At 32.2% G+C, this 113948-nt stretch overlaps 10 protein-coding genes across 12 annotated transcripts; 6 read left to right on the top strand and 4 right to left on the bottom strand.

Moving 5' to 3' along the window:
- Positions 1 to 9920: 9920 nt before the first annotated feature.
- Positions 9921 to 13591, top strand: LOC108463778 (calreticulin). Of its 2 annotated transcripts, none has more exons than XM_017763689.2 (14): positions 9921 to 10116; positions 10928 to 11035; positions 11120 to 11312; positions 11599 to 11857; positions 11958 to 12014; positions 12134 to 12181; positions 12271 to 12357; positions 12440 to 12497; positions 12602 to 12669; positions 12754 to 12849; positions 12933 to 12980; positions 13071 to 13100; positions 13187 to 13276; positions 13360 to 13591. In XM_017763689.2, the coding sequence occupies exons 1-14, from the start codon at positions 10005 to 10007 to the stop codon at positions 13369 to 13371; spliced, it is 1266 nt and encodes a 421-aa protein (XP_017619178.1). In that variant the 5' UTR covers positions 9921 to 10004; the 3' UTR covers positions 13372 to 13591.
- An 8218-nt stretch (positions 13592 to 21809) lies between these two features.
- Positions 21810 to 24005, top strand: LOC108462788 (uncharacterized). The gene is made up of 2 exons (XM_017762691.2): positions 21810 to 22144; positions 22283 to 24005. Exons 1-2 carry the CDS (start codon positions 21810 to 21812, stop codon positions 24003 to 24005), a joined length of 2058 nt encoding a protein of 685 aa, XP_017618180.2.
- Positions 24006 to 30127: 6122 nt separating this feature from the next.
- LOC108463779 (calreticulin-like) lies at positions 30128 to 33855 on the top strand. The gene is made up of 14 exons (XM_017763690.2): positions 30128 to 30342; positions 31118 to 31225; positions 31308 to 31500; positions 31766 to 32024; positions 32128 to 32184; positions 32272 to 32319; positions 32409 to 32495; positions 32577 to 32634; positions 32739 to 32806; positions 32892 to 32987; positions 33066 to 33113; positions 33204 to 33233; positions 33320 to 33409; positions 33493 to 33855. The coding sequence occupies exons 1-14, from the start codon at positions 30243 to 30245 to the stop codon at positions 33502 to 33504; spliced, it is 1254 nt and encodes a 417-aa protein (XP_017619179.1). The 5' UTR covers positions 30128 to 30242; the 3' UTR covers positions 33505 to 33855.
- Positions 33856 to 39000: 5145 nt separating this feature from the next.
- On the bottom strand, positions 39001 to 40381 carry LOC108463780 (uncharacterized). Its single transcript, XM_017763691.2, has one exon. It carries the CDS (start codon positions 40191 to 40193, stop codon positions 39165 to 39167), a length of 1029 nt encoding a protein of 342 aa, XP_017619180.1. The 5' UTR covers positions 40194 to 40381; the 3' UTR covers positions 39001 to 39164.
- A 15902-nt stretch (positions 40382 to 56283) lies between these two features.
- On the bottom strand, positions 56284 to 57497 carry LOC108463592 (transmembrane emp24 domain-containing protein p24delta9-like). The gene is made up of 4 exons (XM_017763516.2): positions 57132 to 57497; positions 56846 to 57055; positions 56616 to 56692; positions 56284 to 56477 (listed from the first exon to the last, which is right to left on the bottom strand). The coding sequence occupies exons 1-4, from the start codon at positions 57342 to 57344 to the stop codon at positions 56333 to 56335; spliced, it is 645 nt and encodes a 214-aa protein (XP_017619005.2). The 5' UTR covers positions 57345 to 57497; the 3' UTR covers positions 56284 to 56332.
- A 10088-nt stretch (positions 57498 to 67585) lies between these two features.
- Positions 67586 to 71701, top strand: LOC108464357 (importin subunit alpha). Its single transcript, XM_017764627.2, has 10 exons — positions 67586 to 67935; positions 68548 to 68644; positions 68726 to 68817; positions 68901 to 69032; positions 69166 to 69351; positions 69663 to 69826; positions 69926 to 70004; positions 70172 to 70300; positions 70429 to 70556; positions 70654 to 71701. The coding sequence occupies exons 1-10, from the start codon at positions 67726 to 67728 to the stop codon at positions 71024 to 71026; spliced, it is 1590 nt and encodes a 529-aa protein (XP_017620116.1). The 5' UTR covers positions 67586 to 67725; the 3' UTR covers positions 71027 to 71701.
- A 632-nt stretch (positions 71702 to 72333) lies between these two features.
- On the top strand, positions 72334 to 73887 carry LOC108463942 (GATA transcription factor 15-like). Its single transcript, XM_053024759.1, has 3 exons — positions 72334 to 72891; positions 72979 to 73083; positions 73279 to 73887. The coding sequence occupies exons 1-3, from the start codon at positions 72865 to 72867 to the stop codon at positions 73672 to 73674; spliced, it is 528 nt and encodes a 175-aa protein (XP_052880719.1). The 5' UTR covers positions 72334 to 72864; the 3' UTR covers positions 73675 to 73887.
- A 674-nt stretch (positions 73888 to 74561) lies between these two features.
- Positions 74562 to 77710, top strand: LOC108463941 (protein DEHYDRATION-INDUCED 19 homolog 3-like). Of its 2 annotated transcripts, XR_008277638.1 has the most exons (6): positions 74562 to 74909; positions 75091 to 75233; positions 75718 to 75797; positions 76148 to 76399; positions 77315 to 77570; positions 77667 to 77710. XR_008277638.1 is itself a non-coding variant. In XM_053024758.1 (5 exons), the coding sequence occupies exons 1-5, from the start codon at positions 74834 to 74836 to the stop codon at positions 77421 to 77423; spliced, it is 660 nt and encodes a 219-aa protein (XP_052880718.1). In that variant the 5' UTR covers positions 74562 to 74833; the 3' UTR covers positions 77424 to 77710. The 2 variants fall into 2 exon arrangements, 1 of the variants encoding a protein (XP_052880718.1); XM_053024758.1 differs by having other exon boundaries at positions 77315 to 77710.
- A 10118-nt stretch (positions 77711 to 87828) lies between these two features.
- LOC108461165 (uncharacterized) lies at positions 87829 to 91351 on the bottom strand. The gene is made up of 4 exons (XM_017760895.2): positions 91091 to 91351; positions 89486 to 90670; positions 88437 to 89394; positions 87829 to 88267 (listed from the first exon to the last, which is right to left on the bottom strand). Exons 2-4 carry the CDS (start codon positions 90662 to 90664, stop codon positions 88014 to 88016), a joined length of 2391 nt encoding a protein of 796 aa, XP_017616384.1. The 5' UTR covers positions 90665 to 90670; positions 91091 to 91351; the 3' UTR covers positions 87829 to 88013.
- Positions 91352 to 109363: 18012 nt separating this feature from the next.
- On the bottom strand, positions 109364 to 111129 carry LOC108461624 (60S ribosomal protein L18-2-like). Its single transcript, XM_017761522.2, has 5 exons — positions 110971 to 111129; positions 110797 to 110886; positions 110579 to 110707; positions 110299 to 110481; positions 109364 to 109694 (listed from the first exon to the last, which is right to left on the bottom strand). Exons 1-5 carry the CDS (start codon positions 110971 to 110973, stop codon positions 109536 to 109538), a joined length of 564 nt encoding a protein of 187 aa, XP_017617011.1. The 5' UTR covers positions 110974 to 111129; the 3' UTR covers positions 109364 to 109535.
- Between the last annotated feature and the right edge of the window lie 2819 nt (positions 111130 to 113948).

Genomic DNA, 113948 nt, shown 5'->3' with positions numbered 1-113948 from the left:
GAAAAATAAACAAATGTCTATTGAAATTCCACGACATACCATCACAGACCCTCTTTAGATCCACCTTACAATAAAACCTAAACAAAAACCTCCTATCATAAATATCCAAGATAATCACCCCTTTCAACGAATGCCATAAATCTGCAAGAGTATTGCATAATGATAGAAAACTCACCGCACTTTCTATAAGCACTTTCCCCACCAAGAAAAATTGAAAGTCCTCCTCCACCATATCCACGTTGCCTTGCCTTCGAAACAGATCTTCTTCCTCTTTAGAGATAATCAAATTTGCCAGATCTTTCTCCATATCCCCGTGCGACAAAACCCCTTTGAAAAGCAAAACCTTGCAAAAAAAACAAAACCCTAGAAACTTAAGAGAAAAGACGTGCCAAATTAGCAAATTGAAAACGTGCAAAAAATTAGTAGACTTTCACTTAAATAGTTAAAAAACCTAGTAGCATGTGTATATATAAATACGAGAGAATTTCAGTTAATTTTTATATACAATAAAATGATTGAAACATATAATCAATTAAATTGATTTATGTTGTTGTTTATTATGTTAATTAAATAAAATAGTTATGATAAATATAAAACTTCCATAAAAATCGATTAAAGTAAAAAAATCACTATTGAAGTAGATTTGCAGTCATATTAGATTATGATTTTGTAAAATGTAATTAGATTTATTATACTTTGAAATGTTGAACTTATAACAAAATATATTTACATGTAAGCAAGTTAAAATTAACTTTTTTAAACAATTCAAGTATCTTAAGATTAATTTTAAAAATGATTTTTAAAATATTTGGACTAAATAAGTTTTTTATAATATTTTAATTTTATACAAAGATAAATATTTATTTAACATTATCGTAACATAATCATTTGATCTCTTCTTCACTTCATCTGCCCATCTCATAATCATCTTTGAAGGACTTCAATTTTCTTTTAATCTCATCTTCTTTGATAACCGTCTCAAAATTGTGGCTTGTGGACCATATAAATCTTTGTAATATTTTCTTTGTAGACGTAAAATTGAAATTTTTTGTTCCACAAAATAACTTTTTTTAGCCAAATTTCTGTCTAGTGTATTAAAACTAGAACTGATGATGGTCGGGTTACCTGCCTAGGTCTGAAGGTTCATTCGAAAAGTGGAAAGTTTGGAAAAAAATATAGGTACAAAAAATGGGCTTGGACAAAAAATAAGGCCACTCGAGGTTGTCAAATTGCAATGTTTTAAAAGTTCAAGGCCGATGTCATGACGCCATTTCCTCCACGTCGTGACGTCGCCAAAATAGTATGTCACGTCGTGACCTCAGACCATTCTGCATCGCGATGTGACTCACTGTTGGTCAACGTTGCGACGAGGTAGGTTGCTCGTCGAGACATGGACTCTGTTTTTGGTAAAAATTAAATAATTTGGTAACTACTTCAAATCTTCTAAACATACCAATCAACATGTTCAACAATTACCAATATCAATTCAATGAAAACATGCCAAAACAAATCATTCAACTATTTTCATTCAACCATTTCAACATAAGTTCAATCTATTACCAATTATTCATTTCCATACTTTTCATAAAAATTCCATTCCAAATAAACCAACCAAATCATTCAATTATCAATATTTACCTAAACCAAGTCATATAGAATCATGCCATTTCATTTCCATTCCAATCACTTAAGCATATATGCACATCTATTCATTCAACTTAGATTTCTTCAATACTCTTCTAGCATATCTAGTGACATATTCAATTTTAAAATCATCAACTCACATCAAACAATAGTTAGTTCATACACTATTTAGTACATACCATCTTTTCAACAACTCAATATTTGACACAATGTTCATCTATTGTTGTAATTTTAAAATTTTAAAATTTAAAAAAAATCTGTATCAATTTAAAAACCCTAGCCAAGAGTGCTTTGCATAGCATCCTAGCGAAAACAGTTTTTTCTGCGGCTTGGGATGAAAGAAAGTGGTGGCGACGACGGTTTTTCAGGAGAGGAGATCTTCCTTCTGGCAGAGGAACTCATTCAGTTATTAGTTAAAAGCTCAATGGTGGTACCAAGCGAAAAGCCAACCCTACTTTGTACTATATAGATAAAGAAATCTTACAATTCGGATAGTTTTAGGGTACAAATGAAAAGTATATGGAAAACAAGGAAAAAATTCGAGATCCAATTGGCAGGGCAGAATCTATTCTTGATAGTGTTTGAAAGTGAAGAAGATTTGGAGACAGTTATGGAGGGGCAGCCATGGTTGTTTCGGAAAAAATTAGTGCTCTTTGATCGGTTGAATAAACCAATGGAAAGATTTCATATTAGGCTTAATTCATCCCTGTTTTGAATTAAAATTGGACCATGTTTACCAGAATTTGATAAAAAAGGATTTAATGCATGCTATTGGGGTTACTTTTGGAGGTGTTCTGAGATCTGCAATTAATGGTGAATTTTGTCTGTAACACCCCTAACCCGTATCCGTTGCCAGAACAGGGTTTCAGAGCATTACTACCATTTGCAGATCACTTAAAAAAAATTAAATACTTACCTATTCAATGCATCATATAAATAAATATATTACCATTCAATCAACAGTTTGGCACTTGTATAAGCATCAAACAGCAACATTGTTAGTATACTTGCACATATCTCATATAAATTCAACATTGATATATCTATTTTCTCGACATATCGCACTTGAGTTTAATAATAGTCTCAACTTACATAATTTCCTTGTATCAGCATATCAAAGATAATCATATATGTACATGTCATGAAACATATCATGCTCTTATCGTTTCTTCATAAGCATATATCATTCATTTCATTATATCAATATTTCATGCTCCATCATTTCCATATATTTTATGTATATTTATTTCGGTAATAGCTTATATCTTAACATAAATTATATTCCATGTACTTATACTTATTTCGTTTATCTATCTTCATAATTATTTCATAAAACTATTTTGTACATATATTTCCATATGACCAGTTCTTGTAAACATTTCACACAACCATTTCATATAATCATTCGTCATCTGATACATATTACCTGAATATCAATTGTTCAACAGATGTCATAGCGTCTCCCATCCACGGCCTTATTTATCTTTGACATGATGCCATAGTGTCTTTCAACTATGGTCTTACTCATTTTCTGTCATGTTGCCATGGTATCTTTCAACCATGGTTTTGTTCATTTCATATCACGTTGCCATAGTATCTTTCAACCATGGTCTTACACATTTCATATAAGGTTGCCATGGTATCTTTCAACCATGGTCTTACACATTTCATATCAGAGAGCACACTCTGCGAACCTCATCCTTCTGATGGGATTACCACCCGGCTAAATCCGTAATATAAACTCATAGAGTATTGTCTGGATTACCACCAAAGCTAAATTCAGACCTAATTCGGATTACCCGTCCGGGCTAAATCCATTTTACGCGTATTCTTCGGGAGGGCTATATCAGAATAGGATCACCCGTCCGGGCTAGATTTTTTTCTTACCGTCAATTCCTTTTTAGAGATCCATCGAAATTTCTTTTCATTCAACCGGAATTTCTTCCCCTTTTTATCAAATATATCAATGTTTCATTAATTTTCATACAATGAACATTCAAATCATATTCACATCAATAACATGCAATCTCAAGCATTTAAGAATATAATTCAAGTTACACGAACTTACCTCATTGCTTGTTTGTGTTTATAATTTCATTAATCCGATATCTTTTCTTTTCCAGATCAAGTCTCATATTTGAGTCGTCTGGATCTTTATAAATAAATTTGATCATCATTTTCATTCATTTCATATTCTAATGCATTTAATTAATGCTCTAGGAAAAATTACCATTTTGCCCTTAAACTTTTAATTAATGACGATTTCATCCTTAGGGTTAGGAAAATAAAATTCTTGCAATTTAATCCTTATTTCCAGCTATTATTCTCATATATATTGATAACAGTCCATGAATTCTATAAAATATCAGAATTTTCTATAACTTCTACACTTTTTAATTTAATCCCTAAAACATGTTTTCCCCCGATCTTGAACTAAATTAATAATTTCATTTAAATTTTGTAATTTAAATAATAAAATGCAATTTGGTCATTTCTAACATTTTTACAAAATTGCCCATAAAGTTTTACTTTTATTCAATTTAGTCCCTGAGCCTAAAATATACAAATTAGCCATGCTAGATGAATATTCATACATATTTTTCCTCCTCCTCCTCTCCATTCCACATCCTTAATGTAGATAACACACTTGTAAGTAACATTATCCATAATTTTTATTTTTTACTTTTATGAATATTCAAGCTGTCTATCTGCGTCATAGTCACTTAATTATTTATATCTAGAGCTATAGAACTCCAAATTAAGATCCACTAATTTTCCCTAAAACTAGACTCATATATATTCTTACCATAAAATTTTCAGAATTTTTTGTTAAGCCAATAAGTACAGTTTATTCTTTAAATTCACCCCTATTCTGCTGTCTGACTGTTCCGACCCTTCTTTACTAAAAAATAATTATCTCACATTACAGAACTCGGATAATATTCTTGTTGATTTCTCCTGAAAATAGACTCATTAGGGATTCTAAAAATATAAATTTAAGCCTCTAATTATTTTTCTCCAATTTTTGGTGATTTTCCAAAGTCAGAACAGGGGAACCCGAATTCATTCTGACCTTGTCTCACAAAATTTATTATATCTCATAATTCACAATTCAATTGTTTACACCGTTTCTTCTATAAGAAACTAGACTCAATAATATTTAATTACATATTTTATTTATCCTCTAATTCAATTTATACAATTTTTGGTGATTTTTAAAACTTATACTACTACTGCTGTCCAAAATAGTCTTAGTGCAAAATGTTGATTTTCTACTTTTAATTTCAATTTAATCCTAACTAAATTCACTTACTTTTCTATCTTAATTCATACTTTATTTCTACTCAATTTTTAACCAAACTTAGACATAATTATCTATTTTTCATCATAAATCCATAATTTTGTAATTCTTTCAATTCAGTCCTTAAAGCATAAAACTTATGAATCACTTTACAATTCAATCCTTATTTCATTTCTAACTTGAATTTCTATCAATTTAGCCCTTAATTCATCTTTTTGATCAACTTAATCAACACATAAAAATTCATTAACTTCCTAACTTTTGATATAATTCATGTAGTACTCTTCTCTAGAATTCCATAAACATCAAAATTTCAAGAAAAGGGATCAAATTGACTTACCTAATAAAGCTTAAGGCTTCAAAAACCCCAATTTTCCTTTTATTTTTCTTTCCTTCCTTTCTTTCCCTGTTTCGTCTCATTCTCTGTTTCTTTTTCTTTCTTTTTCTTTTTGTTTTACTTTATATATATATAATATATAATAACAATAATAATAATGACTTTATTAAATATCTACTTAATATCAAATATTTATTTTACACTTGGGCATACATATATTATTACATTTGTATTTCATCATCACCATACACTTGTCATTTTACATTTATTTATCATATAAATATATTATAATATAATTATTTATTTAATAAATATCTTTCACTAAATAATAAATATCCATTTAATATCAAATACATATATTACAAATGTATGTATTTTTTATTAGTACATTTGTACCAAATCATTACCATACACTTGTCTTTATTTAATCTATTCATCATATAATATCAATTTAATAATAATAAATACATTAATTATTTACTTAAATAATAAGTAAATACATACATGTATTACAAATGTATGTATAATACTTATTACACATGTATTTTATTTTTGCCATACAATTGGCACTCATTTGGCTTATTTATTTATTTAGTCCTTTCAATTTCTTTATCCTATAATTAAACTACACTTCATTTAATTTAATCCTTTTATCTAATTATCCTTTATTTAAGCTAATTTGCTTCATTAAACTTTAATTAATCACTCTCTTAACTTCGTAAGTATTTTTAATAAATATTTACAATCTATTTTTCGAAAAGGAGACCCGAAAATGCACTTTTTCGATAACTGTAAAAATTTTCAAGGTATTACACTGTCGGCTTAGAGTTCAGTTAGATGTGCAAAAACCCTTGCACAAGAGTATTTTAATCTCAACTAAAAATCAAAGTAAGTCCTGGATCCCTTTTAAATATGAAAAATTACCAACATCCTGTTTTGGCAGTGGTATGATGGGGCATGGGCTCATCAAATGCCTCAGTTTTACACCTATAGAAAAAAATAAAATCAAAGATGATCCTCCTTATTCTCTAGTATTAAAAGCAGAAGTAAATTTTATTGGAAGGGAGAGTTAAAGTTTAATTCCCTTTCAAAGAAGATGCAGCCTCAATGTTCATATACAGGTGATATAGAAAAGATCCCTGAGTTAAATTTTCAAGAGAAGAATAAAAGTGACATGGCCCAAAGAATCTAAGATATTTCACAATTTACAGAAAAAGAGAAAGCAATGATGATACAGGAGGAAGAGATAGTTGTGGAAAAAAAAATGAATGGGGAAAATAATAATTACCCAGGACTTTTGAAACCAGCCAAGAAATCGAGTTGAAAGAGAATTGAGGTAGTAAAAGAGGTGGATATTTGTAACGGAGAGCTTATATTGAGAAAAAGAAAGTCGGAGGATATAGAAATTAAAGACGACGGTAAAGGAAAATCCTGTAAAGAGGAAGAAGAAAGAATGAAGTAAGACGGCCAGGACTCTCATATCGAAGGAGGCATAATTTTGTCGGCAGAAATTCTCAAGCAAGGTTGTTTTACCAACCAAAATAGATCGGCGGTTGCCAAATGGCAAGCCGACCGGGTACAATGAAAACCATTTGTTGGAACGTCCGTGTATTAGGGAGTCCATGTACAATGAGAAGGCTTTAGTATTTGTTGAAGCAACATAAACCTCAAATGCTCTTTCTTATAGAGACCAAAATAGATGAAAAGCACATGGAAAAAAATTAGGAGGAGATGTGGTTTTGAAAATGGGATTGATGTAGGAGCAGAAGGTTCTAGAGGTGGAATTTGTATGGCATGAAAGCAGGTATTACGGTTTGTCTAAACAATTTCTCAAAAAGCCATATTGATATGATGATAAAAGAAGACAATGTCAATGAAGAGTGGAGATTTACAGGGTTTTACAGTTTACCTTATGTTAATAATAAGAGTGTCTCGTGAAATTTGTTAAGGAAGTTGGGTCAGGATCAAAACCACCCATGGCTGGTATGTGGTGATTTTAATGAAATAATGTATTCTTTTGAAAAAAGTGGAGGTCAACCAAGGGAGGAAAAAAGAATGGAAGCTTTTCGCGAGGTTTTAGAAGAATGTCAATTAATGGACGTGGAGTATTCGGGGGCTTGGTTTACATGGGAGAGAGGGAATCTACCGGAAACAAATATTAAAGAACGACTGGATAAGGGAGTGGCGAATGAAAAGTGGATGCATCTTTTCCCAAAAGGAATTATTCATCATTTAACACACTCGATTTCATATCACTGTCCCCTACTTATTAGTACTAATAATGAGAAGAGTTATAAGGGTATTCCAAGATTCAAATTCGAGGCATGGTGGACCATGGAGGAATCTATTGAATGAGAGCTTATAAAATCATGGGAATCATCAAATGGATCTATTATTGAAAAGCTTGAAAGGTTGCAAATAAGCTTGATAAGGTGGACAAGCTTAATAAAGAAGGGTCGAGATGGGTTAAAGAATAAACTCACAAAGGAACTTGAAGATCTACTGGCAAGCGATAGGGATGATGACACAATGGCAAAGCTAATTGATACTAGAATTCAACTTAATATGGAGATTGATAAAGATGAAATGTACTGGAACAGAGGGCACGAGCCAATTGGCTTCAATTAGGAGATAAAAATTCTATATTTTTTCACAAATATGCCTTAGTTCGTAGACGAATTAACACTATTACTAAGCTGTAACTTTATTTACATTTTAATCATTTTATTTAATATATAATTAACATAATAACCGCCAATTCAAATTAACAACTAAAACTCCCTTTACATAATTCTTAAATTTATACAAAACTATTCCTATAAATTTTTTCATAAATGTCATTGACATTACTTTCCATGCATAAAGTTATTTTTCAATATTTTCTTATTAAAATTTACTTAATTTCTATATTTACTTATTACCTAATCATCATGCAAAGCACAAAAATAAAGAAATCCAACAAAAACAAAATAACTAAATTTGGAAATACAAATGCTTTATAAAATAAAAATAAAAAGCCGAAGATTGAAATTTTTTGGAAGAAAAATATAATAAGAACAAGAAAAAAAATCAATCACGAGTTAAAAATAGAAAAGAAAAAATGAATTTAAAAATTTGTTCTTCTCCAACCAGTTGCTGGAAACTGGAATTAAGTTCTTGCGAGCCACAGTTGAGACAAATAGAAGAGAAGAAAAACTGACACATTTTAAAAAAATGATTAATAAATTTTATTACCATTTTTGTATTGCTGAAAAATAATAATTAATTGATAAACATATACATAAATTTGTATTAATTTTTATATTCTAAATAAATATTATTTTATATTAAACATATTGGTTTTATAATTAATATAGTATTTTTATTCTAATATAATATAACACATTTCTAATTTTATTTTACATTCGATTTTATATGCCTCAATATGTTGGGAATTTGAATGGTTGATTACAATTTTTAATTTTAATTATATTAAGTATTTGCCATTTAAATATATTTTATTGAAAAATTGTAATAAATTAGCAAAAGATATGGTAATTTGAGATAAAATACAATATAACATGACTAATACATCACACATCCCTTTAAATAATATCATTTCAAAATAAAATAAAAACAATGTAAATTTTTTGTCTTTAAGAATTTTTTATCTTTAAGTAATTACTATTACAAATTATATAAATAATTTAAAATTAAATTGTCATCGATTAAAAACATAAATACAAAAAAAATAATTCTAAATTGAGTTGTGATAACAAACTATGCACCACATTAAATAAATCGAAATAAATTATATGAAAAAATAAAATAAACTTACTATAAATAATTATGTTAATATATACAAATATTAACAAAAAAAGTTCAATAAATTTATCAAAACATCTATAACATAATAAACATATTAAAAACACTAAACAAACATAATAAACATTAAAATTTATGTTTGTTTATTTAACATTATTTATGATTGAAAATCATTTTAACCCAAAACACTTTTAATGGACACGAAATAATGGTATGAAACAATGACGCCACTTTATTTGTATCATTTTTTTAATAGTTTAATGCTATATTAAAATTTTCATTTTGAATTTCAATATTTTCATTTTGAAAAAAAATCAAAATCAAATAAAAATCTTGAAATTTAAGATGAAATTGCTGATGTGGTATTAAGCTATTGAAAATAAATAATATCCATGTTTCATACTATTCTTTTTCTGGACGAGAAATGATCGTATGAAAGAGTGACGTCATGTCATTTATTTCTTTTTTTCAATAGTTTAATATCGTATCAATATTTTTATCTTGAATTTTAATATTTTTAACTTAAAAAATAAAATAAAATAAAATTCTTAAAATTTAAAATAAAATTACTGATATGATATTAAAATAATATATCTCTTCCGTATAATACTTTCTGTTAAGGGATCTCATAAAATAGTTGCAACTTGCAACTAATTTGAAATTCTAAAACGTAACTCCTTAAACTCCTAGCCAAACAAGCAGAAACTTTTCTACGTGTCATGCAAAACTTCTTTCCAATAATTTTACGCCACGTCAATCCAATGACACTGACGAATGACATGTCTACAAATCATTGGCCCACGTCATATTTAGCCAATACCTGCACCTCAAAAACCAGTGAATTCAACCAATATATAGAGGAACCCACAATCGGTCTCGCCCTCGGTCTGCAGCTCTACTTATTCTTTTTTCTCTTAGATGAGTACAACCATGGCGAATCACAAACGGTTCCCTAATTTCTTATCTCTTATTCTCCTCTCTCTCGTCGCCATCGCCTCTGCTGAAGTTTTCTTCGAAGAACGCTTCGAAGGTAAACTATTTTCTTTACTCATTTCTCTCGGTTTTCGAGTACTAAATTTTTTCCGTCGTATCTCAACCTTTAGATCGGCTTGTTTTTTTGTCATTTGGATCTGTTTTTTTAGATGTTTTAGCTTTCTGTTTGATCTAATTTGTACGAATCGGGGATTTATATGTTTTGTTTTGGCAGTCGGATTTTTTTCATTTGTTTCTTTACTCAAATACTTAATTACGTTTAGAAGTGCAATTAATTCGAGTAGATCAACTGATGATCTGCTTTCCTAATTCAGTTCTAGATAAAATTAGTGTTAGAAATGTAGTTTAATTGCGATAAAAAATGACAGTGAATGTTACGGTCACTGACTTTTCAGTTTGATCTGTAACTGTAGAGGATGGTAGAAATAATGGTAATTAATATATTATTATTTTTCGTTTTGTTATTCATTTTATTCCTTCATTTTATAGTAATTGGCTAATTACGAGTCAAGTATGTCTTTTAAATAAGGGGATGAAAACGTTAACTTGACAAAAATAAGTGATGAAAACGTTAATTTTAGAAATGTGAGAGGGAAATAACTAAAAGTTATCCTTTTTAGCTGCAAGGATAGAAACCATAGCAGAGCAGAAATTGCATCTATTTACAAATTGTGTACTCTTTCTAACATTCCTTAGATTCTGTACTCTTTCGAACAAATGAGTGAGAACTTATGAAAAGGAAGCTACTTTTGCTTTAATTGAACTTTTTTTTAGTTTTCATTGTCTCCGAAAAGCTTAATTGTACTTCTCTTCGCTGATTTTGCTTTTCTATTGTCGTGAAACTTTAGATGGATGGGAAAGTCGTTGGGTAAAATCTGACTGGAAGAAAGATGAGAACATGGCTGGGGAATGGAATTACACTTCTGGAAAATGGAATGGAGATCCTAATGACAAAGGTAACCTTCTGGAATTACTCATAACTTGGTATAGATAAAGGATATGTTTCAAGTTAGTTACCTATGGCTCTCCGTTTTTCACAGGTATTCAAACTAGTGAAGACTACAGGTTTTATGCTATTTCAGCTGAGTTCCCAGAAGTTAACAACAAGGGCAAGACTCTAGTCTTCCAATTTTCTGTGAAGCACGAGCAGAAGCTTGACTGTGGTGGTGGCTACATGAAGTTGCTCAGTGGTGATGTTGAACAGAAGAAATTTGGTGGCGACACCCCGTACAGGTTGGTGCATGCCCTTTGATCCAACCTATTAATGTTTCTAATTGATATTTACGGAGGGTTGAACCTCCACCACAACAAGTATTGGGTGCTCCCACTCTGTGAATGTGCTGCCTGTTCAAGCACTTGTATTCTCAGCAAAGTTACTCTTTGAACTCACTTGAGCTTTCTATAGAGTCGGGAGACAACCTCTACTTGCAACAAAACTAGATGCGTTGGTGTTTGACCCTCAACAATATTATTGTTCAATTTACTTATTTTTTTTTTTTGTTATGTTGATTGATTCCAGCATCATGTTTGGACCTGATATTTGCGGCTACAGCACCAAGAAAGTACATGCCATTCTTACATACAATGGGACAAATCACTTAATCAAAAAGGAAGTTCCTTGCGAGACTGACCAACTCACTCATGTTTATACATTCATTCTCCGTCCAGATGCTACCTACAGCATCCTTATTGATAATGTTGAGAAACAAACTGGTAGCTTATACACTGATTGGGATCTCCTCCCACCAAAGAAGATCAAGGATCCTGAGGCCAAGAAGGTAATTGGTCGCACCCTATCCCAATTGATATATTTTTTGGTTTACTTTTTTCTCATATGCATTATGAATACGCAACTTAAGTACTTTGCACGATGGGCAGCCTGAAGATTGGGATGACAAGGAATACATCCCTGATCCTGAAGACAAAAAGCCAGCGGTAATAACATTCTCTTATCCTACATTGTATATACTGTGCCTAAAGATGCATGAGCAAGCTATATACTGCGCCTAAAGATGCATGAGCAAGCTAACTTCTAGTTTTTTTACATACGATAGGGTTATGATGACATTCCAAAAGAGATTCCTGATCCTGATGCTAAGAAGGTAGTCATTTATTACTTTTTGGATTATTTTATCATGAAATAGTATGCCTTGTTTGAACTAAAGAGTATTGAATAAAATCATTTACCCAGCCTGAAGATTGGGATGATGAAGAAGACGGTGAATGGACACCCTCAACAATTCCCAACCCCGAGTACAAGGGCCCATGGAAGCCAAAGGTTTGTGATATCCTTACCTAATTGCTGCATTTATCATGATTTTTTAGTTAGGAACTTGGAACTATTTTTCCTCATTTTGCAGAAAATCAAGAACCCCAACTACAAGGGCAAGTGGAAGGCACCAATGATTGACAACCCAGGTTTTTTGCTAGCTCATTTCTGTTGTGCCTTTTTTTCCTTTTATATGAACAACAAGAAGTTTTATCTTAATTCATGTAATTCTGTGCTTTTCTATGACCCTCAGATTTCAAGGATGATCCAGATCTCTATGTTTTCCCCAACTTGAAGTATGTCGGTATTGAATTGTGGCAGGTACTCTTTAGTCTAAATCGTAGCTTGTTATCTTTCTGGACTATTTTAGAGCTCTATAACGAGACAGATGTCTGTGTTTTGCAGGTAAAATCTGGAACAATGTTTGATAACATCTTAGTTGCCGATGATGTAGAGTATGCCAAGAAACTAGCTGAAGAAACATGGGGCAAGCAGAAGGATGTATGTGCATCTTTGTTTTTTTTTCTTTGTTCTTATAGTTCTGTTTGTCATATTTGACTGACGTTATTGGCTATTTTTTGCAGGCTGAAAAGGCAGCATTTGAGGAGGCAGAGAAAAAGAGAGAGGAGGAGGTATTTTCATGACTAGAAGCCATCTTATTTCTGTCTTATTTCTAGTTCAATTGCATTTCCTTTCTAACTAATGAAAACATTGATGTTTAGGAATCAAAGGATGACCCAGTTGATTCCGATGTAAGCATGGAACATGCCTTCTTAAAACCATGATCCCTTTGTTCATCAATGTTCTGGTTTTGATTATGTTTCTTGTGTTTTTTCAGGCTGAGGATGAAGATGATGCCGATGATACTGAAGGGCACGAGTCTGATTCCGATACCAAATCAGACGATGATGACAAGGAAGATGCTCATGTAAGTAGTTATTTTGATGACATGACTTCACTAATTAGGTTTATTATGTTTACTTGATCTATAATTGTGCTCTGTGTATGCAGGATGAGCTCTAAGCACTGCAATATCTCGCTGACAATTCGGTTTGGTATAAATTTTTCCCTACCCTTTATTTTAAAAAAAAAAGTTCTAGTTTTAGGAGTTTCCTGTTAGAGGAAAAAGGAATTGAATGCTTCAGGCAAAAGAACTTTCACTGATGCTTTCTTAATATGATTTTAACTGTCTGAACAAAGGCATGCTCTTTTTCTTTTTTATGATCACTAGATATTTTTACTATTCAAGTTCCCCGCTTTATCAATTGCAAGTTCTGAAAGATTGTTTGACGGTCATACCATTGCTTAATTGGTGAACTTGCACAATAAACGTGTAAACTAAAATGTGATCACAACACACTCACCAATCCTATAACAGGTAATTTTAGATAATTAATAAATTTGAATTTTAAAATAGATTTTATATTGGATTTCAATTTTGAATTTTACAAATTGCAGATATTCAATCTTTGCCTTTGATCAGTTGTAAGTTCTGATTATTGATATTATTTTTTTGGATCGAAAGAAATACAACTTCACTGAAAAAAATTCTAAAATGAAATGGTGATACAAAAGCGTCTTACAGGACTTGAAAATATAATTCAAGATAACGATAGTCATGCCCTGCTTAAAAAAGGAGGAAAAACCTGAGCAACGGTAATGGTCACATACTACCAAGCATGAACGGCCACAAATGTATAACAAAAAATGAATGAGAGTAAATGTATTCGGACCAAAATGTACAAGAAACCAACCATTACCCAACCAACAAAAAGCAACATTGGTCCTAAATCTAATGTCTTCATCATCACCACCAAGGATCCGTCGGGAGAGGTTAGCGACTGTACGGTGACATCAGAGACCAAAGACCACCCAGCCGCAAAAGCCTTTAGGTGGAGTCATACACTCTAGAAATGTTGTACGCACTTGAAACACTAGGGGTGGTGGAAATCACCAGGTACAAATGTAACACCCTTTATCCGACTCGATTGTTGGGTTAGAGTAATAGAGTGCCATATTCGTTGTCGGAGTAACTACTGACAAATACACAGTAAAACTAATGACAAATACACAGTAAAAACATCATTTCACTTAATCAATTATGCAATCAATCAATAATACAACATTGAACAACATGGGCATTCTTTCCCAGGTCTTATACGAGCATACGAATGTTTTAGAGTCAACCTAAGATCAAGTAGGGACCTTTTTGTAATATTTTTAAAATTTTTGATCAAGTATACCATAAATAAATCACTAAAATATTCAATCATATCATAAATACCTAGAAATTAAAATAAATAATTAAATTTGATTATTAATCGAGCTTACAAAAGCTCTTTTAATGACCCGAACATGAATTAGGATCAAATTGTAAAGTTTTAAAAATTTGGGCTTGACGTTGTGATGTCACTATCTCCACATCATGACGTCATCAAATAGTTTTCCACATTATAATGTCGAACCACACGACGTTGCGACATCACAAATTGTCGGCCGACATTACGAAAAGGGATATACCACGTCGTGACGAGGATTCTATTTTTGGTAAATTTTGGTTATTTGATACCTATTTTGTGTCAAACCAAACCAATAACCTATTTGGTGCATACTTAAGCCTGTACAAAAACAATTCAAAACATATACCAAGCCATCCATTTAAGCATTCTCAAAATCAACCAACCCAATATACCATAATTTGACACCATTTCTTAACAAAAGATACCAATTTCATCCATCGAAACTCAAATTATGCCAACATGCCTATAAGCCATTCAATATCATCTAATTCTATACCATAACATATTCAACTTATACAATCATGCCATTTAGACAATCAACCAACATTACCATACCAATTCAACAAGTTATAAGTCATTTAAGTGTCACATATATAAATTCTTACCGTACCTAACTTACTCAAATACATATAAACATTAACTTTCTCAAATTCAACGATTAACCATTCTTCATATATGTTTAAACCATGTCAAACAAACATACTAATCAAGATATCCATTCAACTAAGCATCACAATTGTCAATTCATGCATCTTTAAATCATATGCAAAATCAGCAAATAGCTCATGTATAGATTTATATCAAATTCATTACTACAAACACATCACAAGCCTTGTACACATCAAGATACCTATATACATGTCACAATTCCGAACTTAAAACTATCGAAAACTACCGATTCAATAGGTGGGATAATGTGAACTCCGTATTGACCATCTATAGAGAAAGGGAAACAACGGGGCAAGCATTACAACTGCTTAGTAAGTTCACATGTATTTAAACAACAAATTACATCTGAATTTTAGCTTAGTTTGTTATGTAAGGCTATATGTAAAACGATTATTATTTCAATTTTAATGTATTAGATTTTCTCTATCAATTCTCTATCTATCATAAATTCTCCTCTAGTTTATAACATCGACATGTCATGTATTAATGGAAATAATTAACATTATCACTTGAGAAAGGAAAAAAAACTTAATTACACACTTTTTTAAAATGGACTAATCTGTCAAATTTTAAAATTGACGAATACTTAAGGGTATTTATAAATGTTTTATTTTGAATAATTATTTTGCTTTATTTTAAAATAGATCTGTTTAAGGATCGAGTAACCTACCCAGGTTCGAAAATTTGCTCGAAATCTGAGAAGGTTTGGGCAAAAACATTATGTCCGAAAAATGGGCTTGGGCACACAATTTAGGCCTGTTTAAAATATAGATAGAGCTTGGGTTTGAAAATTCAAGGCCCAAGTCGACCATTTTTGGGTTTACAATATTTTATGTTATGTTATTGTAGGGCCCAATTTCAGCCCAGCCTAAACCACCAGGAACCAAAACCAAATACAAGCCAATTAAAGCCCAAATACCTACCTTTAAGTCCAAATCACAGCCCAAATCAAACACCTAAAACAAAATTACAGACCAAGCCCAATTACCTAAACCCCAAGCAAACCACAACAGCCCAAAAAAATAATAAAAACAAAAACAAAAAGCCTAGCAGCCAACATCATCAGCCGCCACAACCCAAGACAGTCTCCAGGCACCTCACGTCTCGCGCTTCCTCTGCGTCGTGCGCTGCTCCGCCATGCCACATCAGTGATGCACTCACGCACGTACCTGAAAACGTGTAAAATGGGTTGTAAATATTTGTTATAAAAGCCAATATACGATTTGGTATAGGGAGAGTTTTTTTTTTTTGGAGAAAGGGGAGATCTAAAAAAACAACAGTTGTACAATATACAATAGAGAGCACTTCAAGAAATACGAACAGATCAAGGGAGTTATTCTAAGGTTTTTACTTTCTTTTATTTACTCTATTTATTTTACTTTTGAATATTCTATATATATATATATATCTACACATATTTCGGGAAATATATAAAACGAATGAGATACCTTTCTTCACCTAGAAAAGGAGCTCCGGCCGCCATGCATGTTCGTCACGGATGACGAAGCCGACGGTGGTGATCTGCTGGAGTTTGAGTGTGAATCACAAGATGAGAGGGGGGTTGAGAGCCTTCTCTCTGTTTTAAAAAAATGAATGAAGAATGATGTTTTAAATTTTTTTAATGATAAAAAAGGGAAACAAAATATGGTTTCAATTAATAATAAAACAAAACAGCATTGGGGGGTGGGATCAGTAAGCGTTTTGCCTGGATCCACGCACATTTTACCTTTAATTGGGTAATTTGCGCAATAAGTCCCCTCTTTCGCGCTAGCATTCAATCGTGCCACGTTTAAGTTTTTTAAATTATTTTAATTTGTCCCTGTAATCTGCGCGCTATTTCAATTTGGCCCTCCCCTTAGCACAGTATTTTGAGATTTGGGGAAGCTCCAGTTTTAGTCCTCGAACATTTGTGCACATTTAATTTCGGCCCAAAATTCTGTTTTAATGGTTTATTATGTTTATAAATTATCCCTTGGGTTTTGTTTTTTCTCTTAATTCGGTTTTAACAATTCATTTTTTTTAACATGTTGTTTTAATATATTATTTAGAACTATTTTAATTTTACACTCTTTTATTTATTTTATTTTCATGTGCATACTTGTCTATCTGGAACACTTTCATGTATTATTATTACTACTATATATATTATTCATATTAGGTTTTTCCAAGTATATATGTATTGCTTTGTATATTTTAATTAACATTATTTATTTCAAATCTCATTTACGCTACACACATATTATCTGTTATTATTTTTTTATTTTTGATACAGTTCAAGCTTTTATTCAAATTATTTACTTTATAATATTTTTTTGAAATTCATTCGTACATTACAATTTAATATATTATTTATTTTATTCATTTTAAATTCTTATATCTATTACTGCTTTTAAAATTTTCGTATAGTTTGTATAGTAATAATTCCAAATTTTCTTCTTCCTATTATTCATTTTATTTTTATTTTAAAATTTGTTATATTTTATTTGTGTGATTTATTTGAAACTTCTTTTAAAATTGGTTTCTTATTCATTAGCCCTTGGTTATAAATGGTGGTATTTGTATAATATATGATGTCTTTGCTATTGCATGTATTCTAAGTTGTTCCTTGCATTTCCTTATTATTTTAGATTATTCATGAAATGTTATTGCCACGTGTTTTATTCCTTATGTTATCGAATTATCCCTTTTTAATAAAAATACATTTCATTTATTTATTACATTTTATTCAAAATTTTAAACAATGCAATACTTGGTACTTGGGAGCTTTGAAAAATTGTGCCCTAACTTACTGGGTTCCAATTTTCCTCGTTGAACCTAAGTAACCGAGTACCCTTTTCAATCAAAACGTATAAGTTTCAAATAAAAGCTTATTCTCGAAAATTGATGTGTTGTGTCCTAACTCACTTTGGATATGACATTTTGTATCTCGAGATAATGATTTCTAAAACATAAAGGCAATATTCTATATGCGGAATTGTGAAAAATCGGCCCTAACTTACTGGTTCGATTTTCATTTGACCCAAATGATTGAATATCTTTTTTTAAACTTCACTGCATGAGTTTTAAAAAAAATCAAAAGACAAGCTCAGTTTCGAAAATATGAAATGTCGTATCCTAACTCACTGGGTATGACATTTTATTTCTTCAAAATAAGAGGGTCTTAGCATCCCATTTAATTTGTTCAAGTGTTTTTAAAAAAAAAATAAAAGGATCGTATTCTAAACTCTTTTCAAACATTCAACATTAGGACGTTAATTGATCAATACGGTACCAATTTTGGGCGTTGCGAGGGTGCTAATCCTTCCTCGCGCGTAACTGACTCCCAAATCCTTTTTCTAGTTTTCCATAGACCAAAAATGTTGTTTTAATAAACCGAAATGCTTTATTAAAATGATCGATCACAAGGTGACCCGATCACACCTAAACAAAAAGGATTGGTGGCGACTCTATACCTTGTTTAAAAGTCGATCCCCGTTTTTCAAAACAAAAATGGTTTCGACAGCTTGGCGACTCCACTGGGGAAGTCAATAAGCGAGTCAAGCCGTAAAATTGATTATTTTCTGTCTTTTTTGTCGAAAATTTAAAGTTTGGTTTTTAACATACGATCCTTTCATTTCATTTTATTGGTTTTATGGTTCATCATCTTGTTCATGTTTTGTAATTTGAGTTTTTATGTCCCCTTGCATCATTTTGCATGACCGTTATGGTCGCACCTTTTAAGTGGAAGCGAGAAACTATTTCCTTCGTCAGGTTTTCATCTCCGTGCAGGATAGTGGATCGCTTTCGGGATATATCCGTACCTATGTCTTCGTGAGGTTTTCACCTCCGTGCAGCCATAGGGAAATGTATCCCCCTGAACTGAACTTGATCCATATGAGCCTATAATGGGTGATGATTGAGGAATCTGTTGGTTCAGGTACCCTTTTCTTTAGAACCGAACCACATATAGAAAGACTTAGGAGCCTACACTAGGTAGAGCCATGCCAAATACTAGCAATCGTCCGAATTGATGCTTTATTATTTTTTTTTTCATTTGCTTTGACTTTTATTTTTGGTATATGATACTAACTTGTTGTGTTTTATTTTGGCCATGATTGCATGTCATTCTATTTTAAAGAGGTGGCGATTCACGTTCGATTACTAATTTAGGAAGCTTATCATAGGGAACAAATTTCTTGATAAAGTGGAAGATAATGCGGCTGTCCATGTATGGTCAGAGAAAACGCAATTAGAAAAAGGGGACAGTCTAGCTGAGGGGTATGCATCAGAATTGTGTGATTACACCCGTATCAGTGTAACGCAAAATAACCTTCAGGAATTAAAGGAGATATGGGACCAGTGGGATGAAGAGACCAAGCAGTTGCTCTATGGTAGTTATGGGGATTTGCTTTACTTATTTGACATCAAGGTAGACGAGTATTTATTCCGGGCCTTCGTTCAGTATTGGAATCCCGCTACAGTTGTTTCACCTTTGGGAAGGTAGATTTGGTACCTACTGTAGAAGAATATACAACTTTACTTCATTGTTCGAAGATCCAGGTCGATAAGGCCTATTCGAAAGCCGTTTATGTCCTAACCTTTTTGAAGAAATTGATGAATATTACAGGAATGAGTGAGCAGTGGGTTGCTGCAAGGGTCAAGCAAAAAGGGGAATGTAAGTGTATCCCATGGAGGAGTTTAAGGGAGTTGATTCTAGTACATCCTGATATGAAGAAGAGAGTTGACGTTTTTGCTTTGGGCATCTATGGTTTAATGATTTTTCCTAGGGCATTAGGGTATATAGATGATGCGGTCTCGGATCTCTTTGACCGACTTGACAAAGGAGTCACACCTGTTCCTGCAGTCTTGGCTGAGACATTTAGATCTTTGTATGCATACAGGAGAGCCGGCAAGGGCAGATTTATAGGATGTGTGCAGTTATTATTAGCTTGGTTCCATAGCCATTTTTGGAAAGTGGATAAAGTTTCTTATCGGGTTTTTTCTGATAATTATTCCCCACTAAAGGAGATAGCGGCCACGCCCAGAAGAGACAACATATCAGAAGAACATTGGATCTCGCTTCTTCAAAATCTCCAAGAGGAGGATATTGAGTGGAGAGCTCCTTGGTTAATTCCTGATGAAATTCTTTTCCGATGTGAAAATTTTGACTGGGTTCTTCTGCTCGAAATTTGAGGAGCCGTTGGGTATGCTCCTTTACTCGTACTAAGGCAATACAGATCGAGACAGTTTATACCAGTAACACATGGGCTAGCTCAATTTGGATTCACATATGGGGGAGTTAACTGTAAGAAAAGGATTAAGGAGATTTCTACTGCTTGGAACCAGGCTCACCGGATGAAGAGAGTTGTTGTAAGTCTAATGACGACCCCCGAATATGATAGTTGGTGGGGTAGAAGAATTAATGATAGCATCCCTAGACCAAGGCAAGAAGGCGCTCGACCGATGGAAGAATACTTGCAAGTAGTCCCTTTCGAGTTGGAGATCATAAAGCAGGACTTCAGAAAAAGAAATGCAGAGTTAGGGAAGAAGATAGAGCAATTGGAGGAAGAAAATGTGCATCTAAGGTTGGATGCTAATGTTCAGAAACTCGAGGCGAGAAACTAAGAAGGGAAAGCGGAAAACCAAAGAAGAATTAGATAGTTTAAAGACCGATTACAAGAAATTACGCATGTCGATGAGAACAGCGGGATTAGGGAAGACGTTGGAGCAATGGCGACAAGAAGTTCAAGAAGGAAAGGTTAGAGCTGATCAATGGGAGAAGAGGTACCATGATTCTCGAGCACGTGAAAATGCCTTGAAAAAGAGTCTGGTTGAAGGCCAAGATGAGAAGTAGAGATTAGCATATCTGGTACAGAGTTAGAAAGGGCGCTGTATCAGAGTCGTAGTTCTAATGAATTTCTCGAGGGGCTCGTGTTCTAAACCCGAGGACGATCGGGTAAATCCTTCGGTCCCCGACTTTGATGAGATTACGGAGGTAGGGAAGGTAAAAGGAGAACTCTCAGAACAACTAGAAGTCTGATACGAATGGCTGGAAGAGAAATTCAAGGCGCTGGAAAGTGCTGATTATCAATGTGGTATGGATGCTAAAGAGTTGAGTTTGGTTCCAGATCTAGTGCTCCTTCCAAATTTCAAAATGCCGGAGTTTGAGAAATACAACGGAACCAACTGCCCTGAGGCCCACATCACGATGTTTTGTCGGAGGATGACTGGTCATGTCAATAATGATCAGTTGCTAGTTCACTGTTTATAGGATAGTCTGAGTGGGGCTGCGGCCAAATGGTACAATCAGTTAGTCGCACCCAAATTAAATCGTAGAGAGACATAGCACAGGCCTTCATGAAGTAGTATGGCTATGTGACGGACATAGCGCCAGATTGGATTACACTACAGAATATGGAGAAAAAGTCAAATGAGAGTTTCAGGCAGTATGCTCAGAGGTGGAGGGAAGTCGCTACGCAAGTTTAACCGCCTTTCTTAGAAAAAGAGACGATCATGATTTTCATTAATACTTTGAAGGCACCTTTTATCAATCACATGTTGGGAGGCGCGACAAAGAGTTTCACGGACATAGTGATGTCCGGTAAAATGATAGAGAATGCGATAATGAGTGGAAAGATAGAGGCTGGGGAAAGCGCTAGGAGGTCAGCCCCAAAGAAGAGAGAAAATAAGGTCGACAATGTGAGCATGGGTCATGTAAAACCAATCACAGTTAATCAACCAAGATCGACGGTCACAGGCCAGCAAGCTTCGACAGGACATGAACCCAATACAAGGCAGAAAACGGAGAAGCTCCAGTTTACCCCTATTCCTATAACGTATCGGGAGCTGTACAAGAATTTATTGATGCACACGTTGTATCCCCGTTCTACTTAAAACCGTTGTAACCCCCGTAATGCAAGTGCCCAATGTGAATATCATACGGGCATTGCGGGATATTTGATAGAGAACTACACTTCTTTCAAAAGAGTAGTCGAAAAGCTTATCAACGTGGTTGTTGTGAAGTTTGATGATACACCAGGTACGGAAAACCCGTTACCTAATCATACTGTTAATGCGGTGAACGTGATAGTCGAGAATATGGGAAGGAGAGTTAAGTTGGATATAGTGGAAGTGAAAACCCCGATGAGGGAGGTTTTAAAAAAGATGGTAGAGAGAGGTCTAATCATACAAGACTTTGAGAGTAAATCCCGAGAAGCAGGAAACTATTGTGAATTCCACGGAGAGAAGGACCATGAGATTGAAACATGCGATGAATTCAGAGTCTTGGTACAGGGTCTAATGAACAACAAGGAGTTGGAGTTCCTTGAGTTTGTTGATGAGAAAGATGTGTTTGCCTCTGAGGATGGGCTAATAAAGTGGGTCGGTGAGGTCAATCACCCAGTGGTGATCATTTCACGACCGGAAATCACTGGAGCTGGAACAAGAACGACACCAAAAGTGGTGATTCAGAAACCGGCAGCTTTTTCTTACAAGGATGACAAAAGGGCGCATTGGAGTTATAATTGTAATGTGAAGTCGTCAGAAGAGGGGAGGTTGGTCAGCACGCTAGATATGAAAGTCGAGCCTGTAAAAGAGAGGACAAAATCGCTGGTTAATGAACCGATAACAGCAGATGAAGCTAAGGAATTTCTGAAGTTTCTGATACACAGTGAGTATAGTGTTGTGGAGCAGTTGTACAAGCAGCCAGCTCGTACCTCGATACTAACTTTGCTCCAAAATTCGGAGGCGCACCGTAATGCGTTGATGAAGGTGTTGAATGAAACCTATGTCGCTGAAGACATCTCAGTGAACAAACTAGACTGTCTCGTCAGCAATATTAGTGTTGAAAACTTCATTTCTTTCAGCGATAATGAAATACTACCAGGTGGCATGGGGTCTATCAATGCTCTACACATCACTACCCGGTACAAAGGGTATACACTACCGGGGGTATTGATTGACAATGGGTCGGCGCTAAATGTCTTGCCCCTATCCATATTGAACAGGTTACCCATAGATAACTCTCATATGAAGACATGTCAGAACATAGTGAGAGCATTCGATGGCACCAAGAGGAAGGTAATGGGTAGGATTGAGGTCCCTCTTCAGATCAGACCCAACACGTATGAGGTAGACTTTCTCGTGATGGACATCAGACCCTTTTATAATTGTTTACTAGGGACGCCTTGGATTCATTCAGCAGGAGCAGTACCGTCATCGTTGTACCAGAAGCTGAAGTTAGTGGCAGAGGGCCGACTAATAATAGTAAATACAGAGAAAGACATTATCGCATCCATTGCTAGTAATGCGCCATACATCAAGAACAAGGATGAAGTGATTGAGTGTTCCTTCTGGTCATTGGAGTTCATAAACACAACTTTTATCATTGAAGGAGACAAGATTCCAACGCCAGAGTTATCTGAAGCTACAAGGATGAGCTTACAACTAATGGTAGGAAAAGGAGCATCGCTTGGAAGGGGGCTCAGAAAATACCTCCACAGACGAGTCAAAGTACCAGTTTTTGTTGAAAAATGGGATCGTTTTGGCTTGGGACATAAGCCAGACACCAAACAAAAAAAAGAAGAGCTAGTGAGGAAACAGGAGAAACGAAGGGCACCATTGAGTGGGGCAGAGGTCAAGTGGGAGTCAATGAATTTTCCCCATATATCCAATACATTCGTGTTAGGCGGAATTATTCATCTTGAGTAAAAGATGACAAGAGAAGGGACAGCTGAAGATTTGATGGGCAATTTGAGCATCAACGCCCTATCCGAGGAAGGAGTGATGGAAAGAGACTTATCAGGCATTCGCCCTTATGAGCCTGGCAGTGTTCTAAACAATTGGACTGTGGAAGAAATTCTTGTAGTTCTTAGAGCTAATACAGAGTAATTTTCAGAACACATTTATTATTTTAAGCCTAGGAACAATAAGTATCTTTTGTGAAATAGGCTCATGTTCAAACACCTTTATATTCAATAAGAAATGTATTTTTATATCTCATTCGGGGAAAATATTCTTTCATTACATTCATAATCATGCCATACAAATAAGTCACCCTTTGATTCATTCTTTAGATATTTCTTTTGTGTTATAATAGGTCCCCAGATATTAACATCACGAGCGAAACTGTTACGGACCCAGGATCTCCTTTTGAGCGAGGTATGTATTTAGAGGGATCTCAAGATTTTGAAGATGACGAAGATTGTGGGTTATCTCTAGATTTGTTAAGGATGGTAGAACAGGAAGAGAAACATATTCAACCCCATAGGGAGACAACCGAGAGTGTGACTTTGGAAGAAGGGAAGTAAGTGAAAATTGGAACTTGTATAACCGAGGAAACAAGGCGAGACCTCGTTAAATTGCTGTAGGAGTTCAAAGATGTTTTCGCGTGGTCGTATCAAGACATGCCTGGTTTAAGCGCTGATATTGCGGTACATCGAGTCCCCATAAAAGAAGAGTCACTACAGGAAAATAGGGCTTTAGTGGCATTTTTAGCGGCATTTTATCAAAAAACGCTGCAAAAATTGTAAAACACGGAGCAATAACGGCGTTTTTGGAGCAATACCGGCGTTTTTTGTTAAAACGCCACTAAAAACAGAGAAATAGCGGCGTTTTTGGTAAAACGCCGCTAAAAAACAAAGCATTAGCGGCGCTTTTGGTAAAACGCCGCTAAAAGCCGGAGCATTAGCGGCGCTTTTTGTAAAACGCCGCTAAAAGTCATATAACCCCTAAAATCTTAAACCCTAAAAATATCATAAACACTAATCTATAACCCCTAAAAGAATAAACCTTTAAACCTTAAAAACCCTAAACACTAAATTATATCCTTTAAAACCCTAAACCTCCCACCGCCAAGATTCACCCTCCCACTGCCTTCCAATCAATATCTCGTAATCTCATCTATCATTTTCCCGCTTTTCCGTAATTATTTTTGGTATATGACCAATTAGTTTTTAATTTATATGTTAAATATTTTCTTATATAATTGTGAAAGAGATAGTATTAATTTTAAAATATTGAATATCATTATAGTTTAGGGTTTACGTTATATGGTTAAGGGTTTAATGTTTATGAGTTACTATTTTAAGGTTTAGGGATTATGGTTTAAGTGTGGTTTAAGGGTTGGGGTTTAAGGTTTAGGTGTAAGGGTTAGGGTTAAGGGTTAAGGGTTAAGGGTTCATGATTCGTGGTTTATGTTTTAATATTTATGGTTTAGGGATTAAGAGTTTAGGGTTTAAATTAATTAGTTTTTTAATTTATATGATAAATATTTTCTTATATTATTATAAAAGAGAGTATTAATTTTAAAATGTTGAGTTAATTATATTTATAGTTTTCAGTGTTTAGGGATAAATATGGGGATCGGGGTGCAATTGTATATATGAACTTTAATTTAATCTAGTTCTTATAAATTATTAACACAATTATTGAGATAACATCATTTTATATTTATATATTGCATACATAAATATTTATATTTATTCAATATAAAATATATTGATGTATTTATTTTTAACATCTCTATGATTAAATCAAAATAAAAAACTTAAAAATTTAATATTACAAACCACTATTTATCGAATTTAATCGATATCTTCGTTCACTTTCTCTTTTCCTTCTTTGATGACGTATCCGGTGCTACGCTTGCTACTAACAATCATACAATTAAAAATCATCAATAGACTAATTCATAAAACACATTTTTCACTTTCTATCAAACTTTTACAAAAATTCCAATTTCGTCCTTTTTCCATTACTAATCTTTTTTCTTTAACTTAAGCTTCATATTCTCTTTTAATCAACTCATTAACAATTTCTAACTCATAAAATTCATTATAAAACATAAATTTTGAGCTCTATTCAACTTAATCCCTATTTAAACCTAACTTAGAATTCTTTTAATAAATCACTCAATTTTCACTTCTAACTTCAATTTCTATCAATTTAACCCATAAAACCTTAATTTATTCAACTAAATCAATATTTAAAATTTTCTATTTTTCTTCATTTTAACCTCATACATGTAGAACTTTGAATTAGGCATCCATAAACATAAAAATTATAAGAAAATAAGCTAAAACATCTTACCACCAAGCTTTAGGGCCTTAATCCTCAAATTTCCTTTTCTATTTCTTTCTTTCTTTCTTTCTTTCTTTCTTTCTCACGCTTGCTCTCTGTAACTCTTTCTATGTTTCTTTACTCATTATTCTTTATTCATTATACTATATTATATTATTATTAACCTATAATAAATATAATTAACATGTGTAATAGCTATAACATAAAATATCTTATAGCTATTACACATATATATCAACTATTACACATGTTATATCATACATTCACACACATGGCACTTAGGGTCTAATTGCTAGATTAGTCCTTTTACTTCTTTAATCTATAATTAAACTTTTATACCGTATGCAATTTAGTCATTATTCTAAATTCAAGCTACTTAACTTAATCAAACATTAAATAACCATTCAACTATAATTCATAAATATTTCTAATAAATATTCATGAATTAATTTCACGGAAACAGTACTCAAGACTCAATTTCTGATACCATAACTTTCGGTTCATTACAAGCTGTAGGGCCCAATTTCAGCACGGCCTAAACCACTAGGAACCAAAACCAAATACAAGCCAATTAAAGCCCAAATAACTACCATTAAGTCCAAACACAGCCCAAATCAAACACCTAAAACAAAATTACAGACCAAGCCCAATTGCCTAAACCCCAAGCAAACCCCAACAGCCCCAAAAAAATAAAAACAAAAACAAAAAGCCTAGCAGCCAACACCATCAGTCGCCACAACCCAGGGCAGTCTCCAGGCACCTTACGTCTTGCGCTTCCTCCGCGTCATGCGCTACTCCACCATGCCACATCAGTGATGCACTCACGCACGTACCTGAAAACGTGTAAAATGGGTTGTAAATATTTGCTATAAAAGCCAATATACGATTTGGTATAATGAGAGTTTTTTTTGGGGGGGGGAGAAAGGGGAGATCTAAAAAAACAACAGTTGTACAATATACAATAGAGAGCACTTCAGGAAATACGAATAGATCAAGGGAGTTATTCTAAGGTTTTTACTTTCTTTTATTTACTCTATTTATTTTACTTTTGAATCTTCTATATATATATATATATCTACAGATATTTCGGGAAATATATAAAACGAAGGAGATACCTTTCTTCGCCTGGAAAAGGAGCTCCGGCCGCCATGCATGTTGGTCATGGATGACGAAGCTGGCGGTGGTGATTTGCTGGAGTTTGGGTGTGAATCACAGGATGAGAGGGGGGTTGAGAGCCTTCTCTCTGTTTTAAAAAAAATGAATGAAGAGTGATGTTTTACATTTGTTTTTGGTTTTCTAAGAAGTTTTTTTTAATGATAAAAAAGGAAAGCAAAATATGGTTTCAATTAATAATAAAACAAAACAGATTGGGGTGGGATCAAGATATGCTTTTGCTCGGATCCACGCCAAGATTTTACCTTTAATTGGGTAATTTATGCAATTGGTCCCTCCTTCGCTAGCATTCAATCGTGCTACGTTTAAGTTTTTTAAATTATTTTAATTTGTCCCTGTAATCTGCGCGCTATTTTAATTTGGCCCTCCCCTTAGCACAGTATTTTGAGATTTGGGGCAGCTTAGTTTTAGTCCTCGAACATTTGTGCACATTTAATTTCGACCCAAAATTCTGTTTTAATGATTTATTATGTTTATAAATTATCCCTTGGGTTTTGTTTTTTCTCTTAATTCGGTTTTAGCTATTCATTTTTTTAAACATGTTGTTTTAATATATTATTTAGAACTATTTTAATTTCACACTCTTTTATTTATTTTATTTTCATGTGCATACTTGTCTATCTGAAACACTTTCATGTATTATTATTACTACTATATATATTATTCATATTATGTTTTTTCCAAGTATATATGTATTGCTTTGTATATTTTAATTAACATTATTTATTTCAAATCTTATTTACGCTACACATATTATCTGTTCTTATTTTTTTATTTTGATACAGTTCAAGCTTTTATTCAAATTATTTAGTTTGTAATATTTGTTTTGAAATTCATTCGTACATTACAATTTAATATTTTATTTATTTTATTCATTTTTAAATTCTTATATCTATTACTGCTTTTAAAATTTTTGTATAGTTTGTATAGTAATAATTCCAAATTTTCTTCTTCCTATTATTCATTTTATTTTATTTTAAAATTTTTATATTTTATTTGTGTGATTTATTTGAAACTTCTTTTAAAATTGGTTTCTTATTCATTAGCCCTTGGTTATAAATGGTGGTATTTGTATAATATATGATGTGCTGCTATTGCATGTATTCTAAGTTGTTCCTTTGCATTTCCTTATTATTTTACATTATTCATGAAATGTTATTGCCACGTGTTTTATTCCTTATGTTATCAAATTATTCCTTTTTAATAAAAATACATTTCATTTATTTATTACATTTTATTCAAAATTTTAAATAAGGCAATACTTGGTACTTGGGAGCTTTGAAAAATTGTGCCCTAACTTACTGGGTTTCAATTTTCCTCGTTGAACCTAAGTAACCAAGTGCCCTTTTCAATCAAAACGTATAAGTTTCAAATAAAAGCTTATTCTCAGAAATTCGAGGTGTTGTCTCCTAACTCACTGGATATGTCATTTTGTATCTCGAGATAATGATTTCTAAAAACATAAAGGCAATATTCTATGTTTGGAATTGTGAGAAATCGGGCCCTAACTTATTGGGTTCCGATTTTTCATTTGACCCAAATGATTGAATATCCTTTTCTAAACTTCACTGCATGAGTTTTAAAAAAAATCAAAAGACAAGCTCAGTTTCGAAAATATGAAATGTCGTATCCTAACTCACTGGGTGTGACATTTTATTTCTTCGAAATAAGACGGTCTTAGCATCCCATTTAATTTATTTAAGTGTTTTTTTAAAAAATAAAAATAAAAGGATCGTATTCTAAACTCTTTTCAAACATTCAACATTAGGACGTTAATTGATCAATACGTTACCAATTTTGGGCGTTGCGAGGGTGCTAATCTTTCCTCGCGCTTAACTAACTCCCGAATCTGTTTTCTAGTTTTCCGTAGACCAAAAATGTTGTTTTAATAAACTGAAATGCTTTATTAAAATGATCGATCACAAGGTAACCCGATCACACCTAAACAAAAAGGATTGGTGGTGACTCTATACCTTGTTTAAAAGTCGATCCCCGTTTTTCAAAATAAAAATGGTTTCGATAGTTATAATATTACTTTAATGTAAATATTAAAAAAATATTAAGACGGTTATATAAAAATTTTAATAAATAAAAATATATTAAATTATTAAATATTAAATTAAATTAATATAAATAATTCTAAAAAATTAAAAATAAAATAGGTGGGGTCTAAAGCGAGTTTGGATTAACCTTTTATAAATATGATCGAGTTTGGACAAAAATTTAGAACCATATTTTAAATCGAGCAAAACTTAAACAAATATAAAATATATTAATATAATGTTTAAACTACTCATGAATAAGTCTATTTTTTTTTTAATCTTGAATAAGTATGACATTGAAATTGTTGACTGTTTAATATTTGCGTTTGTAAACGGATACTACCACACGAGCAAAATAACTGCAAATAAATTGAAATTCTACAACATTACTCCTTAAGCTTATAGCCAAACAAGCAGAAGCTTCCCTACATGTCATGCCGAGCTTTTTTCCAATAGTTGTATGCCACGTCAATCCAATTTGATGAATGACATGTCTGCCAATCATTGGTCCACGTCAGATTTAACCAATACCTCATTTTTAACGGAACCGCAAAAAGCAGTGAATTCAACGAACATGTAGAGGAACCCAGAATCGGCCTCGCCCTCGGTCCGCAGCTCTACTTATTCTTTTTTCTCTGTGATTAGTACAACCATGGCGAGTCGCAAACGGTTCCCTAATTTCGTCTCTCTTATTCTCCTCTCTCTCGTCGCCATTGCCTCTGCTGAAGTTTTCTTCGAAGAACGCTTCGAAGGTAATCTTTTTCCTTTGCTCGTTTCTCGGTTTTCGATTACCTTTAGATCGACTTGCTTTTTGTCATTTGAATATGTTTTTTCGATGTTTTAGCTTCCAATTTGATCTAATTTGTACGGATAAAAGATTTATATGTTTTATGTTGCTAATCTGGTTGTTTTTATTTGTTTCCTTACTCAATACTTAGTTACGTTTAGAAATGCAATTAATTCGAGTAGATCAGCAGATGATCTGACTTCCTAATACAGTTCTACATTTTTTTTTCAGAATAAAATTAGCTTTAGAAATGTAGTTTAATTGCGATAAGAAATGACAGTGAATGTTACGGTCACTAATGTTTCAGTTTGATCTGTACGACTGTAACTGTAGAGGATGGTAGAAAGAAATGGTGATTAATATATTATTCTGCGTTTATTTATTATTTATTTTATTCCTTCATTTTATTAGTAATTGTGAGTCAAGTATTTGTTTATGTAAGACAGCAACAAGGGATGAAAACTTTTAACTTTGAGAAATGTGAGAGGGAAAAAATTCAAAGTTATCCCTTTTAGCTGCATGGATAGATATCAGAGAAGAGCAGAAATTGTACATATTTAGCGTACTGTTTCTTGTTGCATTCCTTAGATTCTGTACTCTTTTTAACAAATGAGTGAGAACTTATTAAAAGGAAGCTACTTTTGCTTTAACTGTACTTTTTTTTAGGTTTCATTTATTCCAAAAAGCTTAATTGTACTTCTTTTGGCTGATTTTGCTTTTTTATTCTCGTGAAACTTTAGATGGATGGGAAAGTCATTGGGTAAAATCTGACTGGAAGAAAGATGAGAACATGGCTGGGGAATGGAATTACACTTCTGGAAAATGGAATGGAGATCCTAATGACAAAGGTAACCTTATGGAATTACTCAACCTGGTATAGATAAAGGCTAAGTTTCAAGTTAGTTACTTATGGCTTTGCGTTTTGCACAGGTATTCAAACTAGTGAAGACTACAGGTTTTATGCTATTTCAGCTGAGTTCCCAGAAGTTAACAACAAGGGCAAGACTCTAGTCTTCCAATTTTCTGTGAAGCACGAGCAGAAGCTTGACTGTGGTGGTGGCTACATGAAGTTGCTCAGTGGTGATGTTGACCAGAAGAAATTTGGTGGTGACACCCCGTACAGGTTGGTGCATGCCCTTTGATCCAACCTATTCACATTTCGAATAGATATTTATCGTGGGTCGGACCTCCAACACATCAAATATTGGGGGCTCCCACTCTGTGAACCTGTTGCCTCTTTAGGCACTTGGATTTTCAGCAAAGTCACTCTTTGAACTCCCTTGAGCTTTCGGTATAGTCGGGGACAATACTGGATGTGTTGGGGTCTGACCCTCAACAATATTATTGTTCAATTTACTTATGTTTTTTGTTATGTTGATTGGTTGCAGCATCATGTTTGGACCTGATATCTGTGGCTACAGCACCAAGAAAGTACATGCCATTCTTACGTACAATGGGACAAATCACTTGATCAAAAAGGAAGTTCCTTGTGAGACTGATCAACTCACTCATGTTTATACATTCATTCTCCGTCCAGATGCTACCTACAGCATCCTTATCGATAATGTTGAGAAACAAACTGGTAGCTTATACACTGATTGGGATATTCTCCCACCACAGAAGATCAAGGATCCTGAGGCCAAGAAGGTAATTGATCGCACCCTATCCCAATTGTTATATTTTTTGGTTTACTTTTTTCTCATATGCATTATTATGAGTACACAACTTAAGTATTTTGCACGATGGGCAGCCTGAAGATTGGGATGACAAGGAATACATCCCTGATCCTGAAGACAAAAAGCCAGAGGTAATAATATTCTCTTATCCTACATTGTATATACTGCGCCTAAAGATGCATGAGCAAGCTAACTTCTAGTTTTTTTTCATACGGTAGGGTTATGATGACATTCCAAAAGAGATTCCTGATCCTGATGCTAAGAAGGTAGTCTTTTGTTACTTTTTGGATTATTTTATCATGAAATAGTATGCCTTGTTTGAACTAAAGAGTATTGATTAAAATCATTTACTCAGCCTGAAGATTGGGATGATGAAGAAGATGGTGAATGGACACCCTCAACAATTCCCAACCCCGAGTACAAGGGCCCATGGAAGCCAAAGGTTTGTGATATCCTTACCTAATTGCTGCATTTATCATGATTTTTTAGTTAGTAACTTGGAACTATTGTCCTCATTTTGCAGAAAATCAAGAACCCCAACTACAAAGGCAAGTGGAAGGCACCAATGATTGACAACCCAGGTTTTTTGCTAGCTCATTTCTGTTGTGCCTTTTTTTCCTTTTATATGAACAACAAGAAGTTTTATCTTAATTCATGTAATTCTGTGCTTTTCTATGACCCTCAGACTTCAAGGATGATCCAGATCTCTATGTTTTCCCCAACTTGAAGTATGTCGGTGTTGAATTGTGGCAGGTACTCTTTAGTCTAAATCCTAGCCCGTTATCTTTCTGGACCATTTTAGAGCTATATAACGAGACAAATGTCTGTGTTTTGTCAGGTGAAATCTGGAACATTGTTTGATAACATCTTAGTTGCCGATGATGTAGAGTATGCCAAGAAACTAGCTGAAGAAACATGGGGCAAGCAGCAGGATGTATGTGCATCTTTGTTTTTTCTGTTCTTATTGCTCTGTTTGTCATATTTGACTGACGTTATTGGCTATTTTTTGCAGGCTGAAAAGGCAGCATTTGAGGAGGAAGAGAAAAAGAGAGAGGAGGAGGTATTTTCATGACTAGAAGCCATCTTATTTCTGTCTTATTTCTAGTTCAATTGCATTTCCTTTCTAACTAATGAAAACATTGATGTTCAGGAATCAAAGGATGACCCAGTTGATTCCGATGTAAGCATGGAACATGCCTTCTTAAAAACGTGATCCCTCTGTTCATCATTGTTCTGGTTTTGATTATGTTTTTTGTGTTTTTCCAGGCTGAGGATGAAGATGATGCCGATGATACTGAAGGGCACGAGTCTGATTCCGATACCAAATCAGACGATGAGGACAAGGAAGATGCACATGTAAGTAGTTATTTTAATGACATGACTTCACTAATCAGTTTTATTATGTTTAATTGATCTCTGATTGTGCTCTGTGTATGCAGGATGAGCTCTAAGCACTGCAATATTTCGCTGACAATTCGGTTTGGAGATAAAAAGGCCAAAATCTTCCCTACCCTTAATAAAAAAAGTTTCTAGTTTTAGGAGTTTCCTGTCAGAGGAAAAAGGAATTGAATGCTACAGGAAAAAGAACTTTCACTGATGCTTTCTTAGTATGAGTTTAACTGTCTGAACAAAGGCACACTCTTTTTCTTTTTTTATGATCACTAGATTTTTTGTTCTTTTACTATTAAGGTTTAGTTTGGATGGGTGGTGTGTTTACTTTCGGTGCAGTTAAAAACAGTGGTGGCAGTGAAATTAGTTGCTGTAGCGGTGAGATTGATATTATAGTAGTGAGATTAAAAACAGCGGTGGAGTGTATGTTTGGATTCAAACGTAGGTGTAACGGTGAGGTGAGAATAGAAAATAACTTTTAAGGATATTAGAGTAAAAATTATATATAATAGAAGTTTTTAAATTATTCAACAAAATATTAATTTCAAAATTTAAAATCATATTTTGTTAAAGTTAAATATTTATATATCTTTTGAATAATTAAAATATATTTATCATAATAAAAGTTTATATATTATTATATAATAACATAATTATTAATGCCATTGCTTCATTTAATTACTAAATATAAATTTATAAATCTATAATAACATAATTACTAAATATAATTACGAAATATAAGGGTCCAGTGAGATTAGAATTCTCCAATCGTGCAGATGCTATGTAATCCAAAAGTAGAAAAATGGTACGTTTAGGCCGAAATCCCACCGCACTAGCGGCCACTGGTGATCCAAAGGGGGCCTAAGTTCCCAGCGCTATCAATTGCAAATTCCGAAAGGTAATCAAATCAAATATGAAAAAGGCAAACTACACGGGCTATTAAGAAGTTTACTTTTTGGTGAGTTAGCTTTGAAAAGATATAACATAGTCTCTAAATTATTTGATTGTTGTTTATTTAATTTATTAGTTTAATATTTTTTTAAAAATTATTAGTGAATTTTAAGGGATTATTTGAGTTATTTGTAAGGTAGGTCGGTATTCATCAAAGAGTATAGAAACATATCTTAGATTTACATTAATTTGATGGTCAGTTTTGAATATTAGAGAAAAAAGTTTTTTGAATTTTGGCTAGTATCTTAAAAAAATTGGACTATAAAATAGAAAAACTTTTAATTGGTGCAAGTGGTGTGAGTGTATAAAGTCATACAGTAAAGGTTTTACTGGTCTAGTTATGTCAAATCGTTTAGTATTTTTTAATTTTTAAAATTGAGCGACCAAATCGTAATATTACTAATAACTTTATGACTTTGGATGTAATTTACTTATATAAAAAATTAAAAAGTTTTTACTTAAAACATAATTAAGTAATTTTATTATGGAACTTAATCTTACATTAAGTAATCTTACCTATAAAAAGATATCATGATAAATTAGTAAAGTGTGTTTAAATACTATCTTACATTTCGTTAACTAAACACTTAAATTTTACATTTCAATCAAATGAATCAAACAAAATAATATAACAAACTGCTTATAATCTTACTTTTCCTGTGATTCTATAATAAAAGAGAATCAAGCCCCTTGCTAATAGTTTGTTCAGCAGGTGAGCGTTCGATCGAATCGAGTAAAATTTTTTTAATTTAATCAAGTTCACGAGTTCTATTTTATCATCCTAACTCAATTTGAAAAATTTTTAAATAGAATCAAGTGAAATGAAATTCGAGTTGTCGAATCGAGTGAAATTGTTCGAGTTAAATTAAAAAATTAAACATGTCAAATAAAAATATTCTTACAAGATAACTAATTCCATGTTAGAGCACATAAATTTGAAACCATATATATTTGAAAAAGTTTTCAAAGCAAAAAAAAAAACTTGACATGATAATTTGAATCATTAATTAGGTCCCAAAATTATTATTTTAGAAAATTTTAAAATATTAATTTTTATATATATTTTAAAATTTTAAAATTTTTTATAAATATAAATATTGAATTTTTATAAATATTTTAAATTTTAAAATTATTTTAAATTTTTTGTAATTTTGTTGAGAGAGAGACCCAATTTACTTATTTTCTAAGTTGATAGAGATCAAAAAGATATTTACACCAATATATTTGAATTATTCGAGTTATTCAAATTGTGAAATTCAATTCGACTCGACCTCAAAACTTGACTCGAGCTATATTAATTAACTTAAATAATTCAAATAACTCGAAATTTAAAATTTTTTGAATCTAATCAAACTTACCACTAATTTACTGCATTTTACCCAAGTTTAGGGATCCAATTGGGTCTTATTTTCCCACTGTTAACTGTTGAGTTTGGCCGTCATACCATTGCTTAATTAGTGAACCTGCACAACAAACCTGTAAACTAAAAATGTAGTAATATTCGGATTTGATTAGGATAGATAACGTGGATTTTAAAATAGATTTTCATATTCAATTTTTTCAGAAATTACAGATATCTTGTCTTGTGTTTTTTTTTCTTAAAAATAATAAAAATCAGCTGTGATTCCTGATTATTAAAATTATTAATTAAGATTTATACTTGAGGTAGAACAAAATATTAGGTCGTAAGCTGAACCAACTTCAACACTGACTATAATCAAATTCCCGTGAAGATGCAATCAATCAATCTGACATAAAAACCAATAAGATGTATCATAGAAAGTCATGAAAATGGGTGGTGGATGAAGTAAGTAATATGTTGTACAGATGACTGTAAGTTTGATAGATTCTATTCTCTGTGAGAATGCAGGTGGGTGGTATAGATCAACAGTTTTCATCTGACTACTGCATTTATGATATCATTATAGCAATGCTCAGAATTTTTAATTGCAGTTCCTTAACAATTATATTTCCAGGATGGACAAAACCTTAGTGCTTTCATTACAAATGTTTATTTTCCCGTTACAAATATATAAATATATATGGTAAGGAGAGGTGTAATGAAGTTGCAGAGGAGTGAGTTGTGTGGGTGGGAAGACAAAAGCTGCAGCAGTTTTTTCGCCCACGTTCCTGTCCAGTGATGGTAATTCATGTGAACTATCATTATTGTTATTATTATCAGTATTCCGTTGTTAGAAGCAGACAAAAATGGTTTCCCCCTCCATTGCCATTGCCTACTTGATTTTTGAATAAGCTGTTGACTTTCAGCTTCCCCTTCTTATTCCTTTTTTAACTTAAAATTCCATTTACTTGGTTCCTAGTTCAGCCTAGTCAAGTTTGACTCAAAATTTGGAGCTCTATACTCAACTCGAATTCGATTAAACATTTATTTTTAAGCTTAAATTTAACCTAAGATATAATCGAATTACTCAAGCTCAAGTTAGATTAAGCTCGTTTATCAATTTTTGTACTCAAGCTCAATTCAATAATTAAGCTTAATGTTAATAATATATTAAGGGCAACAATATAATTTAACAATATAAAATATGAAAAACTCGATAAGGCTCGCGAGTCGTTCGAGTTAAGTATTACTAAGCTTGGATTTGGCTCGATCGATAGCTTGACCCGATAATTACCAAATCGAGTTTGAATTTTTTTCGAATTAAACTCGAGTAGCTTATGAGCACGAATGTTTCATTTACACTCATAGTTCCCCTCTTGATCACGTCTTAAGTTATTGGGTTAATTGCATAATGTATCATTATAATATCGTATCAACTACCAACTTAGTCTTTAATTTGAGTATTTTGGATATGGCATAATAAACAAAATATTTTATTGACTCTTTATGTTTTTTTTTTAACATGTCAATTTCAAATAATCTATACAATAAGTATACACGTATTTACAATTTGATTCACATATTTTAAATACATTACACGTCAAGTTTGAATTGACATTTAATGTCCTAATTAACGGTTAGGTTGATATAAGAATTTGATTAAAGCAATATTGGTAGGGGCGAGCATTCGATTTAGTCGAGTCGAATCGAGTAAAAAAACTTCGAGTTAGTCGAGTTGACAAATCTTATTTTAGCAACTGAACTCAATTTGAAATTTTTTTCGAATCGAGTCGAGTTAACAAATCCTATTATTTATACTCAATATTATGTTTACATGGATGAATTATTTAACTAGTAGACGAAGTATAATATTATTTAACTACATAAGTAAGGTTGATGGGTAAATATTTATCAAAACGACGTAGTTTTGCTTTTTAATTTAATGGTTTTGACTTTAAACTCTAGAAAAGGTAAACATTTATCAAAATGACGTAGTTTTGCCTTTTCTTATTCAAATTTTAGATAACTTGAATTGTGTAATTCATATTCGAGTTAAACCGAAAAATTTAATTTTTTTATTCGAGTTGATCCGATTAACTTGATTAACTCGAACTATTTAATTCAAAATTTGAAATTTTTTTTATCAAATTTGTTGAATTGAATCGGGTTTCGTTTACCCCTAAATATTGGTATTTTGAGGATTCAACTAGAATGTTTTGAAATTTATGGATCAATTCAAAATTTGATCAATAGTTAGGGAAGTTTGGAGAAATTAACCCAAAATTATTTATGAAAGTAGCTAAGTGATAGAGTTGGGATAGCACAGAAATTGTATGAAAACTAAAAAGACAATGCAGCTAGCTGTGGGAGAGCTTGAATATTGATGTGAATTTGCCACTATTTGCACTACCAGGCTACAAATGAAATGCCCCCACACATTGCTACACTTCTCATTCCTTAATAATTTTGATTTCAATTTCAATAATAGCTTGGGTTGTGCTCTTAAATTTACAGGTTAACAACCAAAGTTTATCTACAAACCAATTCTAATGAACTACATAATGTTGGATATTGGGAAAATGGCTTATACATACAAATATATGATGATGACAAAGAAAGAAGGCTTAGAATTAATTGCCGAGACTATCCAAATCAAGTCATTGTCACTTAATCTTACACCTTTTGTGTCATTATCTACCAACCATAAGACCCCACTCAACCCTTCCTAACCATAAATTTTCATTTTAATTTTGAGATTATTAATCAAGCTTCATTTTCAACATACAAGGAGTTTTTAAACTTTTAGGGATTAACAAATATAATCCCTAAAATCCCAGTGTATGGTGGAGGCAAAACATGGAGATCAAGGTTGATGTCAAATTCATATCTTCTGAAAATCCCAACAAACCCATACATGTGGGTGTGGATCACTGTTATTTTTGTAAGAAATTAGTTAAATAGAGAATTAGTAAGTAATCTAATAGAGGGGTTAAATCAGTTGGATCGCAAATGACTATGAATTAAGATTAAAAGAATACAATTGAGTAGGTTAAAATGAATTTTATAATTTTATAATTTTTATATTTTTTTAATAATTTATTTAAAATGAAGTTATGAGATTAATTGAATTGTGTATGTAGTTTCAAAATCCATGCCTGAAATCTTTGGTAGGTTTATAAACCCAACTTCCAATTATTTACACAAAAGGATGAATGATGGAAAGTAGTGTTCCAAAATGATTGGTTTTTCAACATTTGTCAGAATATTTTTAATAAGTTTTTAGAATCGATTTAGTAAATGTCTTGTAATAATAAACAACATAAAAGAATGTCCAAAGTTAAGCTGATAAACCTGAAAAGAAAAAAGAAAAAACAATACAATTTCTTTAATATCCTAGTCCCAGGGTCCCTAGTTAACTTGATATAGTTTTTACCTGGAGGAAACAGGATTCAAAGCTTTAGCTAAGCCATTCATGGCACTATAACCTTTAGAACTAAATCCCAAGCACCCAAGTAGGCCTTGCCTGTAAGGCAAAAAAGTCTTCTTCCTCATTTCTTCAGCTTGTGTTTTATATGCAGTATAGTGCAAGTCATGTGGTGATGGTGGAACCCTCTTTTTACCTATCCCATTCACAGCCTTGGTCTTGCTTGGCCTTTTGTTCTTAGATTCATGAACCACACCATTGGTTTTGTTGCTCCCTGGTTTCTTTTCCTTCGCTGGTGAAAATGAAATTGTTGACCACAGCTTACTATTGTTGTTGTTATTGTTTGTTCCTTCACTTTTGCTCCTTAGAAAATCTTTCAAGAAAACCCATCTCCTTGAGATTCTCCCAGCTGATGAACAACTTGTTCCATTATTGGTGTCAGCTTTGTTGCCTGAATCTTTGTCCAAGCACATGGTTTGGTCATCACCGAAAGCAGCATGTCTGAATGGGGACATGGATCTTGTTCTTCTTCTTAGGGACTTATCCCTCAGCCTCAGATCTCTGCCCCTTATTTTGTTATCTGCATCTTCAGTTTCATCATCATCATCATCTTCATGTTCAAGATCCAGCAATGGAGCTAATACCTGAGGCCTTTCCAAATGGGTGGCTAATTTCATGGGTCTAATCTTTCCGTTCAAGAAAAGCTCATCAGCTGAGCTCATGGATCCTGTTTGACCCGACCCTGTAGGTCCGAACCTCGCAGAGAACTCGAAATCAGGAGAAGAGGGTTGTGTTGATGATGACACCCTTGAAGAAGCAACAACTGATGATGCCATTGCAAAGTGCATGGGGCTAGCTGGTGCACTGTAAAAGAACCCACTATTGATGAACCCTGGTCCAGGTCCAGGCGCCCGTCCAGGGCTTGAAGGAGCACTGGCATAGGGTGTGGAGCTGGTGCTTTCATAGCATTCAGGGAAAACTTGGGGCTCAGGGTGGGGAACTAAAGTTTGGCCATTTTGGGTTTGGAACTCCATGTTTTTAGAAGGTTTTTGCGGTGATTGGTGGAAAAAAAAACGGAGGAAAATTTGTGGAAATGTTCGTAAATAGAATAAGATAGAAATGAGAAAGTGAATGCCTTATGAGATTTTGTTCATCAATGGGGGTGCTTTATAAATCCTCAAATACGCCAAAATTTTATGCATCAATAAATTAATAAATATTGTATTTTTGGAGCTATAGTCCCTCACAATCATGAGCCCTCAAATTATAATAAAGTATTATTATTTTAGATTTAAGATATTTAAAAATTAATTTAATATTGTATAAAATTCTAAAATCTTAAATTTTTGGTTTTAAAATCCTAAGCCCTTAAAGATAAATTTTAAATTTAATTAAAAATAATAATTATTTTGAGGTAATTTGATAAATAATACAAATTTAAGAACTAAAATTTTTTCAATAAAATTAAAAGACCAAATAAATTATTATACCAAAAACAATAACTCAATTATTTGTGAAGAGTGGCATTGACAATTTAATAATTTATTCACAACATCAAATTGTAATGATTTTAAAATTATAAATATGATATACTAATAACAATTTTTATTTTTTATTTTTGTAATTTAGTAAATGCATTAGTAATTAAATCATAATGAATGGGTTCACATACTAATATAAGAAATAAAAAATGGAAGGGGGAGACATTGATTGAGTCCTACAACTTTCAAAATTATTTGAAATTCAATTTCACCCAGAATTTAAAACTCAATGTCTGCCCATCTCATTTAATAATACCATGCTTGAAGGTGTGAATACAAGTATCAATGTTTTCTTTTTTTGAACCTATAGGTGTTTCATTGTTGGGCACAAAATAAATACGATATCGATATGTGATTGTATCGACACAAATTATGAATACACCATCATTTAGTAAGGGTGAATGAATAAGTCTGTTAATCTAATGTCTCTTAAACAACTAATAATTTAATTTAGTTTAATTTTTTTAACATATTTTCATCCTTTAAATAAAATTACTGATTTCGTTCTTGGAAAGCAGTGAAAGAAGAATAGTGAAGGATAAAGGAAGGGTTAATCTAAGATTAAACCCTAAATTAGTTCATTGTTAAACTAGCAAGTCCATACTTTTTTTCTTTTTAATTTTTTTTTTGGAAGGAACAATAATATTAAGGCATAGGTGCACCATAGAATAACGAAATTATCACGTATAATTAAAATATGTTATAAGTCCTTATACTATTTATAAATTTAAAATTTAATCTCTATATTTTTATTTTCAAGAATTTAATCCTTTATACTTTTCAAATTGCAAAATTCAAGTCCAATTATTAACTCTTTTTGTTAAATTTGTTGGTGTGATATTTTAAAATTAAAAAAAATTCTCCTTGGTAGCCATGGAATTAAAAAGGATATTCTAATGAACCTAAATAAAATAATTTTAACAAGATTAACAATTGAATTTGAATTTTTAAATTTGAAAAGCAAAATGACTAAATTCTTATAAATAAAAGTATAGGGTTAAATTCTAAATTTTTGAAGAGTATAGAGACTTATGGAACATTTAACCTTCACATATCTATGTTATATTTGTATTTTTTATCCTTATAATATTTGAAACTAGTATGGTTTCAACCCACGCTTTGTGTTAGGTTTATTATCTATTTGTGTCAAATTGTAAAAAAAAATTGAATGTTAAAATATGCTTTATGCCCCTATATACTTTCTACATTTGAAATCTAGTCTCTACTTTTATTTTTCAAGAATATAGTCCTCTACCTTTTGAATTTAAAAATTTAGGTCCAGTTCTTATAACCATTAAAATTCTTCTATTAAATTCTCTTATGTGACATTTTGAAATTAAAAAAATTAGTAGTCATATAACAACAAAAATAATGTTGAAATTATTTATTAGGATTTTTCTCCTAAAACCACTCATTCGAAATCGTCAAGATGAAATAATTTTTTTCTGTTGAAATAGTTTCTTGTGAAAAATTGATGCCATTATGTTTATTGAAATATTTAAAAATATTAACTATTTGGACTAATTAATGGCACTATAAAAGTAGAGGGAACAAACAATGTTGAAAATTAAATTATATAAATTAAATCTTCTTATACATCAGTTATAACCAATTCGAGTCCTAGATAAGACCCAGGTCAACTACCCATGACCTAAATAGGTCGCACCGAACAATTGAGTGCAAGGCAAACTACGATAGGACAGCAGGGGAGTTTGCTGATCTAGCTCGCAAGTCCAGCTCGCACAAACCGAGTAAGGATCGCGGCCCCAGTCCGCATATACCAAAGGTGCTCGACGACCTAGAGTGAAACATGTGTCCAGTGGGCCTAAAGCCCACTTAGAATGTTAATTAATAACCAAACATCAAAATTTCTGAACAAATTTTCAATATACTTATATAATTGCTCTGTAAATATATAATAAAAATATTTATGATCTCAATTTATAGAAATGAGGTCTGATACCTTACTTTCTAAAATCACTTGACCTTAGAATCTTACCACCTGAACCTAATTATTCTTTCATTTAACATAAATCATTAAATCAAATTTTATCATTACATCATATATTACTTGTAAATATTAAATAATAATATTTACAGACTCACACGTCCGATTTGTGACTTGAAACCACTATTTCGGATACTATTAAAAAATGAGTCGTTACAATAACCACAAAGTGTTTTAATTGAAAAATTAACATTATTACCTATTTGGACTAATTAATAATATTATAAAATATAAGACCAAATTAAAATTAAAATAATAAATTAAATATTAAATTTAGACATATTAGAGGAATTAAAACTTATATTTAACCTTTTGTAAAATACAAAAAAAGGAAAAATGGTTGATGTGTCACGAGTTACCTTCTTTTTATATATGTGTATGGATATGGCTTAGTATTTGATATCAATAAACTTTTATATATATGTGCATGGAAGCTAAGACTTAGAGTCAAGCAAATACGACTCTAGGTCTTGGCTTCCATGCACGACAAAGGGACATTGTATTGTTGCCTGAACCTGTAATGTTGCAATAAAGTAATGTATGTAACGCCCCGCACCCGAGACTGTTGCCGGAGTTGAACACGAGGTGTTAGTGAACTTAATTCATTTATTTACACCGTTCATTTTAAAGTTTCTAGACAATCTGGCTAACTGCGTCACTGTCACCTTAAAAATCATATCTCGAGTTCCAAAACTTGAAAATTGATTCCGTAAATTTTCCCTAAAACTAGACTCATATATCCATCTACAGATTTTTTTCTAGAATTTTTGGTCAGGCCAATTAGTACAGTTTATTAGTTAAAGTCTCCCCTATTTCAGGGTTCGACTACTCTGACCTTCATGTATTACGACTTAGATATCTCCCTGTACAGGGCTTCAATACATATGCCGTTTGTTTCTAATGAAACTAGACTCAAAAAGGAATCTTTACATATAAAGCATGACTTCTAATTATTTCTGGTTAATTTATGGTAAATTTCCAAATTTAGAACAGGGGATCCAGTAACCGTTCTGGCCCTGTTTCACAAAAACTTAAACATCTCATAAAATACGGCTCATATGGTCGTTTCGCTTCTTCCATATGAAAATAGACTCATCAAGGTTCGATTACATAATTTATTCATTATTTAATTACATTTCTACTATTTTTAGTGAATTTTCAAACTCACATCACTGCTGCTGTCAGCATCTATTTTAAGGTAAATTTCACCTATTTCATAGTTTCCATGATTCAACTAGCCATTTGACATACATAGCACCAAATATGATCGTGATTAACCATTCCAATGGCTAATCAATGCCAATCATTTCCACACCTCTCAATAACCATATATATACAAAATGATTTTAATACTATGCTCAAAATATTTAAGCCATTTTCGCATGGCTATCCGAATATATACACATTACCAAAGGTACTTGATTAACAACAAAGATTAGTCCTATACATGCCATTATCAACGTTTAACTAAAAGAGTACCAAAAGGGCTTAGATAGTGTGGACGACTTCGACTTCAACAATCCCGAGTCCGATAGCTGACAAACAAAAATCTATAAAACAGAGAATTAAAGAAACAGAATTATTTACGACTAAAGTATAGCGTTCATATGACTAAATGAATAATTTCATATATGCACATTCTCAAAATCATAATTTCTTCACGCTTCAACCAATATATTCATACACAGGGTATCAAACCTAACTAGAGGCCGGAAGCTCGTTAATCAATTGAGCGAGTACTATTTGAAAGGAATCAACCTTTCTGATGCATATACGAAACATACCTTATCGTTTGTATTTTATGAGCGTATTAATTGAAATTATTACAGCAAGATCGCTCGCTTCCAAACCCAAGTATCTTCGGGATTTAGCCGGATATAGCAACTCGCACAAATGCCTTCGGGTCTTAGCCCGGATATAGTCACTAGCATGAATGCCTTCGGGACTTAGCCCGGATATAGTCACTAGCATAAATGCCTTCGGGACTTAGCCCGGATATAGTAACTTACACAAATGCCTTCGAGACTTAGCCCGGATATCATCCGAATAATCAAGCACATATACCAATAAATCATGACACATCCATATTTCATTATCATAACTAGAATTCAAACACAAGACGCTTATCAACCATTACCATTTTTGGCTCAATAGCCACATACAAAGAGCATGATTTTGATTTGCTTTATAACATGATCTCTATACACATTCGGCTACCCGTCATAGATATAAACTAATCCTCAATATACAATTCAAGTAGAATCATTATATCACCGTTTATTTGTTATGCTTATATGTCATGACTTAATCAAATCATAAACTAAGTTTCATTACTCGAAAACTTACCTCGGATGTTGTCAAACGATTTCAACGGCTATTCGATCACTTTTTCCTTTCCCTTATCCAACTTTGATCCTCTAAGCTCTTGAGCTAAATCAAACAATTTACTTTCCAATCAAACACAATCACACGGCATCCATATACATTTTAGAACCATTCTTAACATATTTACTACTAATTTACAAACAAAATACTCATATCACATTTATAAAACTACAAGCCGAATATACCTATGTGTGACCATCCCAATTTAATCGATTTCTTGTTTTATGCACTACCACATATTCACACACATATATATATATATTATGCCATTTACTCATAAACCCCATTATGCGAATATTCATTAACCAATAGTCACACACACTACTTATGTACAAAATTTATCCACCCTAGCCTATAGTTCATTCGGCCATTCATCACTCAACCAAACAAAATTTCATAGCAAACTCCTATGACCAAACACACACATATACTTACATCCCAATACTCATAACATTCAAAATCACATTTTAAGTAAATTATCTTAAACAATGCGAATCCTTAAGTGATTAAACATCAAATTTTACTCAATTCCCAAACATATAAACAACATTTATTCATGACATCAAGCATCTTCATTTCGGCTATTACACATATATACACTAGCAATCAAATACTAACATTTGCACTTCACCTTAATAGCTAGCTTAGCAAACCTTAATTTAACATATAATTGTTCATAACACAATTAAAGCATCCTCTCCATTCCATCAATTCAAAACACATACATTGCCCAATAATATCCAAAATCATATTCGGCCTTAGTACTCAACTTGCTAGCCGATTTTTCTTTATCTAGCAACTAATGCACATATGTGCTCATTTGTTAGACTCTACTTCACCTAACTACCAATTTTTTCTTTTCATCCAAATAACATGAACAACAACCATTTCTTGAACATTTTCTCTTAACCGATTACTCATGTTATCAACAAGATTCAAAATTTGGACATGGGCTAAGCAAGGAGCTTAATGACTAACTCAAAAAAAAATGCTAGAAATCCAAGAATCATCCTTGAACTTACCTTGATTTAGCTAACCACCATAGCTGAACTTTTTCAAGCTTGTTCTCTCCTAGTCACGGCAATGAGGAGCAAAGATGAAAACTTTGGTTTCTCCTCCCATTTACCACATGTTTTATTATTCTTAATTCCTTATTTTATTTTGTAAACTAATAATGCTAATAGAAAATACATATTATCATCAATGACCCATACCATGGCCGCCACTACTTATTATAAATGGAAATTTGACATGCAAACCCATCATTTTTATAACATGCATTAATAGGTCCTTATAGATTAACCTATCACCTTTTAAAAGTGTCACACATAAGTCTTATTAATTAAATTCACATGCAATCGACTAAATCGAAGCTTAAAACTTTCACACATTCATATTCACATATTTTAGACAATAAATATCATATTCAAATACTTGGTGACTCGGTTTAGCGGTCCCGAAACCACTTTCCGACTAGGGTCAATTTAGGGTCATCACAACTCTCCCCACTTAAGAAATTTTCGTCCCGAAAATCTTACCGATAAATAGGTTTGGGTATCGTTCTTTCATAGAGTTCTAGGTTTCCCAAGTAGCTTCTTCGATCCGTGTTTGAGCCATAACACCTTTACTAACGGAACCTCTTGTTTCGCAACTCTTTCACTTCACGAGCTAGGATACTGAATCGGTTCTTCTTCATAACTCATATCGGCTTGAATTTCAACCTCGGAGGATTTATTATGTGCGAAGGATCGATCTGTAACGTCAAGCATTGAGACATGAAAACGTTGTGAATCTTCTCGAGGTCGAGGGTAAAATCAATCTATATGCCATCGGGCCAACTCGTTCGGATATTTCATATGGCCCTATGAACCTCGGACTCGGTTTGCCCTTACGGCCAAATCGAGTATCTTTTCCAAGGTGAAACTTTAAGAAACACTTTGTCTCCCACGATACTCAATATCTCTTCGTTTTAAATCCGCGACGACTTCTTCGACGATCGATGTCGCCTTCGGACTTTCACGAATTATTTTTACTTTCTCTCAAAAGATCTTTAATCAAATCAACTCCAAAAATTTTACTTTCACCGAGCTCGGTCCAAAACAATGGTGTACGGCATTTACGACCGTACGAAGCCTCGTAAGGCGCCATCTTAGTACTTGATTGAAAACTATTGTTGTAAGCGAATTCAATCAAAGGTAAATACCGCTCCCATGAACCACTAAACTCAAGGATGCAACATCTCAACATATCCTCAAGCATCTGAATTATCTGCTCGGATTGACCATCAGTTTGTGGATGAAAAGCGGTGCTAAAATGCAACTTGGTACCCAAAGCTTCTTGCAATTTCTTCCAAAATCGCGAGGTGAACCTCGGATCTCTATCCGACACAATAGAAATAGGTACCCCGTGTAATCTTACAATCTGAGAAACATACAATTCAGCTAGTTTATCTAATGAAAAATCCGTACGTACGGGGATAAAGTGAGCCGACTTAGTCAGTCTATCAACAACAACCCAAATCACATCTTTCTTACTTGCCGACAATGGCAACCCAGATACAAAATCCATCGTGACTCGATCCCATTTCCATTCAGGTATCATGATCGGCTGAAGTAAACCTGTAGGTACTTGATGTTCCGCTTTCACTTGTTGACATATTAAACACCTCGAAACAAAATCGGAAATGTCTCGTTTCATACCATGCCACCAAAACTGACGTCTCAGATCGTTGTACATTTTCATACTCCCCGGGTGAATTGACATTCGGCTACAATGAGCTTCGTTCGAATCATCGAAATAAGTTCAATTTCTTGGAACACACAAACGACTTCGAACCTCAAACAATCGTCATCATCAATTTGGAACTCGATTCCATATTCAAACGCATTCACCCGTTTGTAACCAATTCATCATCGACTTTCCGAGCTTCACGAATTTGGTGAATCAACAATGGTTTGGCCTTTAATTACGCTACTAACACATTGTCGGATAGAACAGATAGTGTACATTCATCGCTCGTAAAACAAAGGATGATTTACGACTTAAAGCATCCGCAACCACATTAGCCTTTCCCGGGTGATAGTCAATGACAAGCTCATAATCTTTTAACAACTCGAGCCAACATCTTTGTCGCAGATTCAAGTCTCTTTGAGTCATCAAATATTTGAGACTTTTGTGATCCGAATATAAATGACACTTCTCACCAAATAAGTAATGTAGCCATATTTTCAAAGCGAATACGATGGCAGCTAGTTCGAGATCATGGGTTGGATAATTTTTCTCATGTGGCTTCAATTGTCTCGACGCATAAGCTACAACTCGACCTTCTTGCATCAATAAACAACCCAACCCAAGTAAGGATGCGTCATTGTAAATGACAAACTCTTTGCTCGATTCAGTCAAGACTAGCATGGAGCTTCAGTCAAGTAAGTTTTTAGTTGATCAAAACTTTTCTGACATTTTTCTGACCATTCGAACTTAACATCTTTCTGAAGTAGCTTCGTCATTGGTGTGGCTATCATCGAGAAACCCTTTACAAATCATCTGTAGTAACCGGTAAGTCCCAAAAAGCTCCGAACCTCAGTAATATTTCTCGGGGGCTTCCAGTTAAGTATGGCTGAAATTTTGCTCGGATCAACTCGAATACCCGATGTAGATACCACATGTCCCAAAAAGCTAACTTCTCTCAACCAGAACTCACATTTACTGAACTTAGCATATAACTGCTTATCCCGTAAAACCTGCAACACTAACCCCAGGTGTTCAGCGTGATCGGTTTCATTTCTCGAATAGACCAAAATATCATCAATAAACACAACTAAAAACCGATCCAAAAACGGTCTGAAGATCCGATTCATCAAATCCATAAATACCGCTGGGGCATTAGTGAGCCCAAACGGTATCACTAAGAACTTGTAGTGACCGTATCTCGTTCTGAAAGCAGTTTTGTGTATATCCGAATCCCGAATTCGCAACTGATAATAACCCAATCTCAAATCTATCTTTGAAAACACTGAGGCTCCCTTTAGTTGATCAAACAAATCATCAATACGCGGTAATGGATATTTATTCTTTATTGTCACTTTATTCAGCTGACGATAGTCAATGCACAACCTCATGGTTCCGTCCTTCTTTTTCACAAACAATACTGGTGCACCCCAAGGTGAAAAACTCGGTCGAGCAAAACCTCTATCCGTCAACTCTTGCAACTGAGTTTTCAGTTCTTTTAATTCCTTTGGTGCCATACGATACGGAGCTATCGAAATCGGTGTAGTCCTGTACAAGTTCGATGCCAAACTCTACCTCCCGAACAGTGGTAACCCGGTAATTCTTCGGAAAAACATCCGGATATTCACAAACCAATGGTACCGATTCAAGTTTCTTTCCGATTTTCATTATCAAGCACGTATGCAAGATACGCTTCACACCCCTTTCTCACATATTTTTGAGCTAACGTCGAGGATATTATTGTTGGCAATCCATTCAAGACAGTAGACTCAACTCGGATTATCTCATTATTTGCACACCTCAAATCAATAGTCTTGCTTTTGTAATTCACAACCGTATCATGCACGGTCAACCAATCCAAACCGAGAATAACATCAAATTCATCAAACAGTAAAAGCATCAAGTCTGCCAGAAAACGGGAACCTCGAATTACTAGGGGACATTTCTTACACACCTTATCAACAAGTACACAATGACCCAAGGGATTCGACACTCTAATAACGAACTCAGTAGACTCAACAGGTAAAGTCTTACTAGATGCTAAAGTCTCACATATATAAGAATGAGTAGAACCAGTGTCAATCAATGCAATCACATTAGTATCAAAGAGAGTGAATGTACCGGTAATAACATCAGGCGAAGAAGCATCCTCGCGTGCACGATAGCATAAGCTCGGCAGAGCACGAGCCTCGAATCCGGTGGTAACATCTCTAGATCCTCTCGACCGCCACTAGCATTCCCCGTATTTTTAGATGGTCTACCTCGGCGGTAGTAGCGCCGGTTTCCCACTTTGATTTACATTCTGCTCGCATAATCTCGGGCAATCTTTAATAAAGTGGTCAACTGATCCGCACTTGTAACAGAGCGGTCATGGAATCTACAACTCCCGAATGCCATTTACCACAATCTCGGCACTCTGTTCGCCTCGACGATCATTTCCAACATCGGCGATCAAGTAACTCGTGTACTCACGGGGTCGATCACGGTCTCGTCTAGAAAAGCTCGACGTGTCTCTAGATCGGCCTAAATCATCTCTAAATTTCTTCGATGATCGTTGAAAAGGCTTTCCAAAGATCTCTTACGAAACTCCTTTGCTCCCATATCGCCTTTTCTTTTCTCCTTCTCGAGCTCTTGACTTTGCAAGCTCGCTCGACAAGTACCACAAATTCTCCGATTTCTAAAATGCCAACATACGACTTTATATCATCGTTCATCCATCTTCAAACGTTTACACATCACGACTTCGAAGAAATGCATTCTCGTGCGTCATGGCTAAGCCTTACAAACTTTCGTTCATAATCGATGAATCGACATGGAACCTTGTTTAAGTTCAAGAAATTCTTTTCATTTTGATCAATGAATCTCGGGTGATATACTTTTTTCAAAACTCGGTTTGGAACAACTCCCAAGTTACTTGCTCTCTGGGCACAACAAATCAACGTATTCCACCAATAGTAGGCGTAATCACGTAGCAAGGAGATCGTACACTTTAGGCATTCATCGGTGTGCAAGATAGTTCATCAAGTACCGAATAGTGTTGTCCAACCAAAATTTAGCTTGCTTCGCATCGCCATTATCGTAGCTTTAAATTCAGTAGCCCCGTGTTTTCGGATTCTATCAACTGGGGGCTTATTTAACCTTATCTGGTCAGTTACCGGAGGTATCGCAGGTGCAGGGGTTGTATTAGTCGGAAATGGGAGTTGTGGAACAGCCGTATTAGTTCGAATGTATTGGTTGAACCAATCATTCATTACACTATAAAAAGCCTGTCTAGCTTCGTCATTTTGATTACTAGCAATAGGTTGAGAGTCCACCAGCGCTGTCCCTTGTGCGGGAGCAGGCGCTACACTCTCAAGATCATCAGCTACCACTCGGTTGGGATCGGGATCCATTACTATAAACAAACACATTTTTTTAACTGTCAGAAATCATCACACTATCAAATAGACACACAATGGCATGTATAGCTAGACCCAAACGTATTACGGTAGTCCTAGAATCGACTAAACCGTAGCTCTGATACCAATAAAATTGTAACGCCCTGCACCCGAGACCGTTTCCGGAGTCGAACACGAGGTGTTAGTGAACTTAATTCATTTATTTACACCGTTCATTTTAAAATTTTCAGACAAGCTGGCTAACTGCATCACTGTCACCTTAAAAATCATATCTCGAGTTACAAAACTCGAAAACTAATTTTGTAAATTTTCCCTGAAACTAGACTCATATATACATCTACAGATTTTTTTCTAGAATTTTTTGTTAGGCCAATTAGTACAGTTTATTAGTTAAAGTCTCCCCTGTTTCAGGGTTCAACTACTCTGACCTTCATGTATTACGACTTAGATATCTCCCTGTACAGGGCTTCAATACATATGCCGTTTGTTTCTGATGAAACTAGACTCAAAAAGGAATCTGTACATATAAAGCATGACTTCTAATTATTTCTGGTTAATTTATGGTAAATTTCCAAAGTCAGAACAGGGGATCCAGTAACCGTTCTGGCCCTGTTTCACGAAAACTTAAACATCTCATAAAATACGGCTCATATGGTCGTTTCGCTTCTTCCATATGAAAATATACTCATCAAGGTTCGATTACATAATTTATTCATTATTTAATTACATTCCTACTATTTTTAGTGAATTTTCAAACTCACATCACTGCTGCTGTCAGCATCTATTTTAAGGTAAATTTCACCTATTTTATAGTTTCCATGATTCAACTAGCCATTTGACATACATAGCACCAAATATGATCGTGATTAACCATTCCAATGGCTAATCAATGCCAAGCATTTCCACACCTCTCAATAACCATATATATACAAAATGATTTTAATACTATGCTCAAAATATTTAAGCCATTTTCGCATGGCTATCCGAATATATACACATTACCAAAGGTACTTGATTAACAACAAAGGTTAGTCCTATACATGCCATTATCAACGTTTAACTAAAAGAGTACCAAAAGGGCTTAGATAGTGTGGACGACTTCGACTTCGACAATCCCGAGTCCGATAGCTGACGAACAAAAATCTATAAAACAGAGAATTAAAGAAACGGAATTATTTACGACTAAAGTATAGCGTTCATATGACTAAATGAATAATTTCATATATGCACATTCTCAAAATCATAATTTCTTCACGGTTCAACCAATATATTCATACACAGGGTATCAAACCTAACTAGAGGCCGGAAGCTCGTTAATCAATTGAGCGAGTACTATTTGAAAGGAATCAACCTTTCCGATGCATATACGAAACATACCTTATCGTTTGTATTTTATGAGCGTATTAATTGAAATTATTACAGCAAGATCGCTCGCTTCCAAACCCAAGTATCTTCGGGATTTAGCCGGATATAGCAACTCGCACAAATGCCTTCGGGTCTTAGCCCGGATATAGTCACTAGCATGAATGCCTTCGGGACTTAGCCCGGATATAGTCACTAGCACAAATGCCTTCGCGACTTAGCCCGGATATAGTAACTTGCACAAATGCCTTCGCGACTTAACCCGGATATCATCCGAATAATCAAGCACATATACCAATAAATCATGACACATCCATATTTCATTATCATAACTAGAATTCAAACACAAGACGCTTATCAACCATTACCATTTTCGGCTCAATAGCCACATACAAAGAGCATGATTTTGATTTGCTTTATAACATTATCTCTATACACATTCGGCTACCCGTCATAGATATAAACTAATCCTCAATATACAATTCAAGTAGAATCATTATATCACCGTTTATTTGTTATGCTTATATGTCATGACTTAATCAAATCATAAACTAAGTTTCATTACTCGAAAACTTACCTCGGATGTTGTCAAACGATTTCAACGGCTATTTGATCACTTTTTCCTTTCCCTTATCCAACTTTGATCCTCTAAGCTCTTGAGCTAAATCAAACAATTTACTTTCCAATCAAACACAATCACACGGCATCCATATACATTTTAGAACCATTCTTAACATATTTACTACTAATTTACAAACAAAATACTCATATCACATTTATAAAACTACAAGCCGAATATACCCTATTCTAACGACAAAAGTGGGTTAGGGGTGTTACAGAAAGGCAATTTTGGCAGCCAAAAAGTAATCGCTTTCCACCGCCACTGTCACACTATTCACCGTACCAAACTGCTTCACCGTCCCATTAAACACTATCTTGAGCATATCCAGGGGTAGAGGTAAGCATTTGAAAGAATCGAGTGAAAAAAATTCGAGTTAATCAAGTTGACGAGTCCTATTTTATCATCATAACTCAATTTGAAATTTTTTCGAATCAAGTAAAGTGATATTAAATTCAAGTCGAGTTGAATAGAATCAAGTGAAATTGTTCGAGTTAAATTTAAAAAATTAAACATGTCAAAATAAAATCTTTTTTACAGTATAACTAATTTCATGTCAGAACACATAAATTTAAAATTTTTTTTTTTAAAAAAATAGATACTTTAATATGTTAAACTTCAAACTAAGATGGATCCAAAAGGGTGCAATTGAAGCCATTAATGATGGTGGCTTCTCGTTCTATACGCATATATAAAAGTTTCACTATCAAATACTAAACCATATCTATACAGTTTATATATAAAAGGAAGGTAACACTTATATATAAACAGAAGATAAGACGAGCACATCAACCATTTTTGCTTCTTCTTTTTTTTTTTGCATTTTACAAAAGGTTAAATATCGGTTTTAATTCCTCTAATGTGTCTAAATTTATTATTTATTTTATTATTTTAATTTTAATTTGGTCTTATATTTTATAATATTATTAATTAGTTCAAATAGGTAATAACGTTAATTTTTGATTAAAACATTTATTGGTTATATATAATTTTTACCCAAAAGTATTAGAGGTTGATACATAGCTCCGCATTTCTTTTAGGTTTGTATCGTTTTTTTACATTATAAGATAATTCTCAAATTTTAATTTTAACCTCTAATCTATGTTGAAACTTAAGATTTAATTTATATACTTTAATTTTCATCATTATTTGGTCCATCTACTTTTATAGTGCCATTAATTAGTCTAAGTTTATATTTTTAAATATTCAATCAAAATAATGGCATCAATTTTTCATATGAAAACTATTTCAACAAAAAAAATCATCTAAATGAATACAAATGAGTGTTTTTACGCGCAAAATCCTAATCAATATTTTCAATATTATTTTTGTTGTTTTATGGTTATCAAACATTTTTTTTTCAAATTTCAAAATGTCACGCCAAAGGATTTAATAGATTAATGGTGGTAAGAACTGGACCTGAATTTTTAAATTCAAAAGGTAGAGGACTATATTCTTGAAAAATAAAAGTAGAGAGACTAAATTCCAAATGTAGAAAATATATAGAGACATAGAGCATGTTTTAACATTCGAATTTTTTACTCTATAATTTGACACAAATAGATAATAAACCTAACACTAAGTGTGGGCTGAAATCATACTAGTTTTAAATATTATTAGGATAAAAAAATACAAATATAACATAAATATGTGAAGGTTAAATGTTCCATAAGTCCTTATACTCTTCAAAATTTAGAATTAAACCCCTGTACTTTTATTTCTAAGAATTTAGTCTATTTGCTTTTTAAATTTAAAATTCAAGTTTAATTGTCAATACTATTAAATTATTTTATTGAACTTAGGTTCATTAGAATATCCATTTTTGTTCCATGGCTACCAAGTAAGTATTTTTTTAAAATTTTAAATATCACACCAACAAATTTAACAAAAAAAAGTTAATAGTTGGACTTGAATTTTGCAATATGAAAAGTAAAAGAATTAAATTCTTGAAAATAAAAGTATAGAGATTAAATTTCAAATTTATAAAGAATATTGGGACTTATTACATATTTTAACCATATGTGAATTGCCAAAAACGGAGCTATAATTTAATCCAAGTATTAAAAGAATTAAAATAAACAAAACACTTTTTTCTTCTTCTTCCGTCTCTCAAAACTATAGAAAATAATAGTTTAGGGGTAAAAATTAAAATTTGACAATTATCTTATAATGTAAAAAAAAAAGCGATACAAATTTAAAAGAAATGTGGAGCCAATGCCATGTGTCAAACTCTAACCCTCTTAGGGTAAAAAATTATATATAACCACAAAATATTTTAATCAAAAAATTAAGGTTATTACCTAGTTGAACTAATTAATAACATTATAAAAATATAAGATCAAATTAAAATTAAAATAATAAATTAAATATCAAATTTAGGCGGTTAAAACTGACATCTAACCTTTTTCTAAAATGCAAAAAGAAAAGTAAACAATGGTTGTTGTGCCACGTGTTACCTTTGTTTATATTTAAGTGTAGAGATATGGCTTAGTATCTATAGGCTTAACAAATTTGACCACTAACGTTAGCATAATTTGTCAAAATGACTCTAATTGTATTTTTTAGCTTTTTTTAGCCATCAACTTTTGTTTTTTTTCCCAAATTGCTTTTTCTAACAAATTTAATAAAAATATCGTTAAAAAATTAACGGGATGATGTGGAACTTTATATGTAGAATAGCTTTAATGAGATGTAGTTTATTACTTAAATAACTCTATAAGACAATTACATGTGAAAAATAATAAAATAAATAAATAATACATAAAATTAAAAAATAACTCTTAATTTAAAGAAAATAAATGTAATTATCTAAAAAATTTAACTCAATAGAAAAATCTCTCCGTAAACAAACATATGAAAGATTAAAACCTTGAATTTATTTATTAAACCTCTCAGTAAACAAACGTATGAAAATACAATTAGGACTATTTTGACAAAACATGCAAACGTTAGTGGCCAAATTTATCATTAAGCCTATTTGATATTAGTGAAACTTTTGTAAGTGTATAGAAAGGGAAGCCACCATCGTTAAATTGATAACTAAGTCTATTTTCATATAATTTCTGGGGATCGCACCTCAACATGGCTCTGTTTGAATCCAAAATCGAGCCTTAGTAAGGGAAGAGAAGGAAAACTAGAGGAGCTTCTTCCTCTCAAAAAATGACTTTAGATGCCATATCTGCAAGCCAGCCACAGACAAGCAAAGAAGCAGCGAAAAGAAACTAAGAGTAGCCATTTTTGAATTTGTTTCTTTGTTTAGCTCCTGCATTTCTTCCTCCCTGTAAAACATACAAGTTGAATAAGAAAACATGGAATCCAAGCCTATGATCATGTTATCCAGATCCGAAACTATCTTCGTCCTCAACTAGGGTAGTCATGAATTCGCAGCTATAATAACAGCAATGATTGTTTCATACCTCTCACGAAGATAGAACATCTCTTCATGAATGGCTGCGACTGTGTCATACAGTTTCTTCAACTCAATTTCCATTGTCTAGCATCAAATGAAACCAAATATTAAGTTATTAGCGGTGTCTAAGACGTATTTGACATTCATTCTCAAATAAATTATCTTTAGAAATGCAGAAACTCAAGAAAATGAAACACAAACAATAATAGATAATGAGAAAAGTTAGAAAACACATACATCAACCTGGCCTTTCTTAGCAACCTTGGACCAATCCTTAGCAGCAACACCACTTTTCCAATCGAAATCAATGGTCATCTTGACAGGAGGATTGTGTTTATTTGCCCAAAAACAAGTGGTGTAATCCCCACTCTCTGCTGCTGTAAATGCAAATGTACCTGAATCCACTTGATCTCCTAGGTGATAATTGTTCCCCTTTGATGAACTCACCTATTTCATCATTTATTTAATTTCCCAAACACAGAAACATTTAACATAAAAATCATCAAAATTGTTTACAACATACCCTGACTACCAGTTTATGAGAATCAGGAAAAGGTTGACCTTCACTTGGATTCACAATGCTGTATTTCCCAACCGTCATTGCATTTGCCTTTATGTCTTCTGCAATGCATTTGGTTTTCCCAGATTCAAGCTCAAATCTCATCGATTCCCCTATCTCTGTTTCCACCACTAATCCTATCATTATCACAATGAAACCCAGATTTAATCCACACATTCTTGTCTTAGATTAACCAAAACCAATAATCCCTGTGCTTTTTTCTTTTTGGGTTCTAATATGAAACTTCCCAAACTTGGGATGAGATCTATTTTAGGGGCTGAATCATAGGATGTAAGTTCTTTAACTGATACAAAGTTGGTAATTTTGTATCATTTTTAAAGTCCACCACGACAATTTAGATGTTTTTCTTTTTTTCATTTCAATTTGTTACCAAGACTTCTCCAATCAAACATTACCATTTGTACATAATCTATACTCTGAACATACATAAAACACAAATTCCATTCTAATAATAATAATATGTTCATGCACAACTCCAAAACAACAGCAGCAACAAAACCAAGGGTTTGAAATACAAACTCGGTCTTTCTACATACATAATGTGTATGTATTTCATATCTCAAAGCCTTGTTTATTGCTGGTGTTATACAAATGTTATCAATCGGAAAAGCTTGGTAGTGAAGAGAGTGTTTATTGAAGCATTTATAGAGGTGAAATGGCGAATGGATGGAGTGGATAGTAAGGGACCATATATATTACAACATTATGAGTAATTTTACCAGGATTGTGACTGACATTTTACTTTTAGAGTTATTTGGAAATTCAACTTCACCCAGAATTTAAAACTCAATGTCTGCCCATCTCATTTAATAATACCATGCTTTTAGGTGTGAATAGGAGTATCCATGTTTCCTTTTTCTTATTTGAACCTATAGGATTTCATAATACTGGGCCACAAAATAAATACCATACAAATTATGAATACTTAGTAAGCATTTTTGTAAGGGTGGATTAATAAATCTGTTAACCCAATTAAAATCTCTCTTAAAAAACTAATAATTTAATTTAATACTTTTAACACGATTTTTTTTTAATTTTCATCCTTTAAATAAAATTACTGATTTCGTTCTTGGTAAGCATTGAAAGAAGAATAGTGAAGGATAAAGGAAGGGTTAATATAAGATTAAACCCTAAATTAGTTCATTGTTAACTAACAAGTTCATACTTTTTTCCTTTTTATTTTTTATGGAAGGAACAATAATATTAAGGAGAAATTATTTTATGGACCTTTCTCACCACATCATCCATGATCATTTTTCAGTTATTTAATGATATTTCAACAATTTTTTCCATGTCATTGGCACATAATTTTGGTAATTTTTTTACCCAACCCTTAAACAATAAACCATCAACTTGAAACCATAAACCCGAACCCCAAACCCAAATCGCTTAGGGTTTAGGGTTCGAGATTTGAGTTTGGGTTCAATCTTTAGGGTTTAGGGTTCGAGTTTGAGTTTTAGTTCGAGATACTATTAAATATGACTCCTATTTTCGGTCAAATTTGAAAAATAATATTTCAGTTAAACTCTGTTTACTTGTTTCAATCAAACACTAATTAGTTTAGATTATTTTATTACTATTTGACCTATGAATTTAGCCTATAAATAGGCTCTTTTACAACCTTAGAAAAATACATTCATTAGAGATTAGAACTCATAACACATTTAGAGAATTCTGTGTTTACGTTTTGAAGGTTCTTTATTTTCGGGTTTTCGGGGTTTAGTCTTTATCTCCATATTTTGTACTCTTCGTTCTTTTGCCATTATAGTAAAATTATCTTTGCTCGTAGTTTTTTATCCTCTTTGGAAGGGTTTTTTCACGTTAAATTTGTGTGTTCAATTTCTTAATTTATTCCGCTATTTTTCTTGTTTGTGCTTAATCGGGTTGATCCTAACAAGTGGTATCAGAGCTAGTTCAATTTTCATATATCAGCTCATTCAGAGATGGCAACAACAAGGTTTGAAATTGAGAAGTTCGATGGTGAGACAAATTTCAATCTGTGGCAAGTTCGGATGATGGTAATTCTAGTTCAATCCGGTTTGAAAAAGGTTGTTACCGGGAAAAAGCCTGAGAATCTAAATAAAACAGAATGGGAAGAGCTTGATGAAAAGACTTTGTCTGTAATCCAGTTGTGCCTCGCGAATACGGTATTGCAGGAGGTATTGATGGAGAAGACATCATCTGTCTTGTGGAAAAGGTTAGAAACTCTTTATGCGACTAAGTCTCTGGCTAACCGTTTAGTGTTGAATTACGTTTTGCATAAATGAAGGTGAGCTTCTTAGAGATCACATCAGTCAATTCATTACTCTTTTAAATTATTTAAAGAACGTTGAGGTTCATATTGATGATGAAGATCAAGCTATGCTATTATTGTGCTCTTTACCTCCTTCATACAAGTCTTTCAGGGAGACCCTAATTTATGGCAGAGACAAGCTGTCGTTCAAAGATGTGAAGGGTCATTTGTTGAGTAGAGACAAACTCGACAATGAGCTTCATTTGGATAGCAAGACAGATGGGCAAGCTTCCGTTTTGGTAGCATCAAAGAAATGAGACAAAAGGTGTCGCTATTGTAAAAAGTTAAGTCATGTCAAAGCAGATTGTTATAAACTGCGAACTAAAAGAGCTGCTGAGAGTAACGAGGAAGATGTAGCTGGTGCTAATTTGGCCGATGAAAATGGTGATGATTTCTTATTAGTGTCAACAAGCGATAACTCCAAGCTCACGTCCGAGTGGATCCTAAATTCAAGATGTTCTTTCCACATGTGTCCCAATAGAGAATGGTTCTCCACATACAATTCGGTTGAAGGTGGAGTTGTGCGCATGGGAAACAATTCATCTAGTAAGGTAATTGGTATTAGTACTGTTAAAATTAAGACGCACGATGAGACGATTAGGACATTCTCATATGTCAGGTATGTACCTAATTTACGAAAGATTCTCATCTCCTTAAGTATTTTAGACTTGAAAGGATGCAGAATTAACATCGAGTCGAGCGGCATTAAAGTATCTCGTGGAGCTCTCGTTTTGTTAAAAGGGAAAAGAACCGGCAGTCTTTATAATCTGGAAGGTTCTACAGTGACCGGTGAAATTGGGCGTCCCTTGTCCGTTATGAAGTTGAAGTCAACTCGTTTAGAGCAGAGGCAACTTGGTCATAGGAGGGGAAAAGGTATGATCGTTTCATTGAAAAGAGGTTCTCTTTTGGATGCAGGTTTTGAAAAGTTAGGGCACTGTGTTCGTGAAAATCAGACCCAGGTTAGTTTTGATTTGACAGTGTACAAGTCGAAGGCTAGAAGTCTTTCAGTTTCTAAGCACAAATTCGACTCAATTAATTCCCTGCATAGTTCAAGTTAGGCTCGTGGCGGGCTTTGGAAAAGATGGCGTTGTGGAAATATGAGTCAAGGTGGAGATTTGTTAACTATGACTCTTATTTTCGGTCAAATTTGAAAAATAATCTTTCAGTTAAATGCTGTTTACTTGTTTCAATCAAACACTAATTAGTTTAGATTATTTTTTTATTATTTGACCTATGAATTTAGCCTATAAATAGGCTCTTTTACAACCTTAGAAAAAAACACCCATTAGAGATTAGAACTCATAACACATTTAGAGAATTTTGTGTTTACATTTTAAGGATTTTTTATTTTCGAGTTTTCGAGGTTTAGTCTTTATCTCCATCTTTTGTACTCTTCGTTCTTTTGCCATTATAGTAAAATTATCTTTGCCCGTGGTTTTTTATCCTATTTGGAGGGGTTTTTCCACGTTAAATTTGTGTGTTCAATTTCTTAATTTATTCCGCTATTTTTTTGTTCGTTGCTTAATTAGGTCAATCCTAACAAATACCAAGTTCAATGTTAGGGTTCGTGATTTTGAGTTCGGGGTTTAGGGTAAAAAAATCAAAATTATGTGTCAATGACATAAAAAAATTGTTGAAATATCATTAAATAATTAGAAAGAGATCATGAATGATGTGATAGGAAGAGTCCACAAAATAATTTTTCAATATTAAGGCATATGTGCACCATAGAATAACGAGATTATAGCTCCCCTTTTATGGCAATTCACATATGGTTAAAATATGTCATAAGTCCCTATACTCTTTACAAATTTGAAATTTAATCTATATACTTTAATTTTCAAAAAATTAATCCTTTTACTTTTCAAATTGCAAAATTCAAGTCCAATTATTAACATTTTTTTTGTTAAATTTGTTTGTGTGATATTTTAAAATTTAAAAAAAAAAAGTACTCACTTGGTAGTCATGGAACTAAAAAATGACTTTCTAATTAGGGGTGAATAAAACTCGATTCGATTCAAGAAAATCATTTTTTTTTAAATTCTAAGTTAATTGAATCGAGTTATTCGAATTATTCAAGTTAAGTCGAATAACTCAATTCGAGTTTTGAGTTCGAGTCGAGTTGAATTTCACAATTCGAATCACTCAAATAATTTGAATAAGTCGAATAACAGATTTGTATAAATATCTTTTTAATGCCTGTCAACTTTGAAAATAATTAAATTAATCTCTCTCAACAAAAATTCAAAATAAATTTTAAATTTCAGAACATTTTAAATAATTCAAAATTTATATTTATAAAAAATTATAAAAATTCTAATATATATAATTTAAAATTTTAAAATTTTATAAAATAATAATTTTGGGACCTAATTAATGATTCAAATTTATTATGCTCAAGTATCTTAATTTTTATTATTTTGCTTTGAAGTTTTTTTCAAATATATATAGTTTCAAATTTATGTGCTCTAACACGGAATTAGTTATATTGTAACAATAATTTTAGTTGACATGTTTAATTTTTTTATGTAACTAAAATAATTTCACTCGATTCGACTCGACTCAACTCAAATTTCATTTCACTCGACTTGATTAAAAAAAATCAAATTGAGTTAGGATGATAAAATATGACTCGTGAACTTGATTAACTCGAAATTTTTTTCACTCGATTCGATCAAATTTATTATGTTCAAGTATCTTAATTTTTTATTATTTTGCTTTGAAGTTTTTTTCAAATATATATGGTTTCAAATTTATGTGCTCTAACATTGAATTAGTTATATTGTAACAATAATTTTATTTGACATGTTTAATTTTTTTTAATGTAACTCAAAAAATTTTACTCGATTCGACTCGACTCAACTTAAATTTTATTTCACTCGACTTGATTCAAAAAAAAAATCAAATTGAGTTAGGATGATAAAATAGGACTCGTGAACTTGATTAACTCGAAATTTTTTTTCACTCAATTCGATCGAACACTCACCTCTAATTCTAATGAACCTAAATTTAATAAAATAATTTTAACAGTATTAACAATTGAACTTGAATTTTTAAATTTGAAAAGCAAAGGGACTAAATTATTTGAAATAAAAGACAAGGGTTAAACTCTAAATTTTTGAAGAGTATAAGGAGTTATGGCACATTTTAACCTTCACATATTTATATTATATTTGTATTTTTTATCCTAATAATATTTAAAACTAGTATGGTTCTGGCCCACGCTTTGTGTTAGGTTTATTATCTATTTGTGTCAAATTACTGAGTAAAAAATTCAAATATTAAAATATGCTCTATGTCCCTATATATTTTTTACATTTGAAATTTAGTCTTTCTACTTTTATTTTTCAAGAATAGAGTCCTCTACTTTTTGAATTTAAAAATTCAGGTCCAGTTCTTACCACCATTAAAATTCTTCTATTAAATTCTCCGGTGTGACATTTTGAAATTTGAAAAAAAATTGTTTGATAGTCATATAACAAAAAAAAAATGATGTTGAAAATATTGATTAGGATTTTCCCCCTAAAAACACTTATTCTAAATCATCAAGATCAATTTTTTTTTGTTGAAATAGTTTTCATATGAAAAATTGATGCCATTATTTTGGTTGAAATATTTAAAAGTATTAACTATTTAGACTAGTTAATGGCACTATAAAAGTAGAGGGACCAAATAATGTTGAAAATTAAAGTATATAAATTAAATCTCAAGTTTTAACATGGTTTAGAGATCAAAATTAAATTTTGACAATTGTCTTATAATGTAAAAAAAGTGACACAAACCTAAAAAAAAATGCGAAGCCATGTGTCAAATTCTAAGCCTTTTGGGGTAAAAAATTATATATTACCACAAAATGTTTTAATCGAAAAATTAATATTATTACCTATTTGAACTAATTAATAACATTATAAAAATATAATATCAAATTTTGACATATTATAAAAAGCAAATTTTTTTTTGTCCTTTAGTGAATTTGGGACAGGCTAGGCCGGGCCTGGGGCCAAAAATGCTTTACTTGAGGCCTGACCCATTCTCTAAATGGGTCTTATTTTTTTATCCAAGCCCATTTTTCGAGCCTATATTTTTGCCCAAACCCTCCCACATTTTGGGAGAGCCTTTGGGCTGGGTCAGGTAGCCCGACCCATAAGCAGGTTTACTACTAACATTACCTTTGTGATAACATTTCCATTTATTACAAGTTCTCTCGTATTAATTTATAGTACTATAAATGACTTCAGCGTTATATTATTAGGTTTGTAATTGAATATTAAAAGGGTTTCTTGGTCCTTTCATGGCTTGTTTTTGTTACAGAATTTAACTTAGATGTTGGATGGTATAAAAATCTTGGCACAGACAATTGCCATGAGAATATCAAGGGACAACGCAGCCTTTTATAACTGCAAGTTCATAAGGATTCAAGATACATTGTACGACGACTGGGGCATGCATTTCTTCAAAGACTGCTACATTGGATGTACTGTTGATTTCATTTTCAAAAATGGAAAATCCATTTATTTGAAAATTCTTTTTTCTTTTCTTAGTTAAATTATGGTTTAGGTCCCTCTGTTATCCTCAAATCAGAGATTTAGTCCTCGTACTATATTAAAGGATATACATTTATTACTGCGATGATGTAAGTTTTTGATGTAGAACACCATGATTCATTCGGTTGGAAAATTTTCAGGTGTGATCACAGTACAAGTGAGGGAAATAGTGGAGGATGACTATGGGTTTAAATTCCTTTACTGCAACATAATGGGTTCAAGCAACAATACAATGTACCTAGGTCTTGCATGAAAGCCAAAGCCTAGAGTCATATTTGCTTTCACAAATATGGGCACCACCATCCATAGTGAAGGATGGTCCAACAATAGGCACCTTGAGCATAGCAAGTATGCATCTAAGCTCACATATAGTTCCTTATGTATATATTGCTTACCAATAATGTAGCAACCTGTTTTTTAGTGGTGTCGAAAATGGTGGTTTCGAAATCCCATTTTCGATGATCGAGTCCGTAAATATTAAATATTTACAAGGTTAGTATAAAGGTTAATTAAAGTTTGGTCCTTTAATTTTGTCAGTTAGATAGTTAATTTACAAGGACTAAATTATAAAAATGATAAAAGTTAATTGATATACATTTTTAATTAATTGAATGACCAGTTGAGCAATTGGACGTTTCTTAAACCACCAAACGGTGGTGGATGAAAACTTGCATCCATCAAAATTTGTTAATTATCATTAAGCTAAGTTATTTAAAGTTTAATTTAAGTAATTAAGATTTATTAATTTAATCTAAGTATAAAAGGAATTAAAATTAAAACAAAACCATTTTTTCTTCCTTTTTCTTCTCATCTCTCCACCGAAACTATAGAAAATAATAGGGTTTGAAGCCTCCAATCTTTGGTCCTTTAAATAGTAAGCAATTTCAAGTCCGTTTCTTGTAAATTTTATGTTTTTGAAGTCTTGGGAGCTTGATTTAGCTAGCATGTGTACCAGTTTGTAAAACCATTAAAGTTTATAAAAGTTTTCATTGATGATTTCTTAAATTTCTTAGTGTTAAATGGTCAGATTTGAAGCTTAGAAGTGAAAACTAACTAATTTGTAAAGTGAAAGTTGTTAGTTTTGAACTTAGGGACTAAAGTGTAAATAATTCAGAATTGATGTTAAATTTCTGCAATTATATATATTAGAGGGCTGTAGAAGGATGGAATTGAAATCAATTTCAAAATCGAGACTCAAATTTGGAAGTTATAGCAATTTTGGTTTTAGGGACTAAATTGAATAAAATGCAAAATTTTAGGAAATATTCAAAAAGTGAATTTGAAATGTCATGTGCATATAGTAGAATGGTATAAAGTATTTGGAATTGATAATTAAAATGAATTATTATTATAGATCGTGATTTGAATCAATTGAAGGATAATCGAAGAAAAAACAAAATTGCGGGATAGTCCTCGTTATTTTGTTTGTTGTTGTTTTTGTCAGGTAAGCTCATATGGAACTTACTATGTTAGTTCTTCTTATGTTTGTAATGTTTTATTTTGCTTGTTATTTGAGTTGATGTGAATATAATGATATTCAACATTTAAGGACTAAATTATAAAGTATTGCATATGTGACATTTATAAACATATATGAAGTACCAAGTGGATATGAAATGTTTTATATTGGGATGATATGTACATGATAACACTACAGTGATTTAAAAGTTGTCAATACAGTATTAATGGCCGTGTGAAGTTAGTAAACAATTAGGTTATGATTGGCATGTCAATAGGGTTATTCACATGCTTGTACGTGTTCAGTACTATGCTTTCTGTTCAGCACTCCAATGCTCTCTGCTTAGCACTTTAGTGCTCTTTGGTGCCTCATCAATTTGGCACTCAATTAAGACACTAATTTGACACACAGTGCCTCATCAGAATGTCTGAAGTAAAAAGACTGCGTCCAATGCTCATCGATATAACCAAAGTTATTTGCTATTTATTATTAATTATACATTATATTAAAATATAAATCTAACACTAATAGAATATAATAAATACGATTTTTTTAAAAATATAACATATAATAATATTAAAACCAAATATGGTTATTTACTTTACCAAACTTTAAAATATTTTTTCACATTTATATTTGTACAACCATATTGGTAATATTTTAGTAATATATATATGTATATTTTAAATCAGATTACTACAGTTATTCTTTTAAACAAAATTCTAACTTTATTACTTTATTTATTTATTTAAATATTTAATCAATAAAATATTAATTTAATTTATGTTTTATAAATGTTTATATATATTTATAATAAAAATTTAATATTAATTTTAATAAAATATTTATATGAATATTTAAAATGTTTTTAAAATAAACAATACATAATAATATTAAAAACTATGAAAAACTTGAATCCAATTAATTTATATATTTTCTTAATAATAATGGAATTATAAATATTTAAGTATTATGATTTTCAATATTATTATTTGATATTCAATAGTTTTACTATTATTTGATTTTAATAATATTTACATAATTGTGAATGTTATTTATATTATGTCAAAGACAATGAAGTGTTAAAGTAATGATTCTTTTTAAATGAAATTTTGACTTATATTCCAATGAAAAGTTATTTTATCTAATTACTTAATATTTTATTGTCGATCGTTACCCACTTTTTTTATTACTTTTAAAATGTTATTTTATTCTCTCAACTATTCTTTAGACTTAATAGATTTTATTATAAATTAGCCTAATTCTCATTTAATTAGCAAATATATATTTTAAAAATTATAAAATCATATTGTTTAATAAATTTTAAAATAAACATGTAAAATTATGCACAACGCACATGACAGATAAATTAGTATAAATAAATATAACTCACACTCACAAAACTCTACTGATATTATATCAAATAATTTCCTTATGGATATAAGCTGTAAACTCAACTTTAAAAATTTTAATGGGACTCAAAAGAGTCCAATCTCCCAATGAGAATTCTACAGTGTAGTGCTTACACTGCACAACAGCTTTGCCATCCAAACACATTTTAAAATTGCGACCAGATAGATTTTCATAGGAACCACATTGCATCGACATTAAACGAGCATCTAAAGGTGCCTTTAGTCTATGACGGTTTCGTTCATTGTGACATCTTTGATAGTGCTGCTTTTCCATTTTTTTCCCCCTAGGTTTTGGTTGTGCCCCTTGGCAAGCTAAGGAGGTTTAAAACCTTGTCCATGTCTAAGGAGTGTTGGTAGCTCTGATGTTTGGGTTTGAGTTTCAATTGAACCATCACACTAGTATTCATCTTTTGGCATGAGTGGTTGAAGGCTATTTTTTGGATCATGACTTCTCTCATTGCTCAAACTTTGCGCTGACTTCTACTTAGGTTCAACTATTATGGGTTGGGCTTATGAAAGGACTTGCTTTCGTTTGATTTGGGTCTTTATTTTTGGGCCCTATCCGACTGGTGCAGCATTTTTACCAATTACTGGAAAATGGTAGGATTGTAATTATGTCCCAATTCACGACCATTTTAGAAATCGATTTCCGCTACAATCTTATATAAACCCTCTATACCTCCTCCCTTCTTAAAATCGATCAAAAATCTAATCAAAACCTTCAAAAAGATTTTTCTGTTCCTCTGGGATATTCAGTGAAGAAGGAAAATAGTGTTTTGTATTCCGATTCTGTTTTAAATTATAGTTTTGTTCCTGAAAATCGGAGAAGATGTCATTGAGACCAAACTCGAGGACGGAGGTTCGAAGGAACAGGTACAAGGTGGCGGTGGACGCTGAGGAAGGGAGGCGGAGGAGAGAGGATAACATGGTGGAGATTAGGAAGAATCGCCGTGAAGAGAGTTTGCAGAAGAAGCGGCGTGAAGGGCTTCAAGCGCAGCCAATGCCTGCTTCTCTTCACTCCTCTGCCGTTGAGAAAAAGGTCGATTTTCAATTGTTCTATTTTTCTCGTTTGTTTTTCAGTATTCATAAATTGCTTTAAGTTGTTGAAGCTTGCTTATTCAGATATTTTTCGGTTTTTAATTAATCTTATCGGATTAGGATTATGGTAGGTTTTTAAAATTTAGAGAATTTTGCATATATTAGGTTTCGATTGTGTTGATGAGGTCATATATTTATACTTTTTGGTGTATTTTCGTTGATTTGATTGGGAACTCTGTTGTTGTTTAAATGTTTTGGTAGACAGTAACATGAGTTGTCGAATAAGCAATTCATTTTATTTTTTTCTCATATCATGGCTCTTTTTTTCGTTTATTAAGCTTAAAGATTATGTTAGCTAGTTATCTTAAATTCTGCAACAAATATTCGGGGTTGGTTTTTGAATTCTCAAATTAGTGCTTCTAATTCGTTTTTCTTAATTTGTTTTTAATTAATTAGAGTTGTAGACATGGGTTTCTTCTTTTAATTTATTTCAAAGCAAAATGTTTTTAGTAATTGGCAGCATGTTCCTTGAATTTTTCTTTTGCCATGGTTTACTCTATTACAGTTAAATCGCATTGGATTGTTCTGATCCTGTTCAACTGTTTGACTGCAGTTGGAAAATTTGCCAGCCATGGTTGCTGGTGTCTGGGCTGATGATAGTAATATGCAGCTCGAGGCAACCACACAGTTTAGGAAGTTGCTTTCAATTGGTTAGAATTTAATCACGTAATAATTTTGTTTGATAGTGATAAAAATTCTGAACTAATAATATCTTTTGTTATTTCTCCCAGAACGCAGCCCACCTATTGACCAAGTGATACAAGCAGGAGTTGTTCCTCGCTTCATTGAATTCCTTGCGAGGGATGATTTCCCACAGCTTCAGGTTGGATTTCTTGTTAACTTAAACATTATTTTATGACTTCAAATTTCTAGATTTAAGATTCTTACTGATTTCATATTTCTTAGTTTGAGGCAGCTTGGGCCCTAACTAATATTGCTTCTGGGACATCTGAGAACACAAAGGTGGTAATTGATCATGGGGCTGTTCCTATATTTGTGAAATTGCTTGCTTCACCAAGTGATGATGTTCGTGAGCAGGTAAGCATATGGAAGGCATTCAGCATAGTTTTGATCGACAGAATTAAGAAGTGTGCACAATGAACTTTACTTGGCAAAAGCTAGAATGAAATATTGTATACAATCTTATTCTCTTTTCACTCTGAATGTTCAGGCTGTCTGGGCACTGGGAAATGTTGCTGGAGATTCTCCTAGATGTCGTGACCTTGTTCTTAGTCATGGTGCTTTGCTTCCTTTGTTGGCACAGTTAAATGAGCATGCTAAACTTTCTATGCTGAGGAATGCAACATGGACTCTCTCAAACTTTTGTCGGGGAAAGCCCCAGCCTCCCTTTGATCTGGTTTGACCCTCTTTCCCTTCTTTTCTTGGGGCATTGTTGTGGGTTTAACAAGGATTCCCAAGTCTGTTCATGTTCATTGATATTGACTTACAATGCAAAATCATTGTCCTTTGGCTGCCTTTGAAATCTGAGATATTGGATTGCATGTTGGATCATGAAAATTATGCTTTGCAATAGATTGCTAAGTGTACTAGGAAGTGAGGTGTTGCACATCTCTTATATCAAGTACTATTATTGAACCACAAATACGTATGCAACCAGTCTTGGGTTTGAATTATCTATCTTATTGCTTTTCCTTTATTAATGTTCAGGTTAAACCTGCACTTCCTGCATTGACACACCTTATTCACTCAAATGATGAAGAAGTCTTAACTGATGCATGTTGGGCGCTCTCATATCTTTCTGATGGTACAAATGACAAAATCCAAGCTGTTATAGAAGCAGGTGTTTGTGGGCGTCTGGTGGAGCTATTGATGTGAGTTAGACTTCTGCTGCTGATTAAGTCTCATTCTTTTTGTCTGTGATTAAATTTTATTTTGTTTTCTTCTAAATCTAAAATTCTTGGTTTTCACAGGCACCCATCTCCTTCAGTGCTAATACCAGCTCTTCGCACAGTTGGAAATATTGTCACAGGTGATGATGGTCAAACCCAGGTATCAACTACTTCCTAGGTTGTCTTTTAAAGATCTTACTAGGAATATAATTCTCTTGCCATTTAGTCAAAATTTTTTGAATTTAGTTGCTAAAGGTAATCTTTTTGCTTATATGGTATAACCATTTTGTCTTTTCTCATTTCTGAGAAAATCTTTTTGGCACACAGTGTATTATCAATCATCAAGCGTTGCCATGCCTTTTAAACCTCTTGACAAATAATTTCAAAAAGAGCATCAAGAAGGAAGCTTGTTGGACAATCTCAAATATCACGGCCGGAAATAAGGAGCAGATACAGGTAAAATTTGGAACTGTATCACTTTCTTGTTGCCTTTATATTTATCTTGTTTTATCGCTTTTGGATCTGTGGTTTTGTCTGTAGTATTTATGACAAGAAACGGTGTGTAAATGATATGGATTTTACAGGCTGTAATTGAAGCTAATATTATATCTCCACTGGTTCATCTGCTTCAAAATGCTGAATTTGATATCAAGAAAGAAGCGGCATGGGCCATCTCAAATGCCACATCTGGTGGTACTCATGATCAGATGAAGTATGAAAACTATTACCATCTTAGTTGTTTGGAATAATTTCTTGGTAAAGAATTAAATGATAAACTAGTTTTCATTTGGGCATGTCATGTGTTTCAGATTCCTTGTTAGTCAAGGTTGTATAAAGCCATTGTGTGATCTTCTTAACTGCCCTGATCCAAGGATTGTTACAGTCTGTTTAGAAGGGCTTGAAAACATTTTGAAGGTAGGAGAAGCTGATAAGAACCTGGGCACTACCGGAGGAGTGAATCTCTATGCACAAATGATTGATGATGCTGAGGGTCTGGAGAAGATCGAGAATTTACAGTCCCACGATAACACTGAGATTTATGAAAAGGCTGTGAAAGTTCTCGAGACATATTGGTTGGAGGAGGAGGATGAGACAATGCCGCCAGGTGATGCCTCTCAAACAGGGTTTCATTTTGGCGGGGGTGAGCTTCCTGTTCCTTCAGGGGGATTCAGTTTCAGTTAGAGGTATGTAGTGCTGCTGTTTGCATGCATTTGTTTTTGTGTTGGTGCACTAGTGGGAGCGTGTTATGTCGTTTGAGATGGGACTGCATATCTGACTACCATTTGTATGCTTTTGAGCTATAAAAGCTGTTAGTATTCCAGGAGTTATCTGGTCCAGTATTGAACTCCTTACGGAGATGATGGGACAATAGTTTTTTTTTTTTTTTGGGGGGGGGGTTCCAGTTGAGGCATCTAGTCTTTGGGTTGTGTCCACAGTCGGGTATGGTCGAAGGTACAGTGTGAATGGTAGCGGGCTGGCTGTGGGTTAACAGCACAGCCAGGTTCATATTATGCATGAAGGGGGAATGGAGACAGAATAGAGCTTGGACAGTATATTGAGGAACCCAGACTGAGTCTATATTTAATGGTCGTAAAACAAATATATTGTGTCTTTGCAATTGCAAAAGCTTGGTTTGATGATTTTGGCATATGCCCAGAACAATTATGATTCACAGGGGAATATCCTTTTGCATCCATGTAAATCCGAACGACTCCATTTAGATTGTTTTATATGTTGCTTTGAAGTGGAAATAGACATATAATTGTTGGTTTGATATTTCTTTTCATTTTAGCTTATTGAAATGTGTTGTGAGAAGTGGAATTTACTTTTAAATATAAGCTTGCTTTTAGGCTAAAATTAAGTCGGTTTATTTAACTAGTTTTAAATGAAAGTGTGTTTATTTTGGGTGTTACAAATAATTGCATAAAAGTGTAATATTAGGTACTGACATTATTAGTTGGTATGCCCTCTAATTATAAAGAATTTTTAGGTGTTATGTCGTGTTTTATTGATAAAATGTAATTAATTTAAAAAAAATTGAAGGTGATGATAAATTATTGTTGTAATTCTCTTAAGTAATTCGATGTTTCAACTACATTTCATGTAAAGGATTTTATTAATTATTGATATATTACAAATAATTGTTAATTTTTCGATTATTCTCAATAAAATTGAGTTCGACCATGTATTGAAATTTAAATTTTATTATTTATCAAGTTTTAAACTACTTAAGGCAAACATGCTCTTTAGTTGGAATTCATTTCAATTATCGTTGATTTAAATTTAAGCTTTCTAACTTGTGCTCAAGTTGTACAATAATTTCAATTAATTTAGCAGAAACTGTACGGCACCACTTTTTTTTTTTTTTTTGCTAAGGAACATTTCCACTTAACCTAAAAGGTAAAATAATATTTTGCATTAAATAATTTATTCACTAATGTTTAAAATTATTTCTATTTTCTAGAATTTATTAAAATAATTATATTAGTTATTGTAGTTAACCACAAAAATGTTAAATCATATTTATAAAAAAACAAAAACTGTACTAAAAAGAAATTTAACAATGGAGTCAATTATATTTATCTCTGTCTCACTCCCCTCCATGTTGCCACGTGGATTGCGCCATCCTAAAAAAATTTTGGCGGGTGTTTTTTCATTTTGATCAATCGAGGAGGCGGCGCTTTGGTGTTAGTAAGGGTATTATCGTCTTTTCGTGACCCTCTTTCTAGGGTTTTTGTGTCTATCCCTGTCGGTTCTCTTATCTCTCTGTCTCTCTTTTCATTTTTGAATATGTTTTTTCCTTGCTCGTTTTCATAACAAAAGCTTTTCTCTGTTCTTGGGTTTTGATCTGTGAAAGACGAAAAGCTCTTTCCTTTCTCTGTTTTATTTCCCTCTCTTCTTTACATTTATTTTAGTTGCAAATTGGTACTTCTTTGTTCTTCAAGCTCCAATATTCATTTTATCCCCCCCCCCCCATTTGCTGTCCTGTTTAATGTAAGATCTGTTGGAAGAATTGGTTCATGGGGGTTATGGATCTTAGAGAACAGGTTGGTCAACAAAATCAACTTCAATTCAAACCTTTCTTTCTTTCTTTTTCGTTTTAAACACTGATTTGGTTGCTGTTTATGATTCAGAAATCATTGAATGAAGATACAATGAGTGAGACCATGAAGAAGTTTTGTACTGACTGCAAGACCACAAAGACCCCTCTTTGGAGAGGTGGCCCTTCTGGCCCCAAGGTATTTCATCATTTGAACTCTGGTTTTATTTATTGTCTTCTTTTAATGTCATTTATTAGCTTTACTATAAACCCTTCACCTGTAAAGTTTTCATCTTTTTTTTTTCCCATACATGATTTTCTGTGGTCAATAATCAATTTATTAGGTCATTGTCGATTAATGGGGGTATGTATGTTTCCTTTTTGGTAATTTCAGTCATTGTGCAATGCATGTGGGATAAAATATAGGAAGAGAAGAAGAGCAATGTTGGGTTTAAACGAAGCATCAGAGAAGAAGAAAGTGAAATGGCATTTATCATCATCGTCGTCGTTGTCATCATCCAGCACCATCACAACAAGCTCTGCTTCTATTGCTACAACAAATGATGAGTCTGTTGATGACATGAAACCTAGTGGTAGATTTAGTGGGTTAGGTGAGACTGTCAAGATCAGATTACTTGCTTTGAGCGGTGAAGTTTTGTTGCAAAGATCATTATCATTAACATGGGTAGTGAAGAAGCAAAGGTGTCAAAGGAGAAGGAAGGTAGGAGAGGATGAAGAACTTGCTGCTTTTTCTTTGATGGCCATGTCCTATGGCTTAGTTTTTGCTTGACAACTAGAGAAACACAGAATTGATCAACAGCGAAATTCGATTGAAAAATCAATGTATTTATGATGAAATGAGAGTGGTTTACTTTATTTACTTGCCCGTCTCAAGTGAATATTCTTCTGTTGTCATGATTAAGACATTGTCCTTTGAGGATAGGATCAGCTTAACTATATATATGATTAAGTAAAGTATTAACGCTTTCAACTATTTATACAATGTTTATATGTCATATTAAGATCTTTACCCTTGCTTATGGTTATGCCTCTGTTTCTATAAATATAAACTACTTGTGTTAGAACGTTTTCCACAAACATGTATCGCAGCTAACACAAGGCACGGCCCTCTTTGTTTGGTTGCCGGGAAATGGAAAGAAAACTGAGAGAAGGGTTGTGTTATTATTATGGTTACCTTAATTTCATGGTTTGAAAATGAAGAGAGAAAGCAAAAGAAAGCACAATTCAAAATGGGCAAAATTAAACTTTATTTCGAATGGATAAGGAGGAAATTATAAGAGAAGGGTAAAGAAACAATAAAGTGATTAGCGTGAGTCAAATTTAAGCTATATTTAGGATGATGAACAACTTAAATATCATGCCAAAGTTCTTGTACATGTTATAACTTGCATAATTGTATCAACTATCTACTAATCGGATTGGGATTTTGTCAAATATCTTTTTATCCATTACTTTAGCATCTAGTTCATCATATATTAACCATTATTAAGAATGAAAAATAAAACAAAATTCATTAAAATATTCCAACTCAATCCACTCAAAAAATTGTTGGCTGAACCAATAAATTTTTATAATCTGATTAAGGTAGTGGGAGTATTTTTTATATTTATTTTACAAAATTAGAAAAATTAAAAAATAAGAGTAATATAAAAGGCAAAGACTTGATAGATGAAATTTCCTCTTTCAACGAAATTCACTCTCGAAGAGGGACAACAACAGGCAGCTCTTCTTCCTTTTCTGCGTCTCATCATCAAACCCCAAACTCTTAACTGGCCTCTTCCTCCTCCTCTTTACTTTAATTTCATTTGCTTTCACAAATCTAAGACCAGAGCTCCAAAAGATTGAATTTTTAACCCCTCAAATTAAAATCTTCCTTTTTCGCCTTTTGGGTTGAAAATTTATATAAGAAAGAGGGTGATTTAGAAACAATGGATGCTGATTCATGGAGTGCTCGTCTTTCTTCAGCTTCTAAGAGATATCAATCGGCTCTTCAATTACGATCTGGTAAGCTTTGGAAGTCCCATCTGTCTTTTTTTTTTGTTTTTTTTTTTGGGGGGGGGCGGTGTGGTGGAAAATGAAGGAAAAGGAAGTAGCTTAACTTAATCGATTAGGAGAAGCATTTTTTTTTTTGCCTTTATTTTTTTAGAAAATGGTTTTATTGTATGAAAATTGGTTGAAAGTGCAGATATGTTTATGGGGTTTGAAGAAATTGATGGAGAAGATGAAATAAGAGAGGAGTTTCGATGCCCTTTTTGTTCAGAGTATTTCGACATCGTTGGCTTGTGTTGTCACATTGATGATGAGCATCCAGTGGAGGCTAAAAATGGGGTAACGCATTCCCCCAATTAATTTCTTAATACCCTTTTTGTTTTTATGTATATTGGATTGAGTTTTGACGTGATCGTTCTCTTTGTAACTAATGTTCGTTCAAAGTAGCATAGCTCACTTAACCGAGTTGATTTTTGAATGCGTATAGCCTGTTGAAAGGAAATAAAAAGTGTTTTGCCAAGTTTCAAATTTATAAGCTTTATGGACTTAAGTTACAATTCAGCTGTTATTTTACTTAATTGAGTCTCGTGATTGTTAGACTATGTATTTTCATTATGAGATTTAAAATTTAGATGAACTAATTTTGGACTGTGAACTCAAGTTTAGCTAACCGGAAAAATTAACTCAAGTACAGAGAAATGGAGTTTTATAGTTATTGTTTATAGATTGTCTCATCACGAGCTGTATGAGTTTCTTTTATTCTAATGAGGAAATGGGTTTATTGAATCTAATCTCCTTTCTTTATGGTTGTTTTCGTTTGCAGGTTTGTCCAGTCTGTGCAGTGAGGGTGGGCGTTGATATGGTTGCGCATATAACCCTACAACATGGAAATATATTTAAGATATCCTTGTCTATTTAGTTTTTTTTTTTTTTCCTTTCTAGTTTCCTCTTTAAATTGTATAGGATAAGTTCTTTCTTTTCACGCACCAAATGCACCTTGAAAATCATAATTGCATTTTGCTAAATTTGTATAATGTTTCTCCTTTTTACCTGCAAGTTTTATCATCTTTGCTCCTTTTGATTGCTGGGACCATTTTAAAAACATTTAAGTTAGTATGCAAGATGACTTGCTCCTCTACTTCATTAATGTAGTAGTAGTAGCATTACTAGCTTTGTTCGTGGAGCTTCCTCATGTCCCCATCACATCAATCTAAGGACTTAGATATTTTCATTTCCTTAACGGTTGGTTACATGCAGCGCAAGAGGAAATCACGTAAAGGTGGATCTCATTCCACGCTTTCTCTTCTGAGGAAAGAGCTGCGAGAAGGAAATCTACAGTCCTTCTTCGGGGGTTCTTCTTGTATGGTGTCTTCCAATTCAGCCCCTGATCCGTTGTTGTCTTCATTTATTTTACCCATGGTTGATGACTTTGTTAGTGTCCAGCCTAACTTTTCTCGTGAAACAAGAACAACTAAGAAAAGTTCAGACGTGAATAAGTCAGAAAGGTAAGTTTCACTGTCTTTTAGAGTCTGATCGTTCCTTTTGCCCCCATGTTGATTGAGGCAGGTGTTTTGAATGTGCATGGTCTTTTATCTGTTTATTACTGGAAATCCTAGACAAACTACCGGCCTCCTTGTGTGGTATGAACATCTCTCAAAGTTCTACCTTTAAGCTCTGTTTCTCAATGAGAAGTCATCTTTCTAGTCATAGTTTGAAGAGATGCAGCTTATTCAACATATCACTCTTATTAACATGATACAACTTTATTTTATGCATGTACAAATGCCTACATTTGTTATTGGAACAAGATGTTCAGGATCATATGATGTATTTTGTTAAAGAAAAACTAACCTGGGTGACATATACGCTGCTGGTCCAGACTAGTGACTTCTGCGGCCCTATATCTTTAATTAAGGACACCATTGGCTTTGTCTTTTGACATGTTGTTCTCACTTCAAAAGTTTCGCAAATTGGTATATGCAGCAAAATTGTTAGTGTAAGCTATGTAATTCTACGATAGTGTTAATTATCCAGTTCCCTTGGTGTACAAATGAATACTTAGTATTTATGAATTAGACTTGGCCATGAGACGGAGATGAGACTTGATGTTGTTCTTTGAGAAAGGGGATGGGATCTGTTCTGGTCATCCCAGTTTTTGTTTATTTATTTAGGTACTTTACATCGAGCTTTTAGTATTAAAGCCTAATTCAAATATTCGAAGGAAATTGATGATTTGTATTGCACGTTAGTGAGCTTTTAGTATTAAAGCCTTATTCAAATATTCAAAGGAAATTGATGATTTGTATTGCACATTACTTCTCGGGTGAACTTCTACATGGGAATTTCTTGCCTGTCCTACCTGTGGATGATGTTTATGCTTTTATCAGCTTTCTCGTTCTGATATTTGGTTTTGATGACAGAAATGTGAAGTCGTCTCCCCTTTCACTAAAGGATCAGGAAGAGAAGGCAAAAAGATGCGAGTTTGTTCAAGGGCTGCTGTTGTCCACAATGCCTGATGAAATTTTATAAAACAGCATTCTCGGGTTCAAATCGGTTGCTGCAATGCAATTGTGAACCTGAATCCCACGGGGAAATTGGGTTGACGATGAAGAGCCCCTGGCAAGCAAACTTGCAAATCTACGGTTCATTACTGTGTAGTGAAAATGTTGAAATAAGGTTGGTAGGAATGAATGTAATTTTATGTTGCATATGTGGACTCTTTTAGTTGTTGTTAGACCTGATCATGGTTTCCACTTCATCTTTTATTCTCAGGTCATATGATATGATAATATTTAAAAAAAAAATGTTGTTTTCAACATGGAATGTGGCTGAAACTCGCTTATACTCGGCATATGATGATGCATGTATATCAGTGGTATTTTACTTTGGTGGACTATTTTTTTAGGTACATGTCTGAATGACAAGTTCAATTGGTTAACTTGGTGTCTGAAAATAACTCCCAGGCCTTTGGTCCCAAGTGCTTGGATTGACAAAACTCTATCCATTTAATAGGTTTTCTTGATATATTTCAAACGGTGATGTGTATAAATAAATATGGTGGTATATATATTAAAAAAAAGGGCAATTATTTGTCTGTTCTTTTAATTAGATAAACTAGGGTAAATGAAGATAGGTTGAAAGAACTTTCTTCTAACCCATAGATGTTTCATATAAATCCTGAATAGGTGCCTGGTTGCTTAGAAACATTGGCATTTGGAATCTTTGTAACTTAAAGAGTGAGAATAAGGACTAACTGTTAGATCAGGCTTTGTAACATTAAACACTCATCTTAAATAAAAAATGATTTCATAACACTACATTCTTCAATATTAGCTTGAAAGAACAAATGAGAGATGGGGATATTGTTCTAACTAACTTCAATACCATGAATCAAAGAGTGTTCCTCCGATTGTAGTAGATCACAAGACAACACATTGTGGTATAAAATGAAAATATAGGGTAACGGATTTCTGTCTTAATTCTCTTCTAAGCATGATGAGTTCAACCGGATCTTCATATACTTCAAATTTGGAAACAAATAGTGGAGGTACAAGATTAGATTTTTGTAATCCACCATTAAATCCATTAAATCTTAACTAAGATTTTAATCTAAGCCAAAAATTTTAACTTTTGATTTTTGCAAAAATATTTTTCAAGAAAATTATCTTTTTATCCCTCATTAAATCTTTGATTTTACAATATCACGATATTCTATCTTTTCAAAAGGCACATTTTAATAGTAATAATGAATATTATCAAAATTTTCAAAAATAATTTTTAGAAGCACATTTTTTTATAGCATTTTTCAATCTCAATATTTAAATTTATTATTATTATTATTATTATTATTATTATTATTATTATTTTAAACTAATCTAACTCACTGATACTCCTATCCAATGGTTAGCTAATGGCTCCTGTTGAGCTTTGGACAAGACACTGTGTAATTTTGATCCTAAGTTGACTTGATTTTTATTTATTAATTAAAAATATTTTAATTTAGTTTTTTCGAAAAATATAAGTATATTTTTATTTTAAAATTAAATAAATAAATTAATAAGTTTTTAAAAGTCGAAAATGAATCAAAACGTTAGCTACTATCACTTTTCTTCTCTCCTAATTCAATTAATTGAATTACTGTAGTATGTTTGTATTTGTTTATTAATTAACCCTATCTTTAAAATATCTAATCTTATTATTTAAAGCAAGCATTTATTATCATTTGACTTCACTTCCTTTTTAAGCTGATAACATTCTTATAACTTCAAATTTTGAATAGTTATTGAATATTTTATAGCTCAACTTAATATGTATAAATTAAAGAGTGATATTAAATGTAAAAGTTTAAATTTAACTTTTACAATTTTTTAGTTATATTAAAACTTGACTTATATATATATATATATATTCTTTTACTTCTTCAATCAATGTTATGAATAAATAATTTGTTAATTTTATTTCAATTTAAATCACATCATTTACAATTGATTGCTGAACTGGATTCACTTATGACAGCAGTCTGTGCAGTGAGGGTGGGTGCAACATGGAAATATATTTAAGATATCCTTGAGTTAATCTTTTGTGTTTCTACTTTCCTATTTAAATTGTATAGAATAAGTTCTTTCTTTTCACGCACCACATGCACCCTGAAAATCATTATCGCATTTTGCTAAATTTGTATAATGTTTCTCCATTTCACCTGCAAGTTTTATCCTCTTTGCTCCTTTTGATTGCTGGGACCATTTTAAAAACATTTAAGTTAGTATGTAAGATGACTTGCTCCTCTACTTCATTAATGTGGTAGAAGTAGCATTACTAGCTTTGTTCGTGGAGCTTCCTCGTTTCCCCATCACATCAATCCAAGGACTTATATATTATTGATTTCCTTAATTGTTGGTTACATGCAGCGCAAGAGGAAATCACGTAAAGGTGGATCTCATTCCACGCTTTCTCTACTGAGGAAAGAGCTGCGAGAAGGAAATGTACAGTCCATCTTCGGGGGTTCTTCTTGTACAGTGTCTTCCAATTCAGCACCTGATCCGTTGTTGTCTTCATTTATTTTACCCATGGTTGATGACTTTGTTAGTGTCCAGCCTAACTTTTCTCGTGAAACAAGAACAATTACTAAGAAAAGTCCGGACGTGAATAATTCAAAAAGGTAAGTTTCACTGTCTTTTAGAATCTGATCGTTCCTTTTGTTCCCATGTTGCTTGAGGCAGGTGTTTTGAATGTGCATGGTCTTTTATCTGTTTGTTACTGGAAATCCTAGACAAACTACCGAATCTTACCATAGCCTCCTTGTGTGGTATGAACATCTCTCAAAGTTCTACCTTTAAGCTCTGTTTCTCAATGTGAAGCCATCTTTCAAGTCATAGTTTGAAAAGATGCAGCTTATTCAACAAATCACTCTTATTAACATGGTACAACTTTATTTTATGCATGTACAAATGCCTACATTCATTATTGGAACAAGATGTTCTGGATCGTATCGTGTATTTTGTTAAAGAAAAACTAACCTGGGTGACATATATGCTGCTGGTCCAGACTAGTGACTTCTGCGGCCCTATATCTTTAATCAAGGACACCATTGGCTTTATCTTCTGACATGTTGTTCTCACTTCAAAAGTTTCGCAAATTGGTATATGCAGCAAAATTGTTAGTGTAAGCTATGTAATTCTACGATAGTGTTAATTATCCAGTTCCCTTAAGTGTTCAAATGAATACATAATATTTACGAATTAGACTTGGTCATGAGACGGAGATGAGACTTGATGTCATTCTTTGAGAAAGGGGATGGGATCTGTTCTGGTCATCCCAGTTTTTGTTTATAGGTACTTCACATCGAGCTTTTAGCATTAAAGCCTTATTCAAATATTCAAAGGAAATTGATGATTTGTATTGCACGTTATTTCTCGGGTGAACTTCTACATGGGAATTTCTTGTCTGTCCGGTTGATCTCTTGTAATGAGAGTTTTGTTCATCTCTTGTAACATACAACCTTTTTGAAGAAAGTCCTTCACCATTACTATGACATGCTTGTTCATAAACTCCCAATTTTCCGGAAAAAAAAAGTTGCAGATTTGCCATCAGCCTAGGTGCTTTTAAATGCCCCAGCATGAAGCAGCTTCCTAGATCTCCTCATCTTTTAAAAATTTTAATATATATAAATATTTCACTACTAAAATATTAATTTTAATTTTTAATTCTTAATCTCTTTGATATAATTCTTAATCAAAATAATTTTTAATATATAAATATCAAAATTTTAACTAAAATAAATTTATTGAGGACTGTTGTCTTTCTTCTGTTTATTTAAGTATATCATATATATAAGTCTCAACTCCAAATAAATTAATAAAAGTGATTGACTAAAATATCATTTTGAAGTTTAAAATTAGCAAAGATATCCTATTTTTACATGAAATTTTATTATTTTATTTAAATTTAAATGAATAAATATCTCAAAATAGAGTTCACATTATATTAATTTACTTTAAAATTAATAAAATTTAGAATTTAAAGCTCCTCTTATGAGTTCTATAAAGTATTTTTCAATAATTTTATGAGTTCTGTTGAGTATTTTTCTTGTATGATTTTATGATTTTTTTATTAAAAAGTTGTACAAACTTTTTTTTATTATAAATCGAGATGTTTTATAATTATAAAATATTATGTAGCAATTGATAATTTTCCTCTTGTATGGAAAGCAAATACATACTAAGCCTAAATATATCTTGTATGACCAAGAAGATAAAAATCATAATTTTTGTACATCTTTTCAATAATATTGACAATTCAAACAAACAAATTATACTTAAAGTTAAGACAAACAAACAATTTTTTTCTACTCCAACAAATAGCAATTCCAAACTTTTTATTTTTTAAATTTAAAAATGATAGCAACTGACTAGTTAAATACTTTGTCTAAAACCAATACATTGTAACTTATCCACAATAATCCCATAAGTCAGTATTTTCGTTTTCCATGCAAAGAGCCCTAATTTTATAGGGCTCCCACTTAATATAAAACTCATTCATCGTGTATAATGAATTTCATCAAACAATAATAACAAAGACAAAGGGAAGGAAAGGGTTTCTCCTTATTCATTTTGGTTAGTTTGGAATCATATAGTTTTTCTACTATATGGTTATTTGACACGACTAAACAACGGTAGCCATATAATATATCTTCATTAAAAAACAAAAAAGATGTCAAGAAAAGTGATAAATATTGGGGTTTCAATCATTCTTGTGGTAGGAGTCGTCATTGGCATTGCATCTATAGTTCATCAGACTCGTAGTGATAATGAAACATTATCTCCACAAATGAAGGCAGTGTCTAACTTTTGCTCGTTTACTCATTATCCGAAATCTTGCTAGAAGACTCTCAGTTATGTCAATAGTATTGTTCCTAAACAGTTCATTATGAAGGCTATCTTGGCAGCTGAGGAGGCAATCAAGAAGTTCTTCAACTATTTTGATTCCCTATAGTTCAAGTTAAGAACAACAACCTCATAAAGATGTCCTTAGATGATTGTAAGGATATGATGAACTATGTTGTTGATTCACTTCAAGCATCATACTCTAACATCGATGATAGTGAATTGTACAACATTAATGATCACATAAATAATCTTAGAACTTGGTTGAGCTTTGTTATATCATACCATTAATCATACTTAGATAGTTTCAAACACAATAACTGGAATGACCTAATTTTCAGTGGTGTCGAAAAAGACGATTTCAAGACCTCGTTTCTGTAAATTGAGTTTGTAAATATTTAATAGAGAAATTTAAAAAGTTAGTGTATTATTGAATTGGATTTTGGACAGTCAATTGAGTCAAATTTGTGGTTAATTAAGGCCCAGGGACTAAATTGTAAAGTCCAATCGCTATGGATTTTTAATTAGTAAATGGCTTAGGGACTTAAATTTCAATTGACCAAAAGTTTTAAACATCAATTATACCATGTTAAATCATATGTTAGTGGACAATATTCTTAATTAGTTATTAACTTAGGTTAATTAAGAATTATTTAGTAAAAATATGATTAATTAAATTAAATTAAATTATAAACTAATCCTTATATATATGTATGTTTGGTGGGAAGAAAGAGAATTCCACTTTCCCCAACTAAATGTGAGAAAGAAAGAAGAGCTTGATGCCATAGCAAAGGGTTTTGAGCTTTTTTGCTTTAATTTCAAGTAAGTCCCTAGCCATTTTTCTTTAATTTTATGGAAATTGAACCATGGGAGCTTGATCTAACTAACCCATATACTAATTTGAAAAACTGTTAAATTTTTAGAGTCACCATGATAGAGAATTGAATGATTTTGGTATTAAATTGTTAGAAATTAAGTTTAGTATGTGAAAATGACCAAATTGTAAAGTTTAATTGTTAGTTTCGTACATTAGGGACCAAGTTGAATAAAATGAAAAAATGTCATGAATTATTGGTAGGGATAGAAAATAGAAGGTCCCTAATAAGCTTTGGTGAAATTGGATTTTAATCCAAGGCTTTAAATTGAAAGTTATGATTGTCCCAATTTTAGGGACTAAACTGAATAATTTGCAAAATTTGTGAAAACTGGTATTTGATTTTGTTTCAATTGGAATCTGATAATAGAATGTGTTTTATGATTATTCATAGCTAACAACAATATCGAACGACTGAAAGGGAAAAGAAAAGTGAAAATCGTCGATAAGTGGCATGTGAAAATCTTGGTTTGTACATTTATAATTTAAGTTGTATGAATTGTTTGTATATCATGTCATTTGCATATAGGAGTACCAAGGTAAGTATAAAATGATTACATGAGTTTTTGAATCGAGCTTGAATGATTTTTCAGAATAGAAGACTAAATTGAATAAATTGTTAAATAGTAAGAATTGCTCTATATATGTTAAATTCCATGGAAATTCTATGAAATATAGGTGAAATATTGAATTGGATTATGATGGTGGAAATGATTGAAATATGACATGTGTACTAAATTGTTAAAAGGAATTGAATGTTGATACCCTATTAACTAGTCGGGCTGAATCAGATATAGTTGGCATACCATAAGATTAGATTGAGTGCAGGATTATGCGCTAGTATGCACTTTGTGTTCAAGGTATGCGTTTTGCACGCCAAAATGCACTATGATGCCAGTTTGGTTTGTTAGTTGGACGATCCGAGTATCCGTCCGAGTCCGAGTGAGGTTAATAGAGGTTACAAATTATTGATAAATGAATTATAAATTGGTACCTTTGGAATGAATTGTGATTAAATGCCAATGAAGTGTTGTAAACATAGAGTTGATCTTGTAAATCAAATGAAATTGAGCCCTAGGGGCCGAAACGAATACGAACGAGTTGGTAGACTCAAAAAACAAATGAAATATGTGATATTATAAATGATATTTCAGAAAAGGGCTTATAATTGAATATTTTGATATTGGTATGTTTGAATTGTTGCTATTATAAGCAAAATGATTGTCCATATATATTGTATTGAATTGGAGTGAATTGATGCTTATTTTATACACATAAGATGTTTAGATTAAAGATGTAAAGCGTGGTAACTCCAATTTATAAGTAGGTGGTTGATATGTGCATACAAATATACATGATTTTGTTTGGATTGATTGTTAATGTTTATGTTATGTACTTGAATTATAAATGTACTACTGAGCCTATTGCTCAACATACAGTTTATTTTCTCAATGCGCAGGTTCAGGTGATTTTCGAAGCCCTAGAATTGGAAGCCAACATCCAAACTATCGTTTACGACTCAATAAAGTTTGTAAACTGTATTTCATTTTGGTATTATGGCATGTACATAAGGATTTTGGCTAAGTGTTCAAATGGTCAAATTGTATACGATATAACTTAATGCTTTGAATTTGTATTTGGGTGTGTTCATCTAGTTAGTTTTAAGCCTTAAGGTTGTGAATATAGTCTTAAATATGTTTTGGTTGGTTTTGGAAATATGAATGGTATATGTCAATTTGATTAGTTGGTATTAGAAGTGTGTAATTTGATGGTACTTAGAGGTACCAATTTTTCACAAATTGTATTGTATGCTTTGGTAAGTGTTGATATGGTACTATGGTTGGTGTTTAAACATGCTTACAGGCCGTCCAAACTTATACCAGGTTGATTCTTGTGAAAATAGTGAGTCACATTGCGACGATGAACCTCTGACGTCGCGACGAGATATAGGGTAAAGTCCATGTGGCAACGTCATTACGCAAGGTCACGATGAGCAGCAAACAGAGAGTTGCGTCACGACGAAGAACCCTCGGCATCACGACGTTAACTTGAAACTTTGTAATCCTTACAATTTGGTCCTATTTTAGTTCAGGTTAACAAAAGAGCTTTCATAAGCTCGTATAAAACCCGTAAATGATTATATATCATTTTATACACTTGTTCTGGTTACAGCTTCAATGTTTAATGGTTTGTAATTTGATCATAGTAGCTACGATATCGAATGTGGCATCTTGTAACTCAGATCCAATGATTGAGTTGGGTATCAAGGTGTTACAGTAACAACATGAAAGAAACCATGCAAAAGGATATTGTCACTGCTAGTGAACTCACAAGTAATGCCTTGACAATAACAACAAAGTTGTCAAACATTCTTTCCAAATTCGACATCTAGTTAAATATTACTAACTCCTGTAGACTTCTTTTCGTTGAAAAGAATAGATATCCCTCATGGTTCTTAGCTAAAGATCGCCATCTTCTGGCTAAGATTGATAATAGCAACTTGAAACCAAATGTTATTGTGGTCAAGGATGGTAGTAGTTAACTAAAGACCATTAGTGCAACCTTAGTTGTTGCTCTCAAGAACTCCAATATCCGATATGTGATTTATATCAACGGTGAAATCTATGCTGAGTACATCACTGTAGACAAACAATACACTAACACCGTTATGTATGGTGATGGCTCGAGAAAAACTATTGTCACTAGTCACAAGGGTGTCAAAAATGGTGGTGGAATTACCAATTTGCAGACTGCCACATCCTGTAAGTTTCTAAGAACTTTTAACCATTATGTTTTTTTGTCACTCTTAACCAATAACATAAGTAACACATAATTATGGAGCAACCTATATATAGTTTTATACCTTTGTAGGAGACAACTCAGGCTAGTTAATCCATCATAATTATTACCCACGATAATTTTTTGTAATAAAATAATTTCATAATTTTAACAGTGTAATTGCTATTGGGAATGGTTCATTGCCAAATCTATGGGATTCCAGAACGCTGTTGGTCCTAAAAAGCACTAGGCAGTGGCTCTGTGCGTTCAATCAGATAAGTCGGCCTTCTTCAATTGCAGGATAGATGCCTACCAAAACACCTTGTACAATCAAGAAAATCATAATTTCTTTCGCAATTGTGTAATCTTTAGAACCATTGACTTCATCTTCGATGACTCCCCTACTATTATACAAAACTCATTGATCATTGTAAGGAGGCCAATGGATAATTAATTAAGCACAGTGACATCATAAGACAAAGACTTCATTAATGAGACTGCTAGTCCTATGATCCAAAACTGCAAGATTGTCCTTGGACAAAAGCTCTTCAATGACATGTTCAAAATCGCAACTTATTTGGGCAGGCCATGAAAGAAATTCTTTTGCAACTATTATCATGGAATCCACATTGGGTGACTTCATTAAGCCTAAAGGGTAGATGAGCTTTGAAGGACATACAAAGTCAAATACAAAGAAACCCTCTACTATGTTGAGTACAACAATTGTGGCTCTAGTGCTAACCTCAATGGAAAGGTTAACTGGAAGGGTTATCATAAGATTGACAAAATGATTGCCATGAAATTCACTATTTAATCATTCCTTTTGAACAAAAAGAATTAGTTGCCATTAATTGGTATTCCTTTCACTAATGCATTGAGATATTAAAAATCATAAAGTCCATTAAATTAAATAGGAGAAATCAACTATAGGAGAATTTTAAACAAGCATAAGAACTTTATGTTGTTCTCTTAGCATATATAAATATCAAGAACTTTATGGTGTTCTCTTAGCATATATAAATATCAAACAGATGCTCATCTTTTTCATCATAGAATTTTTCTTTATAGGCTTCTGTTTAGAGATCTTCTTAAGTCACCTAACTTTGGGTATGTATTTTGATTCTTTATTTGTTGCAATAAGACAATTTATATAAATTTGGATAAAGTTTTTCATTTAAAATTTTGCATAATCATCTAAATCAAATTGATATTCACATAAAATTTGGTATTTCTCTTACATTTTAAAATAGGCATAATGACTTATTTGAGCCTCTAACTTTACAAGAAAAAAAAAACTCATTTTAGCCTCTTATTTAATTTTTCACTCCTAAAAATTTGCATTGTTTATCAAATCATCTCAAAATGGATGAAAAAGTTAACATTTGTTAACTTTACTGACATGACATACATAGGTGAATATAAGAGGAAAGAGTGAGGGATTTATATGAGACTACCTCGACACTTATGGGTGATGAGTTCCTTGTATTAAATAAGTTGATTGGGTAAATGGACAAATAAATACTCCAATCAAAATTAACTAGCTTGAACTCGATATCCATGAGTGTAGAAGTCAATACTTTTTCCTAACAAGGTAAGATTTTGTGATGATTTGACCATGCTCTAAAGTATAATTTCATGAAAACTAAAAGTATAAATAATAAAATAAAATTATAGTTGCTTAATGAGTCCGAAATCCGAATCTAGGTATGAAATTAAAAACGGATCCAAGGTGTACATATAAAAGTCAATGATTTAATTCAATACATACAAGCAATCTCTCTATTGGTTATTGAAGCTTTGATAGTTCCAAGCACAAAGTTGAAAGCAAAACCAAAAGGTCAAAACAGGGGAACACAGTGAAAAGAAAATTCAGTGCTAAAATTTTGACATTGCTCAAGTCTTCAATTAACAATAATCTATTATGGTGATCAAATGAGAATAGAGCACTTTTTGCAGGCTCAATGTCTGTGAATTGTAAGTATAAACCAACATAAGGGGGGGAAATATGGTGTTCAAAAAATTTGGTTACTAAATCCTAACCAAAAAAAGAAGTATGCAGAAAGATGCATTAACTACATCAAATATCTAAAGACCTAAACTTAACCACTGCCTGGATCTTGTATCCATGATCCTCTTCACTACATCTTTTACAAAAGAATCGAAACAAGTTAAGCAACAACCTTTCATTAAGCTCGCCTGACCGGCTGCCACTCTTTCAATGTGTGTACAATTTGATGGTGGTGGTACCATGTGAACCTCACTCCTCCTATGCTCAAGCCCACAAGCAGCCAATAAGGTGTGCATGGAACTTGTTGCTATGTCCGTAAAAGTACCATTGTCTGCATATATTTATAAATAAAGAACACAAGGTAGAACTCAATTAATCACTACTACAAATCATTCACTAACATTAATGTCACCAAAAAACCAAACTGAACTGCGGACGACAAAGTCTAGACACGAAAATGTACCCTACATAAAGTTTATTAAAGATGGGGTTTCACTTACCCAAATCACTATCTCTGGACAAGGCTTTCAACTGGCTTCTAACCATTACTTGCAATTGTTCCTTGGCCATGGAAGAATTATCCTCATTTCTGACGGAAAATGCTGAACCAAAAACATCAGGCCCAATGTTTGGTCCATTGCGGCACTGATAGAGTTGAGCATCTGAATTGATACCAGCAAGCTCAGGCCATAACATCAAATTAACAGACGTGTTTAATGTTGTGGTAGTTGAATCCTGAACTGCTTGCCTTCTCAAATGGCTCAACCTCGGTGAAAACAAGTCCCTACTTTGCAGTGAAGAAGAGGGATCATCGTGTAACCCCTCTGTGATTACTGTTTGACCCATTTGTTGTGTCCTTGCTTGTTGAATTGTTGTTTGCCTACTCTGATCAACGTGAGAGTTCACAAAATCAATGCCCATATTGGCAGTTGATATCCCATCAGTCCTACCAACCATAAGACTCATCCTGTTCATGGAACGAAGATTTTGAATCTGGCGGTGTAACCATCGTCTTCCTGTCAGAGTTTGAGCTGCCACTCCAGATACTGGAGAAACAGATGGAAAATCTGCAGTAGGAAATCTAGGAGATGAAAGACCAACAAAACCGGGAGGTAATGGCGTACGAGGTGAAGGCACTACAATGGAGTCTAAACTTTCTCCTACATTTACAATGGGTGAGAATCGATTGTACAAATTGTTTATTGTCCTTTGATCAGGTAAGGGATCTTGAACTTGGGAACTAGAGGACCCGAGGGCAACGGGCCTGCAACCATAACAGTACCAATTTCCTTCAGGTACTTCTCGCCCGAGACCAACACAATAGGTGTGAGCTGATGAATCACAAAGATCACACAGTAACATGAGTTCATCATCCCCACCTTGGTTGCATTCAGAACAAATCACATTCTCATATGGATCAAGATAGCTTCTTAGTTCTTCCTCAGATGGTTGGTAGACCTGCAAAACAAATATGGCCATTTAAAACCATAAAAAGCACGGAAAATGAAAACCCCAACATAAAAATATTGTCAGGGCAAATATAAGATACCTGATCCCGTTTAGGGACTTGAATCACCACATCTCTCAAATCAACTCCTGCTGTTGATCTTGCAGGCTTACTGATTGTTTCAAACCTTTGCTTGCACAAAGGGCATCGAGATTCCACTTTTGACCACTCCATAATGCAGGTGAAACAAAAATAATGACTGCAACAGTTTAGCTTGCCTCTCAATCTTCGCTTATCTTCCTCGGAGAGACAAATGCCACAGACTGACTTTATTACTTCAGCCTTTGTTTCCTCTACCTTCTCCTTACCCTTTTTTCCTGAAGGTTTCTTACACTGGCCTAACTCCTCAACCTCCTGAATTCTCTTTGAGGATGATGAGCTCCTCAAACTAGTTTTTATACTTCCACACAAATGGCTGGCTTCTTTCACCTGTTCCCTCTCTTCCTCCGAGATTGTATACTCATAATCAGATGATCCAGATGAAACAAAATCTGAATCTGAACATATAACATACGCTTTCTTCCTCAGTCCTCCATTTTTTCTGCTCTTTTTTCTCACAGTTGGAGCTTTGTCTATGAAATCACAATCATCATCTTCTTCTTCCTCCTCAATTCTCCTTTTCCTTTTCAACCGACATTTCTTCTTTCCTCCTTTTCTCAAAGGCTTCTTAGAAACAGCAGATTTTCTCCTCTTTTTCCTATGGTTGGAAGGAACCCTTTCCCGCAAACCTTGCTTACTAACCTTCTTATTGTTTTTCTTCTTCTTTGTCATAGTCAACTCCTCTTCCTCATCCAAACAATCTTCTTCATCCAGGGTGAATTCCAAATCATCATCATCTTCCTCTTCTTGCTCCTCCTCCTCCTCCATCTCATAATCCTCATCGTCATCTTCTTCATCGGATACAACTTTCCGCTTTTGTGATTTTCTATCCACAATCTTCCTCGTCCTTGCTGAAGACATCGGTTTAGCTTTCAACCAAACAACCTTCCTCACCTCTTTCTCTTCCTCCTCATCATCCTCGCCATCAACAAAACTCCCAAAACCCTCTTCCGATGCACACTCATCTAAGGAAGAACAATAATCTTCCACATCGTCCTCAGATTCATCATTTCCCTCCAGTGAAACTACATAATCTTCATCTGAATCATCCGAAGCCTCATCTTTTGATCTGACCCTTCTTTTAAAATTGCTTCTTTGACCAACCTTCCCTCCCCTTACCATCTATTACTGTACCCAAAACCAAAAAAAAAAAAAAACTTAAACAAAGACAACCTGTTTTACATATTCTTTATCATCATCGATCTGTATCACCATACAAAACATAAACAACCGCAAAAACCCAGATCACAAAATCAAATATACTAAAGCTCCAATTGACAAAATTATTCAAAATTTACCCAAAAACAAAACAAAAAAATTTTACCGTTAGCATTTCTTATAGATTAAACTTTTTTCTCGAGAAAAAAGCAAAAAAAGACAGTACTTTTACCATTGAAATCAGGATTCCAGGAGCATAAAATCAAGCAAAATTCATCCAATTTATCAAAAAGAAAGCACCCATAAAAATCTAAACAACCCTTTTTTCCATCAGAATTAAAACCCAAAATAAACATTCAAATACTCATAACAAAGAAAAAGAGTAATTACCTGGGAAGAGGAAGACAAAACTGAAAACAAAGAAAATTGTGTATTTCTTTTTGGATTTTGCAATGTCTGATAATAATTTTCAGCTGTAGCGTTTCGTTGTCTGATAATGATATAAACAGATAATTTTTTTTCTTTTTACTTTTTTACGTGTAGTAATTTCCTTTTTAGTAATAAAATTAAATGGAAATATGAACGTTGGTAAATTTCTTTTTTTGTAAACAATTATGGCATACACAACTCCGTCACCGCATCGCCGAGGCTACGGTAATGCCCTTTACATCTATAATAAATACAAATATAAATTTGCAATCCAATAAATAAAATAAATATTTTCAATAATAAAATAAGTAATAAGTAATTACAAAAGTAGAAATGGAATAATTGATTAAAAGAATCAAATAAATAAATAAAATATTATACAGATAATTAGTATAAATTTATTTAAATTAGGGTACTCTTCATGAAATTAAACTTATTTACTTTTAATTTTAAAATCCAATTCCTAATTTATTTTTGTTAAATTTAAAATTGTGTTATCAATTAAATTTTTAAAAATAAAAAAATAAAATATATTTACATTCCCCATTTAAGAGCATAGCCATGTCATAGGGTCCCTCTAATAGGACTATGTTTGCGTCTATTCATGTATGTATGTATGTATGTATATTCTAATCCCATCTTATTTAATTATTTTTGGGCCATCACATTTCTATTCACTAATTGTCCTCAAAACTTATTGGTCCCTTTATGGTAGTTTTTCTTTACCAATTAATTGCTAAATCATCTTAGAATAGCTTACAACAAATATTCTTGAAAAGCAATTTGTGAAAAAGTAGAGGACTTTAACAAGAAAGGAATGAAATAAATGATTTTATATTTTCCCTTTTTATCACATGAATAAAACCCATTTTCTTTATATATTATATAAACATGGTAAAAGTACTAGGGAAGCCCCTGTACTTAAGGATGAATTGCATTTTGACTCCTCTATTGAAAAAAAATGAATAAATTAATCATTACATTTCAAAACGTGCAAATTAAACCCTTTGTTAAATTTTATCTGTGATGATGTGAATGTTAATTTAAATGGTTAATTACTAATTTAGTCCCTAAATTATAACTAAAATATCATTTTAATTTTTTAAAAAATTAACTATAATTCTAAAAATTAAATTATTTTTAAAAATAAAAATTTCTAAAATTCAAAATATATATGTAAAATATATAAAATATTTTAAAAACCTTAAAAATTTATCAAACTTTCGAGTTGAGACCCAAAACCATCATCTTTGTACAAGAATTTCTTCCCTATTTTACAAAACTCCAAAAAATAAAAAATAAAATGTAACATCTCGAAATAGGGCCTAAATGGAATAGTGCTTGCGAAACCACAAATCTGAGATAGAAAAGTTTATTTCGATTAATTTTTATGATTTACCGAGTGATTAGATGCATGTGTTATAGTATTGATAAGAAATTTTATAGATTGCATGTTTAATTTGCCTATTAGGGCTTATTTGCAGAAGTTGTTGTAACAGCCCAATTTAGGGCCTAAACGGAACGATGGTTTTAGAACCACGAATTCGAAGTCTAAAAATTTATTCTGATTAAGATTTAAGGTTTATTTATTGATTAAAATATTGTGTAAAAATATCGTTAAGTAATTTTACTGATAAAGTGCTTAATTGGACTTTTAGGACTAAATTGCAAAAGTTGCAAAATATGTGTTCTAATTCATAAGTACTTGATTGAAATGGGGGTTTAAAGAGGAGGTCCTTAAATGGTAATTAGACCATTATATTTCGTTTGGACAAAAATGGGCATGAATAGGACAAAATTTTAAAGAAAGGCTTTAAGGGCATTTTAGTCATTTGGTAATTAAAAGAAATAAAAAGGGAAAATAAAGCCAAAATTGACTCGTCTTTTTCATGGAGGCCGAAATTAGCATAGGGGAAGCCATGGCTAGGGTTTTCAAGCTTTCCAAGCTTTCCAAGCTCAATAGTAAGTCCGTTCTAGCCTCATTTTTCAAGTTCTTTACGATTTTGGAATCCTAGTAACTTGATTAAGCTTATTCTAGCAATAATTTAAGCTAGGATTCATATTTGGAAAAATACCCATAGGTGAAATGTGTTTATTTTGATGTTTTATGGTAGAATATGAAGGCTGAAATTATGTTAAACAACTTTTGCTAAGCAGTTTTAAGCAAAAATAGTAAAACGGCTTAATCGGTAAAAGTTGTTATTGTTCATAACTATGTGTTAGAGTGAGAATTTGATGTTGCCATAGAAGGGAAAAATGATCATCATGTCATAAAAAATAAGAATAAGGGATGAAGTTTAATTCTCGAGCCTAGGGGCAAAAGTGTAAATATGCAAAAGTTTAGGGGCAAAATTGTAATTTTGACAAAGTTTGAGTTAAGGACTGTTTTGAATATTAAATTAATTAACTAAGTAAAATATGATGTTTTAGATCTCGGAAAACGAGATTAGAATCTAGAATGGGAGAAAAATCGAAAATCGGAAAAGTTAGTAAAATGGCCATTTTAGTATCGAGGTAAGTTCATATGTATAATAAGCATTAATTTATGCATGTTTCAATGTAAAATTGATATATTTACTATGATTTCCGAGGTGTTGAAAGTAAGTATAATTATGATGATTTAAATGTTCAATATTAATTCGACATGGAAATGAGAAAGTATGTAAGTTTGTATGTAAATAATACATTATCTTTATTATGTTTTTGTATTTCAGCATATTTTATGTATTGTATCTGATTTTTGAATCATAATTAACTATTGAAAGTATGGAATCAAGTATTAGAAAGAGAGAGAAATCTCGGTTGAACCTTTGGAAAGATTGGATGATACAGATGGTATGTAGCTAGGTCATATGTATGGTGCTGAGTGCACATCATGTGTACAAGAGAGCTACGAGACATTATGATGTAGCTAGGTCGCATGGGTGATACTATGTGTACACCATGTAGACAAGAGAGCTACGAGATAAACTGGCTAAGTCACATGGGTGGTACTAAGTGTTCACCATGTGTACAAGAGAGCCAAAATTATGTGTACAATAGAGCTAGGTCACATGAGTGGTGCTAAGTGAAGGCCATTATGTGTACAAGAGAGCTTCAATTTTAAAGGTGGGCTGTGTGCGATACGATTGCGTATCTGTTATTATTCCAAAGAGTTCAATTGGGAAATTGATTAAATGAAATTGTGTATGACTTTGTGATGATAAGTGTTGTAGCGACGTAAAATTTTAGCTTGGGTCGCTAGTTGAGGCGATTTCTTGAAAATTTGAAAACTGACCTTCGATTTTATAAAAAGAAGGAGTCGCCACCGATCCTTTTTTAGGTTGATCGGACACATAATAAATCATCTTTTTGAAAAGAAAATTTATTCTCGAACAAAAATGAAGGCTAAATTTAGGTCTACGTGAAAATCAGAGTAAAGTAGGGTTCGGGAGTCAGTTACCCGCAAGGAAGGTATTAGCACCCTCGCAACGCCCAAAATTGGTATCTTGTAAAACACGTGTCGTCTTGATTTTCAAAAATAAGAGTTCAATGTAACATTTAGTCGTGATCTGATTGAAAAGACGAGAAATTTTAGTTTTTCAGTTTTTAGAAGGGTGTTCCGTTTTTAACACGAGCCGATAAATTTCATCCAACATAGCCATGAAATCTATGGCTTAATGTTAAATCGGTACATTGCCTTATTTATTAAAATTAATTAGAAAACAAGAATATGATTTTTTAGTAATGCAAAGCAATATTGATAAAAATAAATAAATGAAAGAACTAGAAATATATTGAAGCAAATAATAAATGTGATAATAATTTTAAAACAATAAAGATATATGCGATATTAAACGCAATACCGTAATTAAACAGAAATGGAAACAATGAACGATATACATAATAATGATATTAAGAATATGTACGTAATATATATTATATATATATATATATAAATAGTAATAGTATTAGAAATGTACTATATATAATATTCGTAATATATACATGATATATATAAATACACTATTAAAAAGATATATACGTATACATAATATATAAAATGCATCTACAATATGATGTTAAAACATTTACATAATATATACATACATAATAATAATGTTGAAAACATCTATTAATAATAAACATATACCTATATGTATTAAAGATATATACATAAATAATAAAACATATACTAATATTCATAATAGTAAGGATAAAATATATACATGATATGTACATATATATATAAAATAAATATTAAAAAAACGTATGTAAGTGACATTTATGAAAATATATACAAAATATTAAAATAAAAATAATAAATGATAATAATGAAAATAATAGGTATAATAATAATAAATAAAAATGATATACTGAAAATAATACTAGATATGAAATATGTATACAGAATAGTATATAAAACATATAACTAATAATATTGAAGATATATATATAATATATATAACGATATATGATATATACATATACATTAGAAATGATAATAGTATAAAATGAATTTATTAATACGCTACATAGATACATACGTATATGAGTATAAATAATAAGGATATTAGAAATACTTAACATATAATATTTGAATTATATGCATAATATATAAATATATATATATATAATGTAGTATTTGTAACATCCCGAAATAGGGCCTAAACGGAACAGTGGTTGCGAAACCACAAATCCGAGGTAAAAAAATTTATTTTATTATTATTTTGAGGTTCATGATATGATTTCATGATTGTGTGAAAATTTCGTGATGAAATTCTATGCATAAAGTGCTTAAGTTGAGATTAGGGACTAAATCGAATAATTTGCAAAGCTTGCATTCTAGAAGTTTTTAGTATGAAATTGCTTTGGAATATTAATTAGGAGGGTTTAAATAACAATTTTACCAATTTCTAAGTTTATGACAAAATAGGACATGGATGGAATTTTTGAAAGTTTAATAAGGAAGGGCATTTTGGTCATTTGGATATTAAATGAAATAAAAAGGGAAAAATAACACAAAATTCATCATCTTCTTCATTAGCACGAAATTTCAAGGGTTCTCCATAGCTAGGGTTTGTTTCAAGCTTTCAAACTCCATAGTAAGTGATTCCAAGCCCCGTTTTTAATGTTCTTTACGTTTTCGGAGTCCCGGTAGCTCGATAAAGCTTATGCTAACAATAATTTAAGTTAGGGTTCATATTTGGAAAAATACCCATAGGTGAAAAGTGTTTATTTTGATGTTTTATGATAGAATATGAGGTTTTAAATTATGTTAGACAACTTGTGCTACTCGGTTTTAAGTGAAAACGAGTAAAATGGCTTAATCGGTAAAAATACCTAATAGTCATAAGTACATGTTAGAGTGTGAATTTGATGTTGTCATAGAAGGGAAAAATGATCAGCATGTCATAAAACATAAGAAAATAGGATGAAGTTTAAATTACGAGCCTTGGGGCAAAAGTGAAAATATGTGAAAGTTTAGGGGCAAAAATGTAATTTTGCCAAAATTTGGGTTAAGGACTGTTTTGATAAATGTGAATATTTAATAAGTTAAATTTGCTATTATAGATCAAGAAGAGCGAAATTCAGGAGTAGATCGGGGAAAAGAAAAAGTAAAGGACTAAATTGTAAAGTTTAGTCACATTTTGTATCGAGGTAAGTTTACAGTAAATAAATGCAATATTCTTTTATTTTACATTATTATTGTCAATTTTCAGCATTTATATACTTATTTTCTTTGAATATTTAAAGTCGAATTAAAGGCGAAGTGACAGAGAAAAAGCATTAGGAAGCCCCGTTTGAACCTTAGGAATGTTAGGATATTGGAGTTGACAGGACAGGACAGGACAGGACAGAAATGAGCCATGTAAGTCCATATCAGTTATAAGGCTTTGGAGACAGGAATGAGCCATGTAAGCCCATATTATATATATATATGACATTGGAGACAGGAATAATTCATGTAAGTCCATGTCGAAGACATGACATTAGCGAGATATTGATGAGCGAGAACGACCTAGTATCCTTAGTATTCCGAGTGATTCAACAGGTCATTGTACACGTTAAATTACAGTGAATTATCAGCAAAAGGGAAGGTAGATTATATTTATGAATAGTGAAAGGTCGTAAAGAAAGAAGGTAAGTGAGTAAAGAAGAAGGTAGAAAATGAGAAGTAAAGAAAGTTTATGAGGCTAGGTGACATTATGTATAATTATTCATTATGTTGAATGTTGTAATTTATTTGCTTGTAAGCTTACTAAGCCTAGTGCTTACTCTCTTTATTTTTTTTTTATAGTTTTTATCAAGCCACTTAGGGATCGAAGGAAACGTCGGAGACCCGATCACACTATCGAAGAAATCACATTGGTATAGTTAGACGTTTCGTTTTGTGTATAGCATGTATAGGAACTTGGTTTCTTTTGATAAGATATGATCAATGAATGATGTGTAAATACTTGCTAGTGATTAGCTAATAGAGTGGCTGATGATATACATGTTCAATAGTATGTATGATTAAGTAGTAACTATCACATGAAAACTAAGAAAAATGTGAAAGTAACTTAAAAACAGATTCAAGTATCAGAAATAACGGGAATTTGAAAAATCACAAGAAATTGTAGAGACATGGGTTGATGGTGAATAATATATGAAATTAAAGCTCGTTGTGTCTATTTTCATATAGAATAAGCAAAAAAGGTAAAGATTTTGTATTTTATAGGGTATCTGAGTTTTGGTGAAATAGGGCCAGAGCGATTTTTGGATCCCTTGTTCCAACTTTATAAATTCACCATAAATTTTAAAAAAATAATTAGGTAGTGTACTTTATATGGTTAGAATCCTTATTGAATCTAGTTTTAATAGAAATAAACGGTATAGTCATATGATTCTTGTACAGAGAGAAAAGTGGTTCGTAGTAAGTAGAGGCTAGTGCAGTTGAATTCTGAAATAGGGGTAACTTTAACTAATAAACTGTACTAATTTGCTAAGTTAAAAATTCTATGAAAAAATTAGTAGATATATATATGAGTCTAGTTTCAGAAACAATTTACAGATCTTAATTTCGAGTTTTGAAACTTGAGAAATGAATTTTTAAGCAACCATGACGCAGAAAAACAATTTATTCCGAAAATTAAAATAAGTGGTTTAGAGTTGTTTAAAAGGTAAGATAAGTTTAGTAACACCTCAAGCTTGACTCCGGTGACGGTTTTGGGCATGGGGGTGCTACAGTATTAAAATATACACAATATATACATATTAAAAAATAATAATAATAATAATAACTATTGATAATACTTCACAAATATATATATACTAAAAATATACATAATAATATATAAAATACAATATTAAAAGCATATATAACATATATGAAAAATATATATATAATATAATACATAAGTACATTAAATACATATACATATATTTAAAAGATCATACACTAATACATAATGATAATGATAATAATATAGAAATTTATAAAAAAAAGCAAATACAATAAAGATATTAAAATAAAATAATAAAGTAACACCATCAATAAAATATACATATACATATACGTACATGATAAATATACACTACTAAATGGTAATAATAATAGTAATAGATTGATATTAGTAACAATAATAATAATAGGAAATAGTAATATAAATAATAGCAAAAATGATAAAATTAACTAATTTGACGACAAAATAGCTAAACAATGAAAAAAAAGATTAAATCGAAATTGAAACAGAAAGTTTGAGGCGAATTTGCAATAAAAACAAAAAGGAAGGACTTATTTGAACACGCATGGAACAACGGAGGGCCTAAAGGGCAATTTGCCGAAGCCTCTAAAACGCACAGCATTGAGCGGGACCAAATTGTAAAGCGGGTCAAATTTCCGGGCCAAATTAAAAATAAAAAAACTTGATTGTACAAGAGTGAAAAATCGGAAGGACTGCGCGCATAAATAACCCATTAATCAAAAACACGCGGATCCTCTAGCGGGTCGGGTCGGACGGGTCGGGCATAGGCCAAAACGACGTCGTTTTGGGAGGCTATAAAAGACCCAAATTTTTTAAAAAAAATCATTTTGCAGCAAAGGAAAGAAAAAAAAAGGGGGGAAAGGAAATTTCTCTCTGGACTATGTCCAGAAGCCGGCCAGGAGGGCCACTGTGCGCCGCCACCGTCGCCGTCGCCGGCCACCGCACGTTAAAAAAGGTATATATATATTTTTTCTTTTTTCTTTTATATATTTTTTAATTTATATATACTTATCTAATATATATGTATTATTTTTAAATGAATAAAAATTGTATATGCGAACAAATTCGGAAAAAAGAAAAAAAAGAAAGCAAATGGACCTTTGATTTGGTCTTTAATGTTTCTTATTACGATTTTGAGTATCTTTGAAGCCTGTTTTGGTGATATTTCTCTTTTTTTTTTTTTGAAAAAGAAAAAAAAATCCCTTTTACCATAGTTTTCCATTCGGTTTTATAGCCCTTTTACAAGTATTTGTTTATTGCTTGTTGTTTGCATGTTCTTGCAGGAGCAGTTGGAGCAGTCCGGTGGCAGAGGGCAGGTGACTGGTGCTGGTGGCGGTTGGTGGCCTTGGCAGAGGCAAGTGGGGAGGGTGGTTGCGGCTAGGGGGCATCAACTAGGTTGATTTAGGGTTTTTTTCTTTTGTTTTGTTTTTGGGCTAGTTGGGTTTCTGTTGGGTTTATTGTTTTTTTTTCCTGATTTGGGCTTAAGGTTTTAACGGGTATTGGGTTTAGTATTAGGTTTTAAGGGGTTTGGGTAATAGGGTTGTATTTGGGCCAAAATTGGCCTACAACAAGCTTAAATATATACGTGTGTAACTTATGAGCAATATGCTCGATATGTGATTGGAAATTGGAAAGATTGTTATGGGAAAGTGATGAATACAATTGAAGTGTGAAAGATCAAAATTGACAATAAAACTGTTCTGGATAGTTGCAGTGACGTGAATTTAAAAATTTACCAAAAATCGTAGAAATTGAATCAGAGACTGAATGAGATATCAAATTAGAGCTTAATGAGTCTATTTTCATATAGCAGAAACAAAGCAAGCAAAGGAATTCTATATTATGAGATATTTAAGTTTTTGAGAGACTGGTTCAGAATGACTACGTGATCCCTTGTTCTGACTTGTAAAAATCATTAAAAATTGTACAAAAATAATTATGGGATATAATTTATATGCTTGAAATCCTTAATGAGTCTAGTTTCAAATTAAATAAACTAGAACATCCTTTGAATTCTGTACAATGATAAAATTGATTGGTAGTGAAGAGTGGTTAGAACAGTTGAGCAGTGAAACAGGGGTAACTCCAATGAATAAACTGTACTAATTGGTTTGACCAAAAATTTTGAAATTTTATGGTAAGAATATATGTGAATATAGTTTCAATTAAAATTAACGGTTTGTAATTTGGAGTTCTGTATCTCTAGAAATAAATAATTTAGTTGCTGGTACTCTACTAGACAGCTTATTTTGAACCTGTTTATGATTGTAATAGTGAAAGTATGTGTGTTTGTGATGGTAATATTCCGGGAACATATTGTGACTTTGTTTAAAGTATGATAATGTATTGTTTATTAATATTTACATACTTACTTACTAAGCTATAATGCTTACTCCCTTCCTTTCCTTTTTCCTATAGTGTCGCAGATGTTAGCTCGAGTTGGAGGTCACCGGAGGTTAAATCACACTATACTATTGATCGATATATAAAGGTTTTAAAGTATTTTAAGTCTTTGGCATGTATGGAGACTCGTTTAATTGTTATTAAGTTGCTAGGAATTGGCTTAAAATACTGACCTATGTTATTTGAAGGTCTCTATTGTATAAAGTTATTTAATGTAGATAGTCTTGATTATGTTATTAATTATGAATCGGTTTTTATGCAAGGGGTGTTACATAAAAAGATTTCGCATGCTTGATTGAAGCCGTAAATAAATAAAAACTTGATTGAAGCAAAAAAAAAAAACTCAACTAAAAAAATTTGATTACTCACTTTCAAATTTCTCATGCTTTTGTTAATGTATAGTCTCATTTTCATCACCCATGCTTCCAACTAAAAGGTACATGAAAATTTATTTAATGTTTACTTTCTTCTACTTTAGTGAATACTTATTTTTGCATTCCCTATGCTTTCGTATCCTCTGTTAGTGTGTAGTCACCGTTATAAAATTTTGAGTACTCATTTCTGTATCCTTTAATTATTACAAACTTTCCTATTTGAAGATCTTATTATTTAATACCCTCAAAAGTTTTAATCTTCAAGTTATTGGGTTTAACATTTTTTGAATTTTGGGTTCTGAATAAGGACCCCATAGATTTTGAATTTTTAGAAAATAATATTTTAAATTTATAGGAAGAAATAAAAGATAAAATCTTGAATTTTAATTTAAAATAAAACACCAAAGTCATCAACACGTCTCTAAAGTAGGGGTGAACATTGGATCGAATCAAATGAATTTTTTTGAATTAATCGAGTTGAAGAGTCCTATTTTATATCCTAACAATTTGAAAATATTCCGAATCAAGTCGAGTGAAATGAAATTTGAGTCAAGTCGAATCGAATCGAGTGATATTATTCAAGTTAAACTAAAAAATTAAACATATCAAATTAAAATTTTGTTAGAGTATAACTAATTCCATGTTAGAGCACATAAATTTGAAACCACATATATTTGAAAATTTTCAAAGCAAAATAATAAAAAAATAAGATACTTTAGTATGGTAAACTTGAATCAATAATTAACTTATTTAGGTCCCAAAATTAATAATTTAGAAAATTTTAAAATTTGAACTTTTCTTCTTTTTTTAAAAATTTTATAATTTTTTAAAATATAAATTTTAGAATTTTTATAAATATTTAAAATTTTAAAAATTATTTTGATTTTTTTTTGTAATTTTATTGATAGAGACCAATTTGCTCATTTTCAAAATTGGCAGGGACCAAAGTGTATTTACACCAAAGGAGTATTTGAATTTTAAAAATTCAAATCGACTCGAACTCGAATTACTTATTCAAGTTTACTAGAATAACTCGGTTCGATTAACTCAAAATTTGAATTTTTATTTTTTTCAAGTTGAATTGAGTTTTACTCACTCCTACTCCAAAAATAGAGAAGTGGCAAAAGGAACTCATTGTCTTCATCTTTTTCTTGGTTGCCAAAGAGAGATGCAAAATTGAAAATTTTTTATTACCATAAATGTGTTGTTTTTTTTTGTTTGATTGTATTTCAACAATGATAAAACTATGATTTTATTGACAATGGTACTTTTAGAATTTCATTGGAGAGCATCTTCAACAAATAAAGTTAGTGTCTCATTGGAGAGCATCTTCAACAAGTAAGGTTAGTGTCTCATTGCATTAAATAATTCTCATCAAATCAAGAATTTTATTGAAAATAGAAATGGAAAAGAGATCAGTTTTTCAAAAAATAAAAAATCATGGTTCACTTAAAAAGAATTTCTTTGAATGTAAGTTTTGGCTTTAGGTTAATTTTGTTATAATTTTAATATTTTAATGTATTTTAAATAATTTGTTTTATTTTTAAAAAATTTTAATTTTTAGAATTATTGTTAAGAAAAATTTTAAAAATAAAATGATATTTTAATTATAGTTTAGCAATTAACCATTTAGATTAATATTTCAAGTCGTCATTTAATAGATAAAATTGAACTGTATAACTAATTCATAGATTTCAAAATATATAAAATTTAATTTATTCATTTTTTTTAATAGAGGATCAAAATACAATTCACGATTTTCCTCGTAATTTTAGCTATAAACATAGAGAGTATTAATTAGCTAACATATCTAATATCAGCTACATCAAAAGTTTAATTTGATCATGGTAAGCCCCCACCAGCTGGGTGGATCACGATAAATTGTGACGGAGCGGTTAAAGGTACTGAAGAAAAGGCAAATGCAGGCGGCTTGCTAAGGGACCGTCGTGGTACCTGGATAGTTGGCTACAGTCGAGCCATTGGTGTCTGCTCTGTACTAACTGCCGAGCTGTCGGGTATTATGAACAGGCTACTTGTGGCCTGGGACATGGGTTTCCGCAAGGTGCAGGTTGAATGAGAAATGCGACTGCAATTTGAATGCTTGTCAATGGTGGAGAGGACGTACGGTTAGTTAGAGACATTACGGAACTTTGTAAAAGACAATGGGAAGTATTGTTCAAACATGTGTATAGAGGCGAATAGAGTTGCTGATTTTTTGGATAGCGTTGTTCAAAGAGGAACCGAGATTTTACTTGCTTAAACCACCAGCAGCTGTTCGGACTGTTTTAGACAAAGATGGTGTGGGCGTTATTAATTAAAAAACATTTGGTACAAGTTTAATCACATTTAAAATATGTTTTTTGAGCATTTTTTAAGTCTTGGAAAAGTTTAATTTCTAAATAATTTAGTGAAAAAATTTATCTTAAATATTGTTATATCAAAAAGTTGAGACATCAAAACTATTAAATATATTTGACATGTCAATCGATGAGATATACCAAATTTATATTGGCAATGTACCCGGTAAAAAAATCCATTGAAGGGTTGCATGTGAAAATGATATGGTCAAAAGACAATGTTCAAACCGATGATAATTCAACTCTGCATGAAGTTATATTCATAGCCAGAGCTCATATTTAGAGGGTTGTTAATGTTAGATAAATCTGACAATTTGATGCATATGTAGTATCTCTGTTAATAGCTAATTTCATGGAAGCTAGGAAATACACTTGGAGATCTGCAAAATTAGCATTCCTATATGGAGAGAAGGCACCCCTTGACATGATTGATGAGATGTGCCAAACTTGGTAAGGTACTTGATAAAAAATCCATTAAGGGGTTGTGTGAAAATAATGTTGTCGGAAGACAATGTCCAAATTGAACTCCCCAAGTTAGACTTGTAGCCTAAACCCATATTTTGTGATTGATTGGAGGACTATTAGTGCCAAATAAATCCTAAAATTTGGTGTATGTTTAGCATCTCCATTAGTAGTTGATTTCGAGCAAGCTAGAAAATAATACAACTGGGAATATGCAATTGTAGGATTTACAATTGGGGATAATATAATTCAGGTTCCGATATCGTGTGAATAAATAAGATCAATTATTTAAGTAGTTGTATAATTGCAATTTCAGACATGGAATAAGTTATCATTTTTAACCCCAATTATTATAATTCTTGTAGGTTTTCTTATTTCGAATATAAGTCTTTCTCTTGAAAGTACAATATGTTTTGCTATAACAAAAAATAAAATAATTTTAACCATTTTAAAAACAATTTAAAAACATTTATGCCCCAATAAATTTAAGATATAGCAAAAAATCAAATATTTCTGATGGTAAGTTACTGACATCATAAATGGATTCCTTTACATAGTTGCAAAGCTCCAAAATACTGCTGCTGGTGCTGGAAATGAAAGTATAAGAGAAATTTGATTTATTTGTTTATCAGAGAATCAAGACAGCCTGTCTTCCAACTACAATAAAATGCTTCTAAATTTAATCTGCTCCTATTATATATAATACAGTATGATACCCTAAAACCATATGAAAGCTCTCTCCAATATCCATTTTAAAGTTGCAGGCTCGTCTCCATCTTTTCTAGTTTAAATATTGTTTTTATAGAAATGCATTAATTTTAAAAAATCAATCACGTAACCGAGTTTGCTGGAATTACCTATCCTCTAGAACCAACTCATTATATATATATATATATATATATTCTTTTTACAAGATTTCGATAGGGTTCAAACTTTCTGTATATTGAATGTTATGTATGAAAGATAATTATAGGATTGAGTCAATACTAATGCTTTTTAACTTCATATAATGTAAGTTTAATGGTGTAAGCTTAATTAATGTCTGGTTGAGAGAAATGAAATGAAAATTTTAATACAACAATTGGATTCAATAGCGGAGCCAGAGTGTTAATCTTAGAGGACAAGTTAAAATTCGACGTGCTACGTAACAATCGATTTAAACATATAAGTAATCAATTAAAAATAAACAGTATTCCAACATAACAATCCATTTAAACATATACACAATCAATTCAAAGGAAGCAGTGTTCCACCGTAATAATCGATTTAAACATATAAACAATTTATCAAAAAAAGCAGTATTTCAACATGACAATCGATTTAAATATAAAAATAATTTATTTAGAATAAATAATATTTCAACATAATAATCGATTCAATCCAAATTTGACCAATTCATGATAATCAAAAATCAAGTATATTTTTTACAGTTTCCTAATCTGAAATTCACATAACTTTAGACTCAGTTAACCATTTTTATTCCATTTTCACCAGAATACTCACTCCTCTACAAGCTATCATTCGACATAATTTTAAACAAAGTGACCAAATTTTCTTCCTTCCCTTCAATTTGGCCGAAACTTATAACATTATTTTGCTATTTTTGCTTTGTTTTTACCTTCTAACAAGTTAGAAACGGTCTCCTACTCATTTTCCATTCAAAAACATACTCATTTCACTTAATTTTATAAGCTTCCATCAATATCCTTCAATGGCAACTTTTAATACACTTGATAAAAAAACTATTGGTACATATATATATATATATATAAAACAAGCTTCAAAGATTCAAAATTTATGAAAAATTTGAAGAAAAATATACCATATAGTTAAAATTTGGAGGAAAATGATAAGAAATATTTTTTCTTCCTTTCTTGCTAGGCAATATGAAGAAAAAGAAAGTAAAAATATGTTTTCTTTTCTTTTCTTTTTATATATTATTATATTACTTATAAAATATTATTTTAAATAAAATATTAAATAATTATTTAACAAAAATATCATAATAAAATAAATCATCTTCTTCAATAAAATCTTCCATTTATTTTTATTACAAAGGACATTTTAAACCTTGGGGCTATGAACCCTGGAGGCTCCGCCGTTTGCTTGTAGGGCAATTAATAAATATTATTATAAGCTATCTTTGTAATGTTTGAGGTTACGTAGGAAATAAACTCTTCTCAGAGTCATCATGTTTCCTTCGTTTGTCGTACTTCTCATGCAACTCAAAGTCTTTTCCTTCTCTAATTACTGCTTAAATCGATATCCCCTATAACTAAAAACATGGCTCTCGATGATCATCTTCTCTCGATAGCCAAAACAAAAAATGTCAGGAAAAATTCATGAAAAAGATGGAGTTTCGGGTCTATCAAATAATCCCTCATATGTTACCATAAGAATCAAGATTCCGGCGGTGTTGGCTAAGGCTATGAAAAGAAAAAATCAATCTCCAGGAGAAATTGATGAAAATGGTGGCGATAACCAGAAGAAACCTTTGATTAAATCGAAAAAGAGTTTGGTGAAAAAAGTTGGGTCCATGTTTGCCAATGCCTTGGAGAGGAAGAATTCCAAGGATAAAATTGAGGAGGAGATGAAGAAGTTGAAGATTATGATTCAAAACCTCGACGTGGGATCTAAGAAAACCGAAGTGAAAATCAATGAAGCGTGCAAGTTGAATGATGGGGTTCAACCAATGGCTGCTGCTGCAACAGGGTCTGAAAATGGAGAAAAGGCAAAACCCAGAGTCAATGAGTGGCCAAACTCACGGCGGACATACAGAAGCAAAAGGATAGACATGGAACTGGACAAAGGGAAAGTCCACAATGTGGTTGAAACAGAGGATTCCAATGACTTGACTAGGTTTCGAAATAGAACAGCGACCAGCCGTCGAACGTTTAAGTCGATGAAGACGATGGCTGCTGCTGTAACAGGGTCTGAAAATGGAGAAAAGGCGGAACCCAGAGTCAATGAGTGTCCAAACTCACAGCCGACATACAGAAGAAAAATGATAGACATGGAACTGGACGAAGGGGAAGGCCACAATGAGGTTGAAACAGAGGATTCCAATGACTTGCCTAGGTTTCGATATAGAACAGCGATGAAGACGATGGAAGGCGAGGAACAATCAGAACTTTGCAAGAAAAAGATTCTATTGGGGACAAGGTGTAGGCCTCTCAGTCATTCTGGCAAACTGCAATATGATGAGTAAGGTTTTTTGGTACCAAAGACTATATCCCTTGAAGCTGAGGTATCACAATCTGAAATAGGTAATGTTGAGTTGTAAAGAACACACATTAGGAGTTCGGTAGTTTATTGCCTTTTGAATATATATATATATATATATTAATTAGCTAGGTAGATCAAATATCTGTGAAAGACCAATGTTCCATGAGCATCTATCTTAAACTTTAAACGATTGAATGCATGCAACCATCGATTATTGATGACAAAGGGTCCTCCATACCTGTATTAAATAACGTAATTGCGGGTGAATGGTAAACTATTCTCTCACTCAGCTCAATTTAGTTGAACTGAAACTCAAGCGACAACACAAGGAAGAAGAAAAACAATCAGCTTATGCAAACTTACAATTTCTTCATATAATGTATACTAAATGAGACCCGCTTGGCTTTAGCTTTAAATACTGGTTGACGCATTAACTTGAAAAAGAAGGAAACAAGTTGCCCCTTAACCAAGCTCCACTTATTTTTATGCCTCTCATTATTCCATTTTCATATAACTCTCTTACTTTCTTTTCTCGCTTTCCTTCTTTACTAAATACACTCATTATTTTTCACTTTTCCAATTCCTCCTCACAGTTTTAAGAAAATATTTAGGGTTTTAGACTATTTCATTTGAAATTTAGGATAATAGATCGATTTTGGAACAAATGGGAAGGATTATAGGTCATTTTGTTTGAAATTTAGAGAAATAGGACGATTTTGAAACAGGTGACAAAAACACTCCTTGCACAAAGTGTTTTCGGGTGACATGATAGGAGAGAGAGGAAGCTTGGGTGATGTGGCAAGAGAGAGGGTGACGGTTGATCCCCAACTGAGTCATTCAACTTCTTTTAGGTTGATTAGTTATAGGAGTCACTTTAAATGTATCAGATTTCAAGATTTCTCTAGTATTAGAAGACCCCCAATTAACCTCAGTATGATTACTCGAGCATATTGTTGTCTTTCAACTGCACTAGAAAAGTTGTCGAGACATGAAAAATTATCTTTTAGCCATTTAATATCTATTCAATTACCACTAAACTTGTATGGCACATTGCCTAATAGTCGGTGATAACTTGCACTCCAATCACCAATGCACACTACCCCGTAATGACGGGCTCATCAACCAGTAGACTGAATTGTAATGCCACAGCATCGAGTGTAATCGTACACTCATCGCACAGAAGATGGAATGTGTGTATCTTAGATCTCCATCTTTCTAGCAAAGCACTGATAAGTGCGGGCCTCAATTTAGTCCCCCCGAGTATATGGGACACGTATAAGAATCTCGCCTCCTCCAAATACTCTTCAATGACATGTAGTGCTCTTGCACTTAAATTGTGTATATATATTTCAATAATTCAATCTTTGTCCTAATTATATAAACATAAAAAATTAAAAAATAATAATATTAACAACTTAATAATGATATTAATTAAAATAAAAAATATATAATAATATTTTCTTTGGACACCCAAATGTGTTTGTGATTCAAACAAATTAGAGGCATTGATATTTTTAAAATATTTAAAATGATGAAAATCGAATAAAATCTAAAAATTACAAAAGGTTAAGATAGAAAATTGAGAGAAAAAAATTTGAGAGAAATTTGAAATATTAGAATAGAAAATTAAGAATAAAAGAATTGAGAGTTGAAAGAAAGATGAATAAGATTGAATGAAAAAAATAAAAGTGTAGAAAAACTTACCGTTGAAATTTTTTTTAATTAGTCGTTGAGAGTTGACAATCCATCGGTTAATATAATTATCCAACAATTAGTGTCTATAAATATATTAAAATAAATCAATTGCAGGCGCTCTTTTACCACGTGACACTCAACCCTAAATATTTTTTAAAATTGACATATTTCTCTAAATTTCCCTCCCATGTCTCCACTTTTCTAGGTACTTTTATGGAACCCTGATCATATTTCCCTCCACTCATTATCGTATTTAATTGTAAAAGAATCCAAGACATTCTGTTTCCTTCCAAAACATATTCTGTTTCCGTCGGAGATGTCTGTGGATAACTCTACCTATTTCGTGCAAATGCCAGACTCTCCTAACTTGATCGTTTTGAATGTTATTAGATGTTACAATCATTTTTAATCATAGCAACATTTATTGAAACATGCTACCTTTTCTAACATGTATCAACCTTACAGATGGTTGTAAACAGGCAGACTAGATTAACTTAACTACACTCTCAATTAATAATGTCAATGTCAACCAGAAAACTACTCCATAAGTAAACAAAATCCAACATGAAGTAAACAAATGCCAGAGAAACCTAATGCATAGCAAAATTTTGTTTGCAGTAATAAATGAAAAACAAGCCTCAGAACAAACACTGAAGTCATCTTAAACCCTAAACCCCTTGCTGTTCCTTCGTCCTCTGGCCCTCTCAAACTTCCGGCCCCTTGAGCGCACATATGGCTTAGTGTGGCTGTGAGGCACACCAGGAGCCGGCCCAAAGTGTTTGACTGCTTCACGTGCATTCTTCGGACCTCTGAGGAGAACCTGCAATTCAACCCAAAGTACATCTTAAGAAAGCCATACACAACATTTACTTCTTTCAGAAGAAAAAATGATTCACGGAAGAATGCAGAAAATCCGACTTTAAGGTAAGCAACACTAACAGGCTTCACTTCCCATTCAAAATTAAATGAAAAATAATTTGACAGGCTAGAAAATCACACAGCAGAACATATTTCATTTCTAGAATTCAAGTCAAAATGGTGCATACTGCATAGATTTCTATGTTCGTAAAGGAGGAGAAAACTTCAACTATATACAGTTACCTTTCGAATGAAGGAATAAGTTTGCTATAGAATCAAATAAATGCGTAAAACAAGTAAATTAACATAATCATATATATCCATCAGAGCATTCAATATCCTCAAATCTAACTTTCACATTAAATTTACATTGCAAAGATCTAAGTTTTGGCATATTATGTTCTCTAGACATCAGTGCTTTCAAGTGTAGCATGAAAGTACCATAAGCAGAAATTTGAATTTGATAAAAACAGAACTCAAACGAGAACAAAAATTAACAAAAATACATAATTTGAACCAGGAAAAAAATGTACCAAAGGTTAACAATTGTTGGAAGAAATGCATACCGTGTTCTGACCTAAAGGAGCCCTCAAAGCAAGTTGGTCAAAAGTTAAACATTCTCCACCAGCCTTCTCAATCCTAGCTCTAGCAGTCTCAGTAAACCTAAGAGCTGTAACCTTCAAAGCTGGAACGTCATAAACCCTTATATCATCTGTCACAGTCCCCACTACCACAGCAATCTTTTCCTCCTACAACATATATATGGATTAAATCAGAAACAAGTAACAATATAAAGATCCTAAACAAAAAACCCATAAAAATTCACAATATAAAGAAATAAAATACCTTTCCTTTCATGAACTCAATAAGCCTAGAGAGAGATAGCGGAGGCTTGTTAACTTTGCTCATAAACAAGCGTTTCAATATTACAGCATTGAATTTGCTCCCAGTTCTTCTTACAAGAAAACGGTAAAGCTATAACCCAAGACAAAAATCAGATCATTTATTCAAAACAGAAACAAAATACGACAATTTTATGCAGGAAATGAAAACAAAGGTGGTACCTTGACGAGAAGTTTGAGGTAAATATCATCGGATTTGGGAGCAGTCCTTTTGGTCTTCTTGCTCTTACCTCCTGCGACTAAATCGATCCCCTGTTAATGCAAAGACAAAACAAACAAAAAATAAATTAAAACTTCTTGTTGTTTTCAAGACAAAGAAGAGTTCTTGAAGCAGACCATTGGTAAAGCTTGGTGACGATGGTGGTGGTGGTGAAATGGAAGAGGCGCCGCGACCGATGGGATACGAAAATGAAAAGAAGAGTTAGGGTTTTGAACGGCTTTTTATTTAGTGAGATTGGGATTATGGGATTTGTTTCAGTGATGTTGGGTATTGATCAATGGGCTGCGGTCCAAATAAATAGGTTAGCCCCAATTATTGTTTGAATTTAGGGCTTTGAATTGTCTTGAAATCTCTCTCTTTCTCTTTTTTGTACTCGGTGGATGATTTTTCAAATATTTAAAAAAATATCTTTTTTTATTCCTCTAACAATAATAATAAAACTGCCAATTGAATTTTAAGCCAATTGGTATGAATATTATTGTCAATGCAGAAAAACGTAAATTCAAGTGCGATAAATCACATTATCCTCCTATTTATGAATTGGGAAGAAACAATAAATAATTCTAGGCATTATGTCAAAAAGAATAGATATAATCCAAACCTATAGTTCTAAGCATTTGGGATTTCCTTTTCAAATAAATATTATTTGAAGTTTTTTTAATTAATGTTTTTCATTAATAAGCATGTTATTTTCAATTTTTAATTAACAAAGTTTTAAGTTTTTTGCTTTATTTTTATTTTATCTTTAATTAATAACTTATTTATATAGACAAAATAATAAATATGTAATTATATAACTAAAATAATTATATATATCATTAATTTAACTATATTTTATTTTTAAAAATATCAACTATTTTTATATATTTTTTTATATAATTTTTATATGTCAAATATTTATTTTTCCAACCATATCATAGGTGTGACAAATTTTAGTATTATATATTTTTATATGTGTATTTAGAATATTTAGCATATAAAAATAATGATATTTGAAATAATTATATTATAATATTAGAATTTACCATGCCCAATATGCAAGTGAAATTATATTTGATATTATAATATTAGAATTTATCATACCCATAATTTAAGCGAAAAAATATTTCACATATAAAATTATATTTACTAAAAATAATGATATTTGAAATAATTATATTTATAATATTAGATTTTAATATGAAAAATATTAATGTATAAAAATTATATATAAAGAAAAATATATAAAAAATTAGTTGATATTTAAAATATATATATTTAAACATATTGATATATCAAAAATATTTTCATTGTAATTATTATTTTGTCTATATAAATAAAGAAGTTACTAAATAAAAACTTAAAAACATGTTTCTTAATTAAAATTTAAAATAACATACTTATTATCAAAAATATTAATTAAAATTTAAAAAAAACTTAAAAAAGGTTCATAAAAATCCCAAATAAACATAGTAAGGAACTGAACTTAGGATAGCTATGTGAAAATGCAAGTATTTAACCAAAGTAGCTGTTTAGTCAAAAGAAAGCATTTTTGGTATAAAGTGCTTTCAGATAAATGGGAACATTTTTCTTCCCAATTTTCACTAATTTTGCCAATAGTTTAGTATATTTATTAAATTAAGGAATAATATTGGGTATGCTATCAATTCGAGTTTTAAACTCCACAAGGTTAGGAGTTAATAAGTGCCCTATAGTGGTATAGTATAGTATTAAAAACAATAGTTTAAAAAAACAAACATATGATAATTTTTAAGACTGCTTGTGAAATAAAAAAATACACAATCAATGTACTAAATATTAATCCTTAAATTATATTTTACTATATCTTTAATAGTATTACTTTATCCTAGGTAGTTTAAATTTGTAACACTCCTAACCCATATCCGTCCCTGGAATAGGGTTTTAGAGTATTATCGAAGTTTAACGATCAAACAAACATAAATTTCAAAACATTTTGTATCATATAATATTTAGGTTAGAAATTAATTAAATCCATACATATTGTCCCCTATTCGAGCCATCGAGGCCCAATATACGCGTTAGAAACAAATCAGGACTAATTCGGAAACTTAGGGAACTTTTGGAAAAATATTAAAAATTTTCAAAGTTGTAGGGTTCACACTGCTAGGAGACACGCCCATATCTTAGACCGTATGGGCATTCGAAATAGAGACACACGGTCGTGTCTCAGCCTATGTCCGTGCCCGTATAACTCTCTGACTTGGGTCACACGGCCAAATCACACGCCCGTGTGCCAAACTGTGTGCCCTTTCGTAATGGCCTCACACACTCGTGTGCTAGACGTGTAGACTCAGAATGTACCTTAAACAATAAATTTACCATTCCCTGCAAGCTTGGACTGTAATGACCCGAATTTTACTGTTACCAGAAAAGTGTATTTTTTGGTCTCCGTTTCTGAAAAATGGATTCGTAAATATTTATTAAAAATATTTACGAAGTAAAATGAGCGGTTAATTAGAGTTTAATTAAGTGAATTTAATTTAATTAAGAGTGATTAGGAAAAAGGACTAAATTGAATATAATGTGAAAGTTTAATTATAGAATAAAGAAAATTGAATGGACTAAATGAGTAAATAAACCAAAGTGAATGCCAAGTGTGTGATAAAAATAAAATACATGTATAATAAATATTGTACATACATTTGTAATATATATATTTTATAATTAATCAATTAAAGTAAATAATTAAATAAAGACAAGTGTGTGGTAATAATAATTTATATGTATACCAATGATATATATATATTTGTAATATACATGTATAGTTACTCATTATTTAAGAATAATATTATATTATAATATAATTAAAACATAAAAGTAAATGAAACAAAAGAAATAAAGAAAAGAAAAAGAGAATGAAAGAAACAGGATGTTTAAACGACACTGGGGGAAGGAAAGGAGAAAGAAAGAAGAAAGGAAAAATTCAAGGTTTGAAGCTTGAAAGTTTAATAGGTAAGTCAATTTAGCCCTTTTTACTTAATTTTGATGTTTTAGAAACCTTGGAACAAGGTTTTGATGAAGTTAAGTTGATATTTTGAAATATAGTTAATTATTAGACATTGTTCATGTTGAA

The sequence above is a fragment of the Gossypium arboreum genome, chromosome 13, assembly GCF_025698485.1.
Source record: "Gossypium arboreum isolate Shixiya-1 chromosome 13, ASM2569848v2, whole genome shotgun sequence".
In the NCBI taxonomy this organism is placed as follows: domain Eukaryota; kingdom Viridiplantae; phylum Streptophyta; class Magnoliopsida; order Malvales; family Malvaceae; genus Gossypium; species Gossypium arboreum.
The sequence above is the reverse complement of the archived record's forward strand: the minus strand, read 5'-3'. Positions and strand labels throughout refer to the sequence as shown.

What these genes read in the sequence shown, in the direction of transcription:
- LOC108461624 (XM_017761522.2), bottom strand. An exon ending in ACCTCAAACTTCTCGTCAAG is followed by an intron (nt 110,708 to 110,796) that starts GTACCACCTTTG and finishes CTTGGGTTATAG; the next exon opens with CTTTACCGTTTTCTTGTAAG. An exon ending in CTCCTTTAGGTCAGAACACG is followed by an intron (nt 109,695 to 110,298) that starts GTATGCATTTCT and finishes GTTGAATTGCAG; the next exon opens with GTTCTCCTCAGAGGTCCGAA.
- LOC108463780 (XM_017763691.2), bottom strand. Translation starts at nt 40,193, where the DNA reads ATGGAGTTCCAAACCCAAAATGGCCAAACTTTAGTTCCCCACCCTGAG.
- LOC108464357 (XM_017764627.2), top strand. Translation starts at nt 67,726, where the DNA reads ATGTCATTGAGACCAAACTCGAGGACGGAGGTTCGAAGGAACAGGTAC. An exon ending in GTGATGATGGTCAAACCCAG is followed by an intron (nt 70,005 to 70,171) that starts GTATCAACTACT and finishes TTTGGCACACAG; the next exon opens with TGTATTATCAATCATCAAGC. An exon ending in GGTACTCATGATCAGATGAA is followed by an intron (nt 70,557 to 70,653) that starts GTATGAAAACTA and finishes CATGTGTTTCAG; the next exon opens with ATTCCTTGTTAGTCAAGGTT.
- LOC108463941 (XM_053024758.1), top strand. Translation starts at nt 74,834, where the DNA reads ATGGATGCTGATTCATGGAGTGCTCGTCTTTCTTCAGCTTCTAAGAGA. An exon ending in CATGGAAATATATTTAAGAT is followed by an intron (nt 75,798 to 76,147) that starts ATCCTTGTCTAT and finishes GGTTGGTTACAT; the next exon opens with GCAGCGCAAGAGGAAATCAC. An exon ending in GACGTGAATAAGTCAGAAAG is followed by an intron (nt 76,400 to 77,314) that starts GTAAGTTTCACT and finishes TTTTGATGACAG; the next exon opens with AAATGTGAAGTCGTCTCCCC.
- LOC108462788 (XM_017762691.2), top strand. Translation starts at nt 21,810, where the DNA reads ATGATTTTCATTAATACTTTGAAGGCACCTTTTATCAATCACATGTTG. An exon ending in CCTATAACGTATCGGGAGCT is followed by an intron (nt 22,145 to 22,282) that starts GTACAAGAATTT and finishes TTCTTTCAAAAG; the next exon opens with AGTAGTCGAAAAGCTTATCA.
- LOC108463942 (XM_053024759.1), top strand. Translation starts at nt 72,865, where the DNA reads ATGGGGGTTATGGATCTTAGAGAACAG. An exon ending in TTATGGATCTTAGAGAACAG is followed by an intron (nt 72,892 to 72,978) that starts GTTGGTCAACAA and finishes TTTATGATTCAG; the next exon opens with AAATCATTGAATGAAGATAC. An exon ending in GTGGCCCTTCTGGCCCCAAG is followed by an intron (nt 73,084 to 73,278) that starts GTATTTCATCAT and finishes TGGTAATTTCAG; the next exon opens with TCATTGTGCAATGCATGTGG.
- LOC108461165 (XM_017760895.2), bottom strand. Translation starts at nt 90,664, where the DNA reads ATGGTAAGGGGAGGGAAGGTTGGTCAAAGAAGCAATTTTAAAAGAAGG. An exon ending in AAGTCCCTAAACGGGATCAG is followed by an intron (nt 89,395 to 89,485) that starts GTATCTTATATT and finishes TTTGTTTTGCAG; the next exon opens with GTCTACCAACCATCTGAGGA. An exon ending in GTCCAGAGATAGTGATTTGG is followed by an intron (nt 88,268 to 88,436) that starts GTAAGTGAAACC and finishes AAATATATGCAG; the next exon opens with ACAATGGTACTTTTACGGAC.
- LOC108463779 (XM_017763690.2), top strand. Translation starts at nt 30,243, where the DNA reads ATGGCGAGTCGCAAACGGTTCCCTAATTTCGTCTCTCTTATTCTCCTC. An exon ending in TGGAGATCCTAATGACAAAG is followed by an intron (nt 31,226 to 31,307) that starts GTAACCTTATGG and finishes CGTTTTGCACAG; the next exon opens with GTATTCAAACTAGTGAAGAC. An exon ending in TCGGTGTTGAATTGTGGCAG is followed by an intron (nt 32,807 to 32,891) that starts GTACTCTTTAGT and finishes GTGTTTTGTCAG; the next exon opens with GTGAAATCTGGAACATTGTT.
- LOC108463592 (XM_017763516.2), bottom strand. Translation starts at nt 57,344, where the DNA reads ATGTGTGGATTAAATCTGGGTTTCATTGTGATAATGATAGGATTAGTG. An exon ending in CTCATAAACTGGTAGTCAGG is followed by an intron (nt 57,056 to 57,131) that starts GTATGTTGTAAA and finishes ATGATGAAATAG; the next exon opens with GTGAGTTCATCAAAGGGGAA. An exon ending in CTAAGAAAGGCCAGGTTGAT is followed by an intron (nt 56,693 to 56,845) that starts GTATGTGTTTTC and finishes ATTTGATGCTAG; the next exon opens with ACAATGGAAATTGAGTTGAA.
- LOC108463778 (XM_017763689.2), top strand. Translation starts at nt 10,005, where the DNA reads ATGAGTACAACCATGGCGAATCACAAACGGTTCCCTAATTTCTTATCT. An exon ending in AGGGCCCATGGAAGCCAAAG is followed by an intron (nt 12,358 to 12,439) that starts GTTTGTGATATC and finishes CTCATTTTGCAG; the next exon opens with AAAATCAAGAACCCCAACTA. An exon ending in ATGACCCAGTTGATTCCGAT is followed by an intron (nt 13,101 to 13,186) that starts GTAAGCATGGAA and finishes GTGTTTTTTCAG; the next exon opens with GCTGAGGATGAAGATGATGC.